We start from the raw sequence: 108473 nt of genomic DNA on the forward strand, positions 1-108473 counted from the left end.
AAGTAGAAACTTCTTACAAGTGGGCAGCCTATTCTACTGGAAATGGGCATTTCACAGAGGAATTAGCATACACGTTTGCCATTAATTATTCACTGGCACTATCACTTTCAACCATTCTCTACAATGAGCTGTCACATTTGAGAGATTAAAAAGAAACCAAGACCATTAAGCACATGGCTTGACTTTGTGTTATCAGGAACCCAAAACTGCAATCCCACTTCATAGTTCACTTTGGTGCCAGATATTTTCCTTGACGTAATGCAGCGTTGAATGTTTAATGGATTTCTTTCCCCTGAACATTTTTTCTAGTTGGAGAAGGATAAATACAAGTGTGAATATGAGGTAAAAACTGGCAAGCATGCCAGACCAAATAAATAAATAAAAATTGCATTTCAACTGTGACAAGTTAGTTATAGCCTGATTTTCAGAGTTCCTTATCATCTGGAATTCCCTTTAAAGGCAATTGCAGACCTCCCATTGACTTTATAGGTAGAGGATCAGACCCCAAAGGTATTATATTACTATATTACACATTACAGGATAAATGCAGAGGGCCAGATGCTAATCTCAGCCCCATGTGGTGTGCAGAGATGCACATCTATAACTGCACTTTAATGAAGTTCACCACTGAAACACAGTTGGTATAGGTCAGGATGTACAACAACAGTGTTAATAGGCCTTAGGGCATTACTAATACCCCTCTTTTCCTTGTATATTTATCTTAAAATAATCTAATTAACATCTTGACAGACCTGACATTTCTGAAATCAGAATTCAGAGCATACAAAAAAATTGTTAGCCAGCCCTGAGAATTTAACTGACTGGTAAGTTAATTGATGTAGTTGAACTACAAGGATATGAGAATAAACATGTAGATTTGCTAAATTAAAATAAATAAATGGAGCTGACAATAGTGTAATTGTGACTTACTGTCATTTTGTTTAAAATATGCTGGGGAGAGCGCGTACTGTAATGTTTTACACCTCCACAGTAATATCAATGGGCCAAATTGTCTCTTAGACCTGAGTCCAGCACAAGATTTAAGCTGATGCTTAAAGTTAAGCACCTGAGGAGTCTCATTGACTGACAAGGATGATTTCATTACATTTAAGCATGTAGTTGTGCTCTCTGTTGGCTTGGGCTTTATACAAGTGATTCCTGAATAGTGGGTTTGAACCTCTGGAATTTGAACTTAAATTCCACCCAGTTGTAGTCATGGGGAAGGTTTCCTCACTGCAGAACAAGGGAGTTTGACTCCTGAAATCTGCAGATCCCCCAACAGACCCATCTCTGTGCTGCTTCTAAGCCGATGGCAGCATGGACCAGGGTTTCCCTGTGGCCACTATTTCCCAATCCCCCTTGGTGGGATGGTTTCACATCACAAAGGAGGATCTTGGTTCCCCTACGGGGGTTCAGGACTAGGGTGACAATGCTGAAGCAGCTACCCTACCCACCAAACTATTCAGGAGCCCCGCTCCCCACATCCACCTCTGCCCTCCACTCACAAAAGTAGTTGCGGGCAAGTGAAGACTATATGGTCAGTAAACTTGTGTGGCTAATTACTGAGGGGTCAATCAACAGCTGTAATTCTATCATTCACAATTATATGACAATACGGAAAACCAGCAGTGATCGATGTATTTCTGAAGCTAGTTCGGCAAAAATATCAGTACAGCCATATGTAGTACAAAGTGTGGGTCAACCTTTCCCCTTTCCAGGATGAGTGTCAATACTTCTCCACATCACAAGTGGAGCAAGTTTTGTGGTCCCAATGAATATGGTCCACATCCAACTTTACATTGGGAGTTCTATTTGAAATGGCAAGATAGCAATATATTCATAAATGATTTGCATACTGGAATGGAGACACACTTATAGAGAGTACACTTACAAAGTTTGTGGATGATACAAAGCTGAGAGGGGTTGCAAGAACTTTGGAGGACAAAATTAGAATTCAAAACAATCTTGACAACCTGGAGAAGTGGTCTGAAATAGACAGGATTAAATTCAATAAGGACAAATGCAAAGCATTTAGGAAGGAATAATCAATTGAACAAATAGAAAATGGTAAATGGCTGCCCAGGAAGGAGTACTGAAGAAAAGGATCTGCAGGCTATAGTGGATCACAAACTAAATATGAGTCAACAATATGATACTGTTGCAAAAAAAGCAAACATTCTGAGATGTATTAGCAGGAGTGTTGTAAGCAAGACAAGAAATAATTCTGCTCTACTCTGCACTGATAAGACCTCAGCTGGAGTACTGTATCCAGTTCTGGGCACCACACTTCAGGAATGATGTGGACAACTTGAAGAAAGTCCAGAGGAGAGCAACAAAAATGATTAAAGGTCTACAAAACATGACCTACGAGTGAAGATGGAAAAAAGTGGATTTGTTTAGTCTGGATAAGAGAAGACTGAGTGGGGACATAATTTTTACGCTGAAGACTGCTATTGTTATAAAGGAGGGTGATAAATTGTTCTTCTTAACCACTGAGGTCAGGACAAGGAGTAATGAGCTTAAATTGCAGCAAGGGAGATTTAGGTTAGACATTAGGAAAAACTTGCTAACTGTCAGGGTAATTAAGCACTGGAACAAGTTACCTAGGAAGGTTGTGGAATCTCCCATATTGGATGTTCTTAAGAACAGGTTAGACAAACACACACCTGTCAGCAATGGTCTAGATAACAGTTAATCCTGCCTCAACACAGGGGACTGGGATTAGATGACCTACTGAGGTCCCTTCCAACCCCACATGTCTATGGTTCTATATCTGCTCAAGGCTCCAAATAAACACGACAAATGAACAAGCTAACCATGCTCAAAACAAGTTACGGTAGGTGTCTTTTAGCAAAGTCTGCTTCCGCTTCCCCTGGTGTTTTAAGGAAAAAAACCAACAAAATACAACAACTTGAGTGTTGAAAGTCTGCCCTGCTTTCCACTGCATTGAACGTAGCTCGCATGCTACATACAAGCAAGCGTGACAATAGTGTTACTGGTATTTAAACTGTCTCAGTTTAAGACCATCCCAGAAAACTGGGCAGGTAGCAACTTTAAATTCTTAAATAACTTCACAACACATTATTCAAAGAATCTTCCTTCCCAAGCTACAGAGCTACTTCATCCTCAGGTCTGGAGAAGCCTCTGTTGACCTAGTGCCCTTATTCCTTGGGATAGGGAGCCAGATGGCCAGTGAAACCTCTATTCCAGTCTAAATTTGCTTTTGCAGATATTTATTAAACAAAAAGTAAAATCCTACATTAATAGAATATTAAATCTGCAAATATAGACCCTGATCTAGCAAAGCACTTAAGCACCTGAGTAATCTCAATGAAGTCAAAGGGATTACTTATGTGTCTAAATTTAAACTTGCTTAAATGCTTTTCTGGCAAAAAAGCCTTAAGCAAACAAGTTACATAATGAAAGTTAAAGTCTGTATAGCAAGGTTGATTGGCTCACATTGTGTCATCACACAATTTTGTCATTTTAAAAAAAACTTACATAATCATTTTTCTTGAGATCTAGCCACATCGGAAATTGTCATTTTAGAGTTCAGTTGATTTCTTAACTTACATAACAAGGAGCTGAAACTAGATACTGAAATAAGGCATGAGTGAAAGCGGTGTGTTATAAGGAACGTCACACTGCAATCTTAACTCTAGCGTTGGCTGTCATTAAAGTGGGAACACAGGTTTGTCAGATCCTAAACACAGAAGTAGTTATAAATGATTAATGTATGCATTTCAGAAGCACTGTCTTTATTTATCAAATCACTACGTCCCCATGATTGTACATCAGCAAATGCAGTAATATACTTAATACAGATGTCACACTGAGCTGAGCATGAGTCATCTCTGCTAATTAGGTCAGTGCTATTCATAGTTAGGTCAGAGCTGTTCTTTTTATACCACACTAGAAATCAACCAATATGGCTAGTGATGCCTTACAAATGCTGTATACCAGGGATAACTGCATTGTTTTTATATGAAAATTAAAATATTAAAAAGGAGACATTAAGTATTGGTCCTCCAGGTAGAATTTATGAATGCTCTTTCCTGTCAAGGAAAAACTAATGGGTATTCACAGAGCTGCCAATGAAAACTGGTAACCTTTCACAACCAAAATATAAAATTTGTATATAGTTGGGAGTAAGAACCGGTTATAACTCAAACTCATCTTGGACCTGTAACTAATTCACTTGCAAAATATTAGAATAATCCTACGTGTTTAACAAAGACAAGACTTTGTCAGTGCTAGTTTTCTGGTCTGTTTCTTTTAATGCTGACTTAGCAGTAAGAGAGAAGATGGGTAAGAATATAGTCACTTTTCAATAAGAGCAGAACTCAGCAAACAGGAAAGATGTTTTGAACATGTGCTTGACCAAATTATTCCACTGACATCTGAAAATCACCTGCAGATATTAAAGTGAAGTGTGTTATGTTTTGCCAGAATTTTTAAAACCACTGTCTTTAGGATTCATATATCAGGTTAGACATGGAATGTTTATTTAACGGGTTTGGAGAAGTTCTCAGTTAGGGTAGGACCCCAAGCCCATTTAAATCAATGGGAGTCGTTCTACTGACTTCATTGTACTGGGAATCAAGCCCTTTCATAGCTGCTAACAATTTAAAAATTGTTTTAAACACTGTTTTTAGTATTTTCTGTGTATTATGTACATTATTTATTTTATAAATGTATCCATATCATTGGACCTGATCTTGCAGTGCTAACTCAGAAAAAGACAACCTAGGAAGAATGTTGATGTAAGCACTGAGATATGTTTTGGACTTGTTTGCATTGTTTAATAAATGGAGCCTGGATGCTGATTTGGGATTCTGGGCATGATGGTAACATTACATAATTTATGGAAATGTTGCACATGAAAGGACTGCATGATTGAGCCAACTGCCTGTACCTCTACTACACAAGGGTATAGAAAAAAATTAAATATAACCACAGGTCCTAGTGAAGTTGACTTTTGTTTCCCATACTATACAAGTGACCACTACAGCAACAGTCATTTTAATTATCAGAGGGGTAGCCGTGTTAATAAAAGTTCTAGTACGTAGACATTTTTGGGCCAATAAAGGCATAAAACTAAGGAGATGGATAGCTATAACGTGCAGTATACAAGATGCTTATCATGAGTACTTTTAGTTTCTTACCATTCTTCTCTATATAAAGGCTGAAAGAAGAGACAACTGAGACCTCGAACTGGCAATGCTTTATAGCTGAAAATAGGCAACTTCAGTCAATTGTTTAGACTATACGGGGCCCAAGCCTCAACTATTTTATTGTTTCTAAAGGCACACTTTATAACCGGCAACTTTCAGCTTCAAAGTCCAGTAAATAAATTAATGCACTCCCACAGCTGACTAGATATTGGATAAAAACGGAGGGTGATCTGTATTAGAAGATAAGAATTAATTAGCAAAGTAGCATATCAGGAATGAAATAGTTTAAAGATATTTCACAGAGGTATACGAAGCAACATCTGCAGGAATGCTCTGGCTAGCATGTCCCTAAATGACCATTTCTATACATGTTCTATTGACAGCTTATATCAAGTATCCAGCAACATTAAATTCTACTTCAGCTATGATTCTGGAGTTGATTGGAAATTTGTGGAAGTGCAAAGCATAACCACCTTCCAATACCCCTAATGTTCTTCTTAATTCAAGTTACAAAAATAATAACCTTAATGCCAGGAAAAATCCAATGCAGTTGTGGCATGAAATAGTTCCTCCAGTAGTTCAAAGGCCAAAATAAATTGATGTAAGCATATAAAAGGAAATATTTGCCACAATTAGCACATTTTAAAGCCGAACTTCTGTATTCTTTATACAGACAAGATTAGACAGCAGGGAAATCAAATGCTTAAAAGCACAGGTATTTGTTTTCCTGGTAGCTGTTTCTTACAGGTCCAAGAAGACTATTTAGAAGTCAGTTACCTATTTACCTAAAATAGTTGCAGGCCTTACCGGGCAATATTTTTTTAAAATAGCAAAACTATTTTTGAGTTATTAAATTTTTAATGTAAGGTGACTCAGCTAGTTCACTTTTACACATTAAACAAGATCACTAATCATTCTGCATGCCATTTTAAAAATCACTCAAAGGAAAGCAAAAATTCTCTGTTTTTGTATTTGAATTTACATCAGCGTGACCACTTCAAGAGGAATTCAATTGGTGCACCAAAATCTTTTGGTCTTGCACTTGAAACACTATCATGGTAATAGGATTTTATGAAGGACCTAATTTAAAACATGCAACTTCTAATATGGATGATAGACAAGTCTATACGTACAATTTGAAAACTATTAAAGAAATCATCTAGTGAATAACAAAAAAAAGGTTAAAATGCTTTTAATGTTCTGTCAAACAGCATAGTTTTACTATAGCCCTGCAAAGAACACAAGTGTAATATATTAATATAATACTTCAAACAAACAGTGACTTCCAGCCCACATCAACTGATATTTAGAAAATTGTTTAGGTCAATTAAGGTGAGCCATCTTCCTCTTGTCTTCCAGGGAAGAGTCCTGTGGACATTTTCTATAACACCATAAGAATAACAAGTATAAATGGCAGATTTTTTTTTTTTAAATGAGGAACTCCCTTAGAAGTCAACTAAAATGCTATTTAATAAAAGTTTGATTCCATATAATTAATTTAACACAGACATAAAAAAAATTACAAATTAATATATTTTGGGCCTGATCTTGCTTCTATTGAAATCACTGGCAAAACTCCCACTAACTTTAATACAAGGATCTTTAAGGATAGGCCAAAATACTTTTTACTTGTTAGGATCAGAGGTTAGGCACTGTGGGTGAAATCCTGGCCCCAGTGAAGATAATGGACTTTCCCATTAGCTTCAATGGGGCTAGGATTTCACTTTGTTTTTCAAACAGCAGTACAGGATGTCTAATCACAAATCGTGAAATCCTTATATTGCATTAAATTTTTCTGATGTCACCATCCCTTGTAAACAAAATACAGAACTCAGTCATAAGGTCAGAAAAACAATTTTCAGCTAGATTTGTCCTTTAACCCTGTATTTTGTGTGTGTGTGGGGGGGGGGGGGGTTCCCAGATCTGGGATGTTAAATGCTATTTTTAAAATATAGGTTCATAATTAAATGCAAACAAAATGTTTTAGTGCAACAATTAAGTTTGAAACATCAAGCACTTGAAAGTCAAGCAATATAAAATATTGCCTGGGTAAACTTACTTGATACTTAACCTTAACATTGCCTTAGCAATAGGTTTTTCACCTGTGACTTCCTAATTAAAGAAATACAGCTCTTGAGTTATTTGGCTTGTGAAGCGGATAATGATCCTGGATTTATAATGACTTCTGGGTCACTAATTCTCTTTGTTTATTAACTCAGCAGACTCTCTGCCCCAGTAACTAACAGAACCAACCTTAAAACACTTTTTAAACTCACTGAACTGCAATTTACTTGGCTTGCAGATCTTGAAAACTTTGCCAATTCTACTGAATATCCAACATGCAAAATAGCAGCCATTAAAAATTCAACTTTGGAATTTTTAAAGCGTCAATCAGATCTACAAAGTCAGATAGGTTTGAAATTTTTTTATCTTGAGGCACTTTAGAGTTTTTCCAAGCATAAATATCCTGATCAGAACATATGGGAAAATGTTTTTTCTATATTCCAGAACATAAAAAAAAAGGATCAACTTACGTAAGTCATACCTTCCAGAACAATTAATTTTTGAGCTGAGGCAAAACATAGGTAATTCCAGACCAGAAGGACTTTGTTACTCAAATAGAACAAGATTTCTAGTACAACTATATTCACCAAAATAATTTATGGACTTAATTCTGCAAGGTGCTGAGCAATCTGGTCTTGATTTTAATTCAAGTATGTGAATAGTCCCAGTGAAATCAAGAGGACTACTCATATGTTTAAGTAAGCGCTTTGCAGGAGGAAGCTCTATATTCTTGGAACTCAGAGGCACAGCAAGAACTCAGTATTCTACAAAAAAAATGAACGTGTGTGTGTGTTCGCATTTGTATGTTTTCTATGGGCCACATGTCACATGGGATTTGACAATTATTTTTCCATTCTTCTGAAGCTCAAATCCTCATCCTCAGATGAAAGCTCTGAAAGGAGAACCTTTCAAAAAGCAAAACAAAACAAAGCAACAACAAAGAAGCAACAATGCCTGTGACTTACATAAACATTGATATTTAGACAAATGGGTGATTAGTACATTCTTACCAAGTTAAGAGAGTCATGCAGCAGATTTTTGGATCTACAACTCAGACCCTGACTATTTAAATTAGGAACTGTACATCAATAAATTAAAGCATTTCACAAATAATACTTGTGAAACTTAACACACTTTCTTAAATAATTATAAAATATGATACTTAGCTATCTTAAGCTTTTAACAATACATAGTACATTTATAATATTTATAAATAAATAATCACAATTACAAACACTGAATTATATGTGTACAATACTAATTTAGCCCAAAGACCAAAGAGACATACAGACTTAAAAAGTATTACTGAAACCAATTTAATTTCTTGCAACCGGGTGAAGTCTTAAACTTTTTGTTCTGCAGGAATATATTCCACTGAAGGGCACATCTTCAGTAAGTGTCACTATGTCAAAGTACAAAAGACTAGACGCATCAGATTAAATAAGTTACTTTTTCAATGTCTTCATTAATTAATTTTGTTTTTAGAAGGAAAGTCACAGACTGTATTGTTGAATTACTTAATGTAAATAAGGAGTTATTTTCCTTTCCAACAGGGCTTTGGAGCGGAGTCTGGAGCTGGAGCGCGGAGCAGCTCTGGAGCAGTGGAGCTGCAGGTTTTTGCCTGGCGCTGGAGCGGAGCCGGAGCATAGCTCCATAGCCCTGCTTTCCAAAAGAGTTTTTTTCCCCACTTAATCCTCTCAAGAAATTGTTTAAAACTAGATAGAAGAAATGGATTTTAATTGAGAAAATAAAGTCACTTGATTCCTTTGGAATAAATTACTAAATCAGGTCTGAAAAGCAAAAATGTTACGATGTCAGTACCAACTCTTATTATTTAAAGTTGAAGTCTCCCTCCACAGGTAAGAGAAAGAGGTGTACCGTCCAGTGAAAGAAATAATAATAGTATGAAAGTGCACTATGCAACAAACCGTAAGAAAGCCTGAAGGCATCAACTTTAAAGCTGTGTCTTTACTAGAAAAGAGATCTGTTGCTGACAAGGGTTTTCAGAACCAGTGTGGACAAAGGTGTAATTGTGTGCACAGATGGAACCATTTTCAACACCATTACGGGATGTCAGGATTATTCAGAGACACACAACTAAAAGTCTGCGCGGAAAACGTGCTAGAATTATTTGAGAGTGTAATGCATTCTGTCACTGTGCTAAAAGTGGCCCATTTATACTCTCAATTAAACACCAAACATGCCCGACAACCCTTGTCAGCAATGGATTCGTTTGTAGTGTAGAAAAAATAAATTCCAGTCATTTACATACCATATTAGCAACTAAAATAACCTATTCCTCAGATTTTTTTTTTTTAAAACACAGAATTATTACTTTACTTTAAAAATCTAGTCCAGATAACTTGATAAAGATTTGTACTTCCAATTTGAGACGTTACAGGTAACTCTTACTTACATAGGTAATCCTTACTGATGTAAATAGTCCTATTGTTTGCATAATTAGATCATATACTTCTCAGTGTGATCATTTTTTGTAAAAATTAGGAAATTAAGATTTCTTTGTACACAATGCACTCGGAGAATACAAGCACAGCTTCTAATCCCAATAACTGAGTGCTAGGTTTGTAGCATAAATGTTTACTTCCAAATCAAGATAGTTGAGAACCTATCCTAATACTGCAACATGGCATAACACATACGCTTTTCCAAATACAGACCTATTTAGTAGCTACCAGATAATCCAGGTTACGTAATACATCATAAACCATTTAAAAAAAATGATTGAAGAGTTAAATTCAGGGATATTACCCACGACCTATTCTAATTAAATCAGAACACTTTTCAAAGACTGGACACACCCTCCCCTCCCTCAGCGAGAGTATAAAGTAACTAGTGCAAATATCTGGCAAATGCTTCCCTTCATTTAGATGCCAGGCCAGTGGTTCTAACCAGCCACCTGCTTCCATTGGCACTAGCAACTGATTTGCTCTCTCTTTATTACAGTCTTCAAAACTTGCCAAATATGGTTGGCCAAACTGGCACTTTTTCCTTGCAAAAATTAAACAGCAGACATTATTTTCACAATCTCGGGGATGGAGTGAAGGCATGACATGTTCTTAAACAAACTTTGGAATCTGGGACACATCTTCCAACCTGCACTTTATCCAAGTTATTTAAAAAAAAAGTTTGCTTTTCCCTCCCTTTGCACTAAGTTCCATCACGTAACCTTTCCCTCACTTTTCCCCTTTATTCCTGTATTTTGTGTTTCCGTAGACAAACCACAGCACTTCAGTAGCTTTTATGAATTATGGTGCTATGTTGGTCCTGCACAGTGTCTTGATACATGAATCGTGCAAAAAATCTCAGAATAATTTTTAAGCCTTACATACAGGGGGTGTCCCCATATGACACTGATCCAGCCCAGAGAGTTCCCCCTTGATACTTTGCCCTTCCTTTTTCCAAAACTTTCAGGGGATGCCATCTTTCCTTTGGCAACACTGTGAAGGAGGCACTCCCCAGTCATACATGTAGGATAGCCTGAGCTTAACCTCCTCCTTGCAGAGCTTCCCTTCCTTGGCCAAAGTCTGATGCTTCTCTAACATGTCCTCAATGCTCTGCTTGTGAGTGACAATATACTTATTGTTGCAGCCCCGTGACTTGTATTCAGTGTCAAAACGTGGGTCATGCACCCTCTTCACATCAACAGGAGCCAACCAAGCACCCAGAGACACATCTTCACTCTGCCACATGTTGAAATAGTCTTGGCTGAGTCGCAGGTAATGCACCAGGTCTGCAGAGAGCACATAGCCACCACCTAGGGCGTAAGGCAAATAGTAGTCACATAGGAGCCAGGTGCTCTCTTTCCATTTGCCACCTGACTTCACTCGACCACGGCCAGAAAAGAAACCCCAGTAGAGACGACGTGGCTCCTTGGCCCTCAGCTCTTCCACAAGTACGTCCAGGCGTACAAAGGTGTCATCATCAGCCTTGAGGACAAAACGGAAATCCAAGTGCAGATCAAGCCAGACATACATTGCCAGGACCTTGGCAGTCAGGTTCTCGTAGGAATCACGAAGCTCAGGCAGCAACAGCAGGTCCCGGTGACGGCTCTGCTCCAACTCTAAGCTGTGAAGCTCCTCCTCAGCCAGGCTGCCTGTGCCTATCACGAAACGACACCAGATGTCATCCTGAGGGGGCCGGCCAGCCATCGAGAGCCAGGTGCTGCGGATGATACTGCGGCGCTCTGTATACTTGGGGCCGCTGGCAATGAGGACAGCCAGGAAAGCCGTCTCCTCAGGGGGTAGCAGGGCTGCCGGTAGGGGAGGCCCAGCTCCCACTCCACCGCGGGGTGGCTGCGGTGCCTGGTTGTGGGGCAGACCCCGACCTGGCAAGGGCCTGAGGCTCTCTGAGGTGCACTTGGCCAGGTAGAGCAGGACCACAGCGAAGAGCGCCAGGCCACCCAGCCCCAGCGCTGTCTTGTGGCGGCACAGGAGCCGCAGCAGCTTCATCGTGGCAGGGAGCGACACTGATGCCTCCTCGGGGGCCGAGGCGAGAACCAGGCCCAAGGATGCTATGGGCACACCCTTCTTAGATCAGCACCAGGCCAGGCCCAGCCCTCACACCTCCCTCCTCCTGGGCGGGCAGGACGAGGGCAGCGCAAACCTCGGCCCCCACAACGGATCCTGCCCCTCAACCACAGACGCCACCCTCAGCACCTTGCACGGCCCTGAGGATTAGGCGAAAATCGCAGCAGCCCCACTCCCTTCCTGCAGAATGTCCTAGATGGAGACTGGTACGGGGAGCGGGCTGGGAAACTCTTCCTCTCCAAGCACAGCGAGGGCGCCACAAGTCCCCTCAGCAGTGGCTTCATGCCTGATCCCTCCACCTCTTTCTCTTCATTCACGGGGGCGTGTCGGTAGAGCAGCTCTGTCGCGGCTGAGTCAGCGTTAGCAGCACCTGCTGCTGGGCCAGCTGCCCCAGTGCCAAGGGGAGAGACTCGAACAGGGGGAGAGGCTGAGACTCCTAGGGTGACCAGATGCAAGAATAAAATATTGGAGCACATGCGGGGGGGAATGGGAAGCGGGTGGACCCCACACCGAACTGCTCTTCTCACCACCACCCCCTGGACCATCAAGCCCCTCCCTCTCCCCTCCTTCCCCCCAGGCTGGACAGTCAAGCCCCACCCCACCATGCTGGAACCTCAAGCCCCCTTCTCTCCCCTCTGGGCTGGAACCCAGAGCCTCCTTCTCCCCCCCCCCCAGCTGGAACCCCGAGACCCTCCCCCCAGGCTGGAACCCCGAGCCTCTTCCTTCCTTCCTCCCCCCCCCCCCGGGCTGAAACCCCAAGCCCCTCCCCACAGGCTGGAACCCCGAGCCTCTTCCTCCCTCTCCCCCCCCCGGGCTGGAACCCCAAGCCCCCCTTTCTCCCCACTCCCCAGGCTGGAACCTCGAGCCTCTTCCTTCCTCCCGCCCCCCGGGCTGGACCCCCGAGCCCTTCGCTCTTCCCCCCCCCCGCACCCCCGAGCCCTTCGCTCTTCCCCGCTCCCCCCCGGAACCCCGAGCCGCTCCCCCCCCCCGGCTCCCCAGCACCACGGGTCGGGGGCGCACCGCCCCGGCCCCAGCTCCGGCTCCGGCCCCCGCTGCAAGGAGAGGGCTCAGGGCTGGGGTAAGGAGGGGTGGGGGCGCCGGGCCGGGCGGTCCTTACCTCGGGCAGCTCCCCCCGAAGCGGAGCTACCTCCCCCCGGGTGCCAGGCGGCGCGAAGGCCAGGTGGCTCTGCGCGCGGCCGCTGCTTCCGCCCGCAGGCCCCGCCCCCGCAGCACCCATTGGCCACAGGTCCCGACCAATGGGAGCTGCGGAGCCGGCGCGGGTGGCGGGGGCCGAGCCGGGAGATGTCGCCGCTTCCGGGGGGCTGCGGGGAGCCAGCTCGGGCGCCTGCTAGCCCCGCGCCAACCGGACGCCTGGCAACCCTACCCAGCGGAACAAAGGGTTAAATATTGGGTCACCCTGAGTCTGCTTCTGGGCCCTTCCCATGAGAGGCCAGTGTGAAAACCCAAAGAGTCTGGTGCCCGGGGCTCTCTTGTGGGAAGGAGGTGGAGGGTGTGCAGCGAGGGGCTGGCATGGGGCCTTTGGACAAATTAATCTGAGTGCCAACGTCCAGAGCCTCAAAGGCGTTGAGTATGGGAGGGGGAGCCGTGTTAGTCTGGATCTGTAAAAGCAGCAAAGAGTCTTGTGGCACCTTAAAGACTAACGGACGTTTTGGAGCATGAGCTTTCGTCGGTGAAGTGGGTATTCACCCACGAAAGCTCATGCTCCAAAACGTCTGTTAGTCTATAAGGCGCCACAAGACTCGTTGCTGCTTTTAAAGGCATTGAGGTGCCTAACTCCCAGAGAAATCAATGGAAATTAGGCACCTTAGTACCCATGTGAACTAATTTAGAAACCATCAGCTTGGGCTTCCCAGTCAGGGGTTGAATCCAACTGCTTTATGATGGAATGGCATTTTTTTTTTGGAGACTTCCATGTTGTACTTTGGAAACTAAACTTTTTTTTTTTAAATTAACCCTCTTGCCTGTATGCTGGCAAAGATAACCTGCACATTGTGAACTAAGCATGACACAGTGATGTCTGCCCGAGTCAGCAGACAACCTTATGCAATAACTCAGCGCTGAGGGGACCAAGGCCTGGAGAATGGCGTTAAGGTACCGATTTGATAGAAAAGTTACCACCCTCTTGCAAAACAAAAAATTGATTATATTATATTTGTGTGATCTATTGAGATTCCCCTCCTAGTTTTACTTTTAAAAATTATCATTAGTAGTAAACAATTATTTATATTATGATAGCCCCAGAGTCCCCCCTTGGGATTGAGGTCCGACTGCACGGCACATAATTAAGAGACAATCAGGGCTTACATCTGAAAGAAACAGAACTGACAAGAGGTAGAGGGGTAGGGTTATGGCATAGAAGTAAATGAACATGAGGATGAAATGGAAGAGTTTTGTAAGTTACACTTCGCTCTTTTATTTGTTGTTACTTTGGAGTAGAGGAAGGCTGAGAAGCAGTAGGAATGGGGAAGTTAGGAAGAGTAAGGGAGCTGGTAAATTCCATTTCTTAATATTTCTATTTTATATTATCTCAGCTTGATCAGTGTCATCTGACAGCAGCATAGCGGGTCCTCTGGCCCCAATCAAAGATGGTTGCCAACGGTATCCAGATAACATTTGCTTCTCTGCCCCAATCAAAGATGGCCGCCCATTGCCGCTGAAAGAATAGCTACTAGGGCTCTCTGCCCCAAACAAAAATGGCCGCTCACTACGGGCGAGCCTTCTCTCCCCTGATCCAAGATGGTCGCTCACTCTGAGGGCCTTTTTGTATAGGTGACCTTGGCGGTGCCTGCTTTGAACTCGCTCTTTCTCGGCACCGCTCAGGTGTCCGTTCCTCTCAGAAGAGAGAAGTCTCCGTGTGTGTAGCCTCCGGATCCCGCCCCTGTGCTGTGGCTCCTTCCCTCCACTCAGGCGGGGAGGGAAGCCCCGGGGTCCTTGCGCTAGTGTTGAGTGGCGCTTCCGGTTTCCGGTCCCCCCTTAGCAATCGCTGCCTGAGGGGGTTTCGGAGGAGGGCCGGCAGGGGCGCGGAACCGAGGGGCCCGGCCGGGCTGGGCATGAGGAGCCTGGCCGCATCCCGCACAGGTACCGGCGTTGGCGTGGGCCGCCTGCCGCGGAGCCCCCCCCCCGGCTTGCGGCGGGTTGGGAGGGGAGGGGCTGGGAGCTCTGGGGGGCTGGGGGGAGGAAGGGAGCCGAGTCTCTCTGGACCTACCTGGGTTGGGGGGGAGGAGCCTACACGGCGGGGCGGGGCGCTGCGTGGAACCTGAGGCAGCTGGTGGGAGGAGGGGGTGGATGGAGACTTGGGGTCTGGAGATGGCCGTGTGGGTTAGGGGGCAGGGCGGCAACATGGGGGCCTGGAGGTGTCAGCGGGTTCCTTGCCCCCCCCCCCCCCGGTCGCTCGATGATCCTCGTCCGTCCCTTTCAGCTCCTTTTCCCCCGTTCTCCCTTCTCTCGCTAGTTGTGTGTTACTGCACGTGGCTCGCATTCCTGGGGGAATTCTGTGCCACAAACAAACAAAACCCCGCTTTCCCTGCACAATATTTTAAAATCTGCCTGTTTTATTTGTCAGAATGACGCTATATATTCATGCCAGTTTCAATTGTTTGGGTAATTTATTTCAAAATACCTGTAACAAAACAGATGACAAAATTCCCCTAGGAGCAGAGAGTTAAAGAAACCCCTACGCCAACCTAGTTTCTGTTTCTGTGCCCCCTCTCCCCCAGAGCCCAGCTTGGGGGAGGGAACTCACACCCCCCTCCCCAGTGCTTCATTTGTAATGAAAGAGGGGCTAAAACAATTGTTTTTACTTTCATAACTGATGCAATAAGCCCAGAGGTGCCGGGGCTATGAATTGCTGAGCCTAGAGATGCCTTGGAACAAATTAAACACAGCCTAATATAAGAACTAGGGGCCTCCAAATGAGATTAATGGGCAGCAGGTTTAAAGCAAATAAAAGGAAGTTTGTCACACAGCACACAGTCAACCTGTGGAACTCCTTGCCTGAGGAGGTTGTGAAGGCTAGGACTATAACAAGGTTTAAAAGAGAACTAGATAAATTCATGGAGGTTAAGTCCATTAATGGCTATTAGCCAGGATGGGTAAGGAATGGTGTCCCTAGCCTCTGTTTGTCAGAGGGTGGAGATGGCTGGCAGGGGGAAAAGGAAATTCTGCACAGAGCATTGATTTTTGCACAAATTCTGCACTGCACAGTGGTGCAGAATTCCTCCAGGAGTAAGCGGCCGTATACAGTATGTACAGTCTGTTCATGCTGACAGCTTTTCCTCAAGTTTTTGCTGTATAGTTGAGCCATTGGGTGGGATGAGGCAAATGAAGGTTCAGTAACAGAGTTTGGTAGAAAGTGGGGTTAGCCTGCAAAAAGGGAAACTCGAAATGGGTATGTTCAATTCAGCCTTGTAAAAATGGTCATGAAAATGTATCAGCCCTAACAGAATCTGCTTACATTTACCATGATGGGACTCTGGTAGCTGGATTTTTTTTTAATTAACTAAAAAAATCGAGTGCCCTCTAAGCAGCTTTCCCTTAATTAAAAACAAAATTATTAAAATATTCACTCTCTCCCCCCACCCCATGTTTAGAAAGATCTTTTGGCTGGGCCTGAGAGTAATAAGAACAATGTTATTGGGCTGTTGTTCCCCTCCTTCTTAATTCACTTTCAATTTCAGCTTCCTTGCAGTGATTACTTGTAAACACTCTTGCAGTGGCTGGATAATGACATCCACTATAAACAAATAGCGAAACTCACTAGACACAAAGTTATGTGAAATGCACAAACCAAACAAACTAGAGAAAATATTTTCCTTTTTCAATCTCTTTCAGCTACAGTAATTTTAGGGATTATTGATAACAGTAGTAGGTACAAAATTTTCAGATGGAGAAGTGATGCTTGAAATTGATATTATTGTCCCAGTATATTGGTGGTGGGGGGGATTTTCTCACATGTCAAAATAATAGTTCTGTCCAGGTAGGTGTGCAAACAGAAACTTACAAGGTTGATTTTAATTGTGTAGTTCTTCGGCATGGGAGGAAAAATGTCCTCTTCTGATCTTAGATGTGATCGTATTAATTTCTGAAACATTATGGTTGATAGTCCTCAAAACAATGAGCAAATGTCTTTAGCTTGTCTGTTGTAATTATAAACGTGTGATACTGTTATGACTCTACCAGGATTCTGTCTGAAACTTACTTCTGTAATTGGCTAAATCTCCTTTTACCAGGATGTTTTAGTAAATGCACTTTTGATAATAACTTTATCTCTTGAGATTTAAAATATTGTTTTACTCTGAAAAATGACTTAAAAAACAAAAAAAAGAAGCATTGTGATGTTCCATGTTTATTTCTCACTGATACAACATCGGATTTGCTCAGTTCTAAGTAAAGATTCTTTCCTACTTGCCTGCCCCAGAAACATTTCTTGGGAACTTGGTCATGCACTGCCCACAAAGAGTCTTGAAACAGTCTTTTTGTTGGCATACATTCTAGGTTAGAATCAGCTCTCTTTCAGAGTTGAACTGGATTTGGAGTGCTATCTGCAATACAGTTAGTAAAAGGAGTAAAACCTTAATTCAGGTCCTGATTTTGCAAATACTTGTCCAGTGAAGCACTTTTGATTGTCAGAAGCTGGGAGTGGATGACAGGGAATGGATCACTTACTTGATGATTGCTTGTTCTGTTCATTCCCTCTGAAGTACCAGGCATCTGCCAGTGTTGGAAGACCGGACACTGGACCATCGGTCTGACCCAGTGGTCAGACCCTTCTTATGTACGTATATGTGTGTTTGCAAAATTGGGGCCTTAGGTCCTAGTTCTTCAGTGAGTTTTATGGCCACGCAGTGCCTCATTGACCACAAGTGGTACTCTGTACAGGCACAAGCATCTGCCTACATCAGGGGTGGGCCATGAATGCTCACAAAATTGGGGATGGGGTGCGGGAGGGGGTGAGGTCTCCGGTTGGGGGTGCGGGCTCTGGAGTGGGGCCAGAAATGAGGAGTTCAGGGTGCGGGAGGGGGCTCCGGCTGGGGGTGCAGGCTTTGGGCTGGGGCTGAGGATGAGGAGTTTGGGGTCGAGGAAGGTACTTCAGGCTGGGACTGAGGGGTTCGGAGGGCAGGAGGGGAATCAGGGCTGGGTTGGGGTGTGGGGAGCTATAGGAGTGGCCCCGACTCTGCTTCTGAGCTGGAGCGCCAGAGCAGGGCAAGCCCCAGCAGGAGCTCAAGGGGTGGATTAAAATGGCTGGCGAGCCAGATCCAGCCCGTAGGCTGCAGTTTGCCCACCCCTGGCCTACATGGTGCCCAGTGCAGGATGGGGGGCTTAGCAGCAAGCTGATGTGACTCTGACTCTATAAAACAGAGGTTCTTAACCTTTACTGCAGCCTGCGCCCCTTTGGTTCTCCAGATATGTTCTCGCATCCCTTATCAAAAATCAAAATATGTTCTCACACCTCTTGAACCTAGATATATTTTATTTGTATATTACAGTAATTGTTAAATGTATAATGTTAATAAATACATATGTTCCATGAAACAAAGTAGTTGTACTTACATGCCTGTGCTTAATTTGTGTTTTCAATGATCTACCTTCTAAAAAAATCTGGTCTTGCACCCCCAGAAAGGGCATCTTGCACCCCCAGGAAGGCCATTTTGCACCTCAGGTTAAGAACCACTGCCATAAAGGGAGGAGATCTGTTAAATAAGACACTTTTCATACCAAAACCCCATGTTTCTCTGTTGGTTGTGGAATGTAGCTTCATATCTCTTAAACTTGCTTGATGCATGCTAGAATTATGCCAGTAATGTAACATTTTGCCTCAGCCTTTGTCATCTGATCTGTGCATGTGCTCTTTTGAAACAGATGTACATTGAACTTCACGACATTCCCTGCTCCCTTTTTTTCTTTTGGTAGCTGGAACTGCTTTTGCATCTGCACTAAACTGTTTTGCTAAACCTGTTTCTTACTCTAGTTACTTATACAACATTCATTTATTCTAATTGCAAAACAGGTTTCTATCATTTAAAATAAGCTGGGTTTTTGCATTTAGATTTGGAGCTTAAAATAAAATTGTAGCTTTACAATTTTAGGTTCCTTATTTCTGCTTTTTTTCCCCCTCTACCTCCAGGTCATCTAATCTCTTTTACCATAATTTAATTTGTTAATATTTTGGACAAGAACAACAACAATGATGTCAAAACAAGCCTTCCTCTGCAGTTTGGGCTCTCTCTATTTGTCCCTCCTGTTTGTGTTTCTGCTGATGGATGTCTATGCCAGGCCTGCAAACAATTCTGCCTTAAAAGAGAAAGCAGTTGACAGCAAAGATGAGAATGAGATCCTGCCCCCAGACCACCTGAATGGGGTCAAAATGGAGATGGACGGACATCTTAACAAGGAGTTTCATCAAGAGGTTTTTCTAGGAAAAGAGATGGAAGAATTTGATGAAGATTCTGAACCGAGAAGGAACAGAAGGAAGCTTATGGCCATATTTTCAAAGTAAGTTACGTTATAGTGTATCAAGAAAAATATGCAGCCAATCCCGCTGCATTTATATTTCTTTCTCTACTTCCTCGATGCTCAATTCATTAAACTTCTTTGAAAAACAAGATTGAAAGGTTTTTTGAAGGGTGATTACAATGAGAGGAATGAGCAACCTTGCCTAAAGCATTACATTTGTGTTAGTGAAGTATTCAACTAACTTAGACTCTGACCCTTTAAACTAATCAGTGGGGCTTAATGAGTGCGGTTCGCCCCACCTCCAGTGTCCAGGCACTTTAATCAGCTTTCAGGATTGGGGCCGTAGATTGTTGGTAAAATCCACCACTGAAAATGAAATTCCCACGTGAAGAAACTTACTGTTAAGTAACTTCATGGATTACTAAAATTGAAAGATTTAGGAGTTTTTCCCCCCCTCCCAGCTTGTTTACTTTTTGGATTTGAGTGCTTTGGGTATAGTCAGGCTCATTGTCTAGTCTCATGCATTAGTGCAGTAGAATTTTCCAAAGGATAGGGCACTGCACTGTGCATTGGAAAACATGGGTTCTGTTCCAGACTCTGCCACTGGACCGGCACTGTGACCTTGGGCAAGTCACTTCATTTCTCTGTTACTCAGTTTTAATCGATGTGTAAGTATATGTTTAGGACTGCTGTTGGGCCTGCGCTTACTTCCCTTCTGGTATGATCCACAGAAATACTAGCAGGGGAAAAGAAAATATTGTGGAGAGAATCAGGACTAAAGAAAAAGGACAAACTCAGCAAAAAGCTCACAGCACATGTAGTCACTTTTTGTTCAAAAGCCCCTTGCAGTTGATACTATGTCTGACTCTTTTTTTTTCTTGTATTTTACATGTTTAAATGCTTAAATAACTTCTGTCACCTTAGTATTTTGGTCCATCCCAAGTATTTATAAACTGAAATTTTTCCCATTCTTCATGTGTTCCCGAAGAGCTTGCAAAATTCTGTTACTGCTGCAGTTAAACATATGTAGGCAACTCCCCAGAGCTTAGAAAGTAAAGTATAATGAAAGATAAGGTATATTTAAATTATGACATCATGCTAAACATCATTACTTGAAGTTCCTCAGAATAGATGGGCTTTTATTCTAATGTAACAAAAAAAAATCCTATTTTAAGCATAAAAATATGCCCACTTTTTGTATTTGTTTATAAAGCACCTTTCATTTTATTAGGAGAGGCTTAAATCAACAACTAGATCAATTTCTTGTGTTAGCAGACCTGTAAATCAGTGCACTAAAGTGCACATGTGTAAGTTTTTAGGGCTAGAACATATGAAGAATAAAAACGGTGAATTGTCACTACCACTAGATGGCAGAGTTGCTTCTCCTTTATGTTTTGCAACCCTGGGTTTATTTGTTATAACAGTGTAGACTGAGTTGGTACTTCTAATATTTTTAGGTAATTCTGGTGGCAGTAAAAAAGATCTTGAATATGTTAAGTTTTTTCATTTTGTTTAATTGTGCTGGAATTGGCAGGGAGGCTTTGAAATCCATTTTTATTGGAACAGTTTATAATTGAGTATCTGGCAAGGATGGAGGTGACTATGCATTTGCAATTTTGAAGACTGCTAATTTCCCCAGATATTTCTCTGCAGCAATTCTGTTCTTTAACTTGGAAAACAGGGTATTGCTTCTTCAGTAGGGTGTTGCTTCTTCTGTCAGTGCAGCTCCATTCAGGGTGTTTGTTTATTTATTTATTTATTTTTTAAGGTACTCATTTAGCACTCCGTTCTCCCTGCCAAACAAAGCAATCTACTTCAATGAAATGTCTGATTTGCAATTCCTGGGAGCAGGATAGTTCTGTGGTGGGTTGTAATGACACCACCCCTGTCATTAGAGTCCTGCGCAGATACAAAATTTGTATCCTCATCCGATCTGCAAAAATGGTCTGTGGATATCTGCATCAATGGATATAAAGCAAATATCCATGGATTTACAGGACTCTGGCATTACAAGGAATACATTTTGTAATACTTAATACACCTTTAAAATGCTGTATCACTAACTAAACTTTACAGCACTCCTGTGAGATGGTCACTTATTATTCTACTTTTAAACCTGGGAAGAACTGAGGCACAGATGTTAAGAGGATTGCTCAAAGCTAAAGAGAGTTGGTGTCAGACTAGGGAGTTCCTGGCATCTAACTGTTCGCTTGGATCATGGCTCTTTTTTATGGTAGACTGGAACCTTGCAAAACTTTTTCGCTCTTTAGCCACTGCAACAAAATCATAACTTACTAATGAAAAACACTGGTGTATCTGTGCTGTATTGTCAACAGCGGATGTCTGAAAGGGTTAACACAAAGTTTATTTTTCAAATGCTAACCAATGTGTATAGCAGTGGTTCCCAAACTTGTTCTGCCACTTGTTCAAGGAAAGCCCCTGGCGGACTGGGCCGGTTTGTTTACCTACCGCGTCCGCAGGTTTGGCCAATCGCGGCTCCCACTGGCCGCGGTTCACTGCTCCAGGCCAATGGGAGCTGCTAGAAGTGGCGGCCAGTACGTCCCTTGGTCCTCGCCACTTCCAGCAGCTCCCATTGGACTGGAGCAACGAACTGCGGCCAGTGGGAGCCGCGATCAGCCAAACCTGCAGACGCGGCAGGTAAACAAACCGGCCCGGCCCGCCAGGGGCTTCCCCTGCACAAATGGCAGAAAAAGCTTGGGAACCATTGGTGTATAGTTATCCTGGCTTACCCTTCCACACTGAAAACTAAAATCATTTATTGCTAATCTGCTGTTCAACCAGTCACTCCACTGACAGTTTATTTACAAATTAAGGATTTATTGTTAAGACTGTATCAAATAAACATCTGGCAATAATGAAACTGAAAGCTGATTAGCACATTCAGATCTTGATTAGGGACTTTTGTAAATCACAAATTGCAGTCTCCCTTTGCTTTTATCTATTTGTTGTGATGGAGGCTGCCTTGGCAGGTCAAAAGCAGTTTAGCTGCCTCTGTCCTGACCTTAGAAATGATTATCGACCTAATTCAAGTGCTTTTCCACATTGTGTTCCCTCATGAGATCAGATTAGAAGGTTCCCCGAATTCTTTGGGGAATTAGAAGAAGCTTGTTTTCCAGATGATTGAGTTAGGAGATAAAAATGATCTTCCTTCGACCACTGGTAAGGAGTCTGGGAAAAGAAAAAATGCCTCTTTTAAAGACTTTTTAAAAAATTACTTTTATTTTTTAATGAGCAGCAGCTAAGGTTCCTGGAACTGTTTATATGCCACTTGGAATGGTACCCTCAAAGTGTAGCTCGGCCTTCTGGCTAGAGGGGTGAAAACATTATCTAAGGTGTTATCTAATGGGGTGATTAAGGAACAAGGTGAGACACTATTCCTTTCTGGAAAAGGCAACTCAGAGGTAGAGTTTTTATCCTATCCACATTCTTCTAGATAAATTAGTAACTATTGGATCTTTTAGGCACTTATCAAAACCAGACATGTTTTCAAACCTAAACACTGAGACAGATTTGAAACTCTGAGACAAGTGCGTAAAAGCAGTAGTTGCTGTATGAGGGAGTAATCTTATATAGGTCCAGTCTTACATGGAGATTGGGGAAACTGCAATGAGACAGTTTCCCCCCGTCCTCCCATCTCTTGTACAGTTGGGGGATGCTGTCTTTTTAAATGGATAACTTGACCCAATAGCTAGATATTTAACTGATACTGTCTTTGAACCAACAACAGGGCTTAAGTGACTAGAGTTCAGGGGACTAGAATTTTTTTTCTTTAACTTTGAGCCTGGAATTTTTTATATTTAGCAAAGTACAACTAAAGCCCCTTTAATGGACTGGTGTTTAGAGTAAACTGTGCCCAAAGTAGATCTGTCAGCTGTGTTCTGCAGCTAACTCTTCTTTTTCCCATACGAGAAGATTTGGTTAGCCTTGTTTGTTATTCTGTGGTATCACTCTTATCAGCCAAAGTGTTCTTTGATCAAGTTAATTAGGGATGCAGCCTTTCTTTCATACAAAATAGTAGCTGACATTTTTGTGGTCAGTAATTACCGTATATACTCGTTCATTAGCCCGTTCGTTTATACCCAAAATGGATAGGTAAAAATAGCAAAAACTGTATGACCTTTTCATAAGCCGACCCAATATTTCAGGGGTTGGAAAACTTTGGCTCCCGGGCCATCAGGGTAAGCCGCTGGCAGGTCGGGTTCCCAGCCAGTGGGAATTGCGGGAAGGTGAACCATGGCCACAGGGAGCTGAGGGGCTCCATGCCTGCAGATGCTCAAGGTAAACAAAACTACAATGTATTAGATCAGGGATCGGCAACCTTTGGCACGTGGCCCACCAGGGTAAGCATCCTGGCGGGCCAGGCCGGTTTGTTTACCTGTCGTGCCTGCAGGTTTGGCCGATCACAGCGCCCACTGTCCGCGGTTCGCCGTTCCAGGGCAATGGGGCCGGCGGGAAGCGGCGCAGACCGAGGGATGTGCTGGCTGCCACTTCCTGCCACCCCCATTCGCCTGGAGCGGAGAACTGTGGCCAGTGGGAGCCGCGATCGGCCAAACCTGCAGGTGCAGCAGGTAAACAAACCGGTGGGCTGCATGCCAAAGGTTGCCGATCCCTGTATTAGATATTCAATTCAATAATTCCATAGAGTTTAAAATCGTCAAATTTTGGTGTAGACCTGTTTATAAACCGACCCCCACTCTTTGATGTGACACCTTTTTACCAGAAATATTCGGCTTATGAACGAGTATATACGGTGATGTGTTTTTGATCAAATGCAGTTTGTCTTCTGGGGTAAGCCCAATGATGTAATGTGCTGAATATTTCTAATTGGAACTTAATGTAACTTTCAGATCTGAAAAATACAAATTTTATAACATAATTAGATTTTGTACATCAATCATCTATAAGAAACTAGACCTAGGAACTAAGAATACATGCCCATGCACTGTTGTAGCTGTTCCAACAGTCATGCATTATGTAAAATTTAAAAATGATGGGGATGAGCTAGACAAAATATGGTGATAAGTTCTGTGTTCAATGCAGCACAGCCTTTTTTGTCTCATTGCATTTTAACTAGTCCTCTACTCATATTAGCCTGTACAGTTTTCTAAGGCTGTGTTCCTTGCTATACAGTTTAGGTTTCTTTGAATTATATTCATAAACTTTTTTCTTTTCAGAGATTATAGAAAGCCTGGAATAGATAAGATTGCGTAATTGAAGAGAGCCAAGTCATAACAGTCTTGGCTTCTGTTTGTAAGGCTACTCTTACTTAGTGGAGACAAGATGTTCCTCTAGCACAAAGTCATTCTAAATGTAGTGACTAAATATGTATTAAAAACAGACTGTTCCAGTACTTTTGGTGGAGTCACTGGGGGGGGCAGTGTTTTCTGGTTTTTTGGGGTGTATGAGGACATAAAAAAAAGTGTGAATCTGGTACTAAGGTATTAAAGACTCTTCATTCTCTGTCCAATTACTGAGAGAGAAAGCAGGGAGAGGCAGTAACTTCAGTTTCTCCCTGTGATAAGAGCAAATTTATTTTTAATTATGTTTAAAAAGGAAGTTAAAGAACATTCAGGTTCCACAGGGAATTAACTGAGAGGGTATGATCTTCAAGATTCAGACATGCCAATGGGCTAATTGATTTAAACAGTAACTTGCCTATTGTAAAGACTTGAGGTATTTTCATAAAGTCTGAAACCTGGATGTTTAATGAAGTATTTTTGCAAAAAAAAAAAACCACTTTTTTTTTTTTAATTCTTGTTATAGGAAAAGCATGCTAAATTGAATTTGTGGGTCAACGCAGAAAAACTCCATATTTATCTGTCTCTAAAACCAAAAACAACAACAACAAAAAAGTCCCCTGAATTGTTTCCTGCTGGAAGTACACTGAGATAAGGGCTAATTTTGACAAGACATCTGTCATTGAAGTCTTGGCCAAAAATGATCACTTTATGCAGAAATTCCTGATGTATATCATAAGAACATAACATAAGATCATCATCACATATAAACAAATCTGCTTTTCTTTTTATCTTTATGTAAGAAGGTGAGTATTTGGGCACTTGGTGGGCCAAGAAGTGTGTTAAGATATTCAGTATTCAATGTGTGGCCATACCATGAATTACCATAGACTAGACTGGACGCCAGAATTCAAACCAAAAAGAACAGGAGTACTTGTGGCACCTTAGAGAGACTAACAAATTTATTTGGGCATAAGCTTTCATGGGCTAAAACCCACTTCATCGGATGCATGCCCAAATAAATTTGTTAGTTTCTAAGGTGTCACAAGTACTCCTCGTTCTTTTTGCTGATACAGACTAACACGGCTACCACTCTAAAAGAATTCAAACCACAAATCTCAGTTGTAAAGGGTGGGCTTTCTTGGTTAATTAAATCTGTTTTGTAGTTTGAATTTAGTAATTCCATTTCAGTAATATAGTACATGTGGTTTCCTGTCAGGATGTGTGTGTGGTAATGGACCTACCACTGTGCACGTCTGGAAAGTGAGTATTAAGCTTTTAATTGTTCATATTTTGCTAATATCTCTTGCCCCTTATAAGCACACACATTTGGGAACTGAATGCCAGTCCTCGACTAATCATTCATGGGGTCCCTAGCCAGAAAACTTACATCCTGTCTGCTTCCAGTACGTGTAGGGGTAAGGTTGTTTCCCTCTTTCTACTGTGGAACTCCTGAGCTCAGTCCTTCTTGAGGCAGAGCACATGGGGTTCTTAACAAGCACTGAAAGGGAAGAGGCTGAACTTTAGTGATGCTTGCAGGCTCTCATAGCATTTGAGGTCCATTATTCTTATCGCTCAGAATAGAAGTAGGGGAGTGGTTATGTTGGGGATTGCCAAAACCAATGGAGTATTTTAATGTAATAGTTAAAAAGAGCATAATTTGGGGATAATGTTGAAGTACATCTGGTATACCTAAGCACAATTTTCATTTATAATGCCATCACCTATTCTTTTGTGGGGGAAGGCAGATGATGAGACTATAGCCATGCAGTGGTAGATTTGGACAATTATACTGAAAATGGAATGAAACTCAGGGGACATGTTAGCTTGCTTGTCGTTATAAAGTTAGATTTTTAGATTTGGCGGGTTGTTTAGCTAAAAACCTTACCTACCTTGATAGTTGTGTCCTATTTGTCATGATCTGTGCATTTTTAAAGTGTGCTGCATCTAGAGATTTTAAAAAGTAGTCTAGCAAACTCTTGTATATCATTTCAACTGTAAATAATTACATTGTTCTCATTATTAAATATTACCTTTTGAGTCTGGTTTTCATTATCTGTATGCAACGGGAATAGTCTTGTTCCTAAACAAATTGTATATTTAGAGCTAATGGAAATTGCTAGCCTGACAATCTTAATATATACAGCATGAGCAGGACCAGTACAGTCTTCCCCAAATGGCTATGCCTGGAAACCTGATGTGGGGAATGGACTCTAGCTCCGAGAAGGGAGTTCAGTCTCCTTTCAGTCATTGACCTGTCTGCTGAGGTTGCCACAAAGGTCCAGTTGTGGTGGTTTGTGATGTGGACTCCTGCCGGGCGGAAAATAGGCTGAGATCACTAAGCTCATTTCATGTGGGCCATTGGATAACTGTCAGTTGGGTGGCTGGTTTTTGTTACTTTGGTCAATACTGTGCTTGATTCACTATAAATAAACTGGATTTCTGTAAGTAAGCCTTCTCCTATGGAACACCTGTAATAAGGCCACATTTGTTCCTTTTAACAGAAATACCGTGTTATATCTTTAAAGGCCTGATATAAACATTAATACTAATATTTCTTAACTATTTTTGCTGTGCATAGATAATGAAATATGATACACGTGTACTCCCTGAATATCCCTGTTATACCTAAACTTATTGCCACCAGTTAAGAGTACTAACCTTAACTGGATTTACTTCCTTATTAAGTGTAATGGTATTTTTTAACAGTTTTTGTGAATTACACTGGATGTCACTAAAATGCATTCAGACCATGGCACAGTTGTCACATATTGCAGCAGCTACCATCTATTTTTGGAAATCTGTAATTTTCTTGTGGAAAAAGCACACAGTTTAGTGAACTATAATGTAATATTTATCTTGTATTTTATGTTGTTGAGAACTCAGAAAGGATTATTGTCAGAGGAAGGCTGTTTCAGTCTGACTTCTTATTCTGGAAACAATTCCTTGGAGAGATTTCTACAGAATTTATGAAATGCCACATTAATTTTTGCTGTAATATTAATGGTATTTCTTGAAGAACAAGAGGAACCAATGTACTTATCAGAGCTGATGCATGGCAAAGTGTTGAAAGATTGTCATCCTGCATCAGGCATTTTTCACCCAGAGACAACTGAGGAATGTCTATGCTGAGCTGTATTTCTTCTGTATATTTTGTTCACTTTACATGGAAGCTTAAATTCTCTAAGATCATGTAGGCTACAGTTCTGTGGAATATACAGTATTTCTGAACTAACATCTGGGTTTTTTCCCCTTTAGCTGAACACTTTGCTGTCTTCTCAGAGCTCTTAGCAAAACTTTCCCTATTACTATATATTCATGAATTGTAGCCTGTACTAGCTTCATTTGTCAGCTTTGTTTGTACAGCTTTAGCCCCATGTTACCCAGTAGCTAACCTTTCATTACTATTACTGGGAAGCTTTTTCATTAGTCCATTCTAAATAAGATATCGCTACACACTATTTTGATGGCCCATTCTGCCTCTTAGATTGTAAGCTCAGAACAAAGGCCGTGTCTTGTTCTGTACAGTTGTAAGTGCACTGTGTGCCTAAAAAATATACTTTATAGATGTCAAAAGGATTATGGCCAGCCTTACCACTGGGTGTACCAATTCATTGAATCAATACATTTGGATGATTCTTGGGAACACAGTGGTGAATAAAAGCAATACCATATAGAGAACTGAGGAATGGGTCAATGGATTATTAGATAGAGGCAAATGCAAGAAGACTGCCTTTTTACAATCACTCAATGGACAATCTTATTTGGGAGCCATTATTAAATTGCTGTAGTGGATAAAGGTCATGTGTGGTGACTGTAGGCTTCTCATCTGATCTGGTCTAATGCAATTGAGAGGTGTCAAAGTTAAGGATAACACGTTCTGTTGCCATTTTGTTACTTATTCAGTACCAAAATATCACAAATAAGCTATCCGAGTAATGATAACTATAATGTATGTACAAGTGTGATGAACATATTTTACTATTGTCTGCTGTAAATTACTCCTTGCCACAAAGGAAAGCAGTGAGTCTGATATTCCATGTGTGCACGTACTTACATTGTGAAAAAACAATACAGTATTTAAAAACTTTAATGTTGCACTTTTTAATACAGATGAACATTTAAAAAGATCAGATGTTTGGGTTGTTCTAACTGTAACATTTGAGTTGACATTTAAAGGTGGGGGAACGTATTAAATAGCCTAAGTTTCAATGGTAAAAATTCGGAAGTCTTAAGATAGTGATGCAAACGGATAAAAAGGTGAAGTGAAGCCTGTGCCTGTATGCGCTTCTTAAAATTTTAACATGGGTGGTTTTGGTATACTTTAAATAGGTTCTTAAATGTCAACAAAATGTCTTTTTTCTGTTTTTGATGCTCACTTACATTTGGATTATTGATGTTGTGTTCAGAAAAAGAACTCTAAAATGACATTTGGGTGATCATACTTATTCTCATTTCATGATGTATTAAATTTGCTCAACTGAAATGAGACTTCACCATTGACAGTGAAAATAAATCACATCTGTTCTTTAAAAGTTGAGCAAACTTCTTGCTCTTTTATCCATCATTGCCAACAGACTTTACAATTAGCACATATCTTGCAGTTTGGTCAATGAGATAGAATGTAATATAGGTTATGGTTCTGCACCTGAGCAGTACTGAACATAGAAATATCTTGTCTTTGTCCTAAAAAAGGAAAGCAGATCCAACTGGCGAGACTCACAGGGAGCAGATGTCCATTACCTCAGCTTTAACTTTTGTAAGATCACTTTTCAGTCAACCATCCTATAAACATGTAGAAACAATGGTCTTCTTCACAGATCAAGGGATAAAAATAATCAGTAGAAGATGTTTTAGATATCTTTTAAAGTTACAACAATAGCATTAAAGGAATTGAGAAACCTTTCTGGAGGCCCATGCACCAAGGTTTTCACTTTATTTTCTTTCTCTTAATGACTATAGTTTTTTCTAATAAATGGTTAAGCATAAGGGGCATCTCGTCTTCCCAGTAAATGAGGGAGAGTTTATGTATTTAATAATAAAAAAGGGGCGGGGGAAGAGTGCTAGATCCTGAAAGCCAGCAGGAGACAAGCTTGGAAGTACACTGAATTGAGATATTGAGGTGAACAGAGAGGAAGAAAGGGTCTAGAAGGAAGCAAGAATTAAAAGATGCTGAGACATCTGCACTAGTGAGAGTCTACAATAGCAAGCAAGTTGAAAAATCAGAAACAATAATTAAACCTTAAGTTTAGGAAAAGTAGAGTCAACATAGCATGGACCATGCAGTGTACTTCTGTGATTTCTTTATTAAAAAAAACAAACTTTGCTGTTTTTAAAAGTTGGGTAGATGTTACCAACTTACAGGATAATGAAAGATAATTAAGCACCTTACTTCACTGGGCAGTCCCACTAACGTTGTTGTTTATTTGAGAAGAGCAAAAAGGCTGACTGCTGCAACTGAAGGAAAACAGCATGGCGTACTTAAAACATAATGGCCATCCTGAACAGTGAAAGAAACAATCTTAAAATGAAAATAACTAACTGATCCTATTAAAGGAGTTTCTCATTCTGCGCACTCATCTATTCAGACTTCACATTTAGCCATTTTTAACTTCCCAGGTAACTTTGTAGCTGTCTCTGTTTACTCTTCAGTCAATGGCTCAGTGTTAAATAATACTTTACTCAAGTAGTGAGCAATATGATTTTTTTCTGTAATTAAACTGAACCATCTCACTTCTGTTTTAACTGTCTTCTGTTCTTGTTAGTGGGCAGTGAAGTGACACATCTAGTGTTTTGAGGTATTTTTGGGCTCTTAACTATTCTCATATCTTCCTCTGCAGGGTAGATATTAATAGGGACAAAAAAATAAGCGCTAAAGAGATGCAGCGTTGGATCATGGAGAAGACAGAAGAGCATTTCCAGGAAGCTGTGGAAGAGAACAAAATGCATTTCCGAGCTGTGGACCCTGATGGCGATGGTAGGAGAACAACATTTATCTTGTGAAATAGTCATTCTAGGGCATTTAAAAACATTATAGCTAGAGGTCAAACTGACTATGGGCTGCACATTTAGTTGCTCTGAAGCACTCATCATAGGCCAAACCCTAAACCTAGTCCCTCTGAAGTTCATGAGACCAGTTTCATCCTTACATTTGTATCATTCATTGGGGAGGACAGAAGAGGATTTTTTTCCTCTGAAGACTTAACTACACTAGGAGAAACTTTCTGAATATTTTCTCTGATTGCTATCTCTCGTTCAGCTTTACCTACATTAGTAATATTGGGAGCTCTCGTTTGCTCCCACAGTCACTTTTAACGTCATATATATCATGTAACCCTGCTCAGGGCAGGTCTAATAGACTGTATTTAAAAATGCATATCAGTATTGGGGCTTCCAACATTACTAATGCTGGCTGAAATGTGCTGGTGTTGGCAACGGTCGGAAATTTAAAAAAAAAATTCCCCACGGTTGTCAGGGCCTTAGAGTTGGTGTTATATTTACTTTGATTTCTTTCAAGAGAGCAGATTCAGTGATAACACTGTAAGGCAAAAGCAGTATAGTTAACCAGACAAATGTTGCTATTAGATCTTTGATCACTCTCTGGGAAGCTGCTTAGTTTTGAGATAGAAAAGATTTAAAAGGAACAAGAAATTTAAAATGGTTGTCATTGAGTCAGATTGAATCCTTAGGCAGCCCTACCCATTAAAAATAAAGTAGGGACCAAATTCTGCCCTTGATAATGCATCTGAGCTCTCATTGACATCCAAAGACATAATTTTGACCCTTAGAATGGACAACCATAGGAACATTTCAGACGTTACCTTTGTGGAAAGGAACCTTAGTCCACTTTGAGGAGGATTGGTTGGGAGGTATTTTTGCCACATCACTGCTCCCAATGAAATTTACAAGTGTTGGGTGGTTGTGAGTAAATGTGAATGGATGTGGTTCTTACAGATTGCAGATGTGTAAAGTGTTTTAACAGATGATTTCAAAAGAAATAAGACCAGAAGTTCGGATTTTAAAATGTTAGACTATTTGTGATGTCTGAGATATGTCTCTGTCTTACAGGCCATGTGTCTTGGGATGAGTATAAAATAAAGTTTTTGGCAAGCAAGGGCTTTAATGAAAAAGAGATTGCAGAGAAGATCAAAAACAACGAAGAGCTAAAAATTGATGAAGAAAGTAAGTATTTTCAGTTGCTGATACTGGCATATTTTGCCTAAGAAAAGCATTGTACTGCTCCAGTCCTTTGGCCAGCAGTAAATTGGCTGAACTGGCAGCTTAGAAATCAAGATTCAGTACAGGACTATTGTTCCAGCTATATGACTGCATCTGCTTTGGCTTTGAAAGGAGACAGAGGTGAAATGCCATAGTAGCTGCCGCCAAGAATGAAGAGAGGAAAGGAGCTGAACATTAAACACCATCTTGCATGATCAGGTCTTTGAGAGCCCTCTAATCCTATAAAGGTTGGACCCTAAATTTTTAGGATCACTGCATTTCAGTTTTGCAATTATCACCTTTTTAGCTGTGATTTAAAAACTGGGAAATTCACTTCTCAGTAGAATGGCAAGATGGGGGGAAAAAAAAGAAAAGGCAGAATAAATTAGTTATTGTGCCCAATACAGCAAGTGCAGATTAGCCCAGCTCATTGTTTACTTTGAGAAGTAGGAATGGTAATGTGAAAAAAGAAATACAGCAGAGCCCCATTTGTCCAATCTAATTGGGACCAGGACCAGATTGGATAATCTGGAGAATGGGAACATGCAACGCTGCAGCGCCATCTGGCAGCCACAGGAGAGAGGGTCTGCTTCTGGACTTCTGTGAGAGCTGGATAATGGAGGATCGGATAAACGGGGTTCTACTGTAAATTCTTTTTCTCTATCCTGGCCTGGGTTGGTACAATAGCTTTTCATTTCTGAAGACTTAAGGTCAAATTCTTTGTCCAAAGTGAAGGTCAGTTAGGCAGTCTCAACTTTGTCCTCATTCATCCAGTGTATCCTGTGATGCTGGCAAACCAGGGCCCAGCTCTTTCCAAGTCTGTAGGTGTCAGCTGAGTACTGACAAATTCAGAGCTGGAAACCAGACCAGATCACCTAGATGTTGCCACCCTCCACCCCTTGACTCAACATATTCATCAGCAATTTCTGCAGCCTCCAAAACTGTGGAAGGTTGTGACGGATGTCTGCCTTCACCTTGTCTGTAACTACCCATAACAACTGCTCCTGTACCATCAGATGAGTTTTTCATAGTCAACCCTATTTCCATTTTTCATAAAATTACACATTGTATACACACATTCAGCATGAGTTATACTGTCAAACATTTTAAGATTCCTATACTTCAAATCGATGGGACTCAGATATAATCTTAAACCTTTTCAATATATTTTCTTTAAATTTCTTATATATCTTAGCATCACCCTCCTCCGTATCGTTAAAAATTTGTCTTGCCTCCCCAGTTATTCTAGTCAAGAGGATTGGTATCCACTTATCCTCTGGAATCTTGTGGATATCATACAGTTCCTCAGAGATGGACAGGCACTCCTCTGTACAGTCAGTCTCTTGATAAATTGGGCAGGCTGCTCCTTGTGCGGGGGTATACTCACTAGCTGGGGATGCTGTTTTTGCTGCTCCAGTACTTTGAGCTGTGATGTGTGAGCGTCCTTCTGTTTCTGGTGTGCTCTCTCCTCAGCTTCTAGTTCCATGCATCTTTAGTGAGCTTCCTCCTCCACCTCTTAGGTTTCTTTCTTCTCCTTGATCTGCAATTCCACCATCAGTCTCTAGTGTTCACATTCTTCCTGGGTTGCCTGGAGCTTCAGCCGTAGCAATCAGTGGCTGTGGCATCTGGGGCAGAAGGTATTCGTGCCCCACTTCTATTCCTTTCCCTGCTGCCTAGTCAAAACTTATGCGCAAAGTTCTCAGTTCCTGATCTGAAACTATCTTTACAGAACTTTTCAAGAGGGGTAGGGGCAAATCCCAAGGGGAGGGAAATCCCCTTGTCCCCCAGGTTAAGAGGGGGGTGGAGGAGTCTAGAAATAAATCTAATCCCAACTTTATTACAAAAAATCCTCAAGGGAGCCCAGATTTTAAAGCTCTTACCCAGAGGTGAAAGTAAGCCGGTCCGGTCTGTTATGGCATACCAGCAAGAGCTGGTACGCCGTGCCGAACCGGACCGGACTGGCTTCCCCAGGCTGGTGATTTAAAGGGCCTGGGGCTCCCAGAAGCGGTCGGCGCTCTGGGCCCTTTAAATTGCCACCAGAGTCCCGGGATAGTGGAGGTGGCTTGGGTGGTGATTTAAAGGGCCCTTTAAATCACTGCTGGAGCCCCTGGCTGCCGCTGCTACCCCAGGGGCTCCGGCACTGGGGCTCAGGTGGTGATTTAAAGGGCCCAGGGCTCCAGCTGCTGCAGGGAGCCCCAGGCCCTTTAAATCACCACCCAAGCCCCGCTGCAGGAGCCCTGAGGTAGTGGCAGTGGGGCTCTGGCAGTGATTTAAAGGGACAGGGGCTCCCAGCTGCCACTACCGCCCTTTAAATCTCTGCCAGAGCCCTGAGTGCCAGGATAGCGGTGGCATCCGGGAGCCCCCAGGGCTCCGTTGGCGATTTAAAGGGCCCAGGGCTCTGGCCACAGCTAGAGCCCCGGGCCCTTTAAATTGCCCCCAAGCCCCGGGGCTTCCAGCCACCTCTGCAGCTGGTAGCTCCAGGGGTGATTTAAAGGGCCTGGGGCTCCCAGCTACTGGGACAGTAGCTTAAAGGGGCAGGACCTTTAAATCCCTGGGCCCTTTAAATCTTGATTTAAAGGGCCCAGGGATTTAAAGGTCCTGCCCCTTCCAGTTGAGGCCACACCCCTTCTGGTTGAAGCCCCACCCTCTGCTCAGGATCCGGTGTACCAGTAAGTCGTTTAAATTACTTTCACCAGCCCTTACGCTAAGGCAAGGCACATAGTCTGCCACACTGCTTGGCTCCCAGTGTGATGAAGTTAGGCTGGACAGTTACAAAGAGAATGGTGGAAGGCAGGTATACTAGCCCTAGAATGATAAAAGCACTTTTCCCTATAAGCTGAAAAGGGGTTATCTCTGGTCAGCTAGGGACACCTGAGTCCAGTTAAGGGCTGCCTGAGACCTTTAAAAAACTCTGCACTTGTTAGAGAGGAGGAGAGGCAAGCTGCTGAAGGGCTAGTGGGCGTAGGGAGAAAGACTTCTCCAGGGTCGGAGGCTGGTCTCCGCCCTACAGGGAAAGCTACTCTAACTGCCTGTTTAGGGGAATGATCGGCACCTTGGAGCCAATAACAAGGCCACCCACTCCCAGAGAGGGGGTAATAAAAGATATATTCCCCTTTGTTTTGTGTTATGAATTTCTTTCTTTTGTTTGGCGGAGGAGTACTTGGGTCTGCCCCGAGACCTACCTGGAAAATATTGAGAAACAAACCCCAAGTGGTGAAATAAACACCGTCCAGCGTGGGGCTGATTTACTCCAGGCCTCCTCCTCCTCCTCCTTCCCCCGCACCCCCCATCAGAGAGGGAAGCACTGAGCCTGGCAAAGTGGAGGAGGTGCCTTGCCACTCCGGCCATATAAAACTAAGTTACTCAAAACTTAAAGATCCCCCACACAATATACACTCCCAACCTTTGGTGTTAATGCCACGACCATTGTCCCAAGGACAGCAGTCGAGGAGGAGGAAGAGCCAGTGAACTATTTTAGAATTGAGTCTTGGGACGGTAGTGGAAAATGTACTAAGGATGCTAAGGTAAATGTCATAGATTGTAAGGGCTGGAGGGACACAGCATCCCCAAGTCACTTTGGTTAAGAAGAGTTTGGTGAGAGGAAGACAAAACTCCTTCTAAGAGTTTAAATGTAATGCTTTGACTGAGTTCTCTGTGACGGTGCCTCTGGCTAAGATCCACCTTGAGCAGGGGAATATTAAAGTTGACGTCATGGTAGCATCAGGAATCTGTTTCCTGCTAATATTTTAATAGGTAGTAACATTTTAGCCATGTCTAAGCAAGTTAATGTTATAACCTGCAGCCAGAAAGAATGTTCCTCTGTCCACAGACAAAGCAGGGGAGGACTGGGAAGGGGCTGGGGGAATTTCCTCAGTTCTTTTGTCTGTTGAGAGTAATAACTTGTCTTCAGAGGAGAAATTTTAAAATGCCATTGCTTTGCCCAGAATCTGCTCTGAACTTAAGCGAGGCTGAAAATGAGTTTATGAAGGCTGAAGAAGCCGACCCTTCTCTGGACCAAGAGCGGGTTGCGGCTCAGAATAATACCCCAGCGGGGGAAGGAAAAGGTAGATTTTTGTAGAAGGAGATGTGCTGGTGAGGTTTGCAAGCAGGTAGTTGTGCCTGAGAAATACGGAGGAGAGTTGCTGCAGCTAGCTCATGATTGTCCATATACAGGACACTTAAGAGTGGAAAGAACCTGTGACAGGCTTAAATGGAATTTGTTGCCCTCACGTGTTTGAGACAATAAAAAATTACTGTAAGAGTTGTGACTATGGTCAGAAGCGTGAGAGATTAAAGGGACCCTGCAAGGCTACTATACAGCCATTGCCCATAATCAAACAGGTGTTTGCCAGAGTGTCTGTAGATATTGTAGTATCGCTCTCTAAACCTTCCAGGACTGGAAAGAAATATATACTTGGTGTGGTGGATTCTGCCACCAGGTACCCTGAAGCCCAGTATTTATCTAATATCAAAGCTGAGATGGTAGCCACTACCCTTTTCACCATTTTTAGCAAGTGGGTTTTACCAGGGAAACATCATAGAATCCAAGAAGTGTAGGACTGAAAGGGACTTCACTAGGTTATCTAGTCCAGTCCTCTGCACTGAAGGCAAGACTAAGTAATAACTAGACCACTTCTGACAGGCGTTTGTCTAACGTGTTCTTAAAAACTTCCAATGATGGAGACTCCACAACCTCCCTAGACAATTTGTTCCAGTGCTTAACTGCCCTGACAGGAAGTTTTTTCCTAATGTCCAACCTGCAATTTAAATACATTGCTTCTTGTCCTATCCTCAGAGGTTAAGGAGAACAATATTTCATTTTCCTCTTTGTAACAACCTTTTACGTACTTGAAAACTGTTATGTCCCCCCCTCAGTCTTTTCTTCTCTGGAACACATGAACCCACTTTTTTCAGTCTTTCCTCATAGGTCATGTTTTTTTAGACCTTTTAATCATTTTTGTTGCTCTCCTCTGAACTTCCTTCAATTTGTCCACATCTTTCCTGAAGTGTGGCACCCAGAACTGGACACAATACTGCAGTTGAGCCTTAGCACAGAATAGAGTGGAAGAATTACTTCTTGTGTCTTGCTTACAACAATCCCAGAACGATGGTCTTTTTTTTTCTTTTCTCAACAGTATTACACTGTTGACTTATATTTAGCTTGTTATCTGCTATAATCCTTCTGCAGTACTCCTTCCTAGGCAGTCGCTTCCCATTTTGTATGTGTGCAATTGATTGATCCTTCCTAAGTGGAGTACTTTACATTTGTCCTTATTGAATTTCATCTTGTCAGACCATGGTGCCAACTTCATGTCTGTTGTCTTTAAAAAGTTATGGGAATTGTTTGAAGTGAATCATTCAAAGACTGCCCCCTATCATCCAGAAACTAATGGTCTGGTAGAGAGATTTAATGGAACTTTGAAAGCTGTACTGAAAATGTATGGCACCAGGTGAGAGAAGGAGTGGGATGTGTTACTCCCTTATTTACATACAAAAGTGTTCCTGTAGAATCTTCTGGCCTTGCCTGCTTTGATCTCCTGTATGGGAGACAGGTTAGGGGACCCCTAGATTTAATTCGAGGCTCTTGGGAGCGTAGTACTGAGGAGCTAAGACAAACTGTAGGGGAGTATGTCACTCGTTTTAAAGAGAATTTAAAAGTTGTGATGGATTTGTTGCAACAGAACCTGGAAAGAAGTCAGGAATCGCAGAAGGCTTGGTATGATAGGCATGCTGAAGAAAGATCATGTGATATTGGTGATTTGGTGTTACTGCTGATTCTAGTGAGGAAAAACAAAATGCACGATTGTTGGGAAGGATTGTCAAGAAGCCTCACTGCAGGGAAGCTGTACAAACTGTACGTGTCAATAGATTGAAAGCTTACCACAAAACGGAGATGGGAGTGAATATGATTTGTTGTGCTGATAAGGGAACGTTTACTGACCCTTTCATTGATCTGGTCAGGGAGAGTAAGGAAGAGACTCCTCTGGAGAGCACTGAGATGTGGGAGGGTCTGAAAAGCCCCAAAGCAAGAAATGTTAGCCCCTTTAAAGCATCACAGACAGGTATTTTCCAACTAGCCAAGTTTAATTGACAGGTCGGCACTCAAAGTCATGAAACACACCAGACAGTGTGACATGCCCCTCCTCCCCTCCAAAAAAAAAAAAAAGTACCACCACAGTATTTGCATAGTGGGTGGTCTTTTCTTAAGAGATACTTAAGACTTGAATAACAGAAGCTCTGTTAAAGCTGTTACGATAATGGTGGGTTGGAACTAACACTGTCCCTGTTACTCGCCAGCAGTTTTGGGTCTCTTACTCTAATGAGGACTAAATCCAGAAAATATTCTCCATCTCGGTGCTGAATGCCTCCATTGCTCTTCTGTTCTTGTGGACAAATATATAACATAGCAAGCTGATTAGTTAGTAAAACAGTGTACAATTTCAGTCCTATTGCAATATTTTTGTTGAATATTTTATGTTTGTTAAAATGACGAGGAGGGATTTGCAATGTGCAGAACTTTCTCATTTATATATAAACACAAAATACATGCAAGAAACTATCAGAAATATGTACTGTCTGCCTAGCACTCAACGAATACTACAAATATAGCACCAAAATCAGATCAGTTCACAACCTTCTTATTTCCATATTGTGCAAAAAGAGATTCTTCAAGTTAGTGAGATTGAACATTGCTCTGTGCCACTCTGCAGTTTTGTGTTGAACTACACCTATTGTTCTAAACATGGTTACTATTTAAGGAGTAATTTCTTTTCCTGTCTCAAAAGTATTAAATTTACTGTTAGTCTTTCCTTGCAGGAATTAGTCATTTGAAAGTGGGTTATGTTTCCACTCATCAAAAAGCAACTAAAATGCAAATAGGCCTTTGAATTTTATGCAATACAGGTGTTTTCCCTGCCATATCTAATGGCATTGTGGTTAACTACAGTTTACAGGAATGCTGATCAGATAAAAATGTTTTAAGATTTGCTGAATAAGGAGATTGTATGTACAGTTAATTTTAATACCTGGGCAACAGACAACTGAGCTTTGTTTGGGAAAATTAAACTAATTGTCTACCACTTCCTGAGGATGAGGACAGGCAGAATTACTCTTCATTTAGTCTCGATACAATATCTCACCTTGATTAGATAGTCTAGATAAAATATTCATCATGTTGCTCTCAAGGTCCAGGCTATGTGTAAGGATGGCACTCTTACTCTCAGTAATTGTGCAAATGTAACTTATGGCTGACCTGCAACATCCCTGCTGTTCTGAGACTGGGACATCCAAAGTGTAAGGGCACTGGGTGGGAGTTTGGTGCAGCAGACTAGGTTGAAACTATAATTTCACTTCACTTGTGACTAAACTCCACAGAGGAAAAGGGCAATTTTGAGGGAGCCTGACTCATGGATTTTTGAATATTTAGGGCTGACAATGCGAAGACCGTGTAAGCAAACCTTGCAACTAATCTATGCTCAGTGATGCTTATGAGCAGCCTCGTGCACATCAGAATCTATTTTAGGAGCCTGATCCAAAGTTCATTGAAGTCAGTGGGGAGTCTTCCCATTAACTTCAATAGTCATTGGATCAGGCCTGTACTGAGAGCGAGAATGTTGCCCAGGAAACTTGGATTGTCTAGTTCTCTTTTTCAAAATATGCATTGGGTATTTAAACTCCTTTCTGGCTGTCTCCTGTTATTACTTAGACTAGCATGTACTAAAGATGGAAGGAGAACTTATTGTAAGAAATGGGCAGAGGGAACCTCAGTTAAAAAATAAACAGTATAAACTGTAGTTTGTTTCTTTCCAAACTTGCCCCATAGTTGGAGCACACACTAAGACCACTTGAAGGATTCCTCCCGCCCTCTATAACAAACCGTTTTCTAAATTCTGGGGAAAGATCATTAATTATGAAATGGCTATAGAACTATAGAGGCAACTGATGCTTTCTTGCTTATTTATAATTTAATAGCACCCGAAAGTATGTTAGACACCTCCCAAAACAGATAAAACATGATCCCTGTCACAAGGAATTTACACATTAATTTTGTACTTGCATCACAGGATTATGTAGAATGTTGAGTCTTGCTAAATGTTTGTTGGCATAGCTGATGGGTGGTAAGTGTGTGTGAAAGGCTGGACTTCCAGTGTTTCTGTCATTAAAAAAATGCCCAAAATAGGAGGGAAACTTTATGTATTTAATCCCTTCAAGTTCAGTTTCAGTCCCAGATTGCCTCGATGTGTGTTGTAAATTATATTGCAGATTAAAAAAAACAACTCTGTAGTGTACTTTCAGTGGAAACTTATTGTTCGGATAGTAACTTTTTCAGTCAGTCAAATTCAGGAAAACATCCGCATTTAAAAAAAAATGCTTGTCAGACATATGACGTGCAAAAAAAATGAAAGGAACAGAAGCATAAGGTGGCCCTTTTTTTTTGGTTCCAATGTAACTCTGTGCATGTGTGGTTAAATTTGCATCCGCTCCTTGCAGCAAAAATGTTCCGCTTATTAGATTCTAACCATAACTGAAGAATTTGCAAGGTTTGCCTCTTGAATACAACCATTTTTTTTTAAATAAAACATTCTGAAATACTCCAATTCTAATATAGAACACTTGGGTTACTGAGAGGCGTTCCAAACTCACTCATTGAAATGTAAATTTAGCTTTTACTGTGCAGCTGGAGTGATAACGATGGTTAAGGTTGCCACAGCATTTCCATTCTAAGCTGTTACTTTGTCTCTTTTATAAATTTCCAAAACTATCATCTATTGGGCTGAAATCTCAAAGGTTTAGTCTTTGACCAAGGTCTTTGGAGGGTTCTTGTTTTTGTTTTTGAAGTCTTGAGTTAAAAATGATTCAGACATGGGGAATGGAACAGTCCCCCCTTTTTTTTTTAAATGGAACTTTAAGTATGGCTCTAGCTGTTCGAAATTGATAGAATATAGAAACTTGCAAGGAACAGATCTCCATTGAGAGTGCTTTTGACTCTCTCCATAAACTCATAGACTTTAAGGTCAGAAGGGACCATCATGATCATCTAGCTGACCTGCACATCGCAGGCCCCAAAATCTTACCTACCCACTCTTGTAATAGGCCCATAGTCTCTGGCTGAGTTACTGAAGTCCTCAAATCTTGATGTAAAGATTGCACAAAGTACCATTAGAGTACCAATAACAATAACTTAACTCAGTAGATACTCTGAAAAATCTATAAGAGCAAATCAAGTACAGAGAAGTCTGTTTGGATTGGGGACATTCAGTGAACACTTAAGCGGTGTAGTGTTTTGTGATTTAGTAGGTGACAGTCTTTTGTCTTTTCTGAACCAGTTACCAGCATAGTAGTAGGGGTTATTGTGCTGCTAAAGATTATCTTTTAGATAAGTCATAAAACCAAAATATTGAATCTGACAACTTGTTGCCATTAAAGATGCCTTGGCACTTTTTCCCAAACAAAGACCCGATTGTTTTGACCCTCTCAATATTCTCCATGTCCTGTACTAAATTGTTTTGTAATATTAGTGTTTGCTAAAAGTTCTTTTTATCCCAAAGGTAGCTATAGTTCAGTGGCATATGAAATGATTTCTTTGTATAGTTTAGGATGTTTTGGAGTGAAACATTCCATCATTGTAAGAGATTATTACTTATTTAGTACCCTGAAGTATTGAACCAGGTCAGTCTACCTTACATAAATTAATTTATGAAAAATTGTGTTGTATTTTAAGAGCTGTAAATAAAATCTATATTATCCAAATACAGAATATTATACTACTATTAAGTTTACAGGGCTGATTACAATTTTTTTTTTTTTTTTTTTTAGCACAGGAAGTTTTAGATAATCTGAAAGACCGTTGGTACCAAGCTGACAATCCACCTGCTGACCTGTTACTGAATGAGGAAGAGTTCTTGTCTTTTCTTCATCCGGAGCATAGTAGGGGGATGCTGAAGTTTATGGTCAAAGAAATCATCCGTGATCTAGGTATGTCAGTTACTTGGGGCCTGTGTACCCTACAAAACTTACTGTTAGGGGACATGTTACATAATGGTAGCATCCTGGAACAAACTGAAACATGGTTTGATCTTGTATATGTGGATGGGACCAAACTGCTATCATCAGGGTACGGCTCTGAAGGCAAGTACACTACTGGTGTAAGTGGAGGCAAGGCAATGGAGTTGCTCCTGCTTATATCAGTGGTGAACTCTGCCTGTAACACAATACTAATTCTAAGGGCGTTCTAGGTTTTGGTCCACTGTATATGGGCAAGACCCAACCATACTACAGTATGTTTGGATACTGCTGTGTTACTACAAGGTCACTCAATCTGGTAGATTATAGCATAGATGGACTTGATGTGTGTTCTCATCATTTTGTGATTCAGTGGCATGAAGGACTCTCACAGATTGACGCTGGCCCTATAAGAGGGAAGACGCTTGTGCACCCATGATTGGTCAGATGATTCCAGTTGGTCTTAAAAGAGGGCACTGGGCTCTAAAGCGGTAGACATCAGCAGGTGAGACCAGGAGACTGGAGGAGTTCCCCCAAAGGCAACTGTGGTGGCTCCTGGGGGAAGGCTGAAAGCAAGAGAGCAGCAGAGGGAGTTGTCTGCTGACTTTTAAACCTAAGAATCAAAGCTGAGGACCAGAGAGAGTTGAAGCAGAGGTGCAGCAGACAGTCTTATCCACTGATGACTCCATGTTAGAGAGCTGGAGCCAGGGGAACAGTGGAAGGTCCTACCTCTTGGCCTGTCTTAGACAAAACGGTTAACAGAACAGGGGGCATAACAGATGCTCCTGTGAGGATTAACTCCCATTAGAGAAGCTGGGGTTGGGGGATGCTTTGCTAGGAAGAGCGAGGTCGCACTCCAACTGAAGGGCTGGGGTAGCGGTCCTCGTTCAAGAACAGGAGAGGACTGACAAAGAGCCTGGTTGTAGTGGAAGACACTAAACATAGTATGTGCTGTGTCTGAACTAGAAGATGAGAGACTGAGGACTGTATGCACTGGGTGTGAGAAACGGACTATGTCTGGGACTTTTGTTATGGATTATTTGAACTATGTTTTAGTAATAAATCAGCCCCAAAGAGGGTATTAGTGAGTCAAGAAAGTTCAAGTGGAGTTACTGGAGAGTCTGAAGCAGGAAAACTGAGGTGCTCTGGGCTCGGTTGCCCTATGACGAGGACACTGTGGAAACTAATTGCTTTGTCCTTTCCAGGTACCACTGGTAGATTGTCCAGAATCATATCTTTTACGTGTGTTAAAGTAGGAAATAGTCGATATTTCTAAGAATTTAATACCTCATCAAGTGCTCATTGCCACAAAATCATCGCTGCTTTTTTTAAACTTAATAGTTCAGCAAAATAACTTCTCTGCTTGTTGGAATGTAAAAACTATAAGTGCAAGAGTTTGTTGGTTCTGGACTATATCTTGAAAGCATGATGGATGTTCCTGTTTATCTAGGATAGGCATGCCCAGATTTGATGGTTGTCAATGCTTCTTTACAGTTATATCAAAACAAATGAGCTTTAAACCTTATCAGTTATACCTAAGGCTCTGTGTGTGTCACGGAGGTCATGGATTCCGTGACTTTCTGTGAACTCAGTGACTTCTTCAGCAGCCCATGCAGCTGGTCCCTGGGAGCTGTCTGAGCAGCTCGGGAAGCCCCTAGGCCAGTCGCACTGGCTGCTGCTCAGGCAGTCTCGGGCACCCCCACTCCCCAGCAGCAGGAGTTTGGGTGTGGGGGGGCTCAGGACTGGGGATTGTGGTGCAGGGCAGTGCTTACCTTGGGGGGCTCCCCGGAAGGGTGACAGGACCTCCCTGCCCTCAGCTCCTAGCTCCACATGCTGCCTCCGTCCACAGGCACCACCCTTGCAGCTCCCATTGGCTGCAGTTCCTAGCCAATGGGATCAGCACAACCAGGGCTTGGGGTGGAGCAGAGGCAGCACGTGGAGCTAGGAGCTGGAGGTTGCAGCTTCTCAGGAACTGGGTAGAGAACCTGCCCCAGCCGTGCCCACCCCCTGAGCACCCATGGCACCCCCCCAGGCCACACACCCCATGGCTGCCGCCCCCCCGCCCCCACAGGTTTTAGTCACGGGTATTTTTAGTAAAAGTCATGGACAGGTCACAGGCCATGAATTTTTGTTTACAGCCTGTGACCTGTCCATGACTTTTACTAAAAATACCCGTGACTAAAACATAGCCTTAATTATACCATTCACGGCAAACATCAAATCATAAAATAAAATTATGATACCTCTCATTGGACTACTAATAGAGTCTGGTTCAAATATTTAACTTTCTTCTGTCATCATTTTAATTAGAATGATTGTTTTTAAAATAATGAATTGTTCTAGCACTATTATAAAAATACATCAAATACATAATAATCGGTAGTAAATCTTAAAAAATATTACTGCAGCTCCGTCTGTAGGTTTCTTCTAATGCACATAGCACACTTCAACAATTACAATATCAAGAAAAGATCATTTCATACATTGATAAGGAAACACCTGCCACATATATTAAGAATCCCTACAGCATTCAATTAATGTTGTTAAAACGTCACAAGGCCAGGGTTCTGGAGACGGCCAAGGTTCTCATTTTTCCAAATTGCATGTGTTCAAGAAGAAATTCAACTTGTATGCCTTTCAGTAAGGGACTTACTGCAATAAATTTCAAATAAGTACAAGTAAAGCCTTAAGATATGTATGGGAATTTATAGTAGAAACCTTTACAGACTATGGAAAAGTGTACATTGTGAAGACTATTTTAAAAACAGGTTAAAACACTGTAGCCAATATAATCTGTACAGAAGAGCTTTCCCGCTAATTACACGGATATATATGGTTTGTGTTTATGCTCATGAAGGTTAAAAACATGCTGTCATCATTCATAAACCAGAAACTGATTTGAAAGGACATGCATGGTTTATGAAAGTGGTGGTGGCATGGAGGGAACCAATTGTGTTCTACATATAGCCAGACTAACTGACCAACTGATGCACAAAGCCCTCTACTGTGCATGCAATAGTGAGCTGTTAATCTGACAGTACATTGCATGTCTCTCTCTTTTTGTAACTTTCTCTTTGGTTGGAAAAATGAAATAACTTGCAAGTCAAGATTTCTCAGTTGGATCATTCTTAAAGCATGTTAGTTTTTTGGCCTAATATCCTTGAGTACCTTTAAAAAAAAAAAACTGGTTCTTGTTGATCATTTTATCTGCAGGTGAGGGGTAGTGTAAGCAGTATATGGTTCATTTTTCTCTGCTGCTCTGCTTCAGATCAGAGATGGCATGGAGCACCCCAAGGCATAAGCAGTTTGAGCAGTATGAACTTATTGCACCTAGGGAGTTGGGTTTGTGCTTATAACCAGATGCTGAACACTGAAAGACAAGGTTTATCTCACTTAGCCAGCCATTTTCTTAACTGATCGTTTTCTACTTTAGCTGGAAACATAACTTAGGAACAAATGGAATCAGTTTTATAATTTCCTCACTTACACTTGTGCTGAAACCACAGGGCCTGTACCACCAAGAGCTTTGAACTCTAGGAATTGTTCATGTCTTACTTCTCAATGGGCACTTGTAAGTAAATAAACTCTTCACTCCAGTTGTGTTTTGGCTTGCATTACAGATCAAGATGGAGATAAGAAACTCACCCTTTCAGAGTTCATTTCCTTGCCTGTTGGTACAGTAGAGAACCAACAAGCTCAGGATATTGATGACGATTGGGTGAAAGATAGAAAGAAGGAATTTGAGGAAGTGATTGATGCCAACCACGATGGCATTGTCACCATGGAAGAGCTGGAGGTGGGTGACTCTGAAATCATTTTATTTATGTACATCATTGTTGAAAATATGACAGCACTTTCCAAACCCAGAGGAAGCCCAAACCTGGTCTCAGATGAAGGGTGATGGAGAAGATGGCGTTCTTATGCTTACATTTTGGACCATAATATAGCCAGGTACAAATATAGAAGGATGCTAGAATAACTTTAGGTTACATACCAGTCGTTTTTGGGGGGGAAGGGGGGGAGTGTTTTTATTTTTGTTTATTTTGGCTTTTGCATATTGCCTTGCATAGGGATTTTTAAATGTGTAGTGCACAAAACCATAGGAGTAGAAGCACAGTGTATTGGGAGAATGAATCACACTTCCGATCTGAAAGTGAGTAACTGGCAACCTATGTATTCAAATTAATTAAAAAAAAAAAAAGTGAGAACCATGATTTGTGAACATACTCTTTTTTTCCAAAAATCATTTATCTGTAAGAGTTGTCAAGTAGGTGTGCCATCGACTGCACAACATGCACTTGTTTTTTGTTAAGAGATTTTGATTCTGAAAAGATTGGATTGTTAAAAACATGAAAACTAGAGATGAATCAGATTAGGCAGACTATGATCTGTCTTATGTGAAGGAGTCCTAGAGTTAATGAGTCTTTTCTCACTGGTTCTCCTGTCTAACAGAGGACACTTGTGTGTGTGGGTAGGGGGAGGAGTAAGATTAGTGAGCAATAAGACCAAAATTCCAGAAAGTAGATGCTTTTTTAGATGGCTTATTAAAGGAGTAATCAGTAACGTGCAAAAAGTTCTGAGTTACAAAATCTAAATTTGGAATAGTAGGGAGGAAAGTGGGTGGACTGAGAAATTGTGTTGAGTTAGTGTGTTGTGAGGTAAGTAAGTGAGTGTTTATATAAGGATAATGGAATGAAATCTCCTATGGAGTGGAACATGGTTTCTCTTTAACAGTGCAGAGCAACACTACCTAAGTGTTCAGTTCATCATAGTGCCTGAGTTAGAATGTGTCCTGGATGGTGGGATTAATACTTCTAGTTCTTCTTCAAGTAATGTCTGAGTGCGCCACATCAGAATGCATGTGTCCCCATGTACTCTTGATCATTGATTTGTCAGCAGTGTCAGCCTGTCTGCACCTGCACCCTAGACACCCTCATGCTCCGGGACAAGAGTATAAAGGGAGGGGGCAGACCTGCCACCACTCCAGTTCCTTGTCAGCCTTTACTGCTCAAGATCCTAAACAAATTGAAACAGGAAAAATTAGTAGCCATCCTTATAGCACCATTGTGGTTGAGACAGGTGTGGTTTCCAGAGCTGGTTTGCATTTCTCTGCAACCACCTCTCTCTCTCTTCCCATGACAGCGAATCTCCTCACCCAGAAGTCAGGAGCCATCACTCACCCCAGCCTCTCGTCACTTCACCTCAAGGCGTGGCTACTAATTTACTCTATGGTATAGAACAAGTGTGTTCCCCAGAGCTACAAACAGTGCGGCTTAAAAGTAGAAAACCCACAACAAGGAAAACTTGCCTCCAGAAATGAAAACGCTTCCAGACTTGGTGCAGTCACCAATCTGTGCCTCTCCTCAAGTCTTGTCTGAGACATATTCTCTATTACGTGCTGAATTTAAAAACTGCAGGCTTATTGCTGAGCTTTGTTAAGGTTCTTAGCTGCCATCACACCTTGTCATTTTCGTCGTCAAAGTGTTTTCAGTCTTCTCCCACCTGACCGCTACAAGGTTTATCAAAGGCCTGTTCAACCTCTTCCCTCCTGTCAAGAAGTCAGCTTGACCATGGGTCTTCAACTTGAAGGTTTCCTCAGCACACTGAGGAAACCTTCATTGAACCTTTAGGGAACTGTTCCCTCCTTCATTTGTCCCTCATGCCTCATAGTCATCAACTTGGCCACGAGGGAAGGGAGCTTGGAGCCTACCTAAAGTGTTGGGTTTTTTTCCCCTAATTCCACCTTAATCAGGCGTTTCACTTACGAGTGTTTTATTCCAAGCCTTACTCTTTGACAGAAAAAACAAATCTCCATATACTGAACATAAAAAGGGCCTTTTATCTAGATCAGAGTAGGGCCTTTAAGGCTTTGCCCAGGCTTTACATCTTGTTTGCAGAACCAGTGAAAGGACATCTGACTTCCACTCAAAGACTGTCCAGATGGGTTGCAGGGTACATCTTAACCTATTATGAAGCCTTGGCGGGTTGTCCCCCTTTGAGGGTGATTGAGCCCTGGTGGAATAAGCAATCTACTTCTGTAGCTGTACTGAAAAACGTACCTATTTCAGACATCTGCGGGGCAGCCACCTGCTCTTTAGTGCATACATTTTCCCAGAACTATGCGCTCGTTCCTGCTTCCAGAGATGACACAGCTTTCGATGGCGCTGTTCTACAGTCCATACTGAATCCGTCTCTTCAGCACCCTCTTGCATACTGCTTGGGAATCTCCTGACGTGGAGCATCCATAGGGATACTACTTGAAGGAAGAGAGGTTGCTTATCTTGTACAGTAACTGGAGTTCTTCAAGATGTGTCCCCCAGTGGGAACTCCATTACCCATCCTCTTTTCCCCTCTGCCTTGGAGTCTTTCACTGGACTTTTGTGATTGAGAAGAAACTGGGCAGAGCATTAAGAAACAGGGCACAAACCCCACATTAGTTGAGAGTTCTAAACTTAGCTTTCGCTAACCAATTATCAAGTGTAAACTCCTCAGGCACTGTAACAGAGTTAATATGGAGTCACACGTAGTCCGTTTGGGTACTTCAATCTGTCTCACCACCCTGGAAAGCTTGCCTTTCTGAGAGATGGTCCCTTACACCAAAAATCACAATAATATTCAGATTACTCCCAGACCGAAAGGACCAGTCATTTACCCCAGGTAGGTTTCACACCAAAGACAATACTTGTAACCAGTCTGATGATCAACTATCTGAAGATTTATTATCTAGGAAAAGGAAATAAGAGTTATTTACAAGGTTAACAGGTAACTATATATACCCACAGATGAATTCCAGTCTGATGCTTCAAAAAGTAATACAAGCTTCTATGAAAAGCAAGCTGTATATGCCCTTTAAGGCTAACCCAGGCTAAGCACATGGGTATATTTTGCTTATGCTTGGTAATTCTTGTCCTCAGAGTCGGAGCAGAAAAAAGATACAGTTCCTCCTTGTTAGGGTTTTTTATTCCTTCCCACCCTTCTGTTTCGAGTTGCAGACTTAGCTGAGGGAAGGAAATCGCTTACTTACTTGTCTCTTCTTCATTGGGGAACCCCGGGGGTAGGGTGGGAAGAGCAATCAAAATCTTTTGTCTTCTGAGGTTGCACAGTAGTTTGTCTGGTGTTGATGGGCCTTCTCTTTTGGGCAGGAGCTAACCCCTTCTGTTGGAAGCTAGCGTTTCACACTAAGTCATGTTTCTTTCCTGTCTGATTTACGCAGGTACAGAGCTTTACAGTACAAACACTTAAATATTACCTTATAACAGGGGTGGGCCTGGCAGCCATTTTAATCCAGCCCTTGAGCTCCCGCTGGGGAGCGGGGTCTGGGACTTGCCCCTCTCCAGCGCTCCAGCTGGGGAGAGGAGTTGGTGGCTGCTCCACACAGCTCCTGGAAGCAGCTGCATGGCCCCACTCCAGCTCCTATGCGTAGGGGAAGCCAGGGGGCTCCACTCTGCATGCTGCCCCTGCCCCAAGTGCTGCCCCCGCAGCTCCCATTGGCTGAGAACTGCAGCCAATGGGAGCTGCGGGGGCAGCACTTGGGGCGAGGCAGTATGCAGAGCCACCTTGTCATGCCTCCTGCATAGGAGCCGGAGAAGGGACATGCTGCTGCTTCCGGGAGCCGCATGAGGTAAGTGCCGCCTGGAGCCTGCACTCCTGAGCCTCTCCCCATGCCCCTGCCCCAGCCCTGATCCCCCTCCAGTCCTCTGAACTGCTCAATCCCAGCCTGGAGCACCCTCTTGCACCCCAAATTCCTTATCCCCAGCTCCACCCCAGAGCCTGCAGCCCTGTCCCAGCCCTGATCCCCCTCCCACCCTCCAAACCCCTTGGTCCCAGCCTGGAGCACCCTCCTACACCCCAGAGCCTGCACCCCCACCCCAGACCCCTCACACACACACACACCTCCTGCACCCCACTCCGGAACCCTGTCCCGCACCCTGAACTCCTAATTTCTGGTCCCACCCCAGAGCCCACACCCCCAGCCGGAGCCCTCACCCCCTCCCGCACCCCAACCCCAATTTTATGAGCATTCATGGCCTACCGTACAATTTCTATTCCCAGATGTGGCCCTCGGGGCAAAAATTTTGCCCACTCCTGCCTCATAACATGGGATGCAGATGTTCTATGTGAGATTAATGCATGCAGCAACTTGCAAGCATTCAATAAAATCTAAACACTAAAGATATTTTTATAACTTGGATACCTATTTTAACAGTACTAATACACAGGTGAGCCAGACCGATTCCAGCTATGTATTTGTCAGTATCCAAGTGAGCATGGGGACCTTGGTGCAAGTTGGAATCTGGTTTGCTAGTGTCACAGTGTTGCATGTCAGATTTTTGACAGCAGGTTTGGAGGAGACTATCTAGATCAAAAGTTTCCTTCAGAAATCCTTGTTATCTGATAGTTACAAATATATTTCAAATTTTAAATATTATGATTTGTTTGCTTCACCTATCCCAGGTCCTAAGCGCATGTAAAGCAATGCCTCCTCCTAAAAGTGCCCAACAATGCCCACACCCATAAATCATGCAAGAAGAGAGACCTCTTACAACTTTAATCTGTATTTTTTTCATTTTCTCAAAGCCTGGTGTCGTGGAAACTTCTGTAATTTGTTTCCGTTTTAATGTTCAATAGAGCCAAAAATTTAGTAGTGTCGATTTTTGTGTGAAACTAAGTCATCACAGAAAATGGGGCATTCTTAGCAATCTTATCAAAACAGGTGATCACATTTGGTTGATGTGTTTTTGTTTCTGGGTTAGTCATTCTGAGAGAGTTTAATTTGGATCTTTCTGGTTTCCATTTTACAGGCAGACAGTAAGTCATAGAAACCATTGGCACCTTGAAATTACTCTGGTAGAACTTGTTGTTTCTTTATCTGACTTGAAGAGCTTTACATATATCATGAATGGAATCCTTTTTTTCTCTCCAGAGTGGAATATTTTGAGTTCAGAATGGGGGAGAGTCCTTGCAAATGCCTTGTATTTTTATTTTCCACATGGGTGGTGTCTGACTGGTAAATTCTATTCAATAATAGCTTAAACTGAAAAAAATGGGTTTTGTCTTTTGAAAGAAAAACCTTCCTTTATCATGAAAATCTACATTAAGAAAGTCTAAATGAAGAGGCCACTGATGCCCTTTGTCTGAGGTTTGGTTATTTTGTCAGAACACAGATTCCTTTAAACCGATATCACCAGAATACATATTGTGTGTGTCTGTCTGTCTCATGCACATGTTCATTGAAGTAACTTTAAAATGGATCCAGGGCTTCTATCAGAGGCTTCCTGATCACATTTGCTCAGGTTACAAGGTCAAAGATATTGTTTGTTATGAACACTGCACGCTCAACCGGCTTTCTGAAAATCAAGCTGTGTTCTTAATGTCTCCTACAGTTCATGAACAACAAGGTAGCAGGTATCTGCATTGCTTGGCAATTTTGTGAATAAAGCATGATGCGGAGTGGATTTCAGATAACTTCTCTCATCAGTCATATGAGCTTCAATTGTAAAAGAGGTCTTGTAATAAATGCCTATGCAGAAAAGTATTAATCCAAAAGATTGAGGGCTAGACTATCAAAGGGACCCTAGCTCGGCCTCTCTATTTGCAGGTGTAATTTTCCTCAGAACAGAAATTGAGAGGAAACAAAAATAAAAATTATCTCCAAAGTTGTCTAGTGGGGCCTAAGCAACCACTACTTTTATTTTGTGTGGTATCTTCTTGCCTGATTCTAGGTCTAATCTGGCGTCTGGAAATTTTTAGACCTCTCTTACCTTCTGTCACTGACTAAGACTGCTGGAGGCCAATTTCCACATCAAACAAATTGTTGAAATACCAGTTGCAGTCAGCCACCAGCTAACATAAGAGAAGTTTTGGACTTTTGGTAGAACCAAGGAGGGGATGGTGTTTGGAAGGACCTTTTGAGAAGAAAGTTATTGACCTGGCAGACTGACCTATTTTAGTGCTTTCTATTGTTTATATTCATTTTGGGTCAAGTAATGGAGGCCTCAGTATTTTCTCAAACAGTCAAGGGCTGAGGATTCCAAATTTTGGCTTGGAGGCATGTGCTATACTGCACCCAATGGCAGAAATTGATGACCTTTCTTATCTATTGTAGGAATACATGGATCCTATGAATGAGTACAATGCCCTAAATGAAGCCAAGCAGATGATAGCTGTGGCAGATGAGAATCAGAACCATCACTTGGAGCTGGAGGAGATCCTGAAATACAGCGAATACTTCACGGGCAGCAAGCTTATGGACTATGCACGGAATGTTCATGAGGAGTTCTGACCAGGCTCATCTCTGCAGAGCTCTGAAGCACCTTCTTGCTTTCCAAAAACAAAAAGAAAGTTACCTTGCTGCTATATGTGTTGTGTGTGTGTGAATGATGTGTTGTCGTAGACTTAAAAAAAACCCGTCCATATAGAAGAACTGCAGTTCTCCTTTAACCTTCAGTATAAAGAAGGAAAGGGCTGTAAGTAACAAGGCAGGATCTGGACTAACCAGTTCATGCTACCTTGTGCAGTTATTGTAGCTGAAAGTTCAGCTTAGGCCTTGTGAAGTATCTTTAAATATCTAACTTCTGTTGCCTGCAAAGCTGCTGATCTGTGAAAATCATCATTAACATTGGAGGATCTTAGTTTTTTTCTTTTTTAAAGGAGATTGTTTCAGATATTTTTTTTCTGACAGCATTCTAGGAGAATCCAGCAAGGGATTAATTGGCGTATAAACTGCGTTGGTTTTGCTCAGCACAGGATCCTTTATATGTAGGGGTGTGGATATGTACTTTTCAGCTCATGAACATCAGCTGTAAATTTGCATCAGAGGTGCACGCTGTCTCAGTGCAGGTGGGCTGATTAGGATGTGTTTTCAGCTGCCTTTAATATATATTCACCTCACTTCACCTCTAATTGTACTAGAATGGCCACTAGCAGGGTGAAGAAAAGAAAAATGTGAACACTCTTAAAATATTCACTATAAGTGAAAGGCTCCATCAGGCAAACAATGACTGCTGAGGAGCTTATTTATATTCACCATTGCTTTTGGCTGGACAGGCATGGTTTTCATTCCATTCCATTATGCAAATGAGAAGCCTGCTGCATCTGAGTCTATTAAAGTTTTTGAACAGAGTAAGTATTTTTTTTTTAGCACTCTGCTGACAGGAACAATATGGCTGGAAAGAACAGACAGCCATGAGAGAGGAAATGGCAACCACATTGCTTTAAAGGCTATCCAACCCGATCAGTACTTTTTTGGTTCATCTTCCTTCTCTTCCTGCATTTTTCAAAATACCTTTTAGTCTGGGTATTGGGTGTCCAGTTTTGGAGACTATTAAATAACTGCTTTTCCAGCACTGCTTTTCCAATTTGAAAAATTACTTTCCTTTTTAAACAGGAGTGCTTGAAATTTTACAAGTGAAATCCTTTTTTTTTTTATTTAAAGCAGAATGGAAACTGATCTACCATGTCACAGAAATCCCGCCCTTGTGCTGTTCTGCAGCAGTGGGAATGAGAAGCTCATTTTAATCACTTTCATTTCAAAAGAGCTCCCATTTCTAAACACAGAGAGAGGAATGTCTTAACCTGTGAATGTTCAGGGAGCTGCAGTGAGCAAAAATGGATCCAGCTTTTAGAATCATGGGCTGCGTTGCAACTAATTAGAATTCATTCTGAATCAATCTGGTTAAATTTGTTAAAACTAGTTAAATTTGTAGAGCTGTTTGGTTAGGTCTCACAAGCTAATCCCTACAAGTAGGATTGGTTTCAACCTCCATTGGTTTAATTTATGTCCCACTCTTCTCTAGCTGTACTGTGGTCTAGCAGAGGCAGTTCAGAGCATCTTAAGGTTCCTTGAGCTTTTTGGTTTAATCTGTTTTGGCGGGAATCTCTATGGAGAATCTTGCAACACAAGGGTCATATCCACTAACGTTGGAAAATAAAAAATGCTTCACTTTATTCTAGCCTTACCCTTGCTGTAAAAAACCCATTTTGGGGGGGATTGCTTGAAATTCCAATTAAGGTGTGTGATATCTAATCAAGTTTATTCTCTTAATATAATGTAAATACAGGGATTGCTGTTTGGTTTTGATTTAAAATGTCCCTTTTTTTTTGTTAAATGGCTTGTATCAAAGTCTTTTTATATAAATTTATCTTTTTTTCATTAAATATATTTCTCTGTGCTTTGGCAGTGCTCCAGCATTGAGATTCTTCATTAAGACAGACTATTTAAGACCTCAGATTAAAGAAATTGAATCATGAAAATGAATATAAGTCAAATAGGAGCGGGGAAAGAGTGGGGAAATTGTGATAGTCTACTCATGTTCTACTTGTAACCAAAAGCAGCTGGATGTTCCTTCTATAATGAGTCTACAGAGACTGATTTAGACCCCAACTACTCTGACTTGCAACCAACTTCTGGTTTTGTTTAAACATGGTTGGATTGTAGTGTAGACAGGGCCTGAAACAATACCTCTGATGTGATTTTTATCTCACATGATGTTACCCTGGCATCACTGTAATCTCTTTCATTGTGGCTTAAACTGGGCTGTGTGGAGAGACTCAGATGATTCCTGTCTACATTTAAGAAAGAAGGAAACTAAGTTCAGATACTGTTCTGTTTAATCATCTTAAGGTTCTTTAGTGTTCTACTTGCAATCTTGCCTTTCCCAATTTCTGCAACTGTCAGATTCTTAATCACAGGGCAGTTTTCATCTGCAAGTAATCTACTATTGAACCAGTTCTTCCATTTAGCACTACTTACAGTAGTTGATTGTTTAACTTTGTCCATGGTCACTTACCACTGTTCATAACATAAAAGCAGTCTGCCTACTGCTATAAAGTGCTTGGTAGCCAAGCTATTACCGGCACATGGCAGGTGGGAGGGTTTGTATTTTAGGGAAAGGTGGGTGGAATTAAATTAAACCTATTTGGTCTTTAGTAGACCAATGTTGAGTTATTAATTGTGTGATATAACTTGGGATATGTGCATATAGTTACAACTTCCAGCACTGCAATGTAAAGTGTGTACATAAACAGTATTTACCAACTGAATGATATTTTACCAGCATTCAATTGTAGTGAAGTAGAATCTGAATATATAGTCATCAGTGTTTACATTGTTTTTGCTTTAAATGTATTAGCACATTTCCAACCTTATGTTTTTGTAAATTTCATCCACATCAAAGTCTTTTGTATTGATTCCCTTCCAGATGAATAACCAGATCCTGCTACTTGCTATGAAAGGGGGAGGAAGACAGTTTAAGTTGATCAAAAGTTGCAAAGGGAAGAAATAAGTCACTACGATATAAAATTATTTACCTGATTTTTTTTACAGTGATGTTACCTAGCAAGACTTATGCCGCTGTATTTCCTATGTGCAGACCAGTGTGGGTTGTGTTCTTTTTTTCATTGCAGATAGAGCAAAAGATAATTTGGAGTGAAAAAAACATCAGCTCTGGGGTTTTTGGGGTTTCTTTTGGTTTTTTTAAAGGAACAGCTTTACTAAAGCTGTAACTTTCCAATGATTTGGAGAGGACTGTGGAATGGAAAAAAAAATTGGTATGTCTTTTAAAAATTCAGAGACATTGGGGGAGAGGGGAACAGCATAAATAAAATACAGCAATAGAATTGCTCTGCAATCCTCTCAACTGTATCAGATTATAAAGGATGTCATTCATTTCCGGTCCAAATTTACTTCCCTCCAATACAGACCTGGTGGTGGTTTCTTGCAAGTGAACCGTAAATTGACATCAGAAATGCTGAGTCTTAGAAGTCTGGTTCTAAAAAAACTTGACAAATTTAAATAAAAATCAAATAAAATCCATTTTTGACTATTGTCTTTTAATTTGGGCCTTGGTTTGAACAGTTTTTTAAAAGCTATTTTCACTACGGTAGCTAAGCAGATTCGGGGAATCCCAAAACCTGTGTGTCTAACTCCTATTGATAAAACTTGAATGATGAATGTATGTGAAACCTCGCTGCTTCTGTCATGAGTCTCATTCTCCATTTCTGTGCTGTACTAATTTCTTCATGAAGGAGAACAAGATGATGCCCTCCTCCCCCCCCCACTTCTCACTACTGCTGACTTCCCCCTCCCACATCCCAGGCACTCCTTTCAGGTCCTCCTTCTTGGGCACGAAGGGAACAGAACTGGTGTGATTTTGCTGTACAGGAGGACACCAAACAATACGAAGAGACATCCATGTGGGTTCCTCATCCCCTGTGCCCTAAGGGAAACAGTTCTGCAGGGTGCTTCATTTCCCATAGAGCACAGGAAGGCTTTGAGAGAAGGGTTAGACTGGCTGGTTGGTGTATAGGCCAAACTCCCCTGACTAGAGCAATGCAGCTACTGTGGCTCCAATGCAGTAGCCCCACTGTTGTACTAAGGGCAAAGGGGCAGATTCCATGTGCACCTAGCCCCCGTGGAATTGGCATGTACACGGTCCATATTTCACTTGCACCATTCCCTGAGCTATATATGATGCACCACACCCTTAATTTTAATACTTAGGCGTTAATTTTGTCATAATAATGGTGGACACTGTCTCTTATTTCTCCCTCCATTAAAGCCCTGCCCATTTACGTGAGCTGGAGTGATACTTGCATAGCAAGAGGCTAATATGTGACATTTAACCACTATCCCTGAAAACTGCTAGCCAGAATTCTTGCAAAACTATTCAGTATGTTCCCCTTCTAGCTTTCGAAATGAGTGACAGCGCTTCAGTTCGGATAACGGGAGGCTAAGGCAGGTGTTTCTCATGAAGGACGTGGTTCGTTCCTAATAAAACCTTAAGCTAAGAAATGGCATGTGGCCCTTTTTTTAGGTCCTAAAATAAAACTTTCATAGAATTGATTCAGAAAGCTTTATTTTCCCTTCTTCCTTGAAGGAGCCCGAAAGCTGAAAAGAGGAGGAGCTGAAAAGAGGTGGTACATGGGAATTTCCCCATTGCAGGCATATGAATTGCCTTCCTGTTCTTCAGCAGTCTAGGTTCAACCGCTCCTAGAGTTTACTTTTTTTTTTTGCAGGGGAAGTGGAGAGTCAGCATGGCTGGACGAGTATTAGCCAAATTTGTGTCCTCGTCTTTTACTGCTGTTTTGTTCTCCCTGTTGCTCTCTGCTATGCAGTGTTCAGGGCTTTGTGGACAATTTGAATATCCCTTACATAAACGATGCTGCAAGGAGTGTGCTCCTGGTAAGTCCTCGTCATCGACTCAATATTGACAGTCCTTGTTAGATGTAAAGTCCAGCAGTTATGAGGTAGGGGGTGAGGGAAATAATCTTGTGAACCCAAAATGTTACTGACATGTCAGAAACAAAGTCTGAACTGTAAAATACTGTTTTATAAAATATCTAGAATGCTGTCTACTTTGGAATAAACTTTCTGTAACTTAGGGTTTCTCAAGGTTACCTGCTTATGTATCACTCTACGGAATTAAATCTTCAAAGACTTGTCTACACTGGCTTATTTTTCCCTAAAATTTCCCACTGGTGCAGGTCCGTGATGGGAGCACTAGCAAGGACTGACTGCCGACATCTTAACTAACATATTGTCTAGGCTGACACAGATTAGCAGTAAATGGCATGCTGGTTAAAATGCTGGTGGACACAGGAGCCTTGTTGGTGCTAGTACTTGCATTGTAGCTGCAATGGTGGGTCATCTTAAGAAAATAGGTCTAGTATAGTTAAGGGTAAGACTGTACAAGATGTCTTTAAAGCTGCTTCCATTACTGTAGCTAAAGCTTATATATTTTTGTTTTTTTTTAAAAAGTGTCGCTTGACCATATGCTCTCCTCTTGAAGAGAACAGGGCATGCCAAACATCACTGGAAGAATCAAGATTTATGGATGGCCGGCATCTTTGGGTTTTTAAATTGCTCTGCAGGCATGATCCACATGACGTGGATGTCTCCCTGTGAAGAGAGCTAGTTCTCTTTGCTTCACGTAATTCATGAGCATGATTTGGCAAGACCATAGGCGGCAGCAAAGGTTTCCTCCCACTTTCTCCTTTTCGGTAGAAACTGAATGAATTTTGCTCGGTCTGTTTTTTCTTTCTCACAGCTGCTGTTAGAGCGGAATGACAGTTCTGCAATCAGAGCTGAGGAAGTGGAAAAGTGCAAAAAAATGCACAGGCACTATTAGTTGGATATGTTTATAGAAATTACTTGACAACCCAGAGTTAACCACAACTGGCATGTGACACCACACTGTACAATGGGCAGTCTGTTAATAGAAAGTGGCGTGTAGAGTTCAGAGCTGACAGGAAGGGAAGGTACATTCTCACCTCTGCAGGATGATTAGATTGTGTGCTTGCACCTTTTTGCAAGAGGTTTCTGTTTTAAAAAAAATCCTGTGCAGAGTTGTCTATGCATCTTCAAATTAGAGCTCTTTCTTTATTCACAGTTCCATCCACCCATCCACGTAAAATTTGTACTGCATTAGCTACTGCAGCAAAAACTGAAATCAGTGTTTTCCAAAGGTACTGGTTGTAACAGATCCCCATTCTTGAGACTTGGCTTGCCGCACAAGCCCTCGGGGTATTCCCAAAGCTACTGAATTATGAGGGTTTTGAGTTCCTCATTCTGGGACACATCCCGTCCCTGGTAAGTGGGTACAGACAATCCCTTATGGGTCACATGCTGCTACTTTTCTCCTTAATGTGGTGAGGGAGTTTCCACAGACTGTCACTTAGTTAGACGCTACTGACTCAGTTCTAGACTGGGAAAACCTATCTCCCTCCTGTCCCCGCGGATGAATATATTACTATGTCTTGCAATTAATTACTGAGGTAAAGCAGTGGATATATATAGTCTTTGGTAATGGCCATATGAAAATGCAGCAGTCAAGATAGTTGATTTAGACAGTATCTTCTGTAGTACAAGGTCATTTCATTGTGGGTGTTGTGGGTCGGTATGATTTTGTTCAAGTGAATTATCTCCCAGCTACTCGGAAAATGCCCCGAATTTTGCCAGCCAGTTCTTGGAACATTCTGCATTCAGGAGAGTAGTCTGTTTCCTGAGAGTGTAGGATGCGCAATAGACAGTGAGTTAATGGGTTTTAGTGCTGTGAGAATCATGAGTTATCCTTTCTCAGAACTGTTTGCTGTTAGCACCCAGTGACACTTAGAGAAAATGAATGAGTGGGGTGGAAAAAAGTACAGTGTGATCCTCATTTTCCAAGAGCAAGGGTGAGAAAAAATTAATTACAGCTGGATTTTAAAAGTACTGAGCATAAAAATAATTGCTCCTTATTTTCAAGTAGTCTATACCAGGGTTCTCAAACTGGGGGTCATGATCCCTCAGGCGGTTGCAAGGTGGTTACATGAGAGTCGCAAGCTGTCAGCTCTATGTGACTGTCAGTCCTGAGCCCCCATTAAATCTACCCCATTTTTAATTTATAAGGGGTGTCGCACTTAGAGTCGTACTGTGTGAAAGGGGTCACCAATACAAAATGTTTGAAAACCCCTGGGCTGTATGTTAGGCCATTAGCGAGATATAGGAAATGTGCCTCGATACCTAGAGCATAAGATGGGGACTCAGAACCTCTTGATGCTATTCCTGGCTCTGCCACTGACTTGCTGTTTGACCTTGGGCAAGTCATTTAATCCCTGCACCTAATTATCTGTCTACGAAACAGAAACTAGATTGAATTGTTACCTACTTCAAAAGTGCTGTGAAACGTAATTAATGTTTGAAAAGCATTCTGAACTCAGCTGAAAGTACAAAGTACAGTATTGTTGCAGTATCTGTTGCAGCAAGATAAGTGTGCCTCATTTCTTGTGAAAAAACTACCCATTATATGCAAGTTCTCTGAGGAGAGTTTTAGGGCTTGAGATCAGGGCACAACTGACGAACATTTAACAGGGGGAACTTTCTGCCCATTCAGGCATTCCTTTAGTATAATGCTGTGTGTATCTAAAACAAGTACTCCTCGAAGGGGGAATTCAAATTCTGAGAGGCATGTGGGATATGTTACCTAGCTGCTTGTAACAGCTGTGAGTAAAGCAGACAGCAGCAATCTCTAGAATAGAAGGAGAGACGTGTGCTGTAGTGTTTTATATGTCACTTTACAAACGTGATTTGATTATTTCCTGACATACCTGTGAGTGGGCTAAATAACAGTAATAAATAATAATTTATTATATAATAATAAACAGTGGGATAGTGCAGATGAGGAACCAGAACATTTAAGCCCAGTGCCGCAGAAGAAATGAGCATCAGAGCCAGAATTAGAACTCGGGACCAATGCTTGAATCGCTGTACCACTCTACTTCTCTGATCTCAGTTATTATGGGAAATGATGCCATCTTACGTCACTTCTGAATTAGTGGTTTGAATTCAGACTCCTCTGACAGCTGTTTTGGCGAAAGTGAAATGATTTTGGTGGCGTTAATCAAGTTCTTAGTGGACAGACGCCATGCTAATTAAGCATGTTAGAAATGAATAGGTGTTCCTAGTAGACACTGCTATCATAGTTGGCACCTGTGTCTAAGGAGAAAGGCTGAATCAATTTCCAACTCCTAGAGATGGTCCACATTTGGATGATGCCAAGAAGAACTTCAGTGCTATCAAACCGCAAATCTGCAAGGCAGAGCTAATACTGATTTGGGTATAAAACAAAACTGATACATTCGTGTGAAGAGTTAATTTCCCACATCCTCCCCCCACCCCCCAGTTCTGTGTACCCGTCACTGTATTTTCAGTTTGGGCCATGGGGAAGTGCTCTGAAGAGAAGACTGAGAGAAGTATGTCCAGGTCCTCAAAGGTATATAGATTCATATGGTCTATTGATTTCAATGGAAGTCAGGTGCGTAAATAGGGTGACCAGATGTCCCGATAAAATCGGGACCATCCCGATATTTGGGTGGTTGTCTCGCGTCCCGATATTTCGCTCCGCCAGCAGCACTGTTTTTTATTTGTTTTTGGCTCCACCGGCAGACACCCCCCCCCCCATGTGTCCCGGTATTTTCTTCTTCTCATTTGGTCACCCTATGCCTAAATAACTTTGAGCATCTGGGCTATAGTGGCTGATCCTACAAGCTCAGAAGTCAAGGGGAATATGCAGGATTGGGTTTAGAAACATTTCCTTTTGCACAATGTTGCTCAACTGAAGGTGCTTATCCATTTACTGAAACTTATTTTACAATTTTGTAACAACCTCCCTGTTTCAAATAGGAGCCCTGTATTGACTCAAGATCCCCCTCTCCCCCACGAGTCAATGTAAATACTCCTTGCGTTGTGAATTCCTGCCTGGAGAATCTTTACTTTCATCCACCTTCTGCAAGGATCTGTTCCCGGCTCTGCCACGGCCTCACTGTGCCACCTTGTCACGTGCGCTCTCTGGGTCTATTTTGCTGTTAATAAAAACGGGACAACCATATCTGCTCCTGTGATGAGTGCCAATATAAGAGCTTGGATGGATGCATAGATACCTCAGAGGGGAGGCTGTCAGGCTTAATTAATTGATGTTTAATGTGCTTTGAGATCCCCCTGGAGAAAGATGCTATAGACATGCACATTATTAACTATTTAATTGCTGTGTCTCATAATAGGTCTATACGACCTACCTGCTATACCATCCAGTGCATCTGTTTGCTCCTTAGTCCCTGTTAGGGCAGTTCAAATGACTTTATCTTGGTGGAGGTACTGTGGGAAAGCCACAGTATTGTACAGATATCAGCCCCTTGTATCACAGCTGCAGTGGCAAACTGACCCTTGTCAGTGACCTCAGCTGCGTACCCTGACATTCCAATCATTCAAAACATTCCATTGTAGAAAAGTGCTGTTTGGGATGCGTTGGTGAAGGGGATGGATGATACTGTCCACGTTTTCAGAATGCTAGGAGGTGTCTAGAAGGGGGTCGTGGCTATTAATGCACGGACAGTGACACAAAGGGATTCCTCTCCCATACGTGCTCTTTGTTCTAGGTGAGGGAATGAGAAACCGCTGCTCACCATCATCCGAAACTGAATGCATCCCCTGCCAAGATGGATACTTTAACTCAAAGTATAACTACTATCCGTGCAAAATCTGCACCGTCTGTGACACAGGTAAGTCAGCTACGCAGTGGCCACTTCTTTACAAGAGGTCCCCAGAATATCCCCCAAAAGCCCTAGGTGCTCTTCTCAGGCCCTGTTCTCTTTCCTACTCCCCAAAGGCCTGGCAGATGACGTTTTTGCGTGCACAAAAGTTGCCCATTTTTTCAAGCCATTATAAGAGCTGGTGGAATTTTTTTTAATTTTGACAAGATTTTGACTGGGAAAAAATGGTGGTTTAATTTTTCATTTTTTCCCCCATGTTTCAAGTCAAAGAAGAACTGGATAAGACTCTAACTTGAACCCACTCCTTCTGCTCTTTAATGACCTGGTTCAGTGGCACAAGGGGATCCATTGCATGCAAACGGGTTCAAGAGACTAGACTTGACCTCCATGTCTCTCGTTTGCCAGTGCAGAACAATGAGCGCTAGGCCAGTTTCATTTGTGCTTTTAATTAATTTCCTTTCTTCCCTTCCACTTCCCCAACTCTGTTGCTCCTAGATAGGGGAAGCATGGAGGTGAAGAAGTGTGATAAGATCTTAGATACAGTTTGCGTGTGCATGAAGGGTTACACCCCATACGACAGCGGATCGTCAGAGGAATCTCCATCAGGAAGAGGTGAGTAATTAGCTTTTTTTAAAATTATAACAGTTTTCCTCCCAGTGAAACGCACCTGCTGGCTGTTTTGTAAATTATCTCGGTCTCCAAGACAACCATTGCTAACAGGGTGATGTGCAAAATGCTGCCAGAGGACCTCTCCTCTTTAACCTCCATAAACACTCTGCAGGAAATTCAAGGGACCTCGCCAGGAAACAGAATAAAAAGGGTGTTGTGCTTGTTCAATATGCTACCTTCCCTTTGTACAGACCCAAATGTTGACTGCAATTTCAGTGGTGCTGTTGTATGTACTCTGGTTTTGCGTGACACTCTGGAATGGAAGCTGTTTTATACATTGTAATACTCATGTATCATTCTTCCTCCAGGTTTATCCAAAGGATGTTCAAAGCTACTCTAAATCTGTATCAAGCAACCATAGTTTTAAAATATTGTCTCTTTTCCAGAATGCTTCCCTTGTCCTGATGGGCATTTTTCCGATGGAAACAACGACAGATGCCGGCCCTGGACCAAGTACGTATCCCTCACCCAAACAAACTGGGCTTAAACTTTTGTTTCTTGCACAGTAGTTAAGGGTTGCTCACAGCAGTCCCTTCTATCTCCTTCCCTAAAGTCAGTATATGGAATTCCCAAAGATAAGCCAGCAATAAATGCAGTAAGACTTGTATTCATGATGACTCTTAGGATGCCTGCAAGAGGGCTATGTACCAGCTCAAGGGATGCATTGGCATCCTGCATTTTCCCTTTTCCACCATGATGGCTTCAGTAGAAAGCTGGCCAAGTGGAAAGGGCTCCACCACCTCACACAGGGAAGCTATTGGTGATTGTAGCGAACCACATGAAACCTGAAGGGAAGGCCACAGCTTGCAAGAGGGAAGAGTTTTGAGGAGGCTCCAGGAAATTGGTCTGTATGCACATGACTAGAGAACACTAGCCAACATCCCTGGAAACAGTTTTCTTCGTAAAGAGCCAGTTTAGTTTTACAAGCATGGAGTCTTTTCATGTTGTTAACCCAGCATGCATTGCCTGAACCGATGATGTTTTCTTCCCTGGGAGCAATTCTACACCTCTCTTCTTTTTGTCTCATCCCATGGTGTTCTCTCTAGTTGAGCAGAAGTTGGGAATACAGCTGCAACCCATGCTCCACTTTGGAGTGGCTACTGAGTGTTGCTATGGAGGGTTCATCTGAATTTCCAATGTTCAAGCAAGCAGGAAAAGATTTTATTTTATTTTTTAATTAAAAAAAAAAGAAATCCAGGTGGTCTTTATACAACATAAAGAAGCTACACGCCAAAAAAAATTTGCATATGCTCCATCTTTTTTCCTGTGCAGCTCACCTTTATATTTGGCACTAAAGCTATTTAAATAATCCCATTTATTTATTTACACTGGCAGCTGCACCGCGTATGGCAAGAAGACTCTCAGAGCTGGGACAAGAATAGAAGATGCCATCTGCGATGACCAGGACAAACAGGCCACCACACTCCAAACATCCACCTTATACCTCTCTCTCATCAGCCGCAGAAGCAATGGATCTACTACAGCACTCCCCCACTTCACGTCCAGAGACACCCTCTCCACCACTCCCGTTAAAAAGGAGACTAACTGGGGTAAGGGAAGGCTGAGTCTTGTCTTCTAGTAGGTGCCTCCTTTTGCCTGCTCCCTTCAGTCTATCCAAATGCCTCTGCCAAATTCGTCTTCCTCCTACGATATCCACCTCCTTTGTAACCAGTCACTTCAGATTTCACATCCCCTTCCTTAGCCGTTTCAAGCTCCCTGCACAGCTCTGTTGCTGCCAAGCTCTCATCACTTGTTGCCTGCCAGCCTCCTCTTCTCCTCTGCATGCCTCCATGGCCCCTCTGTTACCTCTTTCCACGAGCACCTCTGTCCCTTCCCCAAGCTTTGGGATGCCTTCTCCTAATCCTATATGCCATGCAGCCTCCCTCTTCTCCTCAGACCTATTTCCCCACAGTCGCGCAATGAGCATTCCTCTCATCCTGTATGTACACAAAAATAATTATATCTTTTTAAAAAAAATAACTCAAGGCATTAACAAGGTGATTGAACCACCCAGGCATCCCATAACCTCTCGGGTGTATTCCCTCCTCAAACAGGAAGAATGACTCATTTCCACTTCCCCAGTTTATTTGGTTCCTGCTCTTCCTTAGCCTCACGTACATGCTAGATTTGAATTTGGCAGCTCTCATGAACTGCCAACTCCGTGAAACAATTTAATCTCTTGCCATCGTAGCCACCTACCCACTTGCAGTCATGGTTAGCTTTTAAAAACTATGGGAAACGTGGACACCCTGACTCCTGTGACATAAATGTAGCCTTAATTGTAAGGCGACATGTTCACTTCATGGTTCTGAAGTTGCCACCGTTATGTCATTATCCATATTGGAATCATCATCACTTTCTCATGCATTGTCTCCCAGCTTTCATGCTCATCATCCTCTTCTTTGATTTAACAAGTTTTTGTGTGGTGCTCATCATCATGGCATCGGAGTGCCTAGGTCTTATGTAACACGGGATGGTAGTCATGCAGGGGCCCAGCGGTGCATGTTCTCTCTCTCTCTCTCGTGTGTAATGGTCTTCCTTTATTTTTCTCCTAGGGTCTTTATCGCTCATTTTGATTTGCTTAACATTGCTCATGGTATCTGGAATGTCCATCCTCCTCTTGATTATCCAGACGACCAAAAAGGAGAAGCCAAAGAGACCTCCTGTGAATGGACAACTTGGTGAGTCTCTGTTAAAAGCTCGCTGTTCTACGCAATTAATTTGGAGCGAATGGGTGGATAACCTGTGTCTCTCAGGGTATGGCTACACTGCAGTGCAGGCCCAGGGTTCAAACTCAGGCTCAAGCCTAATCCCCCTTCCTACTAAACACACATTGTGCTAACCCAGGGCCTGGCTCCAAGGGTCTAGGGCCCTATGGGGTAGAAGGTCCGAGCCTGAGTCAAGCCGGGACCCAGGCTTCCACCGCTATTGCTTTGCAGTGTAGACACAGCCCCACTGGAATCGTGCTTTTGGAGTCTGCCAAAAATTTTCCACAATCCCCCTGGCCAACTTTGTTTGTCCTCTGGACAGTCAAGTTTTTTCACGCTGCATGACACCCTAATTTAAATGATCTGTGGTGGGCCTTGAACAAAGATTTGCATACATCCCTGGCCCTTTGCCAATGGGAAAGTGCCTCGAAAAACATTAAAAACTCTGCTCGTGGTCTGTGTTTAAGGCTGATCCAGATTTTTCATTTATATTGGTCCCTGTGTAAGCTATAGTGCACGGGTCTGACCGATGCAGACTGTTGCTGGAGGTGCGGGTCTGCCAGAGCTGAGACCAGTTTTGGGGGATATATCTGATCACCCTGGAAACTCTCCAGCTCACAGAAAGCTTGGCTCTCTATAGCAGTGCCTGTAGCTGCATGGCTTGCTTAGATGGAAGAGAAAATTGTCTCCAGGGGTAGAAGCTTGACTTAGCGACCTGGATGACCTGGTAGCTAAAGAGCAGGCAGTGTTTCAGAGAGGAGGGGCCTCAGACAACCTCTGGCACGCGACTCGCCAGGATAAGCACCCTGGCGGGCCGGGCCAGTTTGTTTACCTGCCGCGTCGGAAGGTTCGGCGGATTGCGGCTCCCACTGGCCGCGGTTCGCCATCTCAGGCCAATGGGGGTGGCGGGAAGCCGTGGCCAGCACATCCCTCAGCCCGTGCCACTTTCTGCCGCCCCCATTGGCCTGAGATGGTGAACCGCAGCCTGTGGTTGTAAACAAACTGGCCCAGCCCGCCAGGGTGCTTACCCTGGCGAGCCGCGTGCCAGAGGTTGCTGACCCCTGGTTTAACTTTTTAGAAGGTTTTAATTAACCCCTAGTGGGTGGGAACTGAGCTGTTCTCCTTTCCCCTCTCTGCTCCCTTCCTTCTCTTCCCAGTCCTTTATCTTTTCTTCCTCCTTCCTCCCTTTTCTCTTTACTTCATTACACTCTGTTCTATGTGGCTTTATAGCTACCAAAATATTTCTTTCTCTCTTTCTTTCTCTCTCTCTCTCTCACTCTCACTCTCACACTCACACTCACACTCACACTCACACACCAGTTTACCAAGGAGGAGGATTGAATTTATACAGCATGCTGAAAAAAATAATAATGCATCATATACCCATTGAGTGAATCTGTGACACAGGACCAGCCTGGCTGAAATAGTCTGTTTCTCCCTATGTCGTCAGAACTTGTACTTCCCCCTCTATTTGCAATTTTGTACTTTCCTTCCTTTTTTCTTTCTCTTTTCTGTTTTTCCCCTTACTTGGGGAGAGGGGAATCAATAATATACAAATAATAATAATAAAAAATTGCTATTCCGCAGGGTCTTTCATTCACCTTTTCCAAATGAATGAATAGTTTGACTGACAAGGGGGCGGGCACTCCACTCAAAGCCAATTAGACGCATGGTTCTGGGTCAGCCCACTGCTGCCTGCTCTTCTCGTTACACAGCACCAATAAGATATGTTCCCATTGTTCTCTAAACCCATCCCACGTCTACTACATCCCCCGTATCGGCTAGACCAGCAAGCAGTCATCTAGAAGTCGCTCCCTGCCTCAGTTGTTCTGTGCGCCCATGTGTGCATGGAACCAGAAGAGCCATTTGCTTCTCTTTCCCCTCCTGCTCTATACAAAGTTTCTGTGCTCTGTGTTTTTCAGATGGAAGAAGCTTTCGAATTCCTATCCAGGAAGAGCAAATCGACTCCAATTCCAGCCTCATCAAAAACTGATTCCCTGTTTTACTACAGTGTACTGTCATCTGAGCCAAACAGTAGGAACCTAGCAATGCAACTGGGGCGGCCTGCCAGTCGCTGTGAGGGCGGCAGGCAGGTGGCTTTCAGCGGCGCGCCTGCGGAAGATCCGCCGGTCCTGCGGCTTTGCTGGCAATTCGGCGGCAGGGACGCCGATGGCGCGGCACCGGCGGACCTCCCGCAGGCATGCCGCCGAATCCACGTGAGCAGCGGACCTCCTGCAGGTGTGCTGCCGAAAGCCGCCTGCCTGCCGTGCTTGGGGCAGCAAAAAACATAGAGCCACCCCTGAATGCAGCAACTACTCCCCATGTAAAGGAATATTCCGTATGTGTTGGTGTTCGTTCCAGGGCCTCTGTCTCCAGACCCCCACATGGCTCCTCTTTCCGAGTCTCATTCCAGTCTGGTTTCCCTTTTGGCTCTCCCTCCCCCCTGAGAGAGTGACCCCCTTTAAACCTTGCTAGGATCCTTTGTTGTCTTGTGTTTTGTGGGCCTTGGCCTTTCCTGGTCAAAACATTTTTGTAGGTTTGTCTGGAGACATGGAAACAGAATCGTGGAAGGTAACTCCAGAACTGCCTCTTAACAGGTTTTAAGTGTGTGTTGAGAGGTGGTAATCTGGAGCCATTCTGCTTCTCTCTGTCGGTCAGACTCCTGTTAAGCTAAACCAGTGTATTCATACCATCCCAATAACCCTTATTAGAGGGTAGTCCAAATCCGTGTGTCTATGTATTAGGGCAGAGTCTTTATATTCACAACCTCGAGAGAAAGCAAATTCAGATACGCAGGGAGAAGATTGAAAGACGGCCACTCAGAGAACAAGCATGCAGCACGTCCCAATTTCAGACTTTATCACTCAGCATTTGCACTGCTACTTCACCTGCAAACCCTGCATGCCCCACACACACCCACTCTTGTGCTTCCTGTTTACATTCATGTGCATCACAATGAACATCCTGTTAAGATGGGTGTTTGCAGAGGGGAAAAAGAAGGTGAAGGGTGGGAACAGGCTGCATGAAAAGCAAATGCAGAAAAAAGGGAGGGGAGCGGAGGAAAAGAGCACTTCCAATGAAAGCATAAATAGTAGTGATTGGGCCAGATCCTAACCCACTGACTTCAGTAGAACCATGTGTGTGCCACTGGGGATCTGGCCTTACTGTCTTTGTCTCCGTTGTGTGTCTGGCCCCCAAGTGTACGAGCGTAGCTTTTGAGGATTCTTCTGGCCCTGACATCACAATTAAACTGAATCACCACGTGGAACGAAAATCCAATCAAACTCCAGCTAACTATGCAAAGCCCCAAATAGCTGGAGGTTCACAAACCGTCGGGCTCCCCTGTCGCTGGTTCTTGCCTCTTTCCGCTGTTGCTTTTGGACCCCTTTCTGTGCCCACAGGATTATCATTGTTGGCTAAGTAACCTCAGCAAACCCCACTCTGAATGCTGCTGTTGTCTCGTTAGCTTGGCAGAACACGGCAATGTAAACAATTGAAAAAACACGAGGCCCCCTAGATATAATATTTCTTCTTCTTGAAATGATGCGTTGGCTGGGAGCAGCCAATAGACTGATATTCCAGTGCGACTGCAGCTAGCATTATAGTAGAGCTCTGCAGAATCCCACCGGTAATGGATAGACGGTCCAGACCCAGGCTGCCATTCTGTATTTCAACACTTTGGGGGAGTTCACACTCAAGAACTGAACAAGCACTGGGCCTGCTCCTGCTCCTGGTTGAAATAAATAGGAGTTTGGCAATTCAGTTCAGTTGGAGCAGGAACATGCTCTATGAACAATGCTACACTGGTTGCCAAGTGTATCCGTAGTGGAGGCGCTGCACGGCTTCTCGTTGGCTCAGATATTTTCAAGGGGGTGAATGGGTTTTAAAATTAATGGGAAGTGTCCTATTAAATACAAGCTGTGAAACGGGTCTTGGGCAAATCACTGAATCCCTCTGTTCCTCAGTCTGCCTGTCTGTCAAACAGGAGTGATGATATTTACCTCCTTCCTGGCCGGGTGGGTGAGGTTTAATGTGACGTTCTCTTTCAGAGCTCTTTCCAAACCGAGGAGTGGCAAGTTTTGTTATTGGCATCCAACAGCCACAAAAGCAAAGGATAAGCCTTTGCACTGTACACATGAATAAGTTAATTATCCCCTACATATTTTGGTTTGTCTAATATAAATGGGTCTCGTTTATTACCTACCCTATGGTCCCAGGTCTGCAAACATATACAAACTAGCCTCCAGAGAGACTACTTCTGGGCTTAAAGCTAAGCATTTGCATCAGTGTTTGCAGGATCAGGACCTTACTCTGTGTGTACCTACTTATGTGCATATATTGTAATATATTTTACATGTATACTCCCAATGATGTAAAGTGTGATTATTATTATATGTATATTTAACATGCCTGTAAGGGTATGTCCACACTGCAAGTAGACCCTTGCAGCTGACCTGTGCCAGCTGACACAGGCTAAGTGGCTGTTTAATTGTGGTGTAGACGTTCAGGCTGCAGCCTGGGCTCTGAGACCTTCCCACTGCACAGGGTCCTAGAGCCCAGGCTCCAGCCAGACTTAAACAGCCCCTTAGCCCAAGCCCGAGTCAGCTGGCACAGGCCAGCCGTGGGTTTTTAATTGCAGTGCAGATGTATCTGGCGTGAGTTTGGCATATCCGTAATATGTTACACAATTCTGCAATATATTTTCCTGTAAATAGCTTTGGATGTAATTTTGTGTGCCGTAATGTATAAAATAGATGAAGGGAAAAAATCCAAGTGCCACAGCAGAGCTGAGAAGTCTTTTTTTTTTTTTTTTTTTTTTTTTTTTTTTTTTCATTTTAAATGCCTCTTCAATATGTAATTAAATATTTATTTTGTATACAAAATAGCCACATGTGCCAAACTATGAACACAAGAGCTGCCTGAAAATGTTCTTTAAAAATACACCTCTACCCTGCTATAACGCTGTCCTCAGGAGCCAAAAAATCTTACCGCGTTATAGGTGAAATTGCGTTATATCGAATTTGCTTTGATGCACTGGAGTGCACAGCCTCACCCCGCCAGGACGCTGCTTTACCGCGTTATATCTGAATTTGTGTTATATTGGGTTGCGTTATATTGGGGTGGAGGTGTACATCTTGTTATATGTTATACATATAGTGTAATTAATGATTTCCTAAAGTGAAATACAGACCTATTGTATACAAACTTTTGTATTATATTCTAAGGATCATAAATGGAGGAATTATTTTTAAAATAAAACATTTTGGCTAAAATGTGGGGTGTGGGTGTATATATAATCTGTATAACTGGAGAGACAAAACAAGGGAAGTAGAGTGTTTCAACATGCCTGGTGTAGCCATGTGCAAGGCATTACGATGAAGGTGAAGGCCAAGGGCAGGATTTTCAAAGAATCCTTGGTCCAGGCCATCAAAGGTATTTAGGCACCTAACTCCAGTGGGAGTGAGGCATGCAATTACCTCTGAGGACCTGGGCCCCAGAGAGTAGGAGCATTGACTTTTGGATTTGTGCTCTGAAGTCACATAGGAGAACATTTTTCAAAAGTTCCTACGTGACTGGGGAGCCTAAGTCTCATTGAAAGTCATGCACTTTAGTTTACTGGGGATAATAGGGTGCCATACCTCTCTGGGCTGATCGCCTCTTGTTAACCCACATTCTGCATTTTAACCATTATGACCTCTAGAGACTACAGCCCTGCAATGCTGGTAAATGTATACAACTGCCCAGGACGAACCACCTTGCCAGCAGTGAACAAGGAACAGATTTAACAATTTAAAAAAAAAATAAGAGCAATATCTTCATGCTCTGACATAAGTCAAGATTCTGTGGTTGATTTTTTTTTTTTGAGTTTTCCTGTTTCTTTTAAGGAATTTAGAAGGGACAGTTAAATTACATGAGAAAAAGGATTCCAGCACCTTTAGGGTATAACAGCAGTGACATTTATTTCCATCCCTCTTCCTGGGCAGTCATAAAATTGTGAAAGAGAAAAGGAATCAAATACCCTCTTTGGAGACAGATTCACATGCAAGCCAGAGCCTCGGCTGATGTACATTATACTAGTTCCATTGAAGGCAATGTGTTTATTATAAGACCTTGCACTTCTGAGCACCCTTTCTCTGCAGATCACAATGAGAACCTTGCGTAGCCTTTCAGTTCTGTTCTAGGGAGCCAGGTTTACATCCAGCTGTTCCTGCAAGAGAAATGTTCTCCTGGTCGACAAACAGAGTTGTGTATATGTACGTTGCAGGCAAGGGGAGGGGTTTGTGCACCTTTCCAAGACTGGTGCATCTCATCCTTCGCTGGCCTGGCCCAGCTTGCCGGTGGATCAGGATTGGAATAACAAAGGGTGCTGGAATGAGGTGCATCAGCAGCACTGTGTGAACAGGTCTAGCAAGCCAGGACTGAGGGACATGGGCAAAACAGTGGGGAATTGGCTCAGCAATGACTGACTTGGATTGCACCTGGTTCTACCAAAAGCAACCATATCAGAATGATAATCTAACCCAGTGATTCTCAACCTTTCCAGCTGACTTTATCCCTTGCAGGAGTCTGATTTGTCCTGTGTACCTGCAAGTTTCACCTCATTTAAAAACTACTTGCTTACAAAATCAGACATAAAAATACAAGTGTCACAGCCACACGGTTCCTGAAAAATTGCCCCCTTTCTCATTTTTACCATTGTTGACCTGAATTTGATGGGTGAATTTTTATGGTTCGCCACTGATTGCATCTGACCAGAAGATTTATAGGTTCTTATCCAATTCGGACTCCAGAGTTTAAGATCTCAGAGTTCTATATTGGGAGAAGATTCTTGGGGTGCTTGGCAAGAACGCATACACTGAGGACAATACCAAATTGATAAAATCTTTATTGCCATTAACATAAAAACAAGGAATGCAATGAAACTTATAACTGCAAAACAGTAAAAGAATTCCAAAACTCCTGCTGGTAACATTTCTATTATAAGTACCTTAACCTAACATACTCACACCCTTCCTTGGGAGCCCGGTAATAGGAGGTGAAGGACCAGCCTCACTCCTGGTATGCCCGATTACACGATGGTGCTGGCTTCCCTGATGGTTAGGAATGTTGAGTAGTTATACTGCATAAACTGAGCTGATAGCGTGATAGAAGATAGAATAGATAGTCTCTAGAGTAAAGTACTCCAAGAAACCGAAGCTTCAGGAGTTACAAGAGTATAGAGCTTAGAACCAGAATTTAGAGGAGCGAGTGCCTATCCCTAAAACTATCCTAAAAGACTGACTAACTAACGAACTCTTACAGGGTATTTTATAGGATCCTGATCTATGTAATTCAGGTCCAACCTACTATACCCAAATCTTATTTCTGTACCCTAAGAAATTTATGGGTACCCTTCTCCTATAGGTTAGTGGATTATGACACTTACTTTCTAAATATAGTAATAAGAATTATCTCACTCCAAAACTGCCAGCCTAGGCTCTCTTGATGACCTTGAGTTGTGGTGTACCCTGCGGTTACCAGCCGGATAAACCTGTGATGTGATGGGGATAGTTCCTCCCTTTGGTTCCCCAAAGTTCAGGGATCGTTCTTAACGGTGCCAAAGGTTGCCAGCTTTTATGCTGACATATTTATAACTGATTATACATTTTGCTATATAGCAGATCTTACTGGATCTTACAAGCCGGTAGGCTTCTTGCATTTCAGCAAAACTTCTTATTAGGAACTACATATCTCAACACATCCTAAATTCCAAGGAATTAATACTGATAAAATATAAGAATAAAATGGATGAATATCAGAAAAAGAAACATTAATTAATATGGCTGGCTGAATTAGTAGGATATAATAGCTAGCAAAATAATCCTATGGGCTACACCATATAATTATAAAATAAATCGACTGGAATATAAATGAACTTGCATTTCAGTGTATAGTCTATAGAGCAGTATAAAGAAGTCATTGTCTGTATAAAATTGTAGTTTGTACTGACTTCGCTTTTTTATGTTGCCTGTTGTAAAACTAGGCAACAAAATAGCTGAATTGATTTACCCCCCTGGAAGACTTCTGCATACCCCCAGCCCCAGGGTACATGTACCCCTGGTTGAGAACCACTGATCTAACCAACTGAATTAAAGCACAGTTAACAGAAGGAGCACAAAGCTCCTGTTAGGGTGAAAGAAAGAGAGAGAGAGCAGACAGGAGACAGATTCTCATAGCTTTGTCTCTGGTTTCCTTAGTCAGCTGGGAGGATTCCTACCGAATTCCCATGTACTTAATCAAATAACCCACCCAGGTCCTGATCTGATCCAAAATCCATTGAAATCAAGGGAAAGATTCCCATTAATTTCAAGGGGCTTTGGATCAGCATCAAATGGTGTAAAATAGAACTGGATCTAGACCTTATGGGCTTCATTTTCTGGGGTGGGCCGAGCACTGATTTCACTGAGAACGACAAAGCTGGAAATCAGGCCCTTACATTCTACAGAATGTAACAAATTTATGGATTTGATTTGGAAGGTTGGCACTGGTAAAGCTCAGCTCTTTTTTTTTTTTTTTAGGTTTAACCTTAAAGAGATGGCCCAGATGAACTTTAACCCCTTCCTCTTCACCGGGTAGAAAATTGCAGAGCCTGCATGTGGTAAAACCCCAGCTCTACCCAAAACGCTGATAGGCAGTGACGCGGCAGGGAGCACAGAATCTGAAAATAACCAAGTGCTCCGTGCTTTTGTACCCACACTGCTCTTACCGAGCCTGCCCACATGACAGCGAGAAACTTTCCCTTCTGTGAGGTGGGTACCTGCATGACAGAGCCAGTTCCTGTTTTTAAACCTTTTTAGATTTCCCCATTTTTGAGACGGCTTCTGGCAAGAGAGAGGCTTTCTAGCTCATGCAGCTTTGTCTCGGCCAGTGATGCTAGGTCTATGCTGGAAACAATTGCTGGTACAATAATGGCAGGGGTCTGATTCTTTATACCTGCAAAAGCCCTAGAGGAGACTCTGATATCCCAGCAAAAAAGTCCTTTTGCCACTTCAGCTTGTTTTATTGGGAGAACTGGTACGAGCTGTACCAGCAAAAGAACTCTCTGCCGGTACAAGCTGTAGCTCCACTAGGGAGGTTGTTGGTATAGTTATACTGTACTAGCTAGTCCTCTCTAGACATCAGACATTGTAGCCACGGGCCCATCTTTACTGTCTTGTAGAGAGGTTGATTTGTAATGAATAGGTTTGTGGGCGATTTTCAGTTTTTCACAATAAATGACAAAAAAAAAAAAAAAGGTGAAAAGCAAAAAATCTCCAAGCGTTTGGATTTTCAAAACTGACAGTCAAAATTGTTTTGGGTTTTTGATTTATTCACCCTTTTTCTTTTTTACCTCTTCTCCCACCTCACCCCCCCTTTTCTCATTGAGTCGGGGGGAGAAGAGAGGGGGAAACGCATGAAAAATTGGAATCTTTTCCTCTTTATTTTATTTTATTTTTGCATAAAACATGCTGACCATTTTTCAACTAGCTTGGCCTGTTGGTTTCTTGCATTTCAGGGCTGAGCTGGAAGGGCTTCAGACACAAAGCTCCCTGCCCCAGAGCGTTTATAATCTAAGTAATGAGATTTATACCTCTGGAAGCCAGGCCTTTGGTTCACAAGTAAAACAAGAAGTCAGGTCAGACCCCTTCCAGCAAAGTATTTAAGTCCGCTTAACTTTCCGCTCCAGCACTCCCACTGAAACCTCTCAATTGTCCCTCATTTCAAAGGCTGTCACCAGCACTGCTCAAAAAAATTCTAATTTTTTTTTTAATGAAAAACAGGGTCAAATTTTTCCCAAAAAAATGTTCTTGTTTTTCAACCAGCTCTAGACACTGCTAATAATTCCCAAAGTTACCTATGTTCCATGCAAATCTGGCATTCCCTCACTTTAATTGTTGGCCATTGCTTACATCAGAAAGGCAGAATCATGTAACTCAGGTTCTCAAAGAACTTCTTACATTAAAGGAGAGCAATCTACAGCACTCTGTTCCCTGCCTGAGGTTTTTTCGTTTTTTCTTTTGGGCCTCATTTCGTCACACCTGGTAGGTTGAGTGGTCTCAACAGGACAACTCATATGCTGATAATTAAGCCCATGCTTAGTATTTTGCTGTGTTCAGACCTTGAAAAAGATCTGCTCAGGCTTACAGGCTGTCTCTTTAAAATATCTGAATGACCAGCGTCAGCAAGGCGCACCTGGGGTAGCTGTCCCTTAGAGCTAATTTCAGACTGCATATTGGACTGTAATATTCAACATTCATGCTGCATTTGTTAGTTACTCTTTTGAAAATTTGGCCATAATGTTGTTCTCTTTTCTCACTGGCTCCTCTGGCTTTGCTCCATGGATCTGGGATGACAAGAACCTGATGTTATGGCTGCTCCCAGGTCCTTTCATCTGCTGCATTCTCTCTCCCATCAAATGGCCAAGACAGACTTGCCAGTTGTTCACTTCCGAGGTATGTGGTGAGCCAAACAGGAAAGGTTGCAGGTTGTTTCTCCCCTCCCTCTTTTTTTTTTTAAATCCTTTAAAGGAGTTTTTCCAGTGGAAAGGGTGAGCTGTGTGGTGATTCACACCTTGGTGGCTGGAACATGCAAACGAGCAGAAAGAGACTCCAGGTTTATGGGCTAAGGCAGACCTCTGAGGATGACAGCATGCTGGAGGTTTGTTAGCACTCCCAACAGAAGAGGAACTGTGTCTTTGCAAAGCCTCCAGCTTTAATTGTTTTAAAGGGAGGAAGGTCTTAAACTGCCAAGAAATCCATAGTGCAGGCAAAGCAAGTGTTCTGCATACTTCCCATGCACCGCTCTGCCAAACTTCCTTATTCAAGACCTGTGGTATCACTGCTGGACTCCAGGGCCCTTACATGGTTCTGGCTGTGCACTCAATTCTGATCTGCAGCTACCCCACTTATATTCCTTGTTTGGGATACCCTGCACCGTTCTGCCAGTGCAAACTTCAGTCCTGCCTGGCATATTTCCCCCAATGTACCATAAAACAGTAATTCCCCTTCTGGGCAAACGGAGGGCAGCCTCTGACCCGGTTATAAGTCTGACTCACTTAGCCAGGCCATCCTGCAGTTTAGCAAATGCACCCAATGAAGTGGAAGGGAACTAAGAAATGTTCAGCCTGGCCAACCCAAAACATTTAAAGATGAGATTGGCTTAAAAGTAAAGAGATTTTTTTAAAATAACAATTTTTAAAAAATTGCCTTCTGGTTTCTTAGCTTTTCGGTTTACATTCAAGTCCCTTTTTCAAGATTTTCTCCAAAACCAAGAGGGGTAAAAAGTGGAGATCTGAACATAATCGCAACGCTGCAATATTTACATTTAAAAACCCTTTTAGCTCACTCAACTATCAGTGGCAATCTCGGTATTTTTTAAACATTCTGTGCAAGTTTTATGATTAGCACACAAGCAGGGAGAAAGGGTTATTAGCTCACATTCTTATGTATTATAGCATTGGCTCATTGGGTGTCTTTAAATGTTCAGGTTTATAGTATAGATAGTTCCCAATAGCACCAGTAGAGGGACCCCTCTATCCTTCTGTTAAATTTCAGCAGGTTAAGCGTTCTCCCTTCAAGTCGGTAAGTGGCAGGACATAGCAGCAGCGTGGAGTTTGGACAATATTAATAACTCTAAAGACCAGGCTTATTCCTGGAGCGGCTGTAAGCCAAATAGGGAGGACAGAATCCTAGGGGGGATGTAGGGAAGCTCTGGAAACTAGTGGCAAGAGGGAGGATGGTTCAATGGTTTGGGTGCTAGCCTGGGGCTTGCGACACCTGGGTTCGGTTCCTGGCTCTGCTACAGACTTTCCACGTGCCCTTAGGCAAGTCACTTGGTCTCTTGTTGCCTTAGTTCCTCATCCATAAAATGGATATAAGAGTACAGGGGGGTTGCAAAGATAAATGTGTTGAGATTGTGAGGTGCTATGGTGATGGGGGCTCATATAAGTACTGAAGATAAAGAGTGGGTGGGTAAATCATATGGGTAAAATTAGTAGCTTTCAAGGCCAGACGTGAGACTTCCTGCTTGACACAGGCTCAAGATTTTCACCCAGTTATTCCTGTGTTGAGCCCAATAACGTGCCTGGCTAACGCAGCTTCCAGAAAGGCATCTAGTCTTGATCTGACAACTTCAAAATATGAAGATTCCACCACTTCCCTTGGTAGTTTGTTCCATTGGTTCTCCACCCTCGCTGCAAAAAATGTGTCTCTCATTTCTAATTTGTAGGGCTTTAACCTCCATCATTGGCAAGTCTTATGCCTTTTTCTGCTAAATTAAAGCCCTTTAGTACCCGGTATTTCTCTCCCTGAAGGTATTTGCACACTGTAATTAAGTCACCTCTCCATCTTTTTGACAAGCTAAGTGTATTGAGCTGAGTTCCGTCTCTTAGGGTAAGTCATTTTTTCCCAGCCTTTGAATAATTTGTGTGGCTCTTTTCTGTACGTCTCCAATTTTTCAGCATCATTTTTAATGTGGGGAGGTCACAACTGGATGCGATATTCCACCGTTGGTTTCACCGGTGCTAAATTGGTACGACCCAGAGGCCTTTCTCTTTTATTGGTTTGTTGTTTGTTTCTTGTATCAGTTTAGCACAGCAGAAATCAACAGACATCAGGACATAAAACTTACTCTCCCAGACTGGTCAATGGCCCTTCCAGTTTAATATCCTGCTCCTCTTGATAGATACATTTGCTGGAGAGAGACCTTAATAGCAGCCAACCCTGTTCTTGTTGGCTGGTCCAGTTAACTTGGATTTCCTAGCTGCTTCATGCCCTGTGAAAGAAAGTAGGGTTGAAATCCTGGCTTCATTGAAATTAAAGGGATTTTGGCCATTCACATTAATAGAACCAGGATTTTACTCAAGCTGTCTAATGCAACAGCTCTTTACTACCGGACACCAGGGTTTGAATAAAATTGCTGTACACAATTCATCTGCTCCTGCAGCGTTGTCTATGTGGGAGAAGCCTAGGCTGGAATCGCATGTGTTGCAGGTCGGAACAGAAGTGCAGCGGAAGGAGGCCCAGGACTGGAAGAACAGGTCAGGATTGACGTGATCGGTAGAGTTGTGTCAAAGCCTACAACTGGACTAGCAACTGGACCGGGTCAGGAATGAGGCACAATGGCAGAGCTGCGTGCAGATGTGGAAAGATCCCCGGGACTGGAATGGCAGGGGGTGTTGTGCATCGGGGATCAGGAACCCGGGCAGAACTGTATGGGACTCTTTAGATTACACTCCCAGGGGGTTCTGTGCATCGGCACTAAGATGCTCTTGCAGAGCTGTGTGGCAAAGCCAGCTGCCTGGTGACTGAATCTAGCCAGGTTTATTAGTCCTTCAGCATTTCTGAGCATCACTTGTGACTTAACACGCCCCTTACCTACTTCTAGGAAATGTACCAGGGTTGCTTCTTTGATCGTACGCTGTCACAATCAGAACACATCTCCACCTCAGCAAATTTGAACAGATGCTTCTCTCGTGTGTTATCATGAGTCATCATCATCATCACAATTTTTACCATGATGGTCACAATTTTACCACCTGGTGTTCATTTCTAGCCTAGTGTTCTTCTGTGTAACCACACTAGGTGTCAGCTGTGCCATTTGCAGGAACTAATCATGCTGCGCTTATTTCCGATACGCACAAAAAATATTTCAACACCTCAGCAAATTTGTAGTTCTGGTGACCCCAGGTGAGAAGTTTTCTGTGAAGGTCTGCGTCTGGTGATGTGCATGCAAATGAATAAGAGATTGGTGCAGAGAGAACAGCTTTCCTAAGACTATCCACCCAATCTGTTTATTTAATCTAATTATTTTATCTTGGATTCTGTACCACATCCACCCCAATGCTAGGAGCACCTCACAGGTCCCAGCACCGCTCTGAGGGAGGATGGAGAAGATGCCCTAATAACGTGTGTTCTTCTCTAGTCTATTTCCAACCACACAGCCCAATGCATTGCTTCAACCTTAGGTCAACCCCACTTCTTGAGCCTGTAGATATGCGGCTTTAAGAAGCATGAGCAAGGATGGCTGGGAAAGATACCACTCTCAGAGAACTGAGTGGGGTGGGGCAGACATCAGAAGGATAATCTGCCCTGTGAGTGGGTACGTGTGGCGCTTCCACCCCACCCCCCAGTTCTGCATGAAAAGAAGTGGAAGAAACCACGTCATCCCTGGAGTTACTGACATGCAGTAGCCAGAGGGCTCCCCATCTCTAGCAAGACAGGGCAAAACAACATCAAACGAATAGAAACGGAGCCATGCGCATGCTATAGCAACTGAACCAGCGCATTAGGCCAGCGCATTAGAAGCCCTGGTTGAAATTTTCAGAGTTGATTAGGGGATTTGGGTGCCCTGACACCCATTCATTTTAATAGGAGCTGGGCATTCAAATCCCATAGGCATCTTTTAAGAACTCTGCTCCTCTTGCTTTCTTTGGCTTGGTCTGGGAATTGTTGGGTTTTACTCTTTAGGCAAAGGAGACGTCTCTGGGAACTGCAAGTGGTCAAGTGCCTCTGAAAATCAGGCCCCGGTGCCTGATGTTAGTCACCTGGCTTTGAAACTGGTCCGACATGACTTACTGAAAGGAGACCGGCAGAGCCAGTATTTGGTCCCAGGTATTCCCCTCTTCCTTGTTGTTGCTTTATAATTTCGTGATGAAGGAAGGCTAGATTTTATTTTTAAGATCCTTAGCGTGCAATGGCTAATTCCCCATCAAATGAGGACCTATTTAACCCCTTGACTGCTGCCGAATATACCCAGCCTATGACTCCTGACGGTCCGGCCTAGGTACTGTCTGATAATGGCACTTTGGGGGTTAATGGGATTTGAGGGTGTTTGGCAGCACCATGTGGGGTCAGAAGCAGCCTCGCTGGCATGCGGTGACACTGTCAGCTGTCCCAGGCTGGCAGGAGCGAGGCAAGAGGCCAGAGCAGGATGCTGAAGGGTGAAATGTCATTAGTTCTGAGATCAATAAGAACACTTTGAAAAAAGCCCCGTCGATCTCACACCCAGATACCGGCACTGAAAGGTCACTGCTGACTGTTGTGATTTAGGTCCAGATGTGCTGATGCTGATCATTGGTCTTTTCTTGTACGTGTTCCACTACCGGAGGGTATCGGCGCCTGAGGGCGTCGCCTGAAGCAAAACCTGCCACCACGATGAAGAGACTAAATCAGAAGGAAACAAGTTGACAAAAATGGTGCGTGGCAGGGAAATAGTTAATGGCCGGGTCCAATCGCGCCCGTTCAGCAACCCCTGTGACCCTCTAGCTGCTGCTCTCCATCTCAGACCTGTCCCACAGGTGTTGTCACTGCCAGGTGTCCCCTCTGCAGACCTGCCCTGAAGCACCACCCCCGACTTCCCCTGTGCTCCGCTCCCCAGCTCGGCCATTCCTCTGGGCTTTACAGGAGCTTTCTCCCCTCATTGCTTCCTCCCACACCCGCCCGGTCTCTGTTTCCTGGCTCAGACCTAGACTGCAACTCCCACTGCTCTCTCCTCTTCTTCCTCTCCTCTACACACCCACCCCCCTTCTCTGCCTCCCCCATCTCATTCTCCTCAGGCGCCAGCAGCGCTCAGCCACGCTCCGCTCTTCAGCTCAGCTCACCTGTCATTCCCGCCCATCGGTGCTCTGCTCCCCGGTCCATCATTCCAAGAGTTCTCCCCGCTGGGCGTGTTGTCTCTGCTTTCCTGGCACAACGGCAGATGGTTTGTGAGTGCCCCTGGGGGCTGCGCTTTCTCCCAGGGGGCTGCCGGCTTCTAGAAGTGCTAATTAGGAGCAAGGAATTTGGGGACGCGCAGGGGCTGCAATGTCTGGACGAGCTGAAGTTCCCCAGTGTTAAGTGTATACGTGTGTGTGTGTGTGAGAGATTGGACCGATGGGTTTGGTCTGCATTTGGTGTAAATACAGGATTGCCAGCCTCAAGCGTGCAAAAATCATGAGATTGGTGCAAAAATCATGAGGGGTTTTTTTTTTTAAATGACACATTTTGGATTCTTTTTACTTAACAGCTGCCTGGAGGGCTAGAACACTCACCTCTTTGACTGAAAGCTGCAATTCTCATGTAAGGCACATGGCTCCTGGAACCGAGAACATTGGCCTGCTAAACCCAGGGTTGTGAGTTCAATCCTTGAGGGAGCCATTTAGGGATCTGGGGCAAAAATCTGTCTGGGGCTTGGTCCTGCTTTGAGCAGGGGTTTGACTAGATACCTCCTGAGGGCCCTTCCAACCCTGATATTCTATGATTAAAAAACATGCCAAGTATCATGAGACTTGGGATAAAATGGCAAGTTAGCAACCCTGCACACCATGTGTTTGCAACATACCGGTGAATCTGTTTCCATTGGGAAAGAGCAGGACCATGTTTTTCTTTAGGAAGCTGCCAACGTGCAACACTGCGAAATCCTCTCCGTGTTCGCAGCATTAGGGCCCAGGCTTGCAAACTCTTTGTGTACGTGGGGCGTGTTCCAAAGCCTCTTGGAGTCCGTGGAAAAGACTCCTGTTGATTTCAATGGGCTTTGGCTCAGACCCATGATTCCTACTGACCTCGGTAGGTGTTGTGTATGTTGAGAACCTGTGTGGCAGGCGCTAAGGTGGTACTGCATTATGGGTGCTAGGTTGCTAGGGTGCCTGCCTGCCTTTGAACTGCATTATGGGTGATACCATGAATTGATAAACTTCCATTTTGAATGTAAAAGGCCATAAAGCCCCAGTGATTAACACAACCTTGGATTAGGTCTGCCACACCCAGTGCATCACGCGTAGCTGCTCGCCATCTTTCTCACCTCTCTCATTTGAGACCGTTTCTCCTCAAACCCATCAGGTCCCTACGTGGAGCCGTGTATGACATTAAGACTCTAGGGTGCGCTGCAGTGAGAGATTAGATTCATGGCCCAGCATCCAAAGACTGAACTTGACTTGTTAGGTGGGAGAAGTAGTCCTGAGGCTTGTTTCTGTAGTGACATGGGACTGGTACGTCAATGGCTGAGAACCGCTGGGCTGTGGTTTCTTTGGACTTTAAAATCTATGCATCTATAGCGGACTGACCTGTAACCCCGGAGGCGAGCACCCGTTGAACCTCGGCACTTGGGGTCAAATCCAGTCATTAGCCAGCATGTGCTGCAGCAGTTATTGCTGTGCCCAGCCCGGCTGTCTCTCATCTCCTGTAGCATTCGATACTATCCTGTTTTTGCAAGTCTACTGTTGTTCTGCAGGGTCAGGTCACAGCCTGCACTGCTACTTCTAAGGCTAGCAGGAAAACACAGCCCCAACTCTCCTGGGTCTGTTCCATGTCCTGCATGCTCAGCTTGTGGGATGAGGAATCCTCAGTGCACTGAGGAGAAGAATGAGACAGGGTGCTGCTCACCCCTCAGGGAAGAAGAGTGGTTATAAGAAATAGGCAAACTAGACATGGTTCAAGGGTCCATCTTTGGTCTGAGTGAAAGTCCTGATCTGTTCTAATTTAACTGGCAACCTTTAACCCCTCCCTAGTTCCTGTCTGTTTGGTTCTCCTGGAGACCTGGGGAAACTGAGGCATAGAGAGGTGCAGTGCCTTACCTCAGTGTCAGAACTTGGACTAGAGCCCATGTCTCCTGACTCCCAGTTCTGTGGTTTAGCCACAAGAGCATCTGGCCTAGCTTGCTGCCCCTCCGGCAGATTGCAAAGCAGCTCTGGAGGGATTCCATCTAACCCAGAAGGACAGTGGCTTGTTGTGTGGCTTCCAGGGTCTGCCGCTCAGAGGTGTCGAGCACTTGCAACTCCAGTGGACTTCCCCTTGACTCAGCACCTCTTGGGGTCAGAACGGCCGTCAGGGCTCCTCTAGGGACTATTAAGCGGCGTGTCCGCGTGGGTAGAGAGGCTCTGGGAATGCAGAGCAAAGCCGCAGCGGCACGGCTGGGAGGCCGGCAGAAAGCCACTCATCCTGGCTCTCAGAAAAGGTTCTCTCCTCTCTGTGGCTTTTCCCCACGCACCCCCCTCACCCACACGTGACTCCCCAGCGTGAAGCCCATGGCTGACGTCAGCCCGCAGCGCTGCCGGTGATGTGGCTTGTTGCTAGGGCGCCTGCCTGCCTTTGAACTCACATCCAGCCCACAGGCTGCCTCTTGAAGTCTGCTGCTGTCAGTTTCACTTCCCAGGGGCGCCGCGCTGCTGGGACGGATGAGGGCGTCTGGTTTGCAGGAAAACCTTTTACTTTCCGTGACAGAGCTTTGCCTTCGCCCCCTGCCCAGTGGCTGGAGACGCCTTCTGAGCAACGGGCAAAGAGGAAGCCCAGAGATGCAGGCTGAGACCCAGCTCATGGCTGCAAGGGAAGGGGAAGGCAGGGCCTCTGCCTGGGGTCAGCCCCTGCTCGCTTCCCCACTGAACAGCCACTGAGCTGAGTCAAAAAGGCAACGGTGCCGCTGCTCCCAGTGCTGGCGTGGCATCGACTGTGTGTGTGTGTGTGTGTGTGTGTGTGTGTGTGTGTGTGTGTGTGTGTGTGTGTGTGTGTGTGTGTGTTCGGGAGCACCCTGCCCAGCGCGGCGGCAGTGGTGCGCGTTGTTAGTGCGGGTGTGTGCGTCTCTGTGACGGAGACAGAGTTAAATGATGGGTTATCGCAGCCACTGCAGCTCTCGGAGGGCGTGGAGAGGGGGGAGTGCCGACGTGAGGCACGGGAGTCAAAATGCCTTCTTTGGGAGTAGCACCGACTGAGCCCTGCTCTGATCCCCACTAGGCTCCTGACCAGGACTTTGGAACAACCCAAGATGAGACTCCCCCTCCTCAGCCCTCTCCAGATGATCCGTCCCGGGTTTTAGAGTGAGCGCCAAGTACATTGGAGGTGGCGTTCGGGCAGGGTTCTGTGGCTACCGGTGCAGTGCCTGGAGGATCAGGAAAGCGGCGATGTTTGCACAGCACCTCGCTGGGGTGTCCCTGGGCCTTCGCTGAAGGGATCATGCGGGGCGGCAGACTTGCACAGACCCGCTGCCCCGGTCGCGGCATCCTAGAGATGCCCCGGAGAGAGCAACCCGAGGTTTCAGCCGCACACCCAATGCACCGTGCCCACCGTGGGAGGTGGAGTGCCCGGCTCGGCTCTAGCTGTCCTTACACTCATGTAGCGCAAGCATTGTGGCTGACTCTGTTTGGTGGACTAGGGGACAAAGGAAATCCCCACCCTCTCCCCTACACCCAGGGAGGCTGAGCAAGCCAGCTACACTCTAGCCTCCCATCTAGACTCATAGATTCATCGATTATAAGGCCAGAAGGGACCACTAGTCTGTCTGACAGGCCATTGGACTTCCCTGAATATTATTTAGATTGTAGGCTCCCTAGGGCAGGGACTGTTTCTATTCTGTGTTTGTGCAGCGCCGAGCACAATGGGATTCTGTGGCTGCTGGGTGCTCTGGTGCTAACAGGAATAATAAATGATGATGTCGACTTAGGGCAACGGCCCAGCTGACTCCCTCTCTGCAGTGACAGCAGCGAGGCAAAAGATTACCTCTATCAGTGAGTCTCAGAACACATTGCTGTACACCTGGGGCGTTTGCCCTGCCGTTTGTCTGCTCTCTGGTGAAGAGAGTCAGTCTCGAGGGCTGTCAACCTGGCACCTTTCACTAACACCAAACTCCCCCCCCCGTGGGCCCTGACGTTGGTGTCGTCACCGACACCCCTGCAAAGCAGTGGGTGTGAAATGCTACTGCCTCACAGTTCTCCTCTCACTTGTCTGGGGAAAGCATTTTACAGCCACCTTACCCACTGTTTGCACTTATAACGTGACCACACAAAGTGCAAGACAGAGGACACTAAAGCCCAAGAGAGAAGCTACAGTGGGAAGAGAAAGGCAGAGGGAGAGAAAGGAAGCAGATGTTTATGCTTCCCCATAACATTTGGAATCGAAACTGTGTGGGCCAGTGGTGAGTGTGCTGTGACTTCCCTGGGCTGGTGGTGCAGAGCTGTGGTTCTTCAAGAGACAGCTCAGATTAATGCTCGTAGCAGAGGACGGATGGGCCAGTGGTTGAGGCCAGACACAGGTTCAATTCCCTGCTCTGCCACAGACTTCCTGTGTAATTCTGAGCAAGTCTCTTTTCCTTAGTCTCGCTGGACCTCAGCTCCCCATCTGTAAAATGGGGATATCGCGCTTCCCTACCTCACAGTGGGGTTGCAAGGATAAATACAGGAAAGACTGTGAGGTGCTGAGATGATGGGGCTCTATAAGTATCCTAGGGAGACACTTTGCTCCAATGTATCTGTTTTCATGCCGTGTCCATCACCCTGGCATCTGAGTAGAACACAGAATTTTGGAAATGGGGGGCTGGAAAGGACCTCCAGACATCATCAAGCCCAGTCCCTGTGCTGAGGCAGGACCTAATAAACTTAGACCACCCCTGACAGGTGTTTGTCCAGCCTGTTCTTAAAAACTGCCAGTGATGGGGGTTCTCTAATCTCCCTTGGAAGCTGATGCCAGAGCTTAACTACCCTTAGGGTTGGAAAGCTTCTCCTAATATCTAATCTAAATCTTCCTTGCTGCAGATTACTGCAGCCCTTTACGTCTCGTCCTACCTACCTACATGGGGAACAATTGATCACCGTCCTGCGTTGCTCCCTCACCCTTCTTTTCTCAAGACTAACCATGTCCAGTTTTTTTAACCTTTCCTTGTAGGTCAGGTTTTCTGAGCCTTTTATCATCTTTGTTGTTCTTCTATGGACTCTCTCCAACTTATCCGCATCTTTGGCACCGAGAATTGGACACTGTTCCAGCTGAGGCCTCACAATTGTGCATCCACCTTATAGTAATTTCATCTTCTAGAGCACGGTTCCCGAGTTTGCTTATGAGAACGTTGTGTGGGACTGGGTCGAAAGCTTTACTAAACACAAGACACATCACGTTCGTTGCTTCCCAGCTATCTACTAGGACAGTAACCCTGGCAAAGATGGAAATGAGGTTGGTTTGGCATGATTTGTTCTTGACAGATCCATGCTGGCTATTCCTTATAACCCTATTGTCTTCTGGGGCTTACAAACTGATTGTTTAACAACTTATGCTAGTATCTTTCCAGATATCAAAGTTAGGCTGAGTGGTCGATAATCCCCTGGGGCCTCTTTGTTCCCCTTTTAAAGATAAGTACTATGTTTGTTCTCAGAGGAGCATCCGTGTTAGTCTGTATCCGCAAAAAGCACAGGAGGACTTGTGGAACCTTAGAGACAAACACATTTATTTGAGCATGAGCTTTCGCGGGCTGCATCCGATGAAGTGGGCTGTAGCCCATGAAAGCTTATGCTCAGATAAATTTGTTAGTCTCTAAGGTGCCACAAGTCCTCCCGTTCTTTTTATGTTTGTTCTGCAATCCTCACCCATCCTCCAGGATGTCTTGAAGATAATGGCTAATGGTTCTGAGATTGCTTCAGCTTGTTCCTTGAATACCTTAGGATGAATTTCATCAGGTCCTGCTGACCTCTAAATATGGCTAACTAATCTAAATAAGCTGTTCTTTCCCGATTTTCTCTTGTGTTCCTCCCCCTTTGTTAATATTAATTGTGTTGAGTATCTGGGCACCATTAACCTTTTTAGTGAAGATTGAAGCAAAATAGTCATTAAACACTTGAGCCTGCTTGATGCCATCAGCTATTAGTTCTCCTTCCCGGCTAAGTAGAGTGCCTACACTGTCCTTCTTTTTTCTCTTGCCCCTAAAGACCCTCCTCTTATTGCCTTTTATGTCCCTTACTAGGTAGAACTCATTTTGTGACTTAGCCTTTCTGATTTTGTTCCTACACACGTGTGCTATTCTTTGCATTTCCCCTTTGCAATTTGTCCATGTTTCCACTTTTTTTTTAAATTCCTTTTTGATATTCAGGTCCTCAAAGAGCTCCTGTTGGAGCCATATTGGCCTCTTACTATTCTTCCTGTCTTCCCTTTGTAATGGGATAGTTTGTAGTTAAGCCTTTAATATTATCTCCTTGAGAAACTGCTAGCTCTCCTGAACTCCTTTTTCCCTTAGATTTTCTTCCCACGGGACCTTACCTACTTGTAGTCTGTTAGCTAAAGTCTGCTTTTTTGAAGTCCATTGTCCATATTCTGCTGTTCTCACTCCTTTCCTTAGAATGAACTAGAATTGAATAGATTTCATAATCACTTTCCCCCAAATTGCCTTCCACCTTCAGATTCACAACCAATTCCACCCTGCTGGTCATAATCAAGTCTAAATTGGCTGTCCCCCTGGTAACTTCCACCATCTTTGAAACAAAAAGTTGTTTCATGCTTCTCTGGAGCACTCCATATAGCGGAGCACTTTTTAAGAGAGAGAGAGAGCATCTCACAGATACTTCCCTGATCAGCTGCTGTGTTGAAAGTTACAACTTTGGGGCCAGATCCTCAGCAATTGTAAATGGACTCAACTTCCTTGAGTTCACTGGAGCGACACTGATTTGCACCAGCTCAGGACTGGCCGTTGGTGGTTAAGGAAGTGGACAGTAATTCAAGAATTTTCTAGTCCAGAGTTCGGAGATGGATGTAACGCTAAGCACAAACTGCATTATTGAGCTTGGTCTGCAGTGATTAGGAATGCAATGGTTAGAAAGTCTCTGGACACTTTTATGTGAGCTTAGAAGCAGGTATGATAATGAATTAGCGATTTTGTGAAACAGAGGGGAATTCCTATATTGAGAATGTTTTGGTTTAACTTTGCTCAATGAATTTACATTTATTTATCAAACTTGGGGATTTGTAGCCTATCTCTCTTTGCAATAAATAAATACATTCCCAAGTCAGAGCTACCTGACTAGTCCAAAAACATATTAGTCAAAAGAGTGATTCAATAAATCCTCCATCCCTCTTTAGTCTATGAATATAGAACTTCACAGGCTCAGGGAGCCTGGTCCACAGACCCGTAGGATCTACTGATTAGCCACTGCCTGGAGGAAGGGATGGCGCAGTGGTGACAGCCTGGGCCCAGAGAACCGGGAGAGGGATCCATTGCCACAGAGAGTGTCTGACTCTGAGCAGCTAGAAATTCTCTGGATAATACAGAGGGATTCACACATGAGTGATTCCCTTGTGGCAGGGGAGAGAGAACCCAAAGTTTGGGTTACTTTCCCCAAGAGAATCCATGTTGGGGTTCAGAGAGACATCAAGCTCTATTGGAATTAAATGATGGGACACAAGACATGATAGGCCAGATCAGACCCCTGAGTCCATCTAGCCCAGTATCACTCCTCACCCCAGATCAGACCAATGGGCCCATCTGTCCTGGTATGCTACCCTCTCCCTGCTACCCTGGAGTGACAGCCAGGGTCCAGACACCCCAAAGGGAGAACCGGGGGTCTGCACCCCAGAGAGTAAATAATTGAGCCAACTGGTTGAATACAATACTATTATGTGTAAAACAATGTCAAGTAAGGCCTTTTAGTGAAGCTCTTCATGTTCTGAATGTGATGGTCCTTATGAGCTGCATAGACAGACTGTGGTTGAGAACTGATGTATTTGTGTAGGGATAAAACTGTGCTCATAATTCGTGCTGCTACCTGCAGCTCCACCTCACAACAGGGCAATGCTCAGCCAGGCAGGAAGGTGGTCAGCCAGAGAAGACTAGCTCCAAGCACCTAGCACTGTACAACCTAGAAAAAGACCAGTCAAGGACCATTCAAGTTATTGGGAAAATATTGAAACAACTTGAAACTGAAAAGAAAATCCCAATTTTGGAAAACTAAGAAAGGAAGGAACTTCTCCCACTTTGTCTTTCTTTCTTTCTTTCTTTCTTTCTTTCTTTCTTTCTTTCTTTCTTTCTTTCTTTCTTTCTTTCTTTCTTTCTTTCTTTCTTTCGGAAAAATCTGCAAAGCCAGTTAAAAGGAGAGGGGTTTGAAGTGAAGGGTATCTAGACCCGAGGGACTGTCTCAAAGGTGGGGGGCTGTCTGTGTAGACTGGATCCTCACTTTGGGCTAAGGTCACACTGGGAAACTGAGCAAAGGCAATAGGTAACTTGCACTAGAAGAGGCATTTTTTATCTAATGTATAATTGTAAAACCCGAGGTTGTGTCTTTACATTGCTTTTCTGTATAACTTGGATGTGCTTGCTTCCCCTTACTAGCTCCTCTTTGGATTGGTGGGTTTTTCTATTAAAATAACCCTTTCGTTTAGTTTTACCCCAGACAGGTCTCTGTTGTGCTGCATGGTGCGTGTGTCCCAAAGTGAACAGAAAACTGGGGAGCAGATTTCACTCCTTCGGGGGTGACAAACCATTGGAGTAAAATCCCAGTGTCTGGTAGTGAAGACCCCTGGTAAATGGATTTGGGGAGACTCAGGACCGGAAGGGCCTTTGAGGTCACCGTTCAAGGAGGAACTAGGCTGTTGGAGCCCAGGGTGAGAGCTTTAAGCTTATAGGCTGGCTACTGGAGTCAAGGCTCTGAGCCATACACAGCACGGCAATACAGCACGAAGGCACCGAAAGTTACCAGGCAGGCGGTGACAGAACCTCTTACTGGTCTGGATGATCCCCAAAACATCAACCGCTGAATGCAACGGAGGTTGAAAACCTGGACTCCCCGGGGTTGTCTACACAAGGAGGGATTTCGGAATAGCTCAACATTCAAATCCTTCTTTTATCCAAATTAACTTACAAGTGTAGACAAACCCCTTTGAAAATTCCCTCCTGCTGCTTCCAGGATGCTCCATCCTCACTGATTTCCTTTGTGAGTGGCCTCTTAACCCTGTCCTTCGTAGCAATTCCAGCTAGTTTGTACTGCGTTCAAATAATGAAGCCTCGAGAATATGTCAATCTTCTCCCTGCCCCCTCCCCTTCAAAACAGAAACTGCGTAGAGGAAGAAAACCACATGTAGGCGGTAGCCACACGCTACAAAAAGTTCTCTGAGTTCAGAAAGCGGCAGAGAGACAGGAGGCACTTGGCAGAGGCAGAGCTGAAATAAGCCCAGCTGAGGTACCTGAGCTGAAGCCACCCACAGGGAGAGCAGCTTGAGATATGGCCGAGCAAAGAAGACTCCGTCTCCCCAGGCAGGGGCTCTGCTTGGTTTTGTTGGTGGACCTGTGGCTGAGGGTGGAGCTGGCTCTGGCGACTGAGTGCTCCGATGGTGAATTCAAAGTGGTGACCAAGGAGGGTATTACAAACTGCCTCAAGTGCAGCTCAGGTAAGGGGGTGAGGGAAGGTTCCTTCTGTCTTGTCCATGTTGCATGTTGACCATAGAATCAATAAACATGGGGAAGGGAAATTTCAGTGTGACAGGAGCAGCAGTGAGTACAAAGGAAAGAAGAAGCTGGGGCTTCCCCCTTCTTGTTATCAGAGAGGGGCCTGAGCTGCAAAATTCAGACTGGATTTGTGTTCTTGTTTTTTAACCTGCCTGCACCCAAAGGTTACCAGTGAGGGGCTGGTTTTGGGTTGTCTCTTTGCAGGAATAGGAAGGAGCAGGCTGTAAAATCTGGATCTGGCTTTGGACGCAGAACCATCCCAAAGCCAAAGGGTGGTTTGTTTCTAGCATGTTGGGCCACGCCCAGCTCTCCTTAGGATTCGCTGCCAGATCTCTCAGCCAGCAGGGTAGTCGCATCCTCTGCATTTGGGCTAGAAATGCTCTAATGTGTGGGACCAAAAGGAGGAGAGCTGGATTCCCCCCCAGCCTTGGAAAGTGGGTGTCAAATGCCACTAAATCATAATGCTTTGCATGGGCCTAAATGACAATCAAAGGTGCAAGGTAATAGGGACCCAAGCCCAGAGGCTCAAGGTCATTCCAAACTGTGTGCAGGTCTGAGGATGTTCATGGAAGAATGCAACTAGGAAGTGGTGGATTCTCCATCACTTGCAGTCTTGAAGTCAGGATGGGATGTCTTTCGAAAAGATATACTGTAGCTCACTCAGAAGTTATGGGCTTGATGCTGGAATTACTGGGTGAGGTTCTATGGCCTGTCTTATGCAGAAGGTCAGACCAGATGATCATAATGGTCCCTTCTACCTTTAATATCTATAAATTGCCACACCATCATAGATCTAAGGTTCTTCTGGTCTGGCATCATGTCTATGACAGCGGCCAATGTTGGATGCTTTAATTGTGCAATATGCAGCTAGTAGGGATATACCTTCCTGACCCCGCAACTGCTGATCAGCTGATGCTTGGAACCAAGAGGACTGGAAGCCATTGTAAATTTTACCCTGGATGGTGTAACAGCAAATGCTGTTCTCATACAGAAATGGCAACATTATCAGCTGTGGTGTTCCATTTTTCTCACAGGCAGTTTTGCTGCCTAGACAAGGGTTTTGTTGCATTATGTGATGGTGACGTCAGATTCTGGACAAGTGTAAAGGTCTGATGCTCGCACCCAGTGAAGTACCCCATCCCCTCCCACCCTAGACTTAAGCGAGTGAGTGGATCTCCGTCCACTTTCCCCGTCTCAAACATCTGCCTCAGCCAGTCACACCTTTGAGCTTGCACTAATCTGTACTTTCTCTGTCTTGCCCTTGATGTTACCCAGCTGCTGGGAAAACATGCAATTCTCTTTCCTCTAAATAGCTCCCTTGGGCCTGGTGTCACAAGCCCTGGCCCTAGCGAATGTGATCAGTCCTTCATTTTCATGACCACCGGAGTCTCTCACCATTCACGTTGCTGTTCTGTTTTTTTTAAAGGGTGTCAGAAATTAGAGATGGGCATGACTTGCAGAGTTCAGATCTAGGTTTGGAGCTGAGCTTCTCCTGATCTGGAAGCGGGAGAGGGTCGGCTCTCTGGTTTTGACGCTATCTCAATTTATTTTGGAAGCAAATGTCTGAATTGCCAGGGAGGGGCAGGGAATGAGAACCGTGGCACTGGTGGTCTGGAATCCTGTGTGCAGCCCTCTGACACAGGGACTTCGCCCGACTACGTAGGGCATTGCCAACAGACAGGAAGCCCGAGGGCCGAATGCAGAGCCCGTTCCTGTGCGGTGCTCCCTTTGGTCACTCAGCACCCATCACCTGAAATTTCCATTAAGTACCAGTGGGCTGCAACTACCTGCATTTTTAATATGAAGCATTGCATGCTGGGACTTAATGGCTGCATTCTCCCATTAACAGTAGGGACAGCCACGGACTTCTGGCCGCTATCTTTGGCCCTGGGGTTCACCCACCCTGACAACATATTTGGCTCTAGGAATCCCAGTGTGCTGGAAAGTCACAGTGGGTCAGATTCTCCATATTTTACCTCAGTGCCACCCCACTTACTGAAACAGAGCCCTTCTGGATTTCCACCCTCGTAACTGAGAGCGTGTTTGGCTCCATGTCTATATATCCTTCCCAGAGGCACACTCCTGCCTAGAAGGAGGTTCTCTAGCATCACCCGGTAATGCCCAGGTTAAATAACAAGAGTCAGTTTCTGGTCTCTGTTATACCAAGTCTAACTCTTTGCTTTCCTAGTGACACGCGGCCTTTCGGATCCGTGCCCGGACATCCTGAAACCGACCTGTAAGTGTAGTCCTGGGTACCAGTGTAGTAATCTTCCATGTACGATCTGCAGTCCACTCCCTCAGTGCGAGGCGGGGACGGAGCTGAACAAATCAGGTAACTATAGGAACGCAAATGAGTCTGCCAAGTTGAGCTCCATAAAGGTGGGGAGGGATGTCAGTCAGCAGACATTGTACATACATTCTCTACATGGGTGCATTCTGGAAGCCTTCTGGTGGTAAGGAAAAGACGGCTCAGCAAGCCACCCATCATGAAGAAAACAGTTCAGATCCTGAAAAAACAAACATTTGCTAGCTCTTTCTTGGCTATTTTGCAGCTCTAAAATGATGGTGGTGGCAGGGGAGTTGTGAAAATGTTACCTCAAAAGATGTGTTTTTTGCAGCCAAACAGGCAAAATGTCAAAATTCTTCACATTTCACTGCAAAAACTCTTCTCTAGTATAAGCAGCAAAGAATCCTGTGGCACCTTATAGACTAACAGACGTTTTGCAGCATGAGCTTTCGTGGGTGAATACCCACTTCTTCGGATGCAAGAAGACTTGCATCTGAAGAAGTGGGTATTCACCCACGAAAGCTCATGCTGCAAAACGTCTGTTAGTCTATAAGGTGCCACAGGATTCTTCTCTAGTATTTTACTCTATAGATAAGATCATCTTTGTGTGTTCAGAAATTACATTGAGGAGCGTAATATAAATGATGGATGGACAGAGTGAAAATTAAGCCAGGTTTCACTCCAAAAGAGTCCTCTTTCTGAGTGCAAACCAACCAAATGCATAGGGTTGGAGGTGGGGTGGGGAGGGGGTCATTAAATTGATCCAATTTCACGAAGTACCAGGTTTCAAATCTAATTGCTAATATTTTGCACAGTTCTGGGGCCTAACAGCGAATATTCAAAGAAGGGAAATGAAAAGGGAACTGAAAAACCAGAATAGATGAGAAGAAGTTGGAATAGCAGGTTTTAATTTACCAGTGAGTCATAGTTTAAAAATGGGGAGATAGGGTGGTGGTGTGGTTGAGGCACTGGCCTGAGACCTAGAAGATGTGGACTCAAATTGCAGCTCGCCTGCTCTCCAGGAGTTTTCAGAGATAATGGCTAATGGTTCTGAGATTGCTTCAGTTAGTTCTTTAAATAACCTAGGACGAACTTCATCAGGTCCTGCCAACTTGAATACATCTAATTTACGTAAACATTTTACCGGTTCTTTCCCTATTTTGACTTGCATTCCTTCCCCGTTGTTGTTAATATTAATTGTGTTGAGTATCTGATCTCCATTAACCTTTTTAGTGAAGACTGAAACAAAATAGACATTAAACCCCTCCCTTTCTGGATGTCATCAGTTATTAGCTCTTCTCTCCATTCTCCATGTTTACTCTCAAATACTTGAAAACAGGACATACTTGTCTTCTTATGGAGCAATACTGCTGCCCAGAAGCAATCCCCTTTCTTTTCTCTCCTAGGCACCGATCACTTCAAATTCACCTGTGAACCCTGTAAAACTGGAACCTATTCTGACACTCTGAACAGCTGTTGCAGGCCTTGGACTAAGTACGTATTTATGGATCGAACTCTTCTTTGGCAATGTTCATGATACACACCTCAAGTGGCAGATTTTAAATTTTTGTAAAATATTAAAGCCACAGCAATTAATTATCCAAGAGTTTGCTGGGTTACTATTACAGGTGTTTTTGCTTGGCAGGATATCACATGAATCTTTTCTTTGGTTTTGTACCCAACAAATCTTAAAGTGAAGCTCGGTGAAACAAAAAAACCCAATGTTTTTCACCTACTTTCAGGTCAAAGCCACAAATTGACACAAGTGTGGAAACAGTTTGAAACTGGGTCTGGGTGGGATTGAATCTTAACAAGCTTCTCAGCAGAACTGGTCCAGTGTATCCAGTGGGGGCAGCCATAATTTGGCCAGCTGTGCGCTAAACGAATAAAAAATAGAGGAAAGAGAGACAGGCGGAGTGGGAGAGAAGGAGGAAGCGGGGGACAGAAACAGAGAGAGATCTTCTTAACAATGCTTTCCCTTTTTCTCAGCTGTGAGAGTTCTGGATTACGAACAATCAGGCCAGGAAATCGTACCCATAATGTGGAATGTGGCATCTTCGGAGCTGTGACCCCAGTTGAGCAGCAAGGTATGTCCCGGATGGCAGATCATTTACTTCAGACTCTTCCTTTCCTCAAGGCGTTTAAGATCCCCAGGCAAAGGCACGATCCTGGGTTTGTGCCATCATGGTTGCTTGGCATGGAAGAAATAACCCTTGAGTTCCCTGTGGTATTTATGAAGCAGCATGAATTGCTGAGAAGCGCAGATTTGAACATCATGAAACATTGCTAATAATAATAACCAGCATCAAAGGGTCCAGAGGAGAAATGTAGGGGTGGTAATAGAACTGTTCCTTAGCAAACAGATTATCAGAGTTTTCCATCTGGCATCTGCTGCTCTTTAACAGGGCTTTCTCGAGAGACACAATTTAGCAGTTAATCACCCACATTTAAATTTTCTTCTGTCTCTGACTCCCCCACCATGTGCCAGTTGTCAGTCCCACTCAGCCAGGTGTCAATTAGCAGCAGAACCTGGAAACTCAAGTTACTGATGGAAAAAAAAAATATTGGGCCCCATCCTGACAGGTACCAAGCATCTCTGATGGGGCCCTGAATTGGGCTCAGAGATCATTGGAGTTGAGGGAACTCAGCAGGGCCCTTTGTATGCAGATATCTTTATTTCTACTGGGCCAGGTCACTGGAGCTGCAGTAAGGGTAAACATTTGGTCCATTGTGTGTTGTGTTGCTTCAGGGAAATCCTGGGCTGGGTTTGATTTGTACCATGTGACACTCCATTGAAGTAAAAGGTAAATGGGTGAAAAGATAGTGCCTAGACATATTAGGTCCTCGTTACAACACAGAGAGAGGTGGATACTCGTGTTTAAGCAATGCAGAGATCGCGCATGCTATCCGTGTTTAAGCAATGCAGAGATCATGAATGCTATCTGTGTTTAAGCAATGCAGAGATCATGTATGCTATCCGTGTTTAAGCAATGCAGAGATCATGTATGCTATCCGTGTTTAAGCAATGCAGAGATCATGTATGCTATCCATGTTTAAGCAATGCAGAGATCGCGCATGCTATCCACGAACAATGATCTCCTGCACACATGATCCCAGGCCAGTTCTGACCTTTGTGATTAATAACCTGGACTATGGTTTTCTCTTTCCTAGTTTCACAATTCCTCATCTGACTCAGGCATGGATTAACATACTTCTCCCTCATTTCCTTGGAAGCATTGGCTTCACTGTAGCACAGGGCTGGGCTGTGGTCAGGTTATCTGTGGTCATGTATTTCATTTCATCCCCTCATCTCATCAGATTCCAAGTACACCACCATCCTGGCGATATTGACTGCACTGGGTGTATTCATTCTCATCCTGATGACTTTCTTCCTGCACCTTTGCTTATGGACACTGAAGAAAGAGAAACTCCACATCGTTGAAGGTCAGTGCATCTGTATGGACTATTCCATGGTAACTGAAGGGAGGAAGGCATGGGTCAGTGGTTAAGGCTCTGTAAACTTGGTAGATTTGGGTCAGTTCCCTGCTCCACCATTGATGTAGGTTGACCAGACAGCAAATGTGAAAAATTGGGACGGGGTGAGGGGTAATAGGAGCCTATATAAGAAAAAGACCCCAAAATTGAGACTGTCCCTATAAAATCAGGACATCTGGTCACCCTACATTGCCATCTAATGTGACCTTGGGTAAGCCACTTCAGTTTTTATATCTACACTGCAGTCAGAGATGTGATTGCAGCTTAGGTCAGCACACTCACACTATCCTTACTCTAGCTAGCAAGGCTTAAAATAGCAGTCGAGGTGGCAGTACAGGCTTCAGCGCCGGCTCTGCAAACCCACTTGAGACAGTGGATATGTACTCACATTGCTAGCTCATGCTGTCAAGTCTTCGTTGCTATTTTCAGCTATGCTAGTTAGATTAAAGTTAGCATGAGTGTGCCTACCTGGGCTGCAAATCACACCTCCGAGTACAATGGAAACCTAAACCTATCTGTGCATTTGTCTCCCCATCCCATCCTCAGAGGAATATTGCAAAGGTAAATATGCTTAGGACAGAGAGCTGCATGGGGACCGTGTAGATACAGATGTGATGTGTGTCACGAAGCAGACACTCTGGACGTATAGGCACCGTTTCCCAGTTTGCTTACACAGCAGCAACCGGGGGGCGGAGGGCGGGTTTTGTGTGTCTATGCTGTGTGCACAAGTATTTGCTGCCTGCAGAGACTGTGAGTGTGCGAGGAATGGACACGCAAAGGTTATACCGCCAGTTCTTCTAAAAGTATAACGTCGTTCAGAAGCTTGAGCCGTAGTTGGGCTTAATCTATAACAGGCCCCTCCCAACACCGAGGGTCAGATTTCCGTTTGCACTAAGGGACTAGACAGTGCTGTAGGTTAAGTGCTGGTAAGTGGAGGTAAATACATTCACACGCTGCCTGAGCAGTGCAAAGGGGCTTTAAGGTATGTCTACACTGTGAAAAAAGCCCCTTGGCAGCGAGTCTCAGAGCCCAGGTCCACTGACTGACTCGCGGGGCTCACCATAGCAGTGTGGGGGCTCTGAAACCCGGTGTTGGGGGAGCGAATCAGAGCCCGAATGTACACACTGCTATTTTTCGCCCAGGCTCTGACTCACTGCCATGAAGGGTTTTTCCACAGTGTAGACGCACTCTTAGCGTCAATGAGAATCTGTCCCAGTGTTATGGACAATGATCCAGTCATGTCCTTTCAGACTCATGAGCCATCCACTTGAAGGCAGAAATGAGGCAATCCCAGGCTGAGGGCCTATCATCAGTGCGGCTCCAGGCACCAGTACGCCAAGCGCGTGCTTGGGGTGGCAAGCCACTGGGGGCACTCTGCCGGTCGCCGCGAGGGCGGCAGGCAGGCTGCCTTCAGTGGCTTGCCTGCGGGAGGTCCGCCGAAGCCGCGGGACCAGCGGACCCTCCAGGCAGCCGCCAAAGGCAGCCTGCCTACCGTGCTTGGGGCGGCAAAATGCCTAGAGCCGCCCCTGCCTATCATGAAGGTCCCCTAAGCAACTTACTTTCTGGCAGACACTCCAAAACAGGAGGCATTAGCCATTGTATTGAGGTGTATAGCGCACAGTATATATTTTCCATGTGGGTTGCAGCACTTGAGATATTTGCGGGCCTCACCTGGGCTTATTCCAAGCTCTGATGCGATACGATACCCTAACATCTCCGGGTGGACAGCAAGAGTGGGCTCATTCATCACCCTATCTGGTGCACCTGTCAGACACCCGTGAAACGCTGCTTCCCCCGTGCACGGCATTGTTCCTTACAACCGCAAACCTAACGTCTGCTTGTTCCCTGGGTGTGCTCCCTACAGAGCCTGATCATCCCAGCCCTCTGCTGCCGCCTGCCTGCCGCCTGGTCGAAGATTCTTACAGCTGCCAGTTCCCAGAGGAAGAACATGGAGGCAAAACCGCGGAAGGAAAACTCTCTTATTGCCCTTTTGTGGGGTCACACTGAAGTTGCAGAGGGAGTGTAAGCCGCTGCCGGAGGAGCAGAGCTGGGCTTGTCTTTTCAAACGTAGCGTGGAGAGGGGCAAAGGGGTAATTTCAAACATAGCAGCAAGAAGTGGGCTTTTGTAACAGAGTTTGGTTTGAAACTGAGGAACAACTCACTCAAGTTGACATTTAGTGCAGTCAGAATCCCAGCTGCGCGTTCCTCCTTTTCTGAGTCCAGCCCTCCTGAGCTCAGCCTGGGACTAGAATATCCAGATCTGATTTTTCCCTGGGCGTCACATGCTCATGACTCTGAGGCACCTCCCTGACTGTGTGGCATTTCCATGGAGTGTCCGGGTCTCTCCATGAGGTCCTACAGTTGCCTCTCTCCTGGCCATGTGAGTATGTCCCTGGGGAACTCAACTGTCGTACATGCAAAACTACCATTTGTAGGTGAAAAAGGGAGCTCTCTCTGAATCTGAGAAATAGCTCTGCTCTCAGGTGGAAACAGGATTTCCTTGATGCTTCTGCTGATGGTGCAAATCTCAGGGCACAGCTCTTGTCCCTGTATAGTTTCCAGTCTGAGGCTACGTCACTTAACGCGGCTGCGAGCCCTGCTCTGGAGACAATCAAAGGCCCTTGTGGGTGGTTGCAGAGATTCTTGCAGCAGAGCAAGAGCCTTGGCTTAGCGATAGGAGAACATGGGGGTGTTTTGTCTTCCATGACACTTCAGAGAACATTTACATGGAGAAGTTTTGCCCTGGGAGCCATTTTTGTTTGAGGAATAGTCAATTAAAAATACAAACAATCAAAAACCCAACCTGAGGCCTATTTACAAAGCATAAAGAATCTGCTTTGTAAATAATTCCCACCCAGCTTCTAAACAAAACAGAGGCTAGGACTCACATTTTTGGGCAGGGCCAAGGGAAAATCGTGCCCCCAAGTTCTAGCTCCTCAGCTGGTATAAATCGGTGAAGTGCAATGGACGTGACCAGCAACTTCAGTGGGGCTACGCTGATGTATGCCAGCTGAGGATCCAGCCCCAGAAGTTTTGAATTTTGTTAAACTAGAACCCCAGATTTTCCCAGGGTACCACCACTGGTAGAATGAATCCCTTCTGCCTTCATTTAAAAGGCTAATTCCTCAAATTTGCCTGGCTATTTCAGTTGGTAGCGCATCAGACTTTTAATCTGAGGGTTCAAGTCCCTGGTCAGGCACAGAGAGTCCATCCTCCTGTGGGATCTCCCAAGAACTTCAAAAGGCACCCTCTCCTTCATGTTAGAGAGAGGGATAGCTCAGTGGTTTGCCCTGTTAAACCCAGGGTTGTGAGTTCAATCCTTGAGGGGGCCATTTGGGGATTTAGTGGGGGATTGGTTCTACTTTGAGCAGGGGGTTGGACAAAATGATCGCCTGAGGTCCCTTCCAACCCTGATATTCTATGATTCATCTTTTGGGTCAATCTCCTTCAACAGAGCTACTTTGCATTAGCAAAGGATGTGGCCTTTTGGCTAAGACTCAGTGTCTTTCGTTGACACCATCCGACTGCTATGTAGTTTCCCAGCTCTGCCCTCCACCCTGTTCCAGGAAAGACCGATAACTTTGGAGAGAAATCTCTTGATGACTAAAAACTCCCTGAGCCAGGATGAGGTTTTGAGTCAGAGTTCATATAAAGAAAATGCAAATACCACCTACCTCAAACCAGGACGTCAATTTCCTCCTCTGATTTCTGGCGAGATAATGAAGTGACGCCTATAAGTTAAGGCAAGCACTGGAAATATTAATGCGTGGTGAATAGAAATTGCATTTTTCTATTAAATGATAATAAACTGTGTTATCCTTAGCTGTACAGGCATGTAAAAAGAATGTAATGCAGTCCCATTGATAAGGCCTGCTCAACAGAGGAATCTCATCAGCTCAGAAGTATTTTGAAAGCAATTTGGTATGTCTCTACAATTCCTGATCACACATTCTATAATCATTTGAGCTGATTGTTGGGTTCCTCACACTGACACGTTCCTGTAATTTCAGTGTGTCACCCTCATACTGCCAGAGCAGGGTTCCATGGGGATTTATTGTTCTAACATTGTTTTGCTTGTTTCCTTTTGTGTGTATTACCAAATGGGTGCAGTAACTGTAAGGGGGAGATCAGGTGGGAAGGATTGTGAGTTATAGCACAGTCTGAGAAGTCTGGACTCCTAATGCTGCCACTGTCTTGGTATCTGGCCTTGGGCAAGTCACTTAACCTGTTTGTGTCTGGGTTTCCCTATTTGTAGTAGAGGCATTGTGTGACATAACTGGTGTTTGTAAAGCCTTTGATGCTTCTCTAACGCCTTTCAGCCAAAGATTTTGAAGTATAATTCTTACTCAGGAAAAGCAGTATTTACTCCTGCATCCTCCACCCACCACCTTGTGAAATTTGACCAGTTCCCCATTAATTCTCCAACATTTACCATGACTCTCATGGGTGCGGCTAAATCACATCAGCAAAATGATAAAAACGAGGAGGAGAACGGGGTTTGTTCTGCTCCAGCTGTGGAATGTACAGATCCACAGCTGGGGTGGGAGGTGGGGTGAACGGGAGGACCCAGAGGGAACGGACCCCCAAAGGAAGGCTTTGTCTTTGTCAAAGAGTTTACGTTTGGAAGCTGTCATTCTGTGCATTGCCTTTTTGTTTACTATGTATGTTTTTTTTTTAAAAATCTTCTTGTGACCTTTTGTAAAGGCAAAATAAACATTCGATCTGACTTGTATATCAGTGGAGCTGATCTGAACTGAGCCGAGACTCAGAACAATTGTGAGGGTTTTGGTGGCTGTTTTCTGTTTGTTTTTAAATTCTCTTCTGTTGGTGGATTTATCTCCACGCCCATGACTGGACCGAGTAAGTTTTCTCCACGCAGCTCTTCCGCAGACACCTGGCTCCTACCCTTGCACACCCCTGCTATTCCACTCCTGGGCCCAGGGCCAGATTAACCATTAGGCTAATAAGGCTATAGCTTTAAGCCTTCCTATTTTTAGGCCCCACTGATCGGGCGGGGGGCGCGGCCGGGTGAGGGGGGGTAGTTTGCTCGCACAGTCCTGCTGGAGTGCTCCTGCCAGCAGGAAAGGCAAAGCAGCCCCCATGGCTTGGCAGGAGCTCACCCACCAGCCTGCTGCGTCTCCCCGCGCTGCAGGAACACGTTGCCGGGGATCCAGTTAACACCGGCGACCGGATGCTAAAAATCCGGTTTCCACGGGAACCCGTGCCAGCCGTGGGTGTAGTTTGAGCAGGCATTGCCGCCCGCCCCGCAATTTCTCCATAGCTGTCAGGGAGGGAAGAAGCTCCCTCTGTCCCTCTCCTCTGCTGAGGCTGGCAGGCAGCTCCAGGACGCTGGGACCTAGTGCTAGTCACCGTCATCTTCTGTGCGTGCTGGGTCCTGTTTCTGGACAACTAGTGAGTGGCGGGCGGAAGCAGCAGTACCACAGTGGTAGGGTGGGAAGCTTGCACAGAACCTGCCCACACGCTATCCAGCTCCAGCCAGAACTACTGTTCCCCCCTCCGGGATAAGGAACCAATTCCCACCCATTTGTAGGAAAAACAACCAAACCGTCCCATTCTGGGTACCGGTCCTTTAACTTTTACAGAAAGTTATCGAGGGGCTTCAGATGTATGATGCACTGTGTTCAATACTGTACTGAACTGTACTAAAAATCAAAGAAATCCAATTTTTTTCTTTGATGTGTTTTTCTGTACTGGGATGCACAGGCAGCCAAGTTCTTTCCTTATGCTCAGCCAAGTTCCACAGGCCAACACATCTCTGTACTTTTAAGGAGTTGCAAAAGCACTGGAGGAAGCTCAACATACAATGTTGTAAGTTTCTCCCTCCCTTCTCCCGCAAGGATTCTAAATCCACTTCTTAGGAGGCTATGCTAGGCTGAATAGGCTAAAGGCAGGTTCTGTCCATTTGCTGGTTGTCTAGCAATTCAATCCCTCATAAAAATACCTCACATTTGATTTCTTTTGAGTTTCATTCCAAAACCTTAAAGCTAAATAAACCTGAAGTTAGTCCTCGTTTTCCTGCCCCAACTCAAACTAATTTCTTTCCCAAGTGGAAAATGTTGGGTAAACCTGGAATGTGATTCGAGAAGGGAATGAGAACACAGGCCAGTTCCTGCTGACAGTTACACCTGGTAACCTTATTGACTTCAGGGAGAACAGATTTTTGCACAAGAATAAATTTGGGTCCCTTCTGCTTTTTCACACCTGGTATAGGCAGAATCTCATTCACTTTCCACCCCTAACCTCTGAGCACTTTAAGGAAAAAAGATTTAAGCAAGGTCTGCTTGATTTACACAAGCAAATGAAACAGGAAGCTCTCCCTTCGTTCTACACCAGCCTGAAACAAACACCAGACCCAATGTAACAAGGGTGTCACTACAGCAGTCTTGGTTGGATTGTTCTTTTGAAAGATCCTTAATGGTTCTTTTAAGACGCTGATTTTCAATGAAGTCTTTTTGTTCGGGGTGGGGGCAGAGAACACAACAGGGAACAGCTCTGTTCTGTCAACTCCTAGTTGTTCAAAAGCTTGAAAGGCTTTAGATTAAGTTTGTTTAATGTTCCTATGGTGATTCTAGGAGGAAGGCGGCCTAAGAGAAGGATATCGTAGCAGCCCTCGTGCTATCCCTTGCTCAGAAGTAGCTGTTTGAAGAATTGCGTGTTGCGAGAGTAGAATAACCATGTTAATTTTATATAAATAAATAAATATGCAAATATGTATGTAGGGAAATGTTTGATGACTTCATCATTTTTTTTTTTACAATATGTCATTCATACTTAGGCCTTTCCCTCCCATTAGCCTTAGGCCCCTCATAACCTTAATCTGGCCCTGCCTGTGCCTTCCAACAGCTCTGCCCACACTCCAAACCAGCAGTATCATCTGCTATTGTAATCCTCCCTCCCCTCTCACCACCTCCTCTGCTTTAGAAACGGGGGATTTCCAGGCAGCCAGGTAAGCCACTTTTCCAGCTACTTAGTACCATTAGAGCCGGAGAACAGCGCTTAGATAACGCTAACGTGGGCGAGAAGGAGAAGCCGAACTGTTGGATAGTCTGGGGACTAGCAGAACAGTCTCAGCTCTCGATGGACAAGCAGGTGACTGTCTGTTAGTACTGATGCACTGAACACAGCTACAGTCCACGGGGGAAGTTTGCAGAGTGGCCCAGGCACTTTATGCCTGGCTAAAGAAACATTTCTACTTCCTACCTATCTGACTGCTCGCCAAGGACTTATGATGGACGGAAAAATCAGTTCAGTTCTTGGCGTCTCATGGTTCCGATTCAGGGGGGAAGCCCCAGACTGTACGTGATTGTACGTCCTGGGGCATTTCAGCAACAGATGATTGAGACGTGGTTCAAAGAAAACAAAAGTTACCTATTCAGAGTCCCTAGGCAAAGAAATCTTCATACAGTACAGGTTCCGTTCAGAGAGCTCTGTATCTTTATTTGGATCTGTGTTTGTGTCACTGCAAAATTGGAATCTGAGTTCAGGTCTAAATTTCAGTCCCTATCCCCAAAGCATGCGTATGCACACGCGCACACACCCACTCACTCTCTCGCTCTCCAATATACAATGAAACCTATTCAAAAGTATATGTATAGTATTTTCAAATACATAAAAGGTTGTTACAAGGCGGAAGGAGAAAAATTGTTCTTCTTAACCTCTGAGGACAGGACAAGAAGCAATGGGCTTAAATTGCAGCAAGGGCGGTTTAGGTTGGACATTAGGAAAAACTTCCTAACTGTCAGGGTGGTTAAGCACTGGAATAAATTGCCTAGGAAGGTGTGGAATCTCCATCATTGGGGATATTTAAGAACAGGTTGGACAAACACCTGAAAGGGATGGTCTAGATAATACTTAGTCCTGCCATGAGTGCAGGGGACTGGACTAGATGACCTCTCTAGGTCTCTTCCAGTTCTATGATTCCATACAAGACACCATCCTTCCTGGAAACTATCTTGACCCTAAGAGAGTGACCCCTAGAATGTCTCAAGCATATTGCGTTCAGTTCTTCTTCTCTTTTTATCAGAAGAGCCACGTCCATCTAGCACCGGTCATTTGTCAAGCCCTCAAGCCTCCCTCAAGACAGATTTTACTGTTCATGGAAAATACACAAGAGGTCATGAACAGACCAGAAGTCTGATTAAGCTGTGACCCAAAGGAAGATTTCTTAGAAACGGACACCATTTCCTGAGTTGCCTGATGCTCTCTTGGTTGTTTATGATAAGAAACAAAACTGTGGGCGGTCAGTTACCATTCTAGATGATAGCCCGGACCAGTGGCTTATGGATGGAGAATTCATGTTGAGTTCTGGAAAACACCATGAGTAGCTCTTGAAACAAAAATTAAGGGCCCAGTCCTGCAGCTCTTACAGTAATGTGAGTTGTCCCATAGTAGCCAATGGGCGCTGTGGGGACTCAGCACCTTTACATATCAGGCCGTTGCTTTAGGCTCCTAAATATGGATGTAATATGGAAAGGGAGGTGCCGACCTCGCTTGATTAGGTTTAAAAGCCAGTCACTAGCGAACTTGACTGCAACCAGCTAGCAGCTGACAGTGGAGATCAGCGTTTCTGTGGCAGTTTGGTTTGCCCCCCATTTCTTTTTTTTCTAGGAATAGGGTCTAGGAGAGGAAGACAATGGCTACTGAGGCAGCACTAGAAGTGACCTGAGGAGATGAGAAGACAAAGAAGATGGTCGGATACAGAAGCTGCAGGATGTACAGCATCCTTGAGTGAGTATCTGCGGGAAGCTACTTATGCATGAAATTCGCTTGACAGAGCTCATGGCAGAGAAGATCCAAGGCTTAGAGATGCCCCTGGAGATGATGGAATTCAGACAAGGATTTGAAGGTAAAATGCAGGAGAGGAGAGAGCAGGTGACACAGACAACTCGAGAATTGCGGACACCTGCTGAACAAAAGGACCTGGAGGGAGAAATGCCAGAAGAGGAGGGTGATCCATGGGAGAACATGACCATGAGAACAAGGCAGAGGAAAAGAACAGCTAGTGGTGGCTGAGTAACAGGTTTGCTGCACTGGGATATGAGAAGGAGGAGGAGGCAGACAATGGGGTGGTGAGGAAGGAAAGAAGGGAAGCCAGTCCCTGCAGAAGAGAGTAAGAGATGATAGAGATTGCCAGGGGCCAGAGCCTAAGGAAAAATGGGGATGAAGTATAGAGAAACTGCAAGACAGGACATAAAACAGATTCATACCAACACAAGGAAGAGACAGGTCATGGCAGATAAATTCAAACTGGAACAGCTGCAGAGAAAAGCTATGAGGATGATCAGGGGGATGCAGGGCCTATCTTATGAGAGGCAACTGGAAGAGCTTGGCTTGTTTGGCCTAGTGAAAAGGAGATAAGGTAATAATTGGAGATATACCAATCTCCTAGAACTGGAAGGGACCTTGAAAGCTCATCGAGTCCAGCCCCCTGCCTTCACTAGCAGGACCAATTTTTGCCCCAGATCCCTAAGTGGCCCCCCTCAAGGATTGAACTTACAACCCTGGGTTTAGCAGGCCAGTGCTCAAACCACTGAGCTATCCCTCCCCCTGATATGGAGATATGATTACTGTGACTCAAGGATGCTCTTGATGCCAACTGGCACAGGACACGGGCACAGGGATCCCGTGGATTCACCAACAGGGATTGTGTAGTTCTCTACTGAAAGCCTGTGTGGCACTGGTCATCCTAACCGTTGTGAGATGTATGGACAGAGAATAAGTGGGGAATTGTGTATATATACTAAAAATATGTTTGCTAGGTCTGTAGGTAAAAGCAGGCCAGTGAAAGGTAGCGTGTCTTGAGCAGGGCCGGCGCGTCCATTAGGCGACCCTAGGCAGGGGATCTAGTAGTTAAAAGAGAAAAAGTCTCCAGCCTGCCAGACCCATTAGCACAACACTGAAACTGTTAAAGAGCCATTCAAGGGGTAATGCAGCCATTTCACAGGCAGTTGCCAACCCCCAGGTATCTACTGTCAGTTTCTGAATGTACTGACAAAACCAGCTGTGCATGACTGTCATATGTACTCAGAACGCTCCAGTCTACAGGGCCTTAGTTTAAAATTTGCTTTAAAAATATTTCATTAGTGAGTTGGTGAAGATTATAAAATCACATCTCTAAAAATTCCTTGCATAGATTTTTAGATGCACAATCATCTTTAGCCTTAAATGCTGGGAGCTTCAGACATATGGTTTTTTAAATAAATTCTTCAAAAGACCCCCCTTATCTAAAATACACATTTTAATTACTATAGTAAAAAAACTTACTTCCAAAGTCTTCCTGTCCTTTCTGTCCATCCATTTCTCTCTTCCCACCCCCCCAATTGAAGGAAGCAACAGCCCTTTGCTTCCAGATAGCTGGACAGAGAGTCTCCCTTTCTTTACTTCTGACTATCTGATGAACTAGTTTTAAGCAAAATCAGTACCTTAGTAAGATATAAAATCCTTTGTTATGCCTAAAATCTTTGGAAACATATTTTTTAAAGTTGGTGAAATTTCATAAACGTGTATTGTTAGGGAGATCACACCCAGTAAATTAGTGTTCCCTTTTTCTAAAAACAATGAACATTGTTGTGACCACACGAAACCTCTGTGACTGATTAATTTAAAATAATGTCTGTTTCCATGAGTTAAATGTGTAGTAATCTGGACTGATTACTTAATGAAGGCTTAAGAGTACATTTAAAATATAAAATCACCTTAGAAATACTGATTAAGAAAAGGGAAAACAGAGAAGAGCTGCATCGTGTATTCCATAATATTTAATGTTGGAGTCAGCAAGCCAGCTGACTCACCCTTACTACAAAGTTTTTGCAAATAAATGTCTGGCAAACTTCAGGGCATATCAAAAAAACCTGTGACTGACATTTTTTATTCCCAAGTTTAGTGCTTTTAATTAGGTACCTTCTGCACATCCATTCTGCGTGAGGGAGAGGATACAGGGGTCTCTGCGGGGGACCTGTGACTCTCCGCCACCATGAGGCAGGCCCGGCGTCTTGTTGTTCTTTCTGCCTTGTCTCTCCGCCCCCGCCGAGCTGCGAGCTCAGGCTGCCGTCGGGCATAGGGGCACCAGTTTAATAATACTGCATAGGGCCCCATAAATCCTAAAGACGGCCCTGGGGGGTGCCAGAAAGCAGTGCCCTGGCTCGGCAGGGAGGAGCTGCCTTCCAGAGGCACCGGAGAGCCAGAGCGTCGGCTTGCAGGGGCAGCGAGCCCCAACCATGGAGGAGCCAGCGTGGCGCCAGGGGGCAGGAGCCCTGCAAAGGTGGCAGCGCTGCTAGCGGGAAGCAGCCGTGCCTCCCCACCCCTCCTGCCCAGACTGCGGCCTGGCACCCCCCCCAGGGGGCTCCTGCAGGCTACAGCAGATGCATGCGGGCAGAGGCCCCCGTGCGCCCCCCCGGCTCCTCCCTCGCTGTGTTCGGGCTCTGTGGCTCCCAGGCATGTGAGCCGCCACCGGGCACAGGGCCCTGAGCCTGCTCCAGGAGGGGCAGCAGTGGCAGTGGCTCACACGCCTGGGAGCGCAGCAAGGGAGGAGCCAGGGGGGTGCACGGGGGCCTCTGCCCGCATGCATCTGCTGCAGGAGCCCCCAGAAGGCAGCTCCTCCCTGCCGAGCTGCTGCAGCAGCCCAAGCCCGGCAAAGCCAATGACTGGACTCTGGGTGGGGGCCGCCGGGGTGGGGTGGGGAGGGGAGGGCTCATGGGGGGGGCTGTGCACCCTCCAGGGGAGTTCAGGGGGTGGGGGGTGGGGAATCTGGTCTGGGGAGCAGCCCCTGGGCACGGCTGGCCCCTGGCGTCTATAAAGGCTCGTTGGGATTTACACCTCAATGAACCGATGTTACGGGGGGCTTGATTTTGTGAAAAGGGAATCTCGATCCATCTGGTTGAAAATACTGGGAAAAGGACTCGGGATAAGCTATCTTGTAGGAGACAGGGGAATGCCTTGTTTGAAGTTTAGGCTCTAGGAAGTGTGGCATGAGTCTGTGTTCTGTGTAACCATTTGTGTCCAATATTCTTACTCACCATCACTTGAATCTCTGTTTTTAATAATAAACGTATTCTTGTTTTCTCTCTCTATAGATACATATCTAAGTGTGGTGGGTTCAGTAAAGTGGGGCTCCTGATTTGACTTTTGCGAGCTTTGGGAATAGTGGTAGTGAGGTGCCTCAGAACCTGGGACGTGACCCAATTACTCTCTTTAAATACGTCCAGGGGGTGGGAGGAAGGGTAAACACCAGGGAGGGAGAAGAGCTATTTAAGCTAAAGGACAACGTTAGCATAAGAACAAATGGGGATAAACTGGCCCTAAACCAATCCAGGCTGGGAATTAGAAGAGGGTTTCTAACCATCCAAGGAGTGAAG

At 44.0% G+C, this 108473-nt stretch overlaps 4 protein-coding genes across 5 annotated transcripts; 3 read left to right on the plus strand and 1 right to left on the minus strand.

The window, feature by feature from the left end:
- Positions 1–6350: 6350 nt before the first annotated feature.
- On the minus strand, positions 6351–12974 carry B3GALT6 (beta-1,3-galactosyltransferase 6). Its single transcript, XM_044996601.1, has 2 exons — positions 12903–12974; positions 6351–12221 (listed from the first exon to the last, which is right to left on the minus strand). The coding sequence occupies exon 2, from the start codon at positions 11705–11707 to the stop codon at positions 10667–10669; it is 1041 nt and encodes a 346-aa protein (XP_044852536.1). The 5' UTR covers positions 11708–12221; positions 12903–12974; the 3' UTR covers positions 6351–10666.
- Positions 12975–13802: 828 nt separating this feature from the next.
- SDF4 (stromal cell derived factor 4) lies at positions 13803–55549 on the plus strand. Of its 2 annotated transcripts, none has more exons than XM_044996322.1 (7): positions 13803–13897; positions 18930–19297; positions 30357–30493; positions 31585–31698; positions 41551–41709; positions 45357–45532; positions 51842–55549. In XM_044996322.1, exons 2-7 carry the CDS (start codon positions 18990–18992, stop codon positions 52016–52018), a joined length of 1071 nt encoding a protein of 356 aa, XP_044852257.1. In that variant the 5' UTR covers positions 13803–13897; positions 18930–18989; the 3' UTR covers positions 52019–55549. The 2 variants fall into 2 exon arrangements, with proteins under 2 accessions (XP_044852257.1, XP_044852255.1); XM_044996320.1 differs by lacking the exon at positions 13803–13897 and adding an exon at positions 14757–14884.
- A 134-nt stretch (positions 55550–55683) lies between these two features.
- TNFRSF4 (TNF receptor superfamily member 4) lies at positions 55684–67163 on the plus strand. The gene is made up of 7 exons (XM_044996323.1): positions 55684–56917; positions 61648–61770; positions 62257–62373; positions 62817–62883; positions 63766–63980; positions 64986–65111; positions 67061–67163. The coding sequence occupies exons 1-7, from the start codon at positions 56770–56772 to the stop codon at positions 67129–67131; spliced, it is 867 nt and encodes a 288-aa protein (XP_044852258.1). The 5' UTR covers positions 55684–56769; the 3' UTR covers positions 67132–67163.
- A 22857-nt stretch (positions 67164–90020) lies between these two features.
- Positions 90021–100766, plus strand: TNFRSF18 (TNF receptor superfamily member 18). Its single transcript, XM_044996405.1, has 6 exons — positions 90021–90259; positions 92506–92649; positions 94011–94098; positions 94594–94691; positions 95923–96048; positions 97964–100766. Exons 1-6 carry the CDS (start codon positions 90094–90096, stop codon positions 98104–98106), a joined length of 765 nt encoding a protein of 254 aa, XP_044852340.1. The 5' UTR covers positions 90021–90093; the 3' UTR covers positions 98107–100766.
- Positions 100767–108473: the final 7707 nt, after the last annotated feature.

The sequence above is a fragment of the Mauremys mutica genome, chromosome 21, assembly GCF_020497125.1.
Source record: "Mauremys mutica isolate MM-2020 ecotype Southern chromosome 21, ASM2049712v1, whole genome shotgun sequence".
NCBI lineage: Eukaryota > Metazoa > Chordata > Testudines > Geoemydidae > Mauremys > Mauremys mutica.

Coding starts and splice junctions, on each gene's coding strand:
- B3GALT6 (XM_044996601.1), bottom strand. CDS start 11,707: ATGAAGCTGCTGCGGCTCCTGTGCCGCCACAAGACAGCGCTGGGGCTG.
- SDF4 (XM_044996322.1), top strand. CDS start 18,990: ATGATGTCAAAACAAGCCTTCCTCTGCAGTTTGGGCTCTCTCTATTTG. Junction 19,298..30,356: donor CTTATGGCCATATTTTCAAA/GTAAGTTACGTT, acceptor CTTCCTCTGCAG/GGTAGATATTAATAGGGACA. Junction 31,699..41,550: donor GCTAAAAATTGATGAAGAAA/GTAAGTATTTTC, acceptor TTTTTTTTTTAG/CACAGGAAGTTTTAGATAAT.
- TNFRSF4 (XM_044996323.1), top strand. CDS start 56,770: ATGGCTGGACGAGTATTAGCCAAATTTGTGTCCTCGTCTTTTACTGCT. Junction 56,918..61,647: donor CTGCAAGGAGTGTGCTCCTG/GTAAGTCCTCGT, acceptor TCTTTGTTCTAG/GTGAGGGAATGAGAAACCGC. Junction 62,374..62,816: donor GGAATCTCCATCAGGAAGAG/GTGAGTAATTAG, acceptor TCTCTTTTCCAG/AATGCTTCCCTTGTCCTGAT.
- TNFRSF18 (XM_044996405.1), top strand. CDS start 90,094: ATGGCCGAGCAAAGAAGACTCCGTCTCCCCAGGCAGGGGCTCTGCTTG. Junction 90,260..92,505: donor CTGCCTCAAGTGCAGCTCAG/GTAAGGGGGTGA, acceptor TTGCTTTCCTAG/TGACACGCGGCCTTTCGGAT. Junction 96,049..97,963: donor GAAACTCCACATCGTTGAAG/GTCAGTGCATCT, acceptor TGCTCCCTACAG/AGCCTGATCATCCCAGCCCT.